We start from the raw sequence: 144179 nt of genomic DNA, 5'->3' as shown, positions 1-144179 counted from the left end.
CTTTTAGATCCACTAACTGAGAAAATACAATATGAAAAAAAAGTTGGTATGAACACAGGAGCACAAAACCAAACAAACAAACAAAAAAACACTACTTAAATAAATCAGGAAATATTTTTCTCATGTAATCATAAGCAGTTCAGGGCTGGCATTGTGGCTTTCCAAACATCAGGGACCCAGGATCTTCTGATCTTATCTCTCTGCCATCCTCAAGATGCCACATCTACCTCATGACCTAAGATGACTGCTTTAGCTCCAGCATCACGACTTTATTCCAGCCAGCAGAAAAGAAGAGCTCATTCTTTCCTTCTATACTTACATAAGTATAAAAGCTAGAATAACCCAGCTTCTAATTGTGGCTCAACTAATTAGTAGCTCTGTGACCTAAGGGTCCATTATTTGATCTCTATAAACATCAGCTTTTCAGAGAAGTAGGACACAACACTTCTGCTTACATCGTATTGGCCAGGATTTGGTTCTGTGATCACATTTGGCTGCAAGGGAAGCTAGAAAATGTAGTCTTTATTCAGGATAGCAATGTGTCTAATATCTTATGGAAAAGGAAAGAATGAAGTTTGGGGAGCCACAGGTCCCTGACACATTTTTCCTAAGAATAGTACTTTATTAATGAGGACAATATTTTCACACTTTTGAAAAATGGGTAAACATGTGCAAGACATGTTAATTATTTAATCTATAGACAATACTTGGCTGAGCATGTGAATTTGAGAATCTGGTTGTAAACTGGTCTCAGCTAAAAGCTGCTCAGAGCTCACAGGCAGTCTGGATGATGTTAGGTTGGAAAGGCTTCATGGAAGAGATTAGCTGGAGCTTGAAGAATGTGCAAGATTGTGAAATCGATGGGGATGGGCAACTGAGACAAAATTTGACAGCAAAGGCAGGGAGACAAGTGGGGCATAGTTTGGCTGGGGCAGAAGGCATGTGGATGTACTTCAGAAATCAAATTAAAAACAGTAAGAATGTTGTCTTTATCACAGAGAAAAGCATTGGGAGGTAAGGTTAAAGAAGGCTGAACCGTTATAGAAAAGGTTTTGAAGGCTAAAGCAAAGCATTTGACATTTTGGCTTTACCAGTTATGAGATATGTGGCCTCAGGCCCAGTTAGTTCACCATTGTGAACTTCAACCTCCTCTGCTGTGAAATGCCGGCAATGATAACCACCTAGTAGGGTTGTTTTGGGGCTAAATACAAGCATGTAGTTAGCATTCAATAAATACTAGTTATTAATAGAAGCTCTGAGTAAGCAAGTAACATGGTAATGTTTTAAAAAATTAATAGCAATCTGACAGCCAAGGTAAGAGTGATGGGAGAAGGAAAAATCTAAAGGTAGAGCAAAGCAACAGGAAGTAATCTAATGCAACTGATGCTTAGGAGCTTGAATTTTATGCTTTAGACAAAGAAAAATTGGAGTTGGCAGGAGGAATATTGTAGGCAATGCTATCAGTTAGGATTACTACCAAACTCCAGGCCCAGGGTGGGGCCTTGAAACGAGACAGTAGCTGGGTGGATGGAAAAAAAATCTGGCTATGAAGGGAGCTTGGTGAATGATTGCAGGCAGAGGATGAAGAAAAGGGAAGAAAGGCTTTGATACGAGTGACTGAATGGCCTGTAGCACCACGAACCAAAATAAGAAGTGGGGGAAAAACAGAATGGGGTCGGGGGCCCTGGGGAGAAAAGTTCCATTTAGACTGTTGACATGGACATTCAGATGATGAAGGGGCCCAATAACCTACTGGATATATAGAGCTGGCATTAAAAGTGGTGTCTGGATGGGAGGTGTAGAGACGTGGAAGTCCCACCAAGCAGGGGTAGCTGAAGCTATAGGAGGAGAAGAGGAGCTCATCCAGGAAAAGCCCAGAGAACAGAATCCTGAAGAAGGTCATTACTTTCATGAGAAAAGAAAAGAGAAGCCAGAAGGGGGAATAATAAGATGAGAGAACTCAGAGGCAGCAAAATCAAACCAAGAGAGACAGTGCCTAATAGAGTCTTCAAGCTATTAGGAGTTCAAGGATGAGGCCAATGCCTAAAATGGTTAGTGATGTGCTCAAATGTTAAGTGGCCTGTTGTTGAGTGTTCTTCAGCAGCAAGGGAAAAGATTTGCTGGCTTCAGAAATGCTCACCATCTGCTGGAGCTAAGAGCAGTTCAGAAAGGCCTGGAGCAGCTTATAGAAATTTCCCATTAAAAGCAGAGTCCTGGCCTGGGCACCGTGGCTGAGGCCTGTAATCTCTGCACTTTGGGAGGCCAACGTGGGTGGATCACCTGAGCCCAGGAATTCCAGACCGGCCTGGGCAACATGGTGAAACTCTGTCTCTACAAAAAATATATAAATTAGCCAGATGTGGTAGCAAGTGCCTATAGTGCCAGTGACTCGAATAGCTGAGCTGGGAAGATCACCTGAGTCCAGGAAGGTCAGAGCTGCCGTGAGCTGTAATGGGGCCACTGCACTCCAGTCCGGGTGACAGAGTGAGACCCTGTCTCAAAATGTATATGTGTGTGTGTCTGTGTGTATTTTAAGCAGAGCTCTGCCAACATGGCCAGAAGATGGGAGGAATTTCTGACTTGTTCTGTGTACCTCTACCTTTGGTGGCTGTGTGTGTGTATGTGTGTATGTATGTGTGTGTGTGTCTGTCTCTTCCAGCAATTGACCAGAGTTCTGGAAAGGTGAATGTGAAAGCCGCCAGCACCCACAGCCTTAGCCTTTTCTTCTCTCTTAGTCCCTGCTAGACTGGGAACTTCTTCAGACTTAAGCTCAGCATCTAGGACCACACTATGACTGTACAATCACTCATGTTTGTTGATTGAAAGCCAAAAGCAAATAAGATAATCAGCCAACAATAAGATAATCAGCACTTCCAGAAATAAGTGCTGGAAGACATAAATAAATAACAGAGAGAAGTGGTTAGAGCTCTTGGAATCAGACTCAGTCTTTGGTAGGAATTAGGCTCTGACACCACCTATTTGCCGGTGTAACCTCAGGCAAGTTCCTTAAACACTGTATATGACAGGAATTACAATGGAACCCACCCTAAATGTAGCACTCACCTAAATGACAACGTACAGGGTAGACTTAGCAAAGTACTTTTATTACTCAACCTCTCTAGAAGTCTGAACTGAGAATATTTAGTACATTTTTAAAGGAATTATAAATTGATCACTCTTTATCCATCAGTGCCAACTACTTATGCTTACTGCAACCAGGAACTGCACAGCACATCACAAAAAAGCCATGGAGAGAAAACTTTCCTCTCATGGAGTCATTTAAGAGTTTAGAGAAATTAACTGAGGCCATTTATGCGAAAGAACTTTAATGATAAACAGCATCCATCATACAATGTGCCTGATAGAGAATTTAAAAAGATCTTACACAGTTATTGCCATCGTTACTAAATCAAAACTCTGGCAAAAAGGAGGAAAGGAAACACAGAGCTTTCTTCTATGATCTAAATATTTGCTATTTTTTTAAAGGTCAAAGAAAATAATAGCCCCTTGACATTATACTTACAAATTCTTCTTCTGTGATAGTTGGTGGCTCTGAAACAAGACAAAATATTACATTATCTCCCTCAAATCTGATTTCCTTTGAGTAAATGAAATAACGTGAGACAGCACCTAGCTCTACGGTATACATGGGCAAGCTCCTTAAATTTCTGGCTTTCGGTTCATTCTCTGCACATGGCTTGCATTTTAAGTTGGAATTCACGGTGGAAGTGGGAAGGAAAGGCCTCTGGAATCCTGCCTGGTCACTAATTCACTGTGACCCAGGAGTTACCCTTCACAGACGGAAGTCTCTATTGTTCTACGTACAAAATGCAGAATTAAGCGAGATAACACGGCGTCGGCGTAAACAGGGAGGACGTGAAATTCCTCATAAAAGCAATGGGAAGGCAGTGAAGCCAGTTTTTCTCACGTTTGGGAGTGGGGCGCCCGGGCAGGAGGTGAAGTCCACAGGCGGGCACGTGGTGCGGCCCGGACGCCGCGGGTGGGTCCTCCGTCCCTGTGGGGCCGCCACCTACCCGCGGTGAGCCTCTTCTCGGGCATGCCGTCGCCGCTGCCCGCGCCCAGAGCTCTCGCGGGCCGTCAGAGCCCCAGAGCTCGGGCCCAGCGCGGTCAGGGCCGGTCTCTCCCCGGAAGCAAGCGGCGGCTGCGGCGGCGGCGTGCGGACCCCGGAGCTGCGCCGACTCTTGTGGCCCACGCCGCGCCCGGGTTGCTATGGAGCTTAGACAATGCGGCCGCCCCAGGAGGCCGAGGCCCGGCCGACAGGGGCCTTTCGGGGTTCAGAGCCGCTACTGGAACACCCCAGCCGCCCCCTGCCCTCCTTTCCTCCTCCTCTTGGGCAGGGGCCAGCACTGGGAAGAGCTGGGGGCGGACGCGCGTGCCGACCCCCGGTGCGGTCACCGGGAGGGGCGCCCTGGAGACGCCTGTGGCCCTTGAGAACCGCCTGGCCGCGAATTCGTTACTGTGGTGACCGTGGCTCAAGCCCGTTCTTCTTCCACCACAGCCCACTAGCACCGGAGAGGGAAACGCGATGCTTCACGGGAGGGAGAGGTTGCGGGCACGCGGGGCATGAGGCAGCCAGGGCGGCATGTCCGGAGAAGTGGAGGAAGCAGGGAAGAGTCGGGCCTTTCTTGGGTTTTCCCCATTCTTCAGGAGGCCCACGACACACAGCTCTTGATCTCCATCACAGTTGTATGAAATGCTTGTGTAAAAAGTTAAAATATTCGCGGCCTACAGGAACCCCGAACTTCCCCAATACATGTGTGTGCCAGTTGGTTAGGACTGCTGCATTTTCAAGATAGCTAGGCTTTAAAATTACCTGAGGGGCCCTCACGTTCACCTAATGTGGTACACCTCCGTCTGTTAGGTTACTCAAGCCAGAAACTTGGGAGCTTTTCCCTAAAACTCACTGCCCACCCCGCAACTCTCTTTAGCTGAACACTGGGTCCTGCTAATTCTCCCTTAGTGTTTCTGAAATCTGGGGTCTTCTCTTCTGCTAGTAACAGCCTTAGTACAGGCTCCATCTGAACTGCTGTAAAAACTTCCTAACTCGCCTTTCAGTCTTTGCTTCCAGTGGAGTTCAGCTTAAGCCCATTCTCCATGATGAATTCAAAATCATCCATCTCAATGCAAATTTGACCTGCTTAAAAACCTTAGGTGGCTTCACATTTGCCTCCTACATTGTGGGAACACTCCAAGGCCGGCATGGGCCCCACAGGTATATGAATGCTTAAGAAAAGAAGGAATAAGACAATGGGTGCTTGTATTGTAAGGAGCCATAACACCCATCTAGTTATATTCACTGCCTTTTCCCTATTACATAGGAAAAGACAAAATAAACCACCAACTTGGCCAGACAAAATTAGAGGACCAAATGAAGTGATGGGATACTGACAGAAGACAATGGAGAGCTGGGTGGGGATGGGGGTGGCAAATCACAAAGAGCTTTGTGAGCCCTTGGTAAAGACTCCAGCTTTCATTTGAGGGAAATGCAAACCATAGCAGAGTTTGAACAGAGAAATTACATAACTTTACTTCTATTTGAAAGAATCACTCTGGGTGCTGTCTAGAGAATATATTAATAGTTTGCATGACTGGAAGTGTGCAAGAGCTAATGGTAGCTCAGACCAGAGTGGTTCAGACCAAGCAGTACAGGTTTGAGATAGACTCAAGTTCTGCAGACATTTTAACAGTAGAGCCAAGAGGATTTCCTGACAAGCTGGACATGGGAATGAAACAAAGTAGTTGAGAATGACTTCAGTTTTGGTCTGAACAGCCAGAAAAGTTTAGTTGCCATCAACAGAGTTGGGGAAAGCTGTGAGTGGACCACATTGAAAGGAAGAGTTTAAGAAGTCTATTAGCCAGAACCAAGCTGAAAAACATACTTCAGGATATCATCCAGGAGAACATTTTCAACCTAGCAAGACAGGCCAACATGCAAATTAAGGAAATGCAGAGAACCCCAGGAAGATACTGCATAAGAAGATCAATCAACCCAAGACACATAATCATTAGATTCTCCAAGGTCAAAATGGAAGAAAAAATGTTAAGGGCAGCCAGAGAGAAAGGCCTGCAAAGGGAAGCTCATCAGACTATCAAGCAGCCTCCTCAGTAGAAACTTTACAAGTCAGAAGAAATTTGGGGCCAATAGTCAGCATTTTCAAAGAAAAGAATTTCTAACCCAGAATTTCATATCTAGCCAAAATAAGCTTCATAAGTGAAGGAGAAATAAGATCTTCTTCACACAAGCAAATGCTGAGGGAATTTGTCACTACCAAATCTGTCCTGCAAGAGCTCCTGAAGGAAGCACTAAATATGGAAAGGAAAAGCCATTACGAGCCAGCAAACAAACAAACAAAAACCACTGAAATACACAGACCAGTGACCCTGTGAAGCAACCACATAAACAAGTCTTCAAAATAACCAACTACTGTTATGAAGACAAGATCAAATCCACAATAACAATACTAACCTTAAATGTAAATGACTAAATGCAATGCCCCAATTAAAGAGACAGAATGGCAAGCTGGATAAAGAACCAAGACCCATCAGCAAGATGTCTTCAAGAAACCCTTCTCACATGCAAAGACACTCATAGGCTCAAATAAAGGGATGTAGTAAAATTTACCAAGCAAATGGAAAACAGAAAAAAGCATGAGTGCAATTCTAGTTTCTTACAATAAGGACTTTAAACCAACAAAGATTAAAAAAGACAAAGAAGGGCTTTACATAATGGTAAAGGGTTTAATTAAACAAGAAGAGCTAACTATGTGTGATGGTTAATACTGAGTACAATTTGATTGGATTGAAGGGTACAAAGTATTGATACTGGGTGTGTCTGTGAGGGTGCTGTCAAAAGAGATTAACATTTGAGTCAGTGGGTTGGGGAAGGCAGATCCACTCTTAATCTGGTGGGCATGTATTTATCAACTGCCAGCAAATATAAAGCAGACAGGAAAATGTGAAAAGGAGAGACTGGTCTAGCCTCCCAGCCTATATCTTTCTCCCTTGCTGGATGGTTCCTGCCCTTGAACATCAGACTCCAAGTTCTTCAGTTTTGGGACTCAGACTGGCTCTCCTTGCTCCTCAGCGTGCAGACAGCCTATTGTGGGACTCTGTGACCGTGTAAGTTAATACTTAATAAATTCCCGTATATATATATCCTATTAATACTTAATAAAGTTAATACTTAAACTCCATATGTATATACATAATGTGTATGTATATATATCCATCCTATTATTTCTGTCCCTCTAGAGAACCTAATACACTGTCCTAAATATATATGCGCCCAATACAGGAGCACCCAGATTCATAAAGCAAGTTTTAGAGACCACCGATGAAACTTAAACTCCCATATAATAATAGTGGGAGACTTTAACACACCCTAATGACAATATTAGATCATTGAGTTAGAAAATTAACAACAATATTCAGGACCTGAACTTAGCTCTGGATCAAGTGGACCTGACAGATGTCTATGGAACTCTTCACCCCAAAACAAATGAATATACATTCTTCCCACTGCCACACAGTACTTACTCTAAATTTGAGCACATAATCAGAAGTAGAACACTCCTCAGAAAATGCAAAATAATTGAAATCATAACAGTCTCTCAGACAACTGGGTAATCAAATTAGAACTCAAGACATTTACTCAAAACCACACAACTACATGGGAATTGAACAGCCTGCTCCTAAATAACTCTTGAGTAAATAACTAAATTAAGGCAGAAATCAAAAAGTTCTTTGAAACTAATCCAAACAAAGATACAACATACCAGAATCTCTGGGACACAGCTAAAGCAGTGTTAAGAGGGAAATGTATAGCACTAAATGCCCACATCAAAAAGCTAGAAAGATCTCACGTTAACAACCTAACATCACAACTAAAAGAACAAGAGAACCAAGAGCAAACAAACCCCAAAGCTAGCAGAAGACAAGAAATAACCAAGTTCGGAGCTGAACTGAAGGAGACAGAGACATGAAGAACCCTTCAAAAAAAATCACTGAACCCAGGAGCTGGGTATTTTTTTTTTTAAGTAATAGATAGACCACTAGCTAGACTAATACAGAAGAAAAGAGAGAAGATTCAAATAAATACAATCAGAAATGTTAAGGGGGATATCACCACTGACTCCACAGAAATACAAACCACTATCAGAAAAGCCCATAAACACCTCTATGTACATAAACTATTAAATTCAAAAGAAATGGATAACTCCCTAGACACATAGACCCTCCCAAGACTGAACCAGGAATAAACTGAACTCGTGAATAGACCAACAGTGAGTTCTGAAATTGAGACAGTAATAAATAGCCTAAAAACAACAACAACAAAAATGCCCAGGACCAAACAGATTCACGGCTGAATTCCACTCAGAGGTGCAAAGAATAGCTGGTACCATTTCTACTCATACTATTCCAAATAGTTGAAAAGGAGGGACTCCTCCATAACTTGTTCTATGAGGCCAGCATCATCCTGAAACCAAAACCTGGCAGAGATACAACAAAAAAAAGGAAACTTCAGGCTAATATCCTTGTGAACATCAGTGCAAAAATTCTCAATAAAATACTGGCAAACCAAATCCAGCAGTATATCAAAAAGCTTATCCACCACAATCAAGTAGGCTTCATCCCTGGGGTGCAAGGTTGGTTCAACATACACAAATCAATATATGTGATTCATCAGATAAACAGAACTAAAAACAAAAAATTACATAATTATCTCAATAGATGTGGAAAAGGCCTTCAGTAAAATTCAACATCCCTTCATGTTAAAAGCTCTTAATAAACTAGGTATTGAATGAACATACCTCAAAATAATACGAGCCATATATGACAAACCCACAGCCAATATTACATTGAATGGGCAGAAGCTAGAAGCATCCCCCTTGAAAACCAGCACAAGGATGCCCTCTCTTGCTACTCCTATTCAACACAGTATTGGAAGTTCTGGCCAGAGCAAATCAGGAAAGAGACAGAAATAAAGAGTATTCAAAGAGGAAGAGAAGAAGTCGAGCTATCTTTGTTTGGAGATGACATGATCCTATATCTAGAAAACCCCATTGTCTCACCCCAAAAGCTTTGTAAGCCGATAAGCAACTTCAGCAAAGTCTCCGGATACAAAATCAATGTGCAAAAATCACTAGCATTCTTAGACACCACCACCAAGCAAGCAGAGAGCCAAATCATGAATGAACTCCCATTCACAACTGCCATAAAAAGAATAAAATACCTAGGAATATAGCTAACAAGGGAAGTGAAGGACCTCTTCAAGGAAAACTACAAACCACTGCTCAAAGAAAATCAGAGATGACCCAAACAAATAGAAAAACATTCCATGCTCATGGGTAAGAAGACTCAATATCATGAAAATTGCCATACTGCCCAAAGCAATTTATACACCCAGTGCTATTCACATTTAACTACCATTAACATTCTTCACAGAATTAGAAAAAAACGGTTTTAAAATTCATTTAAAACCAACAAAGAGCCCAAATAGCCAAGACAATCCTAACCAAAAAAACAAAGCTGAAGGCATCACAATACCTATCTTCAAACTATGCTACCAGGCTACAATAACCAAAAAAGCATGATATTGGTACAATAACAAACACGTAGACCAATGAAACAGAATAAAGGCCCAGAAATAAGACCACACATCTAGAACCATCTGATCTTTGAAAACCTGACAAAAACAAGCAATGGGGAAAGGATTCCATAATTAATAAATGGTGCTAGGACAACTGGCTAGTCATACGCAGACAATTGAAACTGGACCCCTTCCTTCCACCACATACAAAAGCCGACTCAAGATGGATTAAAGACTTAAATGTAAAATCCAAAACTTGGCCAGGTGCAGTGGCTCATGTCTGAGATACCAGCACTTTGGGAGGCCAAGACGGGTGGATCACTTGAGGTCAGGAGTTTGAGACCAGCCTGGCCAACGTGGTGAAACACTGTCTCTACTAAAACTACAAAAATTGGCCAGACATGGTGGCACACGCCTGCAGCCCCAGCTACTCCAGAGGCTGGGGAGGGAGAATCACCTGAGCTCAGGAGACAGAGGTTGCAGTGAGCCGAGATCATGCCACTGCACTCCAGCCTGGCAACAGAGTGAGACTCTATCTCAAAAAACAAACAAAGAAAAAATATCAAAACTATAAAAACCCTGGAAGACAACCTAGGCAATATCATTCAGGACATAGGCACGGGCAAAGATTTCATGACTAAAACACCAAAAGCAATTTCAACAAAAGCAAAAATTTACAAATGGTATCTAAAGAGCTTCTGCATAGCAAAGGAAACTATCATCAGATTGAACAGACAACCTACAGAATGGGAGAAAGTTTCTGCAATCTATCCATCTGACAAAAATCTAATATTCAGCATCTGCAAGGTACAATTTACAAAAAAAATCAACCCCATTAAAAAGTGGGCAAAGGACAAGAACAAACACTTCTCAAAAGACATACATGCAGCCAACAAACATGAAAAAAAGCTCGATATCACTGATCATTAGAGAAATGCAAATCAAAACCACAATGAGATACCATCTCCCATCTCATACCAGTCAGAATGGCGATTATTAAAAAGAAGAAACATTCACCATTGCAACAAAGAGAATAAAATACCTGGGAATGCAACTAACAAAGGATGTAAAGAACCTCTTCAAGGAGAACTACAAACCACTGCTCAAGGAAATAAGAGAGGACACAAACAGATGGAAAAACATTCCATGCTCGTGGTTAGGAAGAATCAATATCATGAAAATGGCCATACTGCCCAAAGTAATTTATAGATTCAATGCTATCCCCATCAAGCTAGCAGTGAACTTCTTCACAGAACTGGAAAAAAAACTACTTTAAACTTCATATGGAACCAAAAGGGAGCCCACATAGCCAAGACACTCCAAAACAAAAAGAACAAAGCTGGAGGCGTCACACTACCTGACTTCAAACTATACTACAAGGCTACAGTAATCAAAACAGGGTAGTACTGGTACCAAAACAGAGATATAGACCGAAGGAACAGAACAAAGGCCTTGGAAGCAACGCTGCACATCTACAACCATCTGATCTTTGACAAACCTGACAAAAGCAAGCAATGGGGAAAGGATCCCCTGTTTAATAAATGGTGTTGGGAAAACTGGTTAGCCATGTGCAGAAAGCTGAAACTGGAGCCCTTCTTCATATCTTACACTAAAATTAACTCCAGAAGGATTAAACATTTAAACATAAGACCTAACACCATAAAAACCCTAGAGGAAAACCTAGGCAATACCATTCAGGACACAGGCATAGGCAAGGACTTCATGACTAAAACACCAAAAGCAATGGCAACAAAAGCCAAAAGAGACAAGTGGGATCTAATTAAAATTAAGAGTTTCTGCACAGCAAAAGAAACAATCATTAGAGTGAACAGGCAACCAACAGAATGGGAAAAAAGTTTTGCAATCTACCCATCTGACAAAGAGCTAATATCCAGAATCTACAAAAAACTAAAGCAGATTTACAAGAAAAAAAAAATCCATTCAAAAGTGGGTGAAGGATATGAACAGACCCTTTTCAAAAGAAGACATTTATGAGCCCAACAAATATATGAAAAATGCTCATCATCAATGGTCAGTAGGGAAATGCAAATCAAAACCACATTGAGATACCATCTCATGCCAGTTAGAATGGTGATCATTAAAAAATATGGAGACAACAGATGCTGGAGAGGACGTGGAGAAATAGGAACACTTTTACACTGTTGGGAGTGTAAATTAGTTCATCCACTGTGGAAGACAGTGTGGCAATTCCTCGAGGATATGGAAATAGAAATTCCATTTGAGCCAGCAATCCCATTACTGGGTATATACCCAAAGGATTATAAATCATTCTGTTATAAAGACACATGCACATGTATGTTCATTGCAGCACTGTTTACAATAACAAAGACCTGGAACCAACCCAAACACCCATCAATGATAGACTGGACAAAGAAAATGTGGCACATATACACCATGGAATACTATGCAGCCATCAAAAACAATGACTTCGTGTCCTTTGTAGGGACATGGATGCACCTGGAAACCATCATTCTCAGCAAACTGACACAGAACAGAAAACCAAACACTGCGTGTTCTCTCTCATAGGCGGGTGTTGAACAATGAGAACACATGGGCACAGGGAAGGGAACATCACACACTAGGGTATGTTGGGATAACACTGGGAGAAATGCCTGATGTAGGTGATGGGGGGATGGAGACAGCAAACCACCATGGCATGTGTGTACCTACGCAACAATCCTACAAGATCTACACATGTACCCCAGAACTTAAAGTACCAAAAAAAGAAAAAGAAAGAAAGAGAAAAGAAGAAGAGGAGGAGGAGGATGAGGAGGAGGAGGAGGAAGAAGGAGGAGAAACAACAGATGTTGAGTAGATTGTGAACTAGAAGGAACACTTTTACATTGTTGGTAGGAGTATAAATTAGCTCAACCATTGTTGAAGACAGTGTGGCAATTCCTCAAAGACCTAGAGACAGAAATACCATTTGACCCAGCAATCCCATTGCTGGGTATATACCCAAAGGAATAGAAATCATTTTATTATAAAGATGCATGCATGCATATGTTCACTGTGACACTCTTCACAATAGCAAAGACAGAACCAACCTAAATCCCCATCAATGATAGACTGGATAAAGAAAATATGGTACACATAGACCATGAAATACTATGCAGCTATAAGAAGGAATAAGATCATGTCCTTTGCAGGGATATATATGGAGCTGGAAGCCATTGTCCTCAGCAAACTAACGCAGAAACAGAAATACTGCATGTTCTCTTTTATAAGTGGGAGCTAACTGATAACACACGGACACATGGGGGGAACAACATACACTGGGACCTGTCAGAGGGTGGGAAGTGGGAGGAGAGAGAGCATCAGGAAAAACAGCTAATGGGTGCTGGGCTTAACACCTAGATGATGGGGTGATCTGTACAGCAAACCGTCATGGCACACATTTATCTATGTAACAAACCTGCACATGCTGCACATGTACCCCTGAACTTAAAAATTTGGGGAAAAAAAAGTATTCATCATCCAAATGAAGATTTTCAGTTTATATTTGACATAGGAACCCAGAATTTGGGAGAGAGCAATTTGAGAGTCAGCGTATAAATGGGCTTTTCAGGCATTTGCTTGTGCTGTTTCCACTACTAGAAAAACTCTCCCAGCCTTTCTTTATCAGGCTAAATTTTCTCATTCAAGACTCAGCTTGGGTCTCATCTCCTGCAATATACCTTCCCATGAATTCCTTTCATTGGTCTCGCCTCTTGCTCTTGAATACCTGATGCAAACCCATATCTCAAAAATATATTAAAATCAATGGTACAAAGAGGTACACCCTCTTCCCCTAGTGCCACCTACCAGACAGTAAATTTCTAGGGGTTGAGGGAGCTACATTTTATTTTAACCTCCTCCCAGCCCTGCCACACCCACTGCAGAGTGCCTACCATTCACTAGATCTTTGTTGAAACAAACTTCTGGAGTTACTCTCCATTGCGATCATTCTGCATGGTGCTTTGCTCACAGGCAGGATTTGTTCATCTCTGTTTTAGATAGCCCATGCTGATGGGAAGTCAATTTGTTTTAACATTAATAGTAGCTAACACTTACTACATATTTGCTATGGGCTCCTAACAATAGCCCGAAGAGATAGATTAGTCTCAATTTACAGTTTAGGAAACTTAGAAAGGTGAGATAATTTGCTCAAAGATACATAGCTTGAAAGTGCTAAAGCCACAAGTCTGATTCTAAAGCCCTTGCTCTTTGACCACTATGTGATGTGGCCTTTCTCTTTAAAAGCAACCTCACGAGATTAAAGAATGGCATGAGAACCACAAAGACAGTAATTTGAACCCAAATGCCTAGGTTATAAACTGTTCTAATATTTTGGTAATTTCTTTGGTAACAACTTCATTGAGATAAAATTGACATATCACAGTTCACCCATTTAAGGTACACAACTAAGCCAGGCACAGTGACTCCCGTCTGTAATCCCAACACTTTGGGAGGCCAAGGCGGGCAAATCACCTGAGGTCAGGAGTTCAAGACCAGCCTGGGCAACATGGTGAAACCCCATCTCTACTAAAACTACAAAAATTAGCCAGGTATGGTGGCACATGCCTGTAATCCCAGCTACTCGGGAGGCTAAGGCACAAGAAGTACTTGAACTATTTACTTTTACCACATTATATTCTGTCTTTGCCCCCCAAATGATAAACCGTAGCCAGTTTTTTTCTTTTCTTTTCTTTTCCTTGAGATGGAGTCTTGCTCTGTCACCCAGGCTGGAATGCAGTAGTACAATCTCCGTTCACTGCAACCTTCACCTTTCAAGTTCAAGCAATTCTCCTGCCTTAGCCTCCTGAGTACCTGGGACTACAGGCACGTACCACCATGCCCAGCTATTTTTTTTGTATTTTTTCTTAGTAGAGACAGGATTTCACCATGTTGACCAGGCCAGTCTTTAACTTCTGACCTCAAGTAATCCACCTGCCTCGGCCTCCCAAAGTGCTGGCATGAACCACTGTACCCAGCCATTAGCCAGTGTTTCCAAAACTGTAGAAAAGCCTTTTTTTTCATATCATTGTTGAAACCAAGATAGTTTAAAATCAAAGTCTTTAATGGGAAATAGAAATATAAACACAAATGGAATTAAGTTTCTGCTTATTCTATGTCTGGACATATAATCAGCAAATTTGAAGGGTTTGTTTGAGATGGTCTTACATAGAGATTTTTTGTACACCTGAAATTCAGCTTGGGGAATCCTGGAGAACATCTCAGACAGTCACCCTGCAAAACAGCTAAAACTATGATATGAGAAACCAGTATAGCTGTGGGACAAAAGTGATACCATATTAAGCTGCTATCAACAGAGAAAAAGACTATTACAGAGTTTCAAATATGAGCCTCAAACCAAAAACCACAAAGGCTGACCTTCTGAAGTACAAGGATTAATTTGGTTTGGGGAATTTTATGTAGCTTGTTTAGGGTGCAAAACTGCAGGAATTTATTTAACGATTCTCCCAAGTACTGTTGGAGAGGCTGGCTAGTGTAAGTATGTGTTAATATCTCCTTGACAATCAGGAGCATATTTTCAGGCATTCTACCCGTTGTTTAATTATTTTAAGGTATCAATCCTTCTTTAAATTTGGTGTGGTAGGGTCCAAATTAAGCCTTGTTCTAAACTTTTCTGAGTGTGAACAGAAATAGCACCAAGAGATAAAATTCATATGATCATTGTGATTTTAATTTTTGATAGAAATGGGATATTTATATGGCTGAGAATCTGAATATACAAACGGACAGTGGCCACACCATGTCTAACAAAACTCTGGCAGCAGTCAGCCGTGGAAGCCAAACCACAACTTTTGCAGCAATAGGCTCAGAATGGCATGGACTTGGTTGGTAAGTGCCAGCTTCCCTAATTTTGCCCTCTCTTCCCACTCAGCACCAATAAAAAAAGCCAAGTAAATTCCCTAAATCAATCACATAGGATGCCCACTAGATTCTCATTTTCAACTTCCAATGTTAACAGCCTCCAATGGGAGCATGCCTGAAATCATCTTTTTTCACTATAAAGATTTCCCACTTATTTGCCTATATTTGAGTGTCTGCAAAATACAAATGATGGAGGCCAACTATAGCAAGCTCTGAATAAATAGCCTCTGTTCTTATTGGGGCTGTCTTCACATATTTCTACATAGCTAAACTATACTTAAAATTTGTATACACAAATGAATCAGAATGACAGGACAGTGCATTAGAGTGTTTTTCCTAGCAGTGGGATGGCAACTCCACCTGGAATGATGTGGTACCAGCCCCACATTCCAACCTCTACAGTAACTGCATGTGGTAAGGAGATTTAGAAACATGGGTTATAAATTTTATATATTGCTTATTTTCATTTTTAAAATAATCATTGGTTATTTTTACTTTTGTTAAATTATCTATCTTATCTATACTGGATAACAACTACCCACATCCTTATGACATTTAACTGGAAAACAACTTTTTTCCCCTTATTTCCTAACTTAGCAGTTCATAAATTTTTTTTGAAAAAGGAACATAATTAGTTTAATATATTCATTAGGCAATTTCTTAACTTATCCAAGATAACTACCATCTGGACCTGCTGGTTTAGATTTATTCTAATTGTCAATATATTCCATTACATTACTTTGTTTCTTGCACAGACTGATGAGATAATTCAATTTTTAACCCTTCCCTCATCAAAGTTTGAAAACTCTTAATATTGCTTTAGGATGTTATAATTTTTACTAGTAGAAAATATTTTCTTTTTCTCTTCTCCTCCTTCTCCTTTGTTTCTTCTTCCTCCTATATCTTTTTTTAAAATGGATTTTAGCTCTAAGGGATTTTTTTTTTTTTACCTGTGTTGGTCTCTTCTGTAGCCCCAGCACCTAGAACAAAGCCTGACACAATACAGTAAATGCTCAGTAAATATTTGTTAAATGAATGGACCATACTTAATAAAGAAATAAAGATTATGTTATTAAAACATAAGAATATTAGATTGGTCAAAATACATGATCTCAACTTTTAATCCCTGAATCAGGTATCAGTGGTCAGAAAAAAAGAACTCCAATAACTTGAATTTCCAATCTCCTTACCCAAGGCCAAACCAACAGCAAGTGATCCCTAATGAATCAGGGGTTAGCAGCACCAAAGTTTGGCTGAGAGGGATGCTATGAGGGCAGTATGAGCAGGTAGAAAGCCAAGATGAAATATCTGGAATCAAACAACTCCCATTTTTTTCACTCCAGCTCTAAATTTACTAAAGTAGAATGAACATATTTTTAAGCTCCTCTAAGCCTTGCTTTCCTTATCTGGAAAAGAAATTGTAGATAATATTAGTACCACCCTTACAGGATTGCTTTTAACACAATGAGATAATATCTGTAAGACATATAGTTTCCTGCCTGGCCAAACTGAAAATTTGCCACCAGTGATAAAGATATATAAAATGTATGCATACTGACAGCAAGGGGAAAGAAGAGAAAAAAGATAAAATTTTTTAATTGGTGTCACTGTTTCAGGATTATACAGCCATTTTAGTCAATATTTACTGTGTCTCTATCTGATTATAGTACCTGTAACAGAAACTAGAGCACTAGAGGGAGGCAAGAACAGCCCTTGCCCTTGGGACATTCACACACCTCATAAAACAATTCAAGAGTACTTATAAAGTAACTGGAAAATGACTGCAAATAATACTCTGTATCAGTACACCAGGAGGGAGGTAGCTGTTTATATATCCCTCACAGCAAAGAAGAAAAAAATGAGATCTTTCACATCAGCAGCCTTGGCACCTCCTCATTTTTTTTTTTTTTTTTTTTAAGAGTCAGAGTCTCACTCTGTTGCCCAGCCTGGAGTACAGTGACATGATCTTGGCTCACTGCAACTTCCACCTCCCAAGTTCAAGCAATTCTGCTGCCTCAGCCTCCTGAGTAACTGGGATTACAGGCATGCGCCACCATGCCCGGCTAATTTTTGTATTTTTAGTAGAGACGGGGTTTTACCATTTTGGCTAGGCTGGTCTCGAACTCCTGACCTCAGGTGATCCACCCACCTTGGCCTCCCAAAATGCTGGGATTACAGACATGAGCCACCACGTCTGGCCTACATTTCCTCATTTTTAACAACAATAGGGAAGAACTGTTGACTTAGGCGCTCCCTCTTTGCCCCATAGCACTGTGTGTATACCTAAGTTAGAATGGGCACAGAAGAGGTGGCAGGGAAGGCTTTTGCCAAATTGAACATCTGTTCAGTGCTGAGACACTAAACGAAGTAAGTGCTGGGCACGCAGACACAGAAAGAAATAAACTGTCTAATGAGGAAAACATAAAAGTTCTGATAAATGCTGTGATAACACAGCATAGAGGGGCTCCAGCTGTGCTGAGCAAAAAGATACAACCAGCCTGGGTGTGGCGGGGAGGTGATAAGTTGAATGACCCCTGAGTAGCCTTCAAAGGCCAGTTGGAGTGAGACACATGGGGTAGGGAGAGAACAATAATCCAAGAAGGAAAACAGCATTGGCAAAGGCAAGGAGGAATAGAAAAATGGAATGCTGTCCAAACTCCAAGTAGTGGGAGGGTGAGATCAAAGGGAATATGAAGAGGGTGGTGTCTCTATTTTAGCTCTCTCAAAAACAACTATATTTCAAGTTTCCCATGATACCAGCTGAAAAAGTAAAGAAAATTGAGATTTGGATGAAATTTGTCATATCACATGACACCAGTCATCATTACTTCAGCAATTCAATTAACACTTGCTGCACATTTTGTCATGCACAAGAAACCATGCTAAAGAAAGTAGAAAGAGAAAACAGTCCTTAAGGAACTTGCTAATAGAAGAAGACAAGTAAAGAATTTAACACAAATAAAACATGCCAGAAATACCATGAGGAAAGTATAAATAAACACCACATTCAATGAAGGTAAAAAATCTCATGTTGTTGGAGAGATCAGAAAATGATTAATGGAAAGAAACTAAGGATTTACAGGATTTTTTTGTGATTTAATATGGAAAGAAGGAAGGAAGTAGAGAAATCACATGAGAAGTTTAGAAAACAAGGAATCTAGTTTGGCTAGAACAAGGTGTATGGAGTAGAATGATGGGAGAGATTGCTAGAAAGTTAGGACCATTAGAAGATTCTAGATTCTGCTACATTTTTAGTAGGAAGCAACATGATTGGGGCCACATTTTGGTACAAATAACCAGGCAGTAGACCTTTAGGAGAGATTCAAATAGGGAGAATGTGAATCTCACCAAATTCAGATTCTTATGTTTGAAACATGAGAAGAAAGAAAGAAACATGTTAGGAGGCATTTATAGTAATCTAGGCAGGATGAGATTAGGACCTGAACCAAACACTACCTTTCTGCAGGAATGAGAACGCCAGAGGGAAATCACTGGTAGCACACCACCACCACTCATAACAGCACTCACCTGCCAGGTTTCCACAGCTCCTTCTACTCCTCTGGCTCCACAGTCCACGGTGAGGGAGCCAGGAGTGCAGAGCTGTTGGGCAAGTAAACACAGATGGCCAAAGCACAAACCGGGGCCCACCAATAGGTGTTCTGGGGAAACCAATAAGGTGTTCCAGGAAAATAGTACACTCTCACAAGGCTTTTTAATTACCAACTCTAAGTAATAACTATTACCCACATTCATTCTATATACACTTTAAAAATTAACCCAAGGAACATTTCCCCTATTTGGCAATGTCACAGCACATCAACATCAAATATATAAACTCTACTTTCAGTTTTTTGGAAAAAAAAAAAAAAAAAAGCCAAAATCATCATAAATGAGTCTTTGGTGCCCCCTAGAGGAATGTTCAGTGCAATCCTTAAAATAGTTACCCTCCATACAGAAATAATGGGTATTTCAATTCTTAAAAACACTTAAAGCATTTTCTATATGTGGTACACTATTTTTAACAGAAATAATTGAAAATGAAGCCATAATAAATAACTTAGTGCAAACCAGGAACATAACAGACACAATTTTTAAAAGGTTCAGTAAATTTTTGTGTCATACATTTATAATTTTGCTTTGTGTCATAAACTAAGAAAAGGTAATGGAAAAACTTAGCTTTACACAGTGCTAAGTATCAAAATATTTTCTCAAGAGCAATTCAATCCTTAATTTATTGCCAGGAAATCCATAATAAGACTTAAATCTTTCAATAGCTAGGATAAATATAAATCCATATTTGCACCCATAGAAATGCTAGTATAAAATTATCAGATAGCTCTTAAAGTGTTGTTTCTATTTATATTATTTGCCACAAGTTTCTGGCCATTTTTTCCTTAATTATGGGGTTAGAAACAGAAAATACCTGTCTTTCCTGAAACTAAGTAGAAGTCAAATAGGAAGAATAATCTTACCCATTAGTTAACAAGACTGTCAAAGCAACAGACCATAGGGAGAAAAGATTTAATGGTTATTATCCCAAATCAACAGAAGGTAAAACATTTATTGGCTTTCCTCTTAATTAATACTATTCTTTTCTTATATCCCTATTAAGAAGTAAAACAAAATACAAAAGTAAAGTGATAAATTTAATAATTCCTCTTGTTTTGGAACTTCCTTGGGAGCCCACAGTATATCCATCAATAAATGTTTGGTGAATTTTTCTTATTGCTTTCCTCACATAATAATATAAAACTGATAAGAATGTAGCAATAACTGGAATGTAGTAATACTTACTCTTGTTTTCATGCCCTGTGTCTTTAAATTATAAAGACTTTGGAACTGGAGCAGTTCTCTTTCTTTTGAGCTGAGGTCTTGGATAATAGCATATTCATTTAACTCATTTAGATTTTCAAATAACACAGTTGTTTAAGCTACTCATGAGTTAAGGAACTACTTTATTCAAGCAAAATTATCATCAGTTAGAATTGTTTTTCCCCCAGGTAGACCAACTTATTTTTAAAAATAGGAAAACAATTTTCCATTTATGACATTGTAATTACATGTGTACTGAGCTTACCAATAGCTCTACAAGGTTTTATTATGTACTAATGGCAGACTGCCTGTTAGCATACTGGCCCCTATTTTCCATGATTTTTTTTTTAAAATCACTCCTAGGCTGGAGTGCAATGCTGTGATCATGGCTCACTTCAACCTTGACCACCTGGGCTCAAGTGATCCTCCAACCTCAGCCTCCTGAGTAGCTGGGACTAGCATACACCACCATGCCCAGCTAGTTTTTGTAGAGATAGGGTCTCACTATGCTGCCCAGGCTGGTCTCACACTCTTGGGCTCAAGCGATCCTTCTGCCTCAGCCTCCCAAAGTGCTGAGATTATAGGTGTAAGCCACCATGCCCAGCCTAAGCCAGACACTTTTTTGGCAAGCTGGTTAGAAGTTGATTTTATAGTTTCATTCAGTATGATGACAATGTTATCAAGGTTTTATGTTCGATCCCCACAAATGGTATTTCATTTTATTCACATGCAGCCAAATGTGTAGTAACACAAATTGGTGTAAGAGTTTCAAGAGTGGGTTCACAATACATCATGCCTTTTAACTTTCTTTTCCCTAACTTTTATTTATAGATAAAGGATATAGGCTCAGAAACAATAAGTAACTTGCATAAGGGAGTAAACTAGTAAGTAGTTCAGGAGACCAACCCAAGCTTTTTTACTTCTAGCCTAAGGATCCTTCCATTACACCCTAACTGGTTCTAAGAAAGATCAGCTAAAAGAATGAGTAGACCAAATATATTCATGGCTATATATTTACATAGAATTTAAGAAATCATTTAGATCCCACTTTTTGTATATTAAAGCATTAATCACTGAAAATTCAACATTAAGAAATTAACAAATTATTAGGATAAAATTGTTTGGTTACTATTTTATAATGGTTTACTTGGATGAAAGTACCAATAGCACCAAAAATAGCAATAGTCCAATAACTATTTACCAAGCACCTTTTACTTTCCTGGCACTATGCTAGATGCTAGGGATGCAATGGTATTTAAATCAAACATGATAGTCTAGAACTTCACAGAGATTCCAGGGAAAGAAAGTTAACAACTGATTTTAATAAAGTGAACTAAGTGCCATGAGAGAGGATGTACAAGCTGCTATGGAAGTACACAGCTGGAATAACTGGTCCAGTCAGTTATGACAATACACAATAACAACAGTGTTACTTTTTTCTGGGTAGCTGGATCCTCTGTTCAATAAAGCTGTACACACATACGGTATGATTTTCTTCTAGTTAACCTATCTCTTGACCCATCACAAATACAAAACCCACCAAAAAGAAATGCCTTTTGAAGTCCTACTCTGATGTTTGTTCTTCAGAAGGTTTTATTAAAAAATCATTAAAATATGGGTATTCAGTCTTTATACTATTTCATTCGTATCTACTTCATTGTAATATTTAAATCCCAAATAAAGTCAGATATATAAAAAACGTCAACTTCCATTGTTTCACAGTACCTGTAGTAAAAAGAACCACTTATTTATTGTTGATTTCTAAAATTAAATGTGATAAAATCTTTTTTACCACCAAAGTGAAATAAAAGGTTACACTCTAATAGGCTGGTGTATTAGTCCATTTTCACACTGCTGATAAAGACATAGCTGAGACTGGGAAGAAAAAGAGATTTAATTGGATTTATAGTTCCATATGGCTGGGGAGGTCTCAGAATCATGGCAGGAGGCAAAAGGCACTTCTTACATAGCAGTGGCAAGAGAAAATGAAGCTGTAAAAGTGGAAATCCCTGATAAAACTGTCAGTTCTCATGAGACTTACTCACTATTACAAGAATAGCATGGGAAATACCTGTCCCCATGATTCAATTACCTACTCCTGGGTCCCTCCCACAACACATGGGAATTCAAGGTGAGATCTGGGTGGGGACACCACCAAACCATATCATTCCACCCCTGGCCCCTCCAAATCTTATGTCCTCACATTTCAAAACCAGTTATGCCTTCCCAATAGTGCCCCAAAGTCTTAACTCATTTCAGCATTAACTCAAAAGTCCATAGTCCAAAGTCTCATTGGAGACAAGGCAAGTCCCTTTTGCCTATAAGCCTGTAAAATCAAAAGCAAGCTAGTCACTTCCTAGATAATTGATACAATGGGGATACAGGTATTGGGTAAACACAACTGTTCCAAATGGGAGAAACTGGCCAAAATAAAGAGGTTACAGGGCCCATGCAAGTCTGAAAACCAGCAGGGCAGCCAAATTTTAAAGCTCCAAAATGATCTCTTCTGATACCAAGTCTCACATCCATGTCACGCTGACGCAAAAGGTAGGTTCCCATGGTCTTAAGCAGCTCTGCCCCTGCGGTTTTGCAGGGTACAGCCTCCCTCCTGGCTGCTTTCATGGGCTGGCGTTGAATGTCTACATCTTTTCCAGGCACATGGTGCAAGCTGTTGGTGGATCTACCATACTGGGGTCTGGAGGATGGTGGCCCTTTTTTCACAGCTCCACTAGGCAGTGCCCCAGTAAGGACTCTGTGGGGGCTCAGACGCCACATTTCCCTTCTGCACTGCCCTAGCAGTGGTTCTCCATGAGGGTCCTGCCTCTGCAGCAAACTTCTGCCTGGGCATCCAGGCATTTCCATACATCTTCTGAAATCTAGGCGGAGGTTCCCAAACTCAATTCTTGACTTCTGTGCACCCGCAGGCTCAACACCATATGGAAGCTGCCAAGGCTTGGGGCTTCCATCCCCTGAAGCCACAGCCCAAGCTGTACATTGGCCCCTTTCAGCCACAGCTGGCATGGCTGGGACACAGGGAACCGACTCCTTAGGCTGCACACAGCATGGGGACCCTGGGCCAGGCCCACGAAATCACTTTTTCCTCATGGACCTCCAGGCCTGTGATGGGAGCGGCTGCTGTAAAGGTCTCTGACATGGCCTGAAAACATTTTCCGCATTGTCTTGGGAATTAACATTAGGCTCCTTGCTATTTATGCAAATTTCTGCAGCCAGCTTGAATTTCTCCCCAGAAAATGGGTTTTTCTTTTCTATCGCATAGTCAGGCTGCAAATTTTCCAAGCTTTTATGCTCCATTTCCTTTATAAAACTGGATGCCTTTAACAGCACCCAAGTCACGTCTTGAATGCTTTGCTGTTTAGGAATTTCTTCTGCCAGATAAACTAAATCATGTTTCTTAAGTTTAAAGTTCCACAAATCTCTAGGGTAGAGGCAAAATGCCACCAGTCTCTTTGCTAAAACATAACAAGAATCACCTTTACTCAAGTTCTCAATAAGTTCCTCATCTCCATCTGAGACCACCTCAGCCTGGACTTTATTGTCCATACTGCTGTAAGCATTTGGGCAAAGCCATTCAACAACTCTCTAAGAAGCTCCAAAATTTCCTACATTTTTCTGTCTTCTTCTGAGCCCTCCAAACTGTCCCAACCTCTGCCTGTTACCCAGTTCCAAAGCCGCTTCCACATTTTTAACTATCTTTTCAGCAAAGTCCCACTCTACCAGTAGCAATTTACTGTAATTAGTCCATTTTCATGCTGCTGATAAAGACATACCTGAGACTTGAGGAGAAAAAGAGGTTTAATTGGACTGAAAGTTCCACATGACTGGGAGATCTCAGAATCATGGCGGGAGGCAAAAGGCACTTCTTACACGGTGGCAGAAGAGAAAATGAGGAATGAAGAAGAAAAGCGGAAACCCCTGTTAAACCCATCAGATCTTCTGAGACTTATTCACTATCCCGAGAATAGCACAAGAAAGACTCACACCCATGATTCAACTACCTCCTCCTGGGTCCCTCCCACAACACGTGGGAATTCTGGGAGATACAATTTGAGATTTGGAGGGGGGGACACTATCAAACCATATCAGCTGGGTAGCCACAAAATGACAAAAGTGATAACACCAAGAGATCAGTATGACTGCAACATATAAAAGACAATAAGAAAGTGCCTCATGACGGAGTAGAAACAGGATCCCAGATTCCTTTATTCCAGATTCCTTCATTGTACTACTGACATTTTTCACATGTAAAGTGGTAAAAGAAATGGTTCTATTTCCTTTTGTATTATTCTGTAATAAAATAACAAAAATTCATGATATTGGGAAATGTGAGTATTTAAAATGACACATTAAATTGAATAGAAAACATTGCATTTCATTTTTTAAAAATATATCAAGGAACTGGATCTGTGATTTTTAAGATCTAGAAAGTCACTGCAGGAAAGCCATTTAGGCCAGGCAGAAATCAAGAGTACAAAACAGCAATACTGTTCATATGACAGATGAAGATATGGTTTGATCTGAGCCACAGAAAGAGACGGTTTAGGCCAGGCACAGTGGCTCACATCTGTAATCACAGCACTTTGGGAGGCCAAGGTGGGCAGATCACATGAGTCAGGAGTTCATGACCAGACTGGCCAACATGATAAAACCCCATCTCTACTAAAAAATACAAAAATTAGCTGGGCTTAGTGGCAGGCGCCTGTAATCCCAGCTACTCAGGAGGCTGAGGCAGGAGAACCGCTTTAACCCAGGAGGTAGAGGTTGCAGCAAGCTGAGATTGCGCCACTGCACTCCAGCCTGGGTGACAAAGCAAGGCTCTGTCTCAAAAAAAAAAAAAAAAAAAAGAATAAAGAAAGAGAGGGTTAACATTAAGTTAATCAAAGAATCAAATTCATAAATTAAAAGAACCAAAACTGAAATAAATTTCCTAAAAACAAACTTCTATTATAGAGAAAAAAGTTAAGCCTAAGTGAAGAACATTAACCAGTAAATTGATCCTGATGTGAAAGATGTCTCAGGAAATTTATGAGTAAATGTAACTTACATAAACATAATTTAGCCTCCTTTTAGAAAGATATAGATGAAAATTTAATATTTAGCAGCTAATCAAAATTTTATAGCAAGCAATAAGTTAAAATTTCAGACAGATTTCCCTCACATATGTCTATATCTAACTCGTATTTTAAATTGATTTGTTAAAATAACATATAAGAGCTACATTTAAATCTATGCGCAGATTGTGAACACAGATATGTATACACATCAGTTACCCATACACAAACAAAAAAATTATGAAACTATCTTCAAATTTTGCCCTGGAATTAGTAATTTGTTCAACAGTAGAACTCAACTCTTTCTTAGCCCAGCGCAGTGGCTCACGCCTGTAATCCCAGCATTTTGGGAGGCTGAGGCAAGTGGATCACTTGCGGTCAGGAGTTCGAGACCAGCCTGGTCAACATGGTGAAATCCTGTCTCTACTAAAAAAAACACAAAAATTAGATGGTCATGGTGGTGCCCACCTGTAATCCCAGATACTCTGGAGGCTAAGGCAGGAGAATCGATTGAACCTGGGAAGTAGAGTTTGCAGTGAGTCAAGATCCTGTGAGATCATGCGACTGCACTCCAGCCTGAGGAGACAGAGATCGTGCTTCAAAACAAACAAACAAACAAATGCATCTCTTTTTTGCTGCTGTTCTATAAATGCAACATGCAAACTCAAATCATTTTTGGAAAAAGTTACTTTATAAATAACTGAGTAAATCTTCACACTTAAATCTGTCTTTTCCAACCAGCCCAAATTTGTCAGAATATTAATATCCAGATTAGACTAAATAAATGAAATCTGTGCCTATAGTTCTAGAATTTTTTAAAGTACTTATTTAAAATGTGTTATTTATAAGCATATATTAATTAAGACTCCCATTATGAATAACCACATACTTCCAATAATTTCCTCTTTATAACTTCCTAGTTATTAACATTCAGTAAATTTTACTTAGCCAGAGATTGAAATTACAGAAAAAATTTAATAGAACTTCTGAAAATATTTTATTTATATTCCATTTCAGCCAATTACTCATTTTCCAAATCTATAAGGCCATCTGTCTCAAGTTCAAAATCTTTAAAATTATTTGAAAAACTATTTTTTAAAAAATGATTGAAAAGCATTTCAACACAGAGTAATGAAATGCACAAATTTAAAATATTACATACAACAATAAAATACATACATATAACAACAATGAAAAATCTTTATTTAAAACACGAAGTTATTAAAATGGGTAAAATGACATAGTAAAATAAAATTTTTTCAAAACTCACTTTAAAGAAAACATACAATGACATGGATTATAATATATACAAAATAGGAAATAAATCATCACCTGTCATTAATGGGAAGATCCGCACGTATTCAAAATATTCATAATTTTAAGTCAGATACATAGAACACTGTGTGAGTGCTTCTACATTTAGTCTCTTTAGAGGCGTTTTAAATTCCGCTTACTCTGGGCACTTCCTGGCACAGCATCTTTTCTATTTCTTGGCTTTGCTGCTCCTCTACTACATTCTTCAGACCCATGATAAGCACACAAACATAACACACAAAAGTCAAAACCACAGGCTGTGCGGCTACACAGTCCCCTTTTCTTATATGGCTGGTACTTAGCAGGGGATTGGCACCTTGGACAAGGTTTTAATGCTTCATCAATAAAAAGTGTTTTGGCAACCTGCAGTGAAAGCACACACACTAAATCTTCTGGTGTCATATAGGGGAGCACTTTATTTCAAACTCTGTAAATATTTATTTCTAATAACTTATAATAAATACTCACCTTAACATATTCTTCCTGTTTACTACTTAAGTGAGTAACAGAAGAGCTTGCTAGAGGTGTCAAAACTTCTCCCCAGGGAGATAATGTTGACCCTTGCTCTCTCTGAGAACCAGGTATCCTAGCCTGTGCCTGCACAGATCTTAAAGCTGAGCGATTTAAAAGCTGGAGCCGAGTGGCAGCATCCTCGACATTTAATACAGCCCCCTGTAGTAAAGGACAAGAGGCATCAATACTGCAATACCAAAACAGTTCCAGGATAGCTTTCTGTTGCACGTGGATTTATATGCTTTGAAGACGTTTTTTACCATCAGAATTCTCCCCTAAACCATTCCTTTTTAGGGAAAAAAAAAAAAAAAAAAAAGACCTTTTCTCACCTAACATACGAACGTTAAATAAACATAAAAAGAAAAATGTTAAAATTAAATTCTACATCTAAGTTTCTATGACTGGTTATTTTTCCATTTATTTTAAACTTGGTTCAGCAAACCTTTCCTGTAAAGGACCAGATAATATAATGTATAGTCTAGACATTGTGGGCCATGTAGTTGCAGCTACTCAACTCTGTGGTTGTAGAAAAAGCAGCTGTAGACAAGAAGTGAACAAAAGAGTGGAGAAAACCATCAAACAGTTTTTTTCTTTTAAAATTGTTTTTGTTTTGGTAAATAATACATTAGAATAGTTCAAGTAGAAAGCAACCAGTCCATGTTGGAATAGGACAGCAAAGGGCCCCAGGAAGGATGTCTCTGAGGAAAAGAAGGAACAGGTAGAATACCTGATTTGTTTGGACTTACACAGAGGAGACTTTCAGTTCTGGTGGATAATGGGAGATGAATCAGGGATCTGTATAGAGAAACACTAAGCAAAAATAAATAAATAAAAGAGAGAAAAAAACTAGGCAATTATTAACTGGAGAGAAAAAGTTATACTAGGAAGAAAGTGTAATCATAGTGTACAACATATGACAGCTGTGAAAAAGTAATAATAATCTCAATACAATCCTTATAATGTCAGCACCTAATTCTGATTCATTCCCAAATGGTGGTGTAATTATATTCATAATATAGGAGAAGAGAAAAGGAATTCAGAGAAAGAGGGGTTATGTAGGTAGTAGTAGTAGTAGTTGTGAGAGGTTACAGCACCTAATCCTTCTATAAAAAATAGTAAAGAAATGGCAGGGAAATAAAATTATTTAGAAATATGGAGGTAAACACTAAAAGAAAGTGTTGAAAATGATTGTCTTGATGCAACAAGAATCAAGTGTATGAAGGCATAATAGTATATTTTGTTATGAGAGCCTAATTTGACTTTTTAAACCAAGTATTACTTTGAAAAAGATTTTAAAAAGCAAGTCAAATAAGCAAAAGAACATAAGAAAGGAGGGAAGGTACAGTTCTTTAAGAAGCCGAGTTTTTAAAAAAGTGATTGCTAGAATAGGAAGATATAAACTTCTGGTTTTTTTGAGACAAACTTTAACTCTGTTATCCAGGCTGGAGTGCAGTAGCATGATCTCAGCTCACTGCAACCTCCACCTCCCAGGCTCAAGCGATCCTCCCGCCTCAAGCAATCCTCCCGCCTCAAGCAATCCTCCCGCCTCAGCCTCCCAAGTAGCTGGGATTACAAGCCTGCACCATCACGCCCAGCTAATTTTTGTATTTTTAGTAGACATGGGTTTCACCATGTTGGTCAGGCTGGTCTTGAACTCCTGACCTCAAGTGATCCACCAACCTCGGCTTCCCAAAGTGCTGGGATTACAGGCATGAGCCACTGTGCCTGGCCGAATATGAGAATAGAATATTTCCTTTTTGTTATTGTTTTTGGGAATAGAATATTTCATTCTCTGGAGTTACCTGGAGGGTTGCCAGTACAATCATATGCTTCTTCCTTAGAGGAGTTAAGAAGTATATGAAGTCAAATGTTAAAATGTTAAATCAGTGCATGCTTTAACAACTGTTTTTTAAGTTCTGTCCCTAGCATGTAGGGCAGCATTTGAAAAAGAAATGTTAAGAAGGCAATTAATATCTTCCCTTTTATAAACTTCCAGAGCCAGCAGCTGCAGCAGTAAGTAGCCAAGAGCTCTGAATGGGTGAAAATATAAAATAAAAGAGAAAGTCAAAGTTTTAGTTAATAGCAGTCCCTAACAGTTCACTGTAATGAGAAACCTGCCAATCTGTATCTAGGTGTTCCTATTTGTTTATGCCACGCTTCATTCCAATTATTATATATAGTCAAATTAGAAATTTATATTATGTTATTACATATTTTTCACTAGAACAAGAATGAATTAGTGAACTCTCAGAATCTTTTTTGGTCTAAAGTTAAATTTATAATCAAACATGGGTGCCAGAGTCATCAGATACCTATTATACAAAATAGCATGCCTGAGAAGAATCCATCAGCTTCTGTAAGACTTTTCTTGTAACTTTAAAGCCAGAATTCAAATCCTCAAGGGACTGCAAGTTTATGATGCTTCACAGGTGATCTGCTATGCTCACTCACCTCCAGGCTTGCACATGTGCTATTTCCTCTGCTAAAACCCTCTTCTGTCTTCACCTGGCAAACTGCTAACTCATCATTCAAGTCTCAGTTGAGATGCACTTCTCTTGATTCCCAAGTATCAGTCAAAAACTCCTTTAAATAACTCTGGGCTTCCCCTAACACACCAGGATTGTAGTCACCTATTTACCTATATTACCCCCAGGGTATGTACTCCAAAAGAGCAGGAACCATGTCAGAAATGTTCACCATTGTAATGTGAGCACTGGCACAGTTACTAGCACGTAATGTCCACTCGAAAGACTGGATTAAGAATGCTATAAAGGTGTCTTATTATAATTAGGATTCACCATATCGCTGGTATTCAAATGCTTCTAAGAGCACATATACTTAAGCAGCAACAAATCCCAATAAGATGTTCCTGATGCTATGTAGTTTATTCCACTTATAGACTGGGTGAAAATGGAGTTCGGGAAAACTAAAGAATTTATGAGTGAATGTTTGTTAAATGGAAAAGGTTAAAAGAGCAGGAAAGCCAAATTAGGTTACCTAGCAACATGAGATTATTATGTATTTATACAAATCCATTTTACAGAATTATTACATACATTACCTCAGAATCTGTTTTCAGTTGCGTGATATAAAATTTCCTCCTCCGATTTGCATTTTTATCTTGAACAACAATTTCACGCCAATTTCTGCTTACTTTCCAAACACTGTAACAAAAAGATCCATCCTTCTATAGTATTAACGTTTTGTTGTGTATGCTAATGAGAAAAATTTGTTTTAAAGATTTACAAATTTTGTTTCAAATTTTTAGGTTTAAAGTAAATTTAAACCTAAAAATTTACATAAAAATATTACTTGGCCGACATAGTTATTTCATATCGATTCATCATATAAAAGAAGTCCTATTAAAATATAAGGCATATGCCATCATTATACAGATAGATTACTCTTTTATAAATGGTCATATAAAGCCAATATGAGTCCACTGGGAGACTAAGAGGATTTAACTTCAAATGTGACATTAAAAATTTGGAACAAGAGATGCAGGAAATGATTGTCATCTATAACACAAGATGAAAATGATTGTCTTGATGTCAAGAGGTTTTTATCAATTTCTCCTATACCTGTGTTTAACAAATCTCTGTCATTTTGATTATATAAACACAAGCACAATTCACAAGCCTTCATTGGCATTACTAAGTGCCAACTATAAATACTATTATGGGTTGTACCACAGAGTTCCTATTTTATCAACCAAAGTTTATGAGAATGAAGCAGCTAAAGAAAAAACACAATTTTTGTCCAGTGATTGCTGATTTATCAATAACTGACAATATTATTATTAAAAAGTAATACCTTGACTGTTAATCTGGACTTTTTTTGTTATTCTAACAAATCAAAGGGAATAAGGTCAGGAAAAGATTGAAATAAAGAAGTCACTTCTTACGGCGGGTCCCAGTTGTCAACACTATTCTTCCAGCTACTATGGCTGCTTCAATTGCCATTGACTCTCTCTAATCTGATAAATATGCCCTATATCAGAGGGAAGTAAAGGAACAGGCAGAAAGCCACCCAATAATAGGGAAGAGGGCTGGGCGTGGTGGCTCACACCTGTAATCCCAGCACTTTGACAGGCCGAGGCAGGTACATGAGGTCAGGAGATTGAGATCATCCTGGGCAACATGGTGAAACCCTGTCTCTACTAAAATACAAAAAATTAGCCGTGCCTGGTGGGATGTGCCTGTAGTCCCAGCTACTAGGGAGACTGAGGCAGGGGAATCACTTGAACACGGGAGGCGGAGGTTGCAGTGAGCCAAGATTGCGCCATTGCACTTCAGCCTGGCGACAAAGTGAGACTCCATGTCAAACTAATAATGATAATAATAATAATAATAATGATGGGAAAGAAATGACTACATAATTGGGTATTTGCCACAGATATTGCAACTGATCAACTCTAATGTTACCAGGAACAGTACTGCCAACATAGTTACATACTTTGCAGTACAAATACTATACATATGGAGAGATGGGAAGGAGAGACAATTGTTGAAATATGACTGAAAATCAACTGCTCACATAAGCAAGCATCCAAAAGTATCAGCCAATTTTAAATGGTCCAAATACTCCAGCATATAAAAATAACATTCCTGGCTGGTCACAGTGGCTCACACCTGTGACCCCAGCACTTTGGGAGAGCAAAGCAGGAGGATTGCTAGAGCCCAGGAGTTTGAGACCAGCATAGACAATGTAGTAAGACCCCATCCATACTATTTTTAAAATCCTATATCTCAACCATCTCCTTAATTTTTTAAACAGTTTATCGTTTGAACATTTTTAAAAGGCACACAATATGGGTGCACTAATCTGTTTATTATCCCATTTAAGTTACACCAAAGACATTCTTGATCAAGTCTATTCCAGAAAGCCTTAAACCTTATCTTTCCACAAAAAAGAGTTTGTGGAAAAATACTGGATTAGAAATCAGAGAGCTCACTGTAGACCTAGATCTATTCCTTTCTGCTTGACTAGCTGCCAGCAGGTCACTTCTTTGGGGCTCGTTTCCTCATCTGCAAAATATGTGATTGAACTAGATACCTAAGAAGACTTCCAGCTATGAAGTCCTACAGTTCTCTACAACAGCCTACAATTAATGTATGGAGGAAAGACAAAGAAAGGCTTTGATAGAAGTAGTGGCCATAAAAACAAGAAGGACAGGACAGGCAGTGGCTCACGCCTGTAATCCCAGCACTCTGGGAGTCCAAGGTGGTAGGATCACTTGAACCCAGGAGTTCCAGACCAGCCTGTGCAACATAGTGAGACCCCATCTCTACAAAAACTAAAAAACAAAACAAAAAGCCAAGGACCTTATAAAAAACTCTTGACATATACCTATCAAGAAAGAAGCTAACTTTCTGCATGTTCCTCCATAACCATCACCTTATAGATGATGGTTCCACATGACTTCTCTCCTTCATTGTCATGGCATTCCCATGGGTCTTGTCTTCTGATAGTCTTGTAACTCCCCCAAATTGGCATGAACAGAGTCTCCTTTTAGTCTTTGTAACCCTAGTTCCCACTCTCAATACTCCCAAATGTGTTTATTATGTAGCAGCATTCACTCTACTGCAACATTTGTGAACACAAATTCTTCAGTTTCTAATCTCTTGAAATTCCCCAAAGTCATTAACTTTCACTGCTGTGTTAACAATAAAAATTAAATAATCCACACTCCCCTGGTCTCTGGAAAGATCAAACCCTAAAATAAAAGCTAACTATTGTTTTTAAATTCTAGAACTTAAATAATTAAGTGGTATTCTTTGTATATTGTCACTTCTCAGTCACCACAATGCATTACATTATTTCTGACCAAGTGTCATAACCTTAACACTACTTGCAATCAGACAATAGGATCTGAACTATTAAATAAATCATTAAACAACTTCCATGGAATAGAGCTCGCATTCCTGAAAATTCGAAGTTCAACTTTTAGCAACTTTATTTCCAAATAACAGTGATAAAAACTTTATAAAAAAAAAAAAAAAAAAGACTATATTATTGCTACCAAAGCTTTTAAACAGAAGGAACTGTATTAGCAAGCTCTGTTGAGAAGTTTGCTTAAACTACCTTTGACATAAGACAATAAAATATAAAGATAATAAAACAAAAAAAAAACAAAGGATAACCACTCAAGTCACAGAAAAACTTTCCAACTTAAAAAAAAACTTGTATTTCATAAACAACCCTTACTTCTTACCTGCATAGGCTCTCTGCAGTCAAGGAATCTAAAACCATAGCAAGAATATGCTTTAAATTTCTATATTTCAATTCTGTTAAGATGTCCAGTTTTTCTATACCCATCTTCTTGCCAATCAGTCCTGCAAGTATACACTGTAGTACAGCTATTTTCTCCCCATCCCCTTCCTCTAAGAATTCATGTCCACTAGTTTGCTGGCATCTTTTCCTTTTGCTTTTCATGAAGAGCTCATGCACCAATTGCAAGGCTGGGGTCTTTGATAAATTCTTTAAGCTAAAGGTTGAATCCCTACTCTCATCACTGTTCAGCTGAGCCTCTGAGATAGCAGAAGCAGCTGCTGCTCTTTTTTCAGAGTCAGGGTGGACAATCTGCTTTTCCTCTTCTGTCTCTGACTGTGAGCCTTGCTCCCGAAGGGTGGACAGTCTTCTTGACCTTCTAAGATGTCTTATCTTTCTTATGGTGTCCCCCACTTTGGGAGTCCCCTTATGTTTCTGGAATAGTTCTTGAAAAGAACCCTCCTGGTCAGAGAGAGAATCTTCTGATTTCTCCAAGCTAAGTGAGTTAAAACCACTGTCTTCAGGCGTTGAAATATTGCCCTTCACTTCAGGTGAGGGAGAAAGTATTTGAATTGCATTAAATCTAATGTTTGACACAAGATTACTTATTGGAGTCACAAATATGTCCTCATCTGTTCCACAAGTTGTTCCACTAACAGAGGAAGCCAGGGGCTCTGGACATGTATTCTCATCATTAATGCATAAACTGCTATCACTAAAGTCATGTGTGATAGAGTCTTTAAAATTATTGCCTTGAATTGGAGATATACATTCAACTTCAAATAGGTTACAGTCATCTTTGGAATCATCAATTGTGGAAGTCTTTTGCTGAGAAAAATTAAGCCTCAATTTTTGACTGCTCGAAGTCACTTCTTCTGTTTTTAAAGTGCTAGTAACTAGAGGGCTAAAATTATTTGGCCTGGACAAACCTGCAGCACTGCTTGGGATATTTTTTTCTAAGTTGAGAACTTGGCTTATACTACTTTCTAGAGAACTATTTTGTGATTCAAAGTCCCCCTTTAGAAGAGAGAAAGATAGATTCAACCTTCTACGAGGTAAACATTTTTTATCACTGATTTTAGGTGTTTCACAAAGTTCTGGGGTTTTATCCTTTTCCTTTCTAAGCAAGATAAATTTCTTTTTTTGAGTGGGAGACTCTAAAGGATGTGTTAAGTCCAGGCTTGAAGCTTCAGGGTGCTCATGGAGTAATGTTGGGCCTTTTTCTTTTTTTCCAAGATAGTCTCTGTCTGTATTATCAAAGGTACAAGATTTTAACTCACTGTAGCCACTATCTTGAAGTGAAGATGTGGAACAATCTCTGAAGGTAGAGTACTTGGAGGTGACAATTGGAGGACAGTCCACCCCATTTCCTGCTTCAGTGCTAGCTTGACCTGAGTGCCTTTGTGCCATCTTCAAAACCTCTGTTTCTGCAAAGTGACAACAAAGTTATTCTGCCTTTGAAATGAGTATCCAGGCAGCTTACACCAAAATACATTATTTGTTATGAGTACAGATGATAATGGAAACTTATATGGCAATTTTTGAAAAGTTACTTTAAAAATTCAATTCTACTCCGTAAAAACTGATGTGTATCCTACTTAAAACAAGTTCTTGACATCATAAAACCAAAATGTTCAGGTTATAAATATTCAAAGATCATTTGATTAACCATAGTCTAAGCACTATGCACACATATTTTATTGAACTACCCCACAGAGAAAAAACTTAGAAGCATTATTTTTAGATTATTTTATTACCTTATGATTTTCACAGAACTAAAAAACTTTTGTTTTAATATTCCAGCTTATTTGTGTCAGCCTATATTAGTCTACTCAAAAAACACTATATGCTACTTTTTAAACATCTTTGGGAAATGTGTCAAATAATGAGTGCTGCCACTAGCTCTATCTGCAATCAGGCTGAACAACTCCAGAGTAATGACGTTCAAACATGTAACACAGACCTGTTGTTGTAGAAGCCTAGTCCCCATGACCATTCACAAGGTCTGAATTTTCAGACTTAAGCCTTGACAAAGACTCTGGCTTGTCAATGAACTACTAACACATTCTCTGTGAGCTAACCAAAATGAACCACTGCACCACAGGTAGGGCTATTTCAAATCTGGCATGTTGCACTCATTCAAATCTCATTTTCTAAATATTTTGTGATGCAAGGTCATCCAGCCTTGACTTCACAGTTTATAGACAACTATTTATGGGAAAACCACGATTTAAAATATTCATGAAGTTGCAAAAAAGAATGCAACTGAATTACTTAAAGAAAAACAGTTATTCAGTAGCTACATGAGCAAGAAATAACAGTAAGAAATATTGTATACTCCTTAACCTTTTCAACAGTATCATCACATTCCTTTTTAGAAACTTAAATCTTAAAGCTAAGAAATTGATTTCGAAAAAAATAGTGTGAAAAAATTATTATAGTTTTTGATATTTTTCCTGATGATTCAAAGGACACTAGGAAGACTGTCTTTGCTTCAAAGTTTTCTCCAGGGTAAATGCACAATTTTGCTACATTAAAAGATTCTGGGAAGGTCTATTTAGTTGACTGTAATGCCACAGTAATTTATTTATGAAATTTTATCAAATATATGAGTGAATGATCTTTGTTACAAAAGCAAACTGCTACTCTAAACACAAAATTATTTCTTTATGGTATAATGATCATTAGATTATTTTTACTAAACAAAATTTGAGTATTTTTAACCTTTTAAAGCTATACTTTTTTTTTTTTTTTGATATGGAGTCTCGCTTTGTCGTCCAAGTTGGAGTGCAGTGGCGTGATCTTGGCTCACTGCAACCTCCACCTTCCGAATTCAAGCGATTCTCCTTCCTCAGCCTCCCGAGTAGCTGGAACTACAGGCGTGTGCCACCATTCCCAGCTAATTTTTTGTATTTTTAGTAGAGATGGAGTTTCAACATGTTAGCCAGGTTGGTCTCGATCTCCAGACCTTGTGATCCGACCACCTCAGTCTCCCAAAGTGCTGGGATTACAGGTGTGAGCCACCATGCCTGGCCTATACTTGTTTTTTATAAATGACATATATGTCCCCTTCTGATCTACATCCTCTCAGATCACTGCTAACTTCTACACATGGTCACAAGCCAAGAAGATTTATCAAACTGATTTTTATAATTTTGTTATATTTTAAATAATTTTATTTTACAAATATTAAATTAATACAATAGAATATATATTCAAATTATACCTCCATGAACTGTTTTCTCCCTCTCTGAAAGTAATTCTGTTAAATAACACTTTTTATTCAATTTGGTAAAATTAGGTCACAGAACTTTTATTTTTCTATTTTTATTATTTATTAATTTTTTTGAGATGGAGTCTCACTCCTGTTGCCCAGGCTGGAGTGCAGGGGGACAATCTCCACTCACTGCAGCCTCCGCCTCCCAGGTTCAAGTGATTCTCTTGCCTCGGCCTCCCCAGTAGCTGGGATTACAGCTGTCCACCACCACGCCCGGCTAATTTTTGTATTTTAAGTAGAGTCGGGGATTCGCCATGTTGGTCAGGCTGGTCTCGAACTCCTGACTTTAGTTGATCCACCCACCTTGGTCTTCCAAAGTGCTGGGATTACAGGCGTGAGCCATCGTTATGACAACTGTACTGCTACTTCACCACTAGGTGTCTCACAATGCTAGAATTTAGGAAACTAAGAGGCAAATTGTTAAAAACAAAGTGGGGAATGCAGATATTACCCTCTTTCCCCTAAAACGTTATCCAAAATCTGGCCAGTGGTTCACGATTGTAATCCCAGAACTTTAGGAGGCCGAGGCGGAAGAAACGTTTGAGTCCAGGAGTTTAAGACCAGCGTGGGTAACATAGTGAGAACCTATCTCTTAAAAAAAAATTGTTCATTTCTACTTTAGAAGGGAAAGAAAAAAAGAAAAAAAAATTGTTAATCTACACACTTGAAGTTGCCTCCAATGTCCTTTCTCCGCTATCATTTTCATCTTTCTACTACCCCAAGACGTTGGTCCCAAATGTGGTTCTTCACAACTTAATTTTAAAATTATTCATGTAAAATCATGGACTGTTGTATTTTCAGGACTCAACAGTTCACGGATAAATCAGTCAAGCCTCTTTGATACTTCGACATTCATTTTAAGAACCAGCCTTCTGATACAAGGCTGGTTTTCCCTAAAGTAGTCTTTAAAAAAAAAAAAAAAAAGCACCTATCAAATCAGAGAATTAAATACTTATATTAAACACAAATATCCTTCATTTGTTAAAGTGGAAACTCTTACCATCAGTAAATCTGGATCTCTTGGACGTCAAAGTTACGTAGGCCTCCAAACAAGAAATTCTCTCATTTTTGCCTTTAAAATTCATGCCAAAGTAATGTCACTTAATGAGAAAAACTTCGGTTCGAACAATTAATTGGAAGGTGCAGCAGCACGATAATTGCTCAAAGTCGAAGGAGACACAGGATGCATGCCGGATTATTTCTAACACTTGAGAAAGTCTATAACATTTTGAATTTCCTTCAGCCCTCCAGAAAATAGTTCTCTTAATATCCCTGTTTTCTCTAGCTGGACTTGGACCTGAGTAAACTCCCCAAATTCGGGTCCCTGAAAAGGCAATGTGTGCTGCAGCCCGGCACTGACTCCCCGGAAGGGCTATGGCGGGCGGGTGGGTAACGGTCTCACCAGGGCGTCAAAGATCCGCTCGGCCCAGAAAGCCAGAGGTGGCAGGGGGCGGACGGACGTCACCTGGAGCGGAGGAGTGAGGGCTGCCGTGCGCCTCCCTAGGCCCAGCACCTGGAAGGCACAGGGGGACGCGGGGCCGGTGCTGCGGCCAGGGCCGCCTGGAGACCCGCTAGCGGGTACTCGTCTGGGGTCTCCGCGCCGCCCGCCTGGAAGCCGCGGAGCCGGGCGGGGCGCCGAGGGGCACAGGTGGGAGAGGAGCCGGGCAGCCGCTGCTGGAGGCGCCGGGGACGAGCCTCGGCCTCGTCCCCTGGGATGCGGGCTATGGCAACCCCCACGCCAGCTTCGCTTGGGCCGCTGCCTTACCCTCCTCCTATTTGAACTGCCCGCCCCGAGTAACCGCTACGCTCAACCCCGCCCCGCGCCGCGCCGCGCCGCGTCGCACCGCCCCTGCCTCCGGCTCCGGCTCCGCAGCGCCCCCGCCCGGCCGCCCTCAGGCTTCGCCTACGCGGGAGGAGCACCCTCTGTCACCCCTGTAGCCGCCCCGAGGCGAGTCAGAAAGGCTCCTCCTTTACCAATTCCCACTTTGGGAAGCATTACCGTATTTAGAAAGGCTAATATGGCCTACAGTGGGATGCCATTAGAAATCGTGTAGGAGAATGTTTTCTTGGAAATGTTTCTCCAAACTGTGAAATGTAAAAAGCATGTTATAAATCCTTTTAGGTTGAAAATATGGGTAAACACAGGATGAGGTCTGAAAGGTATGAATAACTTGGATAAAGTACCTTTGTATAGGAGTATGTTGCTTTTTAGTTGTGTCTTTCAATCTGTTTTCTTTTCGTGTTTCTACAAGGAATATATACAGATTTTGTAATAAGAAAGCTGAGCCAGGTGTGGCAGCTCACCTCTGTAATCCCAGCACTTTGGGAGTCAGAGGAGGGAGGATCACTTGAACCAAGGAATTCGAGACCAGCCTGGGAAACATAGTGAGACCCCCGTCTCAAAAAAAAAGATTATTTAAAAATCTATTAATAAAAACAAGAGTGAAATGTGTTCATTGTTTACAAACATTCCTTTTGGAGCATTATGAACTCCCAAGTACCCTCAATGCCAAATATATTTTTTAAACCCTAATTTTTTCATTCAATAAATATTTACTGGGCACCTACTATATGCCAGGGACATGCCTGCTGCTCTTGGCAGCTTCTTCCTAGTCTCCTTTTTCTGGCTTCTTTTCCTTGGCCTACTCCGTAAATGAGACATCCTACCTCAGCATTTTTATTAGTTTATCATCCCATGCTTAATTCACATTCAGAACTTCAACCATCACTTTTAAGCCAGTAACAGGCACTACCACCACTCTTCTCTGACTGGACATTTCTTCATCTGGATGTCCCTAAGTCATCCAAAATCAAACTCATTAACAATTATTATTATTATTTTGAGACAGAGTCTCACTCTGTCACCTAGGCTGGAGTGCAGTGGCATGATCTCAGCTCTCTGCAGCCTCCACCTCCCAGGTTCAAATGATCCTCCTGTCTCAGCCTCCTGAATAGCTAGGATTACAGGCGCCCACCACCACATCCGGCTAATTTTTGTATTTTTTTTTTTTTTTTTTTTTTTGAGACGGAGTTTCACTCATGTTACCCAGGCTGGAGTGCAATGGCACGATCTCGGCTCACTGCAACCTCCGCCTCCCGGGTTCAGGCAATTCTCCTGGCTCAGCCTCCCGAGTAGCTGGGATTACAGGCACGCACCACCATGCCCAGCTAATTTTTTGTATTTTTAGTAGAGACGGGGTTTTACCATGTTGACCAGGATGGTCTCGATCTCTTGACCTCGTGATCCACCCGCCTCGGCCTCCCAAAGTGCTGGGATATTTTTGTATTTTTAGTAGAGATGGGGTTTTGCCATGTTGGCCAGGCTGGTCTCAAATTCTGATCTCAAGTGATCCACATGCCTCGGCCTCCCAAAGTGCTGGGATTACAGGCATGAGCTATTGTGCCTGGCCACTAACGATTATTAAGTTCCAACTAGGTGCCAATTACTGGGCTAGCAACTGGGAATACAAAGCTGACAAAGGCACAGTTACTGCTGTTAAGGAGCTCTTTGGCACAGAGCAAATCCTGTAACAGAGGAACAGTAGCAACACAGAGGAAAGAGGAACCAGCTTAGCCCTACTGCAGAAGAGAGTGTGGTGCTACCTTCCTAAAGGCCATGGCATGAGACAGATTTTGATGTACAAGTGGCAATCTAAAAGGCAGACAACAGGAAAATTCCAAACTTAAAATGTACAAGGGCAGGAAAATTTCAAACTCAAAATGTGCAAGAGCATTTGGGCACATAGAGAAACTGCAGATAATTTGTTATAGGCAGAAACTAAGAGTTGTTGGAGGAACAGATTAGAGAAAATTCTTGAGAAGTTAAGAAGCTAAGTCTTGGAGAGGTCTGGATGCACATTAACAGTCTGAAGAGCATTTTAAAAAGTCCACTCTGGTGGCAGAATGGAAGACAGAATGAAGAGAGGCAAGGGTGGCTGCCAGGAGACCAGTAGGGAGCTACTGCGTTTCTCCAGAAGACAGTGGGGTGGAGCAGAACCAAGACATGACATATTCAGTTGGCAGAATCAACTGCATGGGACAAGGGGTGAGGGAGTGAAGAGTATAGGATTGGGAGACAATAAGACACATTTACTGTGAGTCTGTTATGTTTGAGGTACCTGTAGGACCGTAAAGAATTAATGAATTACACATTCTTCAAGACAGCGTCTTTCTGAAGCCTACGCCACACTCCCTGGTAGATTGAATAGTACCCTCTTCAAACAAATCTCTTATTACAGCCATTTTGTCCTTTCCTGCCCCACATTTACAATCCTCTTGCAGAATTCTGCTTAATTTTCTCTGTGTAATTTATTACCTTCTAAAATCCCATATTATCTACTCATTTTGTTTAATGTCTGCTCCCCATCTCCACCCCAATGACAGGGCAGGTAATTTTGCCTATGGTTAAATAAAATCCACATAACCACAAAACCATTTAAACATTACCCTCTTCTTTTTTCTCCAGTTAATTTTTCTTGAGATATTTTATTATGACTGAGGAGTAAATGACCATATCATATCATGTCTCCTTTATATTGTTCAAGGAAGAATCATTGCCACCTATCCCCACCTAAAAATGGGCAAAAAGACACCAAGTTACATACAGTTTGCCTGAGCTTTACTTACACACTCAAGATTTAAGCTGCTGAGCTGTACTTTCATATTCTTTACTCATTACAGTCTTTTGCCTTTTTGCTTCCTTTTTTTTTTTTTTTTTTTTTTTTTTTTGAGATGGAGTCTCACTTGTCACCCAGCTGGAGTGCAGTGGGGCAATCTCAGCTCACTGCAACCTCCACCTCCTGGGTTCAAGCGATTCTTGCACCTCAGTGTTCTGGGTAGCTAAGATTACAGGTGCATGCCACCATGCCTGGCTAATTTTTTGTATTTTTAGTAGAGACAGGGTTTCACCATGTTGGCCAGGCTGGTCTCAAACTCCTGAACTCAATTGATCTGCCTGCCTCAGCCTCCCAAAGTGCTAGGATTACAGGCATGAGCCACTGTGCCCACCCTTTGCTTTCCTTTCTTGCATTGAGTGTCATCCCATTATTGACTTCAGAACTCTAAAACATACCTGTCACAAGATCTAATGCTTCTTTTGGGACCATCCCATAAAACATAATGGGAGATTTCCCAAATCACCATGATACTCAAGCTATCTGGATATATTTAAGTGAATATAACCAAGGAAAAAGGAAAGACAGAGATTCAGGGAAAAAATAGCAACTTCCATTTCCGTAACCTTCTTTTTTTTTTTTCTTTTCTTTTTTTTTTTTTTTGAGACGGAGTTTCCCTCTTGCTACCCAGGCTGGAGTGCAATGGCACGATCTCGGCTCACCGCAACCTCCGCCTCCCGGGTTCAGGCAATTCTCCTGCCTCAGCCTCCTGAGTCGCTGGGATTACAGGCACGCGCCACCATGCCCAGCTAATTTTTTGTATTTTTAGTAGAGACGGGGTTTCACCATGTTGACCAGGATGGTCTCGATCTCTTGACCTCGTGATCCACCCGCCTCGGCCTCCCACAGTGCTGGGATTACAGGCTTGAGCCACCGCGCCCGGCTCCGTAACCTTCTTAATAAAGAGTTAAAAGCACTGTTGTCCAGGATGGCAAGACAACTATCCCCATTACAACAGAGCAATGCAGTAATGTCTGTCATGTCAGACAGAAAAAGTTAGTTAATGCTCTAATTGATAATAAGGTAGCTTACAGTGACCATACTCCGTAGTGATCCTAAAACTACCAGTCTCTGTTGACAGGAAAGAGCATGTTGGATTGGGAACTAAAAACGACACAAATTCTTGTTGAAATTCTTGATCTCCCTGCTATGACTTGTCATTACCTTGCCCTTCTGTAGGGTCCCAGGACCCATTTGTATTCTACATATGTTGATCCATTCTGATCGCCATAAATTGTTCTGTGCCAGAATTATCTTGATGTTTTAACTGGAGAGTTAGAATACAAGATACCTTGCAAATATGAAAGTTTGACTTTGGGGATCACTCTGTCATCTTAGGATAACAATGGTTCCATCTAATCGTTCTTATAGGGAAGCTTATTGTGACTCTTGTGTTAGATCACCTCCTTGGTTAAAAGGAGAAGTATTTTGTAACAGGGATTATGGTTAAAATATTTATGCTCTGTTAGCCTGTCTATGAAGAAAGAAGCCAGGAACTGCCGTGTTTCCCTGAAAGGTTTTAAATGGCATCTTCCTGGAAAGATCAGCTTAAATCTCTCAAGCTGGTCTGTGGAGATGCAACAGGAGCCTGAACTTCTGGAAGTGAAAGATGAGGCTCAACGCTCTCAAATTTCTGGACGGAGGGCCCGAAAGGAGTATAACCTGCTTAATAAAATATCAAAGACCTAGTGCGCGTTGGGAGAAAGAATGCCTGCTTCTTTCTTTAACTTTAACATAGTTATTAACACAAGTTATTTCCGAAATTTTTAAGTAGTTTCATTTTTTCACCCTATTAAGTAAAATATCTGCTGCGGAAAAAAGGAAACAAATTTAAAGGTTCTGAAGCTAACTGATCCATCCTATTGCAATTTTGATCTTTGAAAGAACGCACCTCCACCAAGCAGAGCATTTTGTTCTTCCATGGTGGAGGGACGGAGAGAGGTTGAGTAGACAGCGAAAGCTACCAAAATCTCTTAAAGTGGGAGTTGTTTATGTGGCTATCGTCACGCTAGCCTTTGCTTTAAAACAAGTAAAAGGACTGGGAGACGGATGTGACAGTAGCCTGTGAGAGAAAGGGCGAGAAAGCAAAAATAAATCATGAGGATAGGAGGCAGCTGCCCCACTGCCCCAGCACAGGCATCAAACAATTTTTTAAAACAATCTGGAAAGCGTTTTTCTATGTGAAAATCATTGGTGTAGTCGATTCTTCTATGTTCGTCGAAGTGACAGCTAGCCTAGTACTTCTCGGACGCTGTCATCTCGGTTTTTTTTCTAACCCTCTACCCTTCTGGAAAAGTGTTACTTTGTAGCACTACTAGTAAAAAACACACGACGCCTTGGACTTGCATAACTTTTAAAATGCACTGCTCTCCTGAAAAATTAAAATAGCTGGGGGTCAAACAGGCACTTATACCCGTAGGGTCTAACAGACAGAAAACCCTGCCTTATCGCCTTTGCGCAATCCGGGCTCTCTGGCCCCGCCCAGGACGGAAAAGGCAGAGAGCGACTCCACTGTGCGTCATATACCAGCGCCGGAAGTTGGTCTCGACACAGAGACGAGCCGGATTGTATTTGGAAACGCGGAGAAGTTTTCCTGTGTTGCGTAGGTAGCGAGTTGGCGGGTTGGTTGAGGTTTGTGGTGGATATTTGGGCCCAAACTGGAAAGAGACTTGTGGTAAAAAGGTCCGGTATTGGGGTAGAGTTGAGAGAGGCTGGGTATGCAATCCATGCTGTCACTCTTTTCCCTATGTATTTTTTTAGTTTAGATGTTTCGCTGGTAGAGTTATTTCATTGTTCTTCTCTTCCGTTAGCCTGTTCCCCAGTTGAGGGCTATAGTGTTTTTGGCTAACTTCGGGTAGAGTTTGGGAAAATGTAGCTTATGTTAAACAAAGATGCGAGCTTTGTATTCCTTTGCCTTTTAGTAGCTGAGTGATCCTGCGGAAGTTAACATGTCTGAGTCTAGGTTGCTTCATCTGTAAAATAAGAGTGATGTCTCCTAGGATTGTTATGAAGATTATAATGGCATAACATGTATGAAGTAGTTATAATTGTGTCCAGTTTGGGGTAGACGCTCAATACTTGCGTGTATGCGTTTTGTCCTTGAGACTTAACCCACAGGATTTGGGGGAAAGAACGATTAGGAATTGGGATCTTTTTAGCTTTTCTTGAGAAAAATGGTCCCAGTTGGACTTGTGAGAAGCCTTTTTGATATATTCAGTATTTGAGTCTGTGATTTCAGGGGCTAACAATGGACACTCAGAAGGACGTTCAACCTCCAAAGCAGCAACCAATGATATATATCTGTGGAGGTAAGAGTAGCACTTACATAAAGTAAGAATATTTTTTTTTAAATTATTTAATTTGTTCTTTGCTTGAATGAGTTACAGATCTTCAAAGTTATAAAGTAAAACACTTTAGCAACCATTAAAAAAAAAAAAAATCTCGTTGAGGTCAGTAGACCTGGGTTCGTCTTGGGTCTGCAGTTTACTAACAGGAAAAAAAAAAGGTTGAGATTTCATTCTCTCTCCTGGAAATGTGCATTGCCTACAACACTTTTCTTTCCTACTTAATATATTTCGTAATAGCAACAGACCCTTGAGATTGAGTATATTTTCGTGTTTTGGATTGCCTTAGGGGAAAAATATAGTTAAGATAATTTGTAATAGTTTCCTTTTAGGCATTGACTAAATGTGCTTTTTTTTTTTAATTCTAGAATGTCACACAGAAAATGAAATAAAATCTAGGGATCCAATCAGATGCAGAGAATGTGGATACAGAATAATGTACAAGAAAAGGACTAAAAGATGTATCCTTTTAACTATGCTTTCTAAATATGAGGAAGGAGGAAATGAATAATGCTGGGGTTGATAAAGATTAATTTGTGGTTAAAGTGATAACTTCCTGGATTAGAGTACAAACAAACGTGATTAGCATTTTCATGTACCAATGCATAGGCTCTAAATAAATAATACTAGTTGATTTTGGTTTTCATTAATTTACTTTTTAGGGATTCTGTGCAGTTAAGCTTGAGGATAGGGATCCATTCTGAAAATTATGTCCTTAGGCAATTTCATCATTCCTGCAGAAACCTAGACTGTATATCCTGCTATACATATACAGGATATAGGTTATATGGTATAGCTTATTGCTACTAGGCTATAAACCTGTACAGCGTGTTATTGTATTGAATGCTATAGACAATTGTAATACAATGGTTTTCGTATATCTGAACGTAGAAGAGGTACAGCAAAAATATAGTCTTATGCAACCCCTGTTTATATGTGATCCATCTTTGACCAAAACATCATGGATGCATTACTATATTTATATAAGCACTCATTCTTGAGCTTGAGTTTATGGACAAGCTAAATTTCACAAGGAGAAATACAAATACTTTGTATACTATATTACAGGCGTGAGCTGTAATACAGGTCTGCCCGCTGCGATTACAATTAGGATTACAATTACCGGTGTGAGCCACCACGCCTGGCCTGCGTTAGTGTTTTTTGATACATTTTATCATGGAAAACGTGCAGATAAAAATTGAAAGTGTTTTTAGTTTATCTCAAGTTGTCATAGTAAATAGTGAATTCTATTTTTTGTATTTTCAGTTAAATAACAAACCAGCTTACTGCAAAGACAAAATGACTTTGAAATCTTCAATCTTAATGTTTTAAGTACCTTTTTTGTCCTTAACTCAGATTAATCCAGTGGTCGTTTTCGATGCTCGATGAAACCTGGGAATTCAGAGGAATGTCTTCACTTATACTTAATTTGCTCTCTCAATGTTTCTAATTGTTGTATAGATTTCGATTTTGCATACAGTAGTTTCCCCTTATCTTCAGGGGATGCATCCCAAGGCCCCCAGTGGACTCCTGAAACCTCAGATAGTACCAAACCTTTATACACCTTTTTTCTATATATACATACCGATGATAAAGTGTAATGTATAAATTAAGCATAGCAAGAGATTAATAAAATAGAACAATGATAACATACTGTAATAAAGTTATATGAATGTGGTTGGTCTTTCTTGCTCTCAAAATATCTTCATATACAGTGTACAGTACTCACCTGTTTTTGGATGTCGTTGACTACAGATAACTGAAACCACAGAAAGGAAACTTGGAATGAGTGAGGCACTGCTGTACTTAGGAATACAACTATATACATATGATTTTATTTTTAAGACCATATTGTATTTATCTACTAATATTTTGTATAAAGCTATTTTTTGTTCCGTTACATGACTTTTTGTTTTACTCTATATGTAATCTGACACACAATTAAGGGTAAAGTTGCTTACCCAAACCACACTTCTAATCAAAACCTGGAATCATCTGCGGTGCTTGTTAAAAATGCAAGTTTCTAGAACCCTCTGAAGTTGTGATTAAATAAATTTATTGGAAACCACTGTTCTGTGTCACCGTGTCATTTGATACGGAGTATACCATTGTGCTTGGTGTCAATATGCCATACATCATCTTGAGTTCAGTTTTTCATTTATTACTTGGTATAGGCCTTTCTGTATTTTCATATAATGCTTGATTCTTGAATCTCAGAATAATGAAGGGAAACTTTAATTGTTGCCTTCTGTAAGGCAAAATCAACCCCAAGCAAAGAAGCAGGCTGTTAAGCCAAGTGCAGTTTCATAGGTGTAATCACTCATTAAAGTCAGCAGTTCTGCTTTAGGATGCAAAAAAAACAGGCAGTGACTCAGGAGGCTAAAGTGGAAGGATCACTTGAGCCCCAGAGTTTGAGGCTGCAGTGAGCCATAATCGTGCCACTGCACTCCAGCCTGATGGACTGAGCGACACCCTGAGTCAAGGGTTGGGAAGGGGAGCATTGGCTTACGCTGAATTACTGGATTAATGTTTAAATCTTTAGCCTTGATCTTACGGATGTTGAATTAATGGTCACTATACGATATTCTGTTCAGGTATTCCATGGTTCTGGAATGTCATGTTGACCATCCTGACATGCAATTTAAAGATTTGATATATTCCAACTTTATTAATAGCTATGTCTGTCTTTTACATTCAAAATATTGTCCATGATTTTGTAAACACCTGTATTTTGACTACCATCTTCATATATTCTATAAATTTATTACATGCTATATGAGATACTGCCATGCCGAGATTATTTTTTTAAGACAGGGTCTCTCTCTGTTGTAGAAGGAGGGAGTTGTGCAGTGCAGTGGCATGATCATAGCTTACTACAGCCTCCATCTCGCAGACTCACAATCCTCTCACCTGAATAGCTGGGACTGCAAGCACACACCACCGTGCTGGCTGATTCTTTTAATTTTTAGTAGAACTGAGGTCTCACTACATTGCCCAGGCTGGCAATAAAATGGAGCTTTCTTAATTTTATAATTCTGGTATATTCCTTCTTGAACTTTTTAGATGAGGGAATCCCAATACATGGTGTCTCTTTATGACAGTTCCCTAAACAGATAAACCCCAACTTATGGGATAATAAAGTTACACTTATCTTAATTCTTCTGAATCCTTAGCATATCAGTAGTTTAATTGAATATTGTTACCTGGCTAACTGGGCAGAAGAACTTGATGCAAAAAGTATGACAGCTGGAACTCAGTCTGCTCTCAGTCAGCCACTTACCTTGTGCTCCCTTCATCTAGAAACTAGAAGTAATTTTACCTCTTACCTACCTAGACAGTTTCAAGAAAAAAACTGACATAAAATTGCCTTAAAAACATTCTTTTGAATAGTGCTCTAAAATATGAAAATTAGTAAGCTTGAGCTTGATGTTAGCACATAATTTGGCACCCTATCAATGGCTTACTGACTGTGGACACACTGAAAAGCACTAAATGGAGATTTCAAATCCAGTCTTACTACTCAATGACTGGCCAATTCACTTGATTTCCTTTCAGTTTCATTATCAAAGTGGAGGAATTATGATTACAAGTAATCAATGGGCATATGGAGGTAACAGTACTTTAAGATAGCTATTGTAAGAGATTGGACTTATGAAAAATTAAAAAATGAAAGCTGGGCACAGTGGTTCAAACCTGTAATCCCAGCACTTTGGGAGGCCAAGGCGGGAGGATTGCTTGAGCTCAGGAGTTCAAGACCAGCCTGGCCAACATGGTGAAACTCCGTCTCTATTAAAAATACAACAAATTACTTGGGTATGGTGGTGTGTGCCTATAATCCCAGCTAATTGGGAGCCTGAGGCATAAGAATTGCTCGAACCCAGGAAGTGGATGTTGTGGTGACCCAAGATTGCACCACTGTACTCCAGACTGGGTGACAAGTTGCCTCATCATACATAATACACCCATGTCCTCACCCTTCCTTAGAATGAGTTCTGTGTTAGAAGTTTAGGTGGAGTGGTTATTTGAGCAGAGAGGACAGAAGGATGAGAAAGAACAACACTGAAATAGGGAAAACACTCCATGTAAAAGCTCTGGGGTGAAAAGTGAGATTAATCCTGTTCCCACTTCAGAATCAAGCCCATGTGACTCAAACTTCATGACAGGAGGGATAGTGGGAGAAGATGAGGTTGCAGAGGTGGACAGAAGAGGTCAGCTCACTTAGGGTGTTGTGATGGGAAGCCATTGGGACGGTAAGCAGGAGAGTGGCATGAAGAATTACTAGGCTGTTGTATGAGAATAGACTATATAGGACAGGTGGCAGCAAGGAAACGAGACCATCTGTAATAAGTAGAGGTAATGGTGGCTGGGCCAGGGCCGTAGTTGTGGAGGTAAGTATCTGGCTGTGAGTTACATTTTGAGATTGAGCCAATGGGACTTACTGATGGATTGGTTAGTAATTAAGAGATCAGTAAACAATACGGGCTTTGGTGCAAGGCTTTGGGTCCAAATACACACACCACCCCTTGTTATCTAGCTAAGTAACTTTACCAGGCCTCATTTTATCTCCTTGTTTCTTGGATGATATCTTCTTTTACCTCTGTGAAGATCACTAAAGTGATCATTTAAAAAAATTTTTTTTTTTTTTTTTTCATGAGACGGAGTTTCGCTCTTGCTACCCAGACTGGAGTGCAATGGCGCGATCTCGGCTCACCGCAACCTCCGCCTCCTGGGTTCAGGCAATTCTCCTGCCTCAGCCTCCTGAGTAGCTGGGATTACAGGCACGTGCCACCATGCCCAGCTAATTTTTTGTAGTTTTAGTAGAGACGGGGTTTCACCGTGTTGACCAGGATGGTCTCGATCTCTTGACCTCGTGATCCACCCACCTCGGCCTCCCACAGTGCTGGGATTGCAGGCGTGAGCCACCGCGCCCGGCCTAAAAAATTTTTTATCTTATAGAGCCAGCCTCTCACTATATTGCCCAGGCTGGTCTGAACTCCTGGGCTCAAGCAATGTGCCCGTCTTGGCCTCCCCAAGTGCTGGGATTACAGACATGAGCCACTGTGTCCTGCTGAGCATTAGAATTTTTGCCACTAACAGTGCTTGGTGGTAGACTGCAGGTCTGTAATTAAAGTGCAAAAAGGAAAGAGAAATACATTTACAGAACTGCTAGGCACTGTAAATAAACTTTGATGTTCATCTATTTTAACTAGTTTGAAATTATAAAACTGAAATTTCCAGACAACCGCTATTATTTTATTCATCTGAACTGTATTAATATTTTGTCTTATTCACCTTTTCATCCCTGTGCTTCGTATGGTGCCTGACTCATAACCATCACTCAGAAAATGAGGAATGCTTGAAAAGAGGGAATCTTGTCTTTTACTTTTTTTTTTTTTAAAGGGGAAGAGGTAAGTGAATCTTGATTGCAATGCACTCTGTACCAAGACCAACTAGGCCGTAGAGACCCCCACCCAGGCAGTGCTGAAGGAATTAAGAAGCAGACACCCAGATGGAACAGCAAAGTGGGATTGTCTGGAGGAACCAACAGTCTTCTGAGCTGAGAGCCTCAGAGGGCTGACAGCATTCTGGGCTGAAGGCCTCAAGCAGTGTCTCACATTATTTATTCTCTCTGAACAGGTGATTATTATTAACAAACAGGTGTTCTGTGTTTTCTCATAGAACCAACATAAACTAGATAGGCAGCTGGTGCCTGCTTACCACTGATCACAGACCAACTAGAAAGTATTCTCCACGAGCGACCCACGAGGGCCAGGTCACATGCCCTGTGCTTGAAGAATTGTTTTAACCGGTGTATGGTTTACATATACTGTCTTGCCACTTTAGAATGCCCCAAGTAGTTTTCCACTGGGGGTGGGGGGTGGATAGGTTTTCCTTGCCATCGTTCTTAGCAGACTATATTTTATCATACACTCAGCATTTCTCAACAACTCTGAAATTTTAATTACTTTTTGTAGTTAACTGGAGATTAATTTACTTAGCAGGGAATACAGCAGTCCAGGATAACAGAACAATAACAGCGTTTTAAAACATTTTATTTATGGGCCAGGTGTGTATGGTGGCTCACACCTGTAATCCCAGAACTTTGGCAAGCTGAGGAGGGCAGATCACTTGAGGTCAGGATTTCAAGACCAGCCTGGCCAACATGGTGAAATCCATCTCTACTAAATATACAAAAAAGCCAGGTGTGGTGGTGGGCTGTAATCCCAGCTACTCGGGAGGCTGAGGCACGAGGATCACTTAAACCTGGGAGGTGGAGGTTGCAGTGAGCCAAGATCATGCCACTGCACTCCAGCCTGGGCGACAGAGCAAGACTCTGCTTCCAAAAAAAAAACCAAATACATAAATAAAAAATAAAAATTTTATTTAAATTATTTTTTTTGTAGAGGCAGGCCCTCACTTTTTTGCCCAGGTTGGTCTCGAACTCCTGGCCTCAAGCCATCCTCCCGCTTGGGCTTCCCAAAGTGCTGGGATTACAGGCGTGAGCCCCTGTGCCTGGCCGATGCCAGCGTTTTAACTCTACAACAAATTGAAACTCAAACGAGAGGAAGGCGACCTCTCACACCAACTCTTCTGCTCAAATGATCCTCTGCCAATGAAGGCGGCGAAGGGTGAACCCGGGGCCATTGGGCAGATCTGCGCGACAGCGGGTCGGGGCGTGGCAGAGGCCTAATCCCCGCCCCGGCCGCGACCAACAGGCCCTGTCGCCTCTGGCTCGGGGCCGGGCGACCCGCCCCTCCCTCATCACCTGCGGCGCAGCCGGAGCTGGTGAAGCGACCGCGACCTCCCGGACGCGGGGCGCGGAGAAGCAGGTGAGTGCCTGTGTGTACCTGCGGGCCGGGAACAGAGGACGTGCCGCGTGTCAGTCCTTCTCTCCCGGAGCGGGGGCAAGAGGCTGTGGGGGGAGGCGAAGGGGCGGTGGGCGGCGAGGGAGAGGGAGCGGTGGGGTGGACGTACTTCCCGGCCTGGGAGCACACGGGCTTTCCAGGCCGCGGGGGACGGTGTCGGGTGTCGGGGCGCGGTGGCAACGCTGGAGTTCCCGGGTCCACCGGCGCACTCAGCCCTGGTGACCCAAGCCAGGGCGCTGGGGAGAGATCAGAGACCGTTGCGGCGGGGCTGTGGGGCCCCCGGGTCCCGGCGCCGCTGTACACAGAAACCGTTGCTACGGCTGAGGATGCCGTTTCTTTTTGGTCTCTGTCTGCAGGGGGCGCTCGGCCCTGTGGAGGAAAGAGGGTGCCTCGGTGGGAGAGACCCAGCTTTTCGCGTTACTAGGCCAGCGCAATTTGCACTGGAGGTATTACTAAACTGGCCACGAAATATGGGAGGTGGGTGTGGATCAGGATGATGGAGCAATTAAATCCAGCTAGGACCGAAGATTTTCCCAATTCGAGACAAAGACTTTGCGAACAGAGGTGGAAGAGTTCTGACGTATTGTATAACTTGTTTTTTGAACTTGGGATGGACATTCGGTAATCTTGAGAAGTTGTATCCTACATAAAGAAAGAAAAAAAAGCATGGTAGTTTTCAAAAAGGATTCTCAGAGAGACTTGGTCCACAGGGAGTGAGCTCTCCCAATTGACTGTTCAGTTTTAGAGCCAACTCCTTGTTGTACTCTTTCTCTGTTCTCACTACTGCACTTGACTAGTCTTTAAAACAAAAAGATTCTCAGAAATGTTAAAACGGTGTTCAGAATGAAATTCATTTGATTAGGTAAGAGATGGCTCTGTCATATGTTTTTAATCATATTTTATTGAAATCATAAAATCTCAGGGGTTGCAAAATACCTTCAATTCAGGATAATCTATTTTAATCCCATAACATGTCTTCCACCAAAGATCCCCCAGCTCTTTGGAAAAATTCTCTTAGGGCAACCCATTCTATTCTGGGTAGCATCAATAATTTACAAGTTCATCATCTTGCTTTCCCGTAACTTCTACCCCTTAAGGTTATCCTTGTCATGGGAGCCATTCATCAATAGGCCCTGCAGGTATGGTGTGAAAGCCACATCTAATTTCTCAGCTGGATCTCATCCTGAAGTCTAAGAACTGTCATCTATATCTTACACCTAAGTCAAAGCCGGCAGGAATTTGGAGAAGTGGACAGTGTCCTCTTTTTCTGCAGAGGTCTAATATAAGACCAGACACCCAGAGGGTTGAAAAGAAATACTTCAATGAATTAGACCCATTGCTGCTTCTTGGTTTATTGTTTGTTTGTTTTTGAGATGGAGTCTTGCTCCGTCACCCAGGCTGGAGTGCAGTGGCACAATCTCAGCTCACTGCAACCTCCACCTCCAGGGTTCAAGTAATTCTCCTGCCTCAGCCTCCCATGTAGCTGGGATTACAGGCGCCCGCCACCATGCCTTGCTAATTTTTGTATTTTTAGTAGAGATGGGGTTTTACCATCTTGGCCAGGCTGGTCTTGAACTCCTGACCTTGTGATCCATCCACCCTGGTCTCCCAAAGTGCTGGGATTACAGGCGTGAGCCACTGCGCCTGGCCGCTACTTCTTGTTTTTAAAATTATTGTCCAATAGGGTTTAGTGCAGTGTTTTTTTGTTTTTTTTTTTTCTTTTTTTTTAAGCGTTGATAGTCCCAATTCAATTGAATTCAGCAAATGTTTCTGAAGGGGTATAGGCACTGTTTATTATGTTAGCCCTGGAGCTATGAGGATAAATAAAGTGAGCTCTTTCACAATCTAGAAAGAAAGACAAATAAAACATAATTCAAATATGTGCTAAGAGAGAGGTATGCACAGGGCCCGGCGCGGTAGCTTACACCTGTAATCCCACCTGGGAGGCCAATGCGGGCGGATCATTTGAGATCAGGAGTTCAAGACCAGCCTGGCCAACATGGTGAAACCCTGTCTCTACTAAAACTACAAAAATTAGCTGGGTGTGGTGGCGCATGCCTGTAATCCCAGCTACTCGAGAGGTTGAAGCAGGAGAATTGCTTGAATCCAGGAGGAGGAGGTTACAGTGAGCTGAAATTGTGTCACTGCACTCCAGCCAGGGTGACAGAGTGAGACTCCATCTCAAAAAAAAAAAAAAAAAAAAAAAAAAAAAAAAGGTATATACAGAGTGCCCTTAGAACACAGTTCTGGGAGCTGTTCATGGCTGAGAGTGGTAGGAAGAAGGAGGAGGCAGGGAGTGCGGAAAAGGATTGTGTAAGGAAAGTTACAGACAGGATGTTATTTATGTTTGTGGTGAATCACAAAGGATGATTGGGATGTTAACAAACAGCTAAAGTAGCAGAAGATCATTCAAAATTAACATTTAAAAATCTTAAAAAGCAGTTTGGGCACCACAACCTGCTCTGTCATTGTATTCCAGCTTTGCTTAAGTGAAGATTAAGTGAGGTAATCCACGTATGGGACACAGTAATTTCACTCCATAAATGTTAACTACTGTTATCAGGGATAGGGAATTCAAAATGAAGAGGCTTCTTGGGGGAAAAATCCTCTACCTTCCATTTTTTTTTTTCTGTTTTAGATGACGACCCACTCTTGTTCTGTTGCCTAGGCTGTAGTGCAGTGGCGCAATCTCGGCTCACTGTAACCTCCACCTCCCAGGTTCAAGCAATTCTCCTGCCTCAGCTTCCTGAGTAGTTGGGATTATAGGTGCCTGCCACCACTTCCAGCTAATTTTTGTATTTTTAGTAAGGATGGGGTTTCATCATGTTGGTCAGGCTGGTCTTGAACTCCTGGCCTCGTGATCCTCCTGCCTCGGCCTCCCAAAGTGCTGGGTTTATAGGCATAAGCCACTGCGCCCGGCCTCTACCTTCTTTTCTACAGAAGTACCTAGATGGACTGGGATCACAGCTCTTTGGGAGGCCGAGGCAGGAGGATCACTTGAGCCCAGGAGTTTGAGACCAGCCTGGGAACAAGGCAAAACCCCATCTCTACAAAAAAAAGAAAATTAAGAAAAATTAGCTGGGAGTCGTGGCACGGTGTCTGTAGTCCCAGCTACTTAGGAGGCTGAGGTAGGAGGATCACTTGGGTCCAGAAGGCCAGGCTGTAGTGAGCCACAATTGCACCACTGCATTTCAGCCTGGGTGACAGAGTGACACCATCTCAAAAACCAAAACAAAACAAAACCAAACACTCCACCTCCTTTCATACAGAAGTACCTATGTGGCAGGCCAGTTCTCACTACCCTAGGCCTCCATAACAACTGTTTCAGTACTGTGTATTTAAGTTAAATATTAAAAGCCAGTGCTCTTATACAAAGGCTGGGATATAACAAAAGCCCACCAAGAGTTTTACTGAGGCCTTTCCTGGGCCTCAAAGCATGACAAAATAACAAAGGAAGTTTTAGGAGGACGCATTTAGGATTAAAGAAGTTTTATTGTGGGTCTGAAGAAACTCCCCAGACCTCCACAAACAAGTTTATCAAGGGAGGGTGTTGGGCTGAAGGAACTCCCCAAACCTCTGTGATTTAGCTGGAGACAAGGTAAGGGTAATAGCCCCAGCACCTGGACCTATTTAAATAAATTTACTGAGACTCTAGAGGAAGGTCTTCAGGACTCAGACCTTAGTTACAGATTAAGAGCAGTTAATCTCATATGTCTTTAGATAAATGCACACTTACACATAGACAAATATATAGCTTAGAAGGTATATCAGCTCTGGAAAACTTTGTAATCTTGAGTTCGTCTGGCGATAATTTCCAGGCCTTCTCCCTATAACTGGTTGCAGAAATAAATACTCTCTTCCTCCTCAGTTCATCTGCATCTCATTACTGGACCATGAAAACTAGCAGGCCAACCCTCAGTTTGGTCTGGGAATACCTAGGTGGGACAGGCACAATGGGGCTCATGCTTGTAATACCAGCAGTTTGGGAGGCTGAAGCAGGAGGATTGATTGAGGCCAGATGTTAGAGACCAGCCTGGGCAATATAGACCCTGTCTCTACAAAAAAAAATTTAAATTAAAAAAATACAAAGAAGTATCTACATGGTTACTACTATCTAAATTGAGTATTATTTGTACATTAGATTAATGACTTTTTAATATTGTATTTCAGCTATGACCACCAAAGATTATCCATCGCTGTGGGGCTTTGGAACAACAAAAGCATTTAAAATTCCCATTGAACATCTGGATTTCAAATACATTGAAAAATGTTCAGATGTTAAACATCTGGAAAAAATTCTTTGTGTGCTCAGGTAAGCATTTAAAAATCATTTCATATTTTAGTATGACAACTTTAATTATCTTGTTGCCTTCTAAAAGTAAAAGCTACATTAGAAATATTGCAGAAGGCCGGGTACAGTGGCTCACGCCCGTAATCCCAGAGCTTTCGGAGGCTGAGGCGGGTGGATCATGAGGTCAGGAGATCGAGGCCATCCCGGCCAACATGGTGAAACCCCCATCTCTACTAAAATACAAAAAATTAGCCAGGTGTGGCAGCATGAGTCTGTAGTCCCAGCTACTCAGGAGGCTGGGGCAAGGGAATTGCTTGAAACTGGGCGGTGGAGGTTGCAGTGAGCCAAGATCTCTCGTCACTGCACTCCAGCCTGGTGACAGAGCAAGACTCCATCTTAAAAAAAAAAAAAAAAAGAAAAAAGAAATATTGCAGAAAATTCTCAAATATTGAGATTGTTGTTTTTGACCATGCAAGGTAGGTCCCAAAATAGTGGTTTTGATTCTGTGGTTAGTTTGGAGAGTTCCACCTACGTCTACTGCCAGCATGAGACTTAGGCTAATTAGTATCCAGGAGAGCATTTTTCTTGCCTTCTCTACATTTTCTAGGAGAAAGTAAAGTAGCTGTGAAAACAGCTGTTAGGGTGGGGTGTGGTGGCTCATGCCTGTAACCCCAGCACTTTGGGAGGCCGAAGCAGGCGGATCATTTGAGCTCGGGAGTTCGAGACCAGCCTGGGCAGCAGAGTGAAATCCTATTTCTACAAAAAAATACAAAAATTATCTGAGCCTGTAGTCCCAGCTACTCAGAAGGCTGAGGTGGGAGGAGTGCTTGGGCCTTAGAGGCTTTAGTGATCCCTGGTTGTGCCACTGCACTCTAGCCTCCAGCCTGGGTGACAGAGTCTCAACAAAAACCAAAAGCTGTTAGAAGCTAAGCTTATCTCACCAGCCTAGGCTGATCAAGTTATTTGGCACTTTCCCACTTCATATCACCTGACAACAAAGGAGGGTGACCCACTGCACACTGATTACATGGAGGGTGGTGGGGAGGCCTGAAGGTAGTAACAGAAGGCAGGGAATTAGGGCCTTTTCAGGGTAGAGCCTCATTCTAGTGACTGTCCAACTGAAAATACATCAAATGTGGTTGTGAAAAACACACATTTGAGGGTCCTATTCCCAGTGATTCTGCTTTAAGAAATCTGGGGTACGGCCCGGGAACATGTGAAGCTGGCTGATTGATATGCAGGTGTTTGAGGAACCCACTTAAGAAACACCACTGTCCTGAGGAGTACCAACCTGTGACACCTTTTTGGGTTTTTTTTTTTTTTTTTTTTTTTTTTAAGACTGGATTGCACTATGTTGCCCAGGCTGATGTCAAACTCCTCCTGCTTTGGCCTCCCAAAGAGTTGAGGCCTCTTTTGGATCTCTTGAACTATTTTCCTTTGGAGACCAGAGTTCGATTGCAGAAGATGCTTGTGGAGCATGAGCTACTTTCCAGGACATCTAGTATTCCTATTGCTCTGGGTGGCTCTTATTTCTCTATCCCTCCTTATCACTGGGTTCTTTCCTTTTTCTCTTTCATCACCTTTGGCTTCCTGTTTTCCTTGTTGGTCCCCAGCCAAATGCTGATGTAATGACATCATCATTTTTGGAATGGAAAGTAAAAAATCAATAATATCAATTGTTCCTCCCCCTTTTTTTTTTTAGCAGAATATTATCATGTTTGCTTGGCCAAGGACTGATAAATAAAAATAAAAAGTTTATTGGATGAAACAGTTGGAAAGCTACAGTTATAATAATATTGGTTCCAAGAAATTCTATGAATAGTCTAATTCAGTTATAATGTATTGAACTTTGAATTGTTTTTTAAAATTTAATTTGGAAATAAAATTTGTTTATATTTTTCTAGAAATGTAAGAGCGAACAGACCTACAAGAGAATGGAAAAAGACTGATTTTTCTTAAAAATAACAGGAACAGATGTCTCCATTTTACTCTCTAAGGAAGGAATTCTGTTCCTTGAGTGGTTGAATTTCAGGGTGTTTTGTTTAAGCTGTTTATCTGCCATTTTCTTCCTACCTCTTTGAAAAAAAAATTAAACTGTAAACAGAAACTCTTTGTTAAAAGGAAGCCCAAATTCTCTTTCTGCCAGTCACTAATATTGAACTTAAGAGTTTAATATCATGTACAAAATGAACATATGAACATACATGTGTTGAAGAGAGGAGAAAATATTCAGCTTTTTTAGATTAAAATTTTGGTTTTTTTGGTTGATATTAAACAAATTTATATGATACACAAGGTTTGAAACATAAATGATAAAAATTTTTCTTTTTTTTTTTTTTTTTGAGACAGAGTCTTGTTCTGTCACCCAGGCTAGAGTGCAGTGGCAACATCTTGGCTCACTGCAACCTCTGCCTTCTGGGTTCAAGTGATTCTCCTGCCTCAGCTTCCTGAATAGCTGAGATTACAGCTGCCTGCCACCATGACTGGCTAATATTGGTACTTTTAGTAGAGACCCGGTTTCACCATGTTGGCCAGGCTGTTCTCGAACTCTTGACCTCAAGTGATCCTCCTGCCTCAGCCTCCCAAAGTGCTAGGAATACAGGCCTGGGTTATAGTGCCTAGCCTGATAAAAATTAAATATAGTTAACTATTCATTGATATTTATTGACTTCATCATAAGCTATGTATTTAAAAACCAAACTATGAGTCTGCAAACCAGATGCTATCAAGCAAATTGCCATTCATGATCCGTAATTCTTTTTATATTTTTAACTCAAACATGTAAGATTCAGTAAATTTTAATGTTTCAAATGTTTTCCAATAAATTATTTATTTATTTATTAAAATTATTTATTTCCAATAAATAATTTTCCAAAAAATTATCAGAAGCTCTCAGTTATGAAACAGTCGGATAATCCATTTACCCCAAATGAACTACCTGTTTGTGTGTGAGGTAGCAATCTTCTGTAACTGTAGTACCCTTCATTCATAAGCATTCTTTCTTCACATGAGGAGTACAGACAACAAAAAGGGACAGATGAGTCACCCTTCATTATTCATTGACTCTTGGTGTTTTCATAGTGTGTTAAATGCCTGATTTCAATTTTTCAACAACAAAAAATACCAGTATTTATTCTGAAAGGTAATTGTATGTTCCATGCAGCTGATATTAACAACTTCCATCATGATCTCTGGGAATAATTTGCAGTTCTGAATTATGTTTTAGAAAAACATTTCCAGTGGTCTGTGCAGGATTTGTTCCATTCCATCATTGGTAATAACTGCACTTACTGCAGCAGGAACTTGAAATTCTTCTGTTGCAAACTTTAAGACTGCTGTGAAAGGTGTACTTTCAGGAACAGTACAGCAGCCTCGGGTCAGACGTCAGCATGATCTTAAAGGAAACCTTCGAAATGGTGGTGCCAGGATGAACTAGAACCCATGTCAACTCCACAGAGTAGCCCCATTTCCACAGGGCCGGGGACCACCCTGCCCCACTCAGCCTTATTCCATTTTTAAAGTGTGTGATGAAAATTGGTTTCTTTGGAGTTCCTTTTTTTTCTTCATTGTATCATTCCATAGATTAGCAGGTGAAAATGGAGAATGTGCGGGTTTAGGAAGGAGACTGGGCAGCCAACAGTCCAGCTTTCAACGTTGTGCAGCCCCTGAGATCTCCACAGAACCTCTGGGCTCCATGGAACATAGCTTGCAGACTGCTGGTCTACATGATCCTAAATAAGGTGCTAACTCTAAAACTTACTTTTTTTTTAAGGTCTGGTGAGGAAGGATATTATCCTGAACTTACAGAATTTTGTGAAAAGCACCTTCGAGCCTTGGCTCCTGAAAGTAGAGCTTTGAGGAAAGATAAACCAGCAGCAACAGCAGCCAGTTTTACAGCTGAAGAATGGGAAAAAATTGATGGTGATATAAAGGTATAGAGTAATACCAATTTTCTGTAGATATTGTTGAGACATTGCATATATGCTTACTTCACTTATCTGAAATCCTCAGCTTCTTGTTTGTCAGTAAAGGGCTTTTTAGTGGCACTTAGGCAGGATTGGTCACTTTTTACACCTGGGGAACATTGCAAATTTGTGTGTGTCTGCACGTCCATACAGGTGTGTATTTAAATTGGCTGAATAATATTCTGTCCTATTTTTTAAAAACCTATGATTTGATCAGCTTCAATAAATAGTGCTGTATAAACAAACATGTTTGTTTGTGATTTATTTATTTATTTTGAGACAGAGTCTTGCTTTGTTGCCCAGATTGGAGGGCAGTGGTGATATCTCGGCTCACTGCAACCTCTGCCTCCCAGGTTCAAATGCTTCTCCCGCCTCAGCCTCCAGAGTGGTTGGGATTACAGGTGGCTGCCACCACACCCAGCTAATTTTTGTAATTTTAGTAGAGATGAGGTTTCACCATGTTACCCAGACTGTTCTCGAACTCCTGACCTCAGATGATCTACCCACCTTGGCCTCCCAAAGTGCTGGGATTTATAATTTTTTTGCACCTCCCTGATTATTTCCTCAGGATAAATAATTAGAATTCAAATTGCTTGGCAGGTGTGGTCACTTATACCACCTGTAATCCCAGCACTTTGGGAGGCTGAAGCAGAAGGATCACTTCAGGCCAGGAGTTTGAGACCATCCCGGGCAATGTAGTCAGAGCTGTTTCTACAAAAATTAGCTGGACGTGGTGGCAGGTGCCTGTAGTCCCAGCCATTCAGGAGGCTGAGACAGGAGGATCGCTTTATCCTGGGAGATTGAGGCTGCAGTGAGCTGTGATGGTGCCACTGCACTCTGGCCTGGAAGACAGAGTGAAACCCTGTCTAAAAAAATAAAAAACAAGAGAGAGATACAAAACTTTAAATTGTTTGATCAAAGGATTTGAATGTTTTTAAGGCTTTTCAAACATATTTCTATGTTCTCTGAAAAGTTGTACCTTCATACACCACCCTCAACGGTATGTAAGAATGTCCAAGCCAGGTGCAGTGGTGTGTGCCTGTAGTCCCAGTTACCCAGGGAGGATTGCTTGAACCCAAGACTTTGAGGCCAGCCTAGACAATACAGAGAGACCTGATATCTTTATTTAAAAAAAAAAAAAGAGAGAGAGAGAATGATGCCCATTTTTGGGTATTCTTAGCTGGATACTGTAATCATTTTTAGACAATTGAATAGTAGAAAAAAATGGTAGTACAGTAATCCTTTCATATCTTTGGAGCATACATTCCAAGACCCCCCCATGGATGCCTAAAACTGCAGATAGTACTGAAGCCTAAATATACTGTGTTTTTCCTATATATACATATCTATGATAAAGTTTAACTTATAAATTAGGCACAGTAAGAGATTAACAATAACTAAAAAACAACAAGCATAACAACATACTGTTTTAAGAGTTATGTGAATATGAGCTCTCTCTCTTTCTCTCAAAATACCTTACTATATTTTACTCACCTATTTTTCGACTGCAGTTGACTGTGGGTAACTGACACCACAGAAAGCAAAATTACAGGTAAGGACAGGGCTATCGTAGCATATTTTTTGATTACTAATAGAGTTATTTTTCATGGATCTGTCACTTAAATTTCTTCTTAAATATTTACAGACTTCTTTTAATCAATTTTATTGAGGTATAATTTACATTCCATAAAAATTACCTGCTTTGTAATGTACATTTCACTGAGTTTTGACAAATGGATATGATACAGAACATTTCCATCGCCTCTAAAAGTTTTCTCTTGCCCACCTGTGGTCAGTGTAGACCCACTGCCTGGTACATGGCAACCACAATAGTTTTGCCTTTTTAGACTTGCATTTAAATCTTATCATACAGTATGTTATCGAGTGCCTGCGTGTCTTCTTTCACTTATATAATGCTTTTGAGATTCATCTATGCTGTTCCATATGTCCATAGTTCACTCCTTTGAGTTACTGAGTAGTATTGAATTGTATGAATACCCTATAGTTTGTTTACCCACTTACCTTTGATAAGACCCCCAGTGGATGCCTAAAACCTACTTAATACTGAGTCTTAAATATACTATGTTTAAACTGCCAAAATGTTTTCCAACGTGGCTATACCATTGTGTGGTCCTGAACAGCAATATATAAAATTTCCAGCTGCTTTACATCCTGGTCAGCACACAGTATGGTCAGTTTTGTTAGTTTTAGCCATCCTACCAGGTATCTTATTATGGTTTTAATTTGCATATCTCTAATGCCTAAGATACTGTCTTTTCACGTAACTTCTATTGTGAAGTGTCTTTAAATCCTTTGCCTGCTAAAAAAATAAATTTCATTGTTTGTGTTCTTATTATTGAGTTGCCAAATATTTGTTCTTTATTAGAGGTATTGCTCCGTTGCCCAGGCTGGAATGCATTGGTACCATCATGGCTCACTGCGGCCTTGACCTCCCAGACTCAAGAGATGCTCCCACTTCTGCCTCCAGAGTAGCTGGGACCACACATCTGTACCACCATGCCTGGCTAATTTTTTTTTAAATTGTTTGCAGCAACTGGGTTTCACTGTGTTGTCCAGGCTATTCTTGAACTCCTGAGCTCAAATGATCCTGCTGCTTTGGCCCCTCAAAGAGCTGGGATTACAGGCATGAGCCACTGTGCCTAGCCATCTTTTCAATTTATTTTTAACACTATCTTTGGAAGAGTAAAAGTTTTAACTTTTGATGAAATCCTTTTTTGTACGTTGTTGGGGATTTTGTGTTTTATCTAAGAAATCTTTATTTAATAGGACCTCTAAGTTTTCTCCCAGAAAGTTTGTAGTTTTAACTCTTACATCTAGGTCTATAATCAGTTTTAATTTTCATATTGGTGTTTGAACAAAAAGTGTTCAAGCACCGTTTAATAAAATATTATCTTTGAATTTCTTGGTACCATTGTCAAAAATCAGTTGACAAAAGCTGGGTGTGGTAGCACATGCCTGTAGTCCCAGCTACTCATGAGGCTGAGATGAGGGAATCACTTGAGCCCAGGAGTTTTAGGCTATCATGCACTATTTCCAAGCCTGTAAATAGCTGCTTAACTCAAGGCTAGACAACATAGCAAGACCTCATCTCTAAAAAATCTCTTTAAAAAAATCAATCGGGCTGAGCACAGTGGCTCACACCTGTAATTCCAGCACTTTGGGAGGCTAAGGTGGGTGGATCACTTGAGGTCAGGAGTTCAACACCAGCCTGGCCAACATGATAAAACCTCATCTCTACTAAATACTAAAAGTTAGCTGGGTATGGTGGCATGTGCCTGTAGTCCCAGCTACTCAGGAGGCTGAGGCACAAGAATTGCTTGAACCCAGAAGGCAGAGGTTTCAGTGAGCTGAGATGGCACCACTATACTCCAGCCTGGACAACAGAGCAAGACTGTCTCAAAAAAGAAAAAAGAATCAATTTCCAGCCTGGACAACAGAGCAAGACTGTCTCAAAAAAGAAAAAAGAATCAATTGACCTTATGTGTGGGTCTATTTCTGACTCCCTCAGTTATGTTTCATTATTTTTAATATTTATTTTATGTTCTTTGATGAGCAAGGCTACTCCATAAGCAGTCTATTTTAAATGTCCATCTTTGCTCCATTACCATCTTGTCTTGATTGTAATAGTTTTACAGTAACTCTTGAAATCTTACTGTAATAAGAGGCTGGAGGTAGTGCAAGTCTTCCACTTTTATTCTTTTTAAAAGTTGTTTTGGCTATCCTATGTCTTTTGCTTATTACCAAATAACTTGCTTGTGTTTGGATTGGGATTATGTTGAATTTATGGATCAATTTTGGAAGAACTGACATTTTAACAATACTGGGGTTTCAGATCCATGAACATTTTATATTTCTTCATTCATTTAAGTCTTCAATTTTTTTTTACAGCAATGTCTTATAGTTTTGAGAATATAGTTCTTGTATATTTTTGCTAAACTTATTCCTAAGCATTACATATAGCTCAGGCTATTGTAAATGTTAATATTTTTGTAATTTCAATTTTTTGCTCAACCTGTCACCTCAGTTATGAAATTTTGTTTTTTTCATTGTAGTGAAATACATATTACATAAAAATCATTATCTTAACCAGTTTTAAGTGTACAGTTCAATAGTGTTAAGCATATTCACATGGTCATGCAACCACTCTTCAGAACTTTTTCATCCTGCAGAACAAATGCTATACTCATTAAACAACTCCCCATTATTTTTCCCTGTTCCCCTATGCCCTAGAAACCATCATTCTATTTCTGTTCCTATAAGTTTGTCTACTCTAGACACCTAATTTTAATTTCAATTTTTAATTATGCAAGTTTGTATTTATCTGATTGCTTTTTCATACTGACTTCATTTCCTGAAATTTTGTTAAATTCATGGATTAGTTCTAGGAATGTTTGTGTAGATTTATTGGATTTTCTACCTGCAAGATCATGCCATCTGTGAAAAATGAGAGATTTGCTTCTTTTCCAGTCTGCTATTTATTTATTTTTTACTTGCCTTATTGAATTGTCTAGAACCTCTAGTACAGTGTTCAGCAGAAGTGGTAAGAGCAGGTATCCTTGCCTATTTTCCAATCTTACAGGGAAATCATTCTGCCTTTCACTGTGAAATACAATGTTAGCTTTAAATTTTGTGTAGATGCCCTTTATTAAGTTGAAGGAGTTTCCTTCTGTTCCTTGTTTGATGAGAATTTTTATCATGAATGGGGTTTGAACTTTGTAAAATGCTTTTTCTACATTTGAACAGATTATTTTCTTTGTAGCCTGTTAATAGGTTATGTAGATTGTTTTTAAATATTACACCAACCTTACATTCCAGGATAAACTCTACTTGGTCATTATATATCTTTTACAAATATATTCCTGGATTTGATTTGCTGAAATTTTGTGAAGTATTTTTGTGTCTATGATCATGAGAGATACTGGTCAATAGTTTTATTTTCCTGTAATGCCATTGTCTGGTTTTGGTAGCGGGATAATGCTGGCCTCATAGGAGGAGTTGGGAAGTATTTTCTCTTCTTCTGTTTTCTATAAAAGTTGGTATAGAATTGCTATTATTTCTTTCTGAAATGTTTAATTCAATTCACTGTTAATGCTGTATAATCCTGGGGTTTTCTTTGTAGGAAAGATTTTAACTGTGAATTCAATTTTTCAAATAAATACAAGGCTATTCAGGTTATCTTTACAGCTTTCTTTCTGAACAGCTTCCTCCTCTTTGGCACTTTTCCCCGGAATCCTCACAGTCTTCGCCTCCCTAAGCTGCAAACTCTGTCTGCTGAATTCATTGAGACCACAGGGTTCTGTCTGAGTACCTTTCCTGTGCTGCAGCCTGGAAACTGTAGACAGTGAGTTGGAGCAAATATAAGGCTCACCTCATTTATTCCCCCTGGTGTCAAGAATCACTGTCCTGTGCCACCTGTTGTCTAGTGTCTGAACACCATCACTCCATATATTTTACTCCGTTTTCTAGAATTTAGGCAAGAGGGTAAATCCAGTCTCTGACTCCATTAGGCCACAAGAAGACCCTTTACTGATTTTTCTTTTCTTTTTTTTTTTTGTCTGAGAAGGAGTCTCACTTTATTACCCAGGCTGGAATGCAGTGATTCAATCTTGGCTCACTGCAACCTCTGCCTCCCAGGTCTCAAGTGATTCTCCTGCTTCAGCCTCCTGAGTAGCTGGGATTACAGGCGCGTACCACCATGCCCAGCTGATTTTTGTGATTTTTCTATTAATAAGTTTCTCATTGTTTTGTAAGAGTTCTGTACTGTATATTGCAAATTTTCCTCTAGCTTGTTGTTTACCTTTTAAATGTCATGTGTGGTGTATTTTATTTTTTAAAATGTTTATGTAATCACATAAAATTTTATCCTCAATTTTATTCTTTAAGATCTTTTCATCAGCTTTTATAGCTAGGAAGGTTTTCTCTCTACCAGATATATATTTACTTATATTTTCTCAGAGTTTCTTCACAGTTTTATTTTGCTTAAGAAATTATTTTTGGGCTGGGCATGAGTGGCTCATGCTTGTAATCCCAGCACTTTGGGAGGCCAAGACAGGTGGATCACCTGAGGTCAGGAGTTGAAGATAAGCCTGGCCAGCATGGTGAAACTCTGTCTCTACTAAAAATACAATCAGCCAGGCATGGTGGTGGACACCTATAATCCCAGGTACTCCAGAGGCTGAGGCATGAGAGAATCACTTGAACCCAGGAGGTGGAGGTTGTAGTGAGCCAAGATCACACCCCTATACTCCAGCCTGGGAGACAGAGCTAGACTCTGTCTAAAAAAAAAAAAAGAAAAAAATATATAAAAAGCAGATTCTAGAGAACCAGTTTTTTGGTTTACTGTATTTTATTCATATATTTCTGGAGTTGAAAACAATTTTAAAACATCTAGAAACAATGTCGAGGTATATGTATTCTGTAACTTAAAATGCTGCTTTTTAAATGTTCAGCCTTTTCATTTTATTGGCTTGAGTTCAAAAATACAACTAATCTACCAGTCAAAAATAGCACTTTATGCCCAGACATTTTGGCCTTGTTTTCAGGATGTCGATAGCTTGATTTTAGTTGAAGAGCCTACTTTTTCCCTGTTGTGTGTCTTTGCTCTTCTTGACCACTTCTTTTTTTTTCTTTTGCGATGGGATCTTGCTCTGTCACCCAGGCTGGAGTGCAGTGGCAGAATCATAGCTCACTACAGTCTTGAACTCTTGGGCTCAAGTGATCCTCCTGCCTCATCCTCCCAAGTAGCTGGGATTACAGGCATTCACCACCACACTCAGCTAATTTTTTTTTGTAGAGACTGGGGTCTTGCTATGTTGCCAAGGCTGGGCTAGAACTCCTGTTGGCCACTTCGTGAGTTAGTCTCCCATTCACTTGCCTTTGTTTCACACTGTTTGCCACTTGTCCCCTTTTCTCCATTCTTTCTTGCTTCCTTCCTTCTCCATAAATCTTCCTCTTGTCTTTTACCTTTCTCACCTTACAGTATTGCTTTTCTTTTTCTTCTCATATTTCTCCTCTTTGCCCCTTTTCACCCTCCCTGCTTTCTATACAGATAGGTCAGATAAATTTAGTTGTTTTTCTTTTGCTGTATCCAAGTGCTTTTAAGAGTGTCTAACAAATGTCTAACAAATGTTAGAACCCTCGATACATCTTTTCTGAATTATAAGTAATAAAATTTCACAGATAATCTCTTATTCAATTTTTTTTCTGGCACCTGTCACAATTCCAATTAATAAACATTAAGAAGTTATTATATGTCAGACACTGAATCACAAAGATGAAATTAAGACATAGGCCCTGCCCTCAAGGAATTTACAGTATAAGAAGAGAGACTAACAATAGATGGCTTTTAAATCTTTATGCTAATGTATTATGGAGGAGAAGCACTTTTAGCCCAACTAAAAAGTTCTGGAAAATCTGGGAAAAGAATGATGAATAAGGTCTTGCACGATAAAAGTAGGAAGGGTGACAACAATGTGTATATATTTAACAAGACTGAACTGTAGACTTAAAAATGGTTAAGATAGCAGATTTTATTATCCCGTACATATTTACCATAATTTAAAATAAAAAGTAGGAAATGTGTTCTGGATAGTGAGAATGACAGGATCACATCGTCTTAAAAACTGACTTATAGAGAACTATGGTAAATATAGTTGACTCTTAAATAACACAAGGAGTTAGCGGCACTGTCTCCCTACACAGTCAAAATCTACTTACAACTTTTGACTCCCCCAAAACTTAACTACTGATAGTCTATTGTTGACTGAAAGCCTTGCCAATAACATACAGTTAATTAACATATATTTTGTATGTTATACAGATTATATACTGTATTCTTACAATAAAGTAAGCTAGAGAAAAGAAAATCATAATGAAGAGACGATATATTTACTATGCATTAAGTGAAAGTGGATCATCATAAAGGTCTTTATCCTCATCATCATCACATTAAGTAGGCTGAGGACAAGGAGGCGCAGGAGGGGTTGGTTTTGCTGTCTCAAGCATGGCAGAGATGGAAGAGGTGGAGGAGATGAAAGGAGAGGCAGGTGCACTTGGTGTAACTTTATAGAAAATATCATAATTTGTCTGACTTTTGCTTTTTCATTTCTCTAAAAATGTTACTATATGGTGCCAATTCTTCCACCATTTGTTTTAGCTTTAGCACCCATATCACAGAGGGTAGATGTTGTGAAAGAAGTCAAAAACAGTCTTGAGTAATCAGAGCCCTTCTGCCAGATTGTCTAATGTCCGTTTGTTTTCTGGCATTGCTGCTTCTCTGTCTTCTCATTGTCTTGCACTGGTTCAGAAGCCCTTATCTTCATGAAGTCATCTTCCGTTCATTACTGTGGTATGGTGTTTGCACTTGAATTTCTACAACATCCATATCTTGAAACTTTTTTTGACATATTCATGATCTCTTTTATGATTTTCTTGATTTGCTCTATTGTAAATTCTATAAAATCCTGGACAACATCTGGGCAATTTTTTTGTAGCAGGGATTTATTGTTTCACGGCTTTTTTTTTTTTCTTAGAGATAGGGGTCTTGCCATGTTGCCAGGGCTGGAATGCAGTGGCTATTGACAGGCAGGGTCACAGAGCACAGTACAGCCTCCAGCTCTTGATCTTAAGCAATCCTCTTGCCTCAGCCTCCTGAGTAGCTGGGGCTACAGGTGCATGTGCCACCACTCCTGGCTTAATGGCTTTTTCTATAATAATGATGGCATCTTCAATGGTATAATCATTCTAGACATTTATGATGTTCTATCACGGTTCTCTTCTGTAGTATTGATAATCCTTTCCATAGAGTAGGGCATGTAATGAAGTCCTTAAAGGTCTTTGTGACCCCCGGATCTTGAGGTTGAATTAGAGACGTTGTGTTTGGGAATAAGTAGACCACTTGACCCCTTTGGTCTTGAACTCATGGGGTTCTGGGTGGCCTGCGACATTGTCCAACATCAAAAGAACTTTAAAAAATAGTCCCTTAGTGGCAAGGTACATCCTGACATCAGGAACAAAGCAGTGATGGAACCAATCCAGAAAAAGTGTTCTTGAACAGACCTTCTTGTACAGCCAAAAGACTGGCAGCTGGTATCTATCTTTTCCCCTCAAGGATTGAAGGTTCGCAGCATTATAGATAAGGTCAGTCTTGATCATAAACCCAACTGCATTTGCACAAATAGTAGAATTTCCCTATCCCTTCTTGCCTTAAATCCTGGTGCTTGCTTCTGTCCCTTACTAATAAATATCCTTTGTGGCATTTTTTCTCCCCCAGAATACAGCACTTTTGTCTACACTAAAAACCTATTCAGGCAGATATTATTTCTCTTTAGTGATTTTCTCAGTGGCATCTGGAAACTTGTCTGCTGCCTTTTAGTTGGCAGAAGCTGCTTTTCCTGTTCTCTTAATATTTTAAAAGCCAAACCTCCTTCTAAAATTCAAACCATCATTTGCTGGCATTCAATTCTTCAGCTTTAAAGATCCATCATCTTCCTTTTGCTTTAAGTTGTAATATGATGACTTTACTTTTTCTGGAATTATATTAGAGTCTATAGGAATGTCTTTCTATTTTTTTTTTTTTTGTTTGTTTCTATTTTTGAGACTGAGTCTTGCTCTATCACCCAGGCTGGAGTGCAGTGGCACAATCTCGGCTCACTGCAACCTCCGCACACAGGTTCAAGCAATTCTCATGCCTCAGCCTCCCTAGTAGCTAAGATTACAGGCACCTGCCACCACACCTGGCTAATTTTGTATTTTTAGTGGAGATGGGGGTTTTACTATTTTGGCCAGGCTGGTCTGGAACTCCTGACCTCAAGTGATCCACCCACTTTGGCCTCCCAAAGTGCTGGGATTACAGGCATGAGCCACCATGCCCAGTCAGGAATATCTTTCTTACATCAATCTTGCTCCCACATGAAGGCTGCATTTTTAATACAAGATAAAAAAGCATTTCACAAGGAGTGCAGTCTTTGCACCTGATGGTGTAGCTGCAGTGATGCAACGATGGGCTCATTAATTTTCTTTTCTTTCTTTTCTTTTTTCTTTTTTTTTTTTTTTTTTACGATGGTCCTTAAGCTGGATTCATCTATTTTGAAATGGTGGGCAACTGTAGCTGAAGATCTTAATCTCTGGCACATATCAAGCAATTCAATTTTTCTTGTAAAATCATGTGTTTTCTCTGCTTCTTGGGAGCACTTCCAGGATCACTAGTGACACTTTGTATGGATGTCATGGTGTTATTTAAGGTTTACAGTATTGCACTAAACATCATAAAAATATGTGAGAACTGTGAGAGATCACTTTTTATGGCAAGATGCAATTTACTGGCGAGACAAACTGCTCATGAAGAAATGACTAGTGAGTGTCACAAGGCATTTTAAGCAGATACTTATAACTCTTCAGCTTACCACAATAGCAACAGGAGGTGGCTGTGAAATTATTATAGTATTATAGTGTGTACTACAGTCAGTTTTATGCAGTTAGGATTTAATACTGTATCTTTATGTCTTTTACATTTCTCTTTACTGTGAGTGGTGCCATTTATGGTCTGTAAGTGTGTAAGTTTTGATTAGTTTTAACTTTTTATAATTGGTGTATATTTTATGGTAGTAAATGATAAAGTAGTATCTATATATATTTTATGCATTCATTAAATGCCTAACTTTATCTTAATTTTTTAATATTTCTAGTTCATCTGTTTTTTCAAATTATCATAAATCTCCAAAAATTTTTCCAATATTTTTACTGAAAAAAATCCACATATAAGTGGACCCATGCAGTTCAAACTTGTATTGTTCAAGGGTCAACTCTAGTTCTTTCTTATACTTGGTTAATTATTTCAAAGTATATATTTACCTTTTTCTCTATTCTCAGAGTTGGGTATCAGAAATTAAGAAAGAAGAATATAAAATGTACTTTCATGAAACCGAGACATTTCCGGCAATGAAAGATAATTTGCCTCCAGTTCGTGGTTCAAACAGCTGTCTTCATGTTGGCAAAGTAGGTCTTTTTGATATCTTTGTGGGTGGAAGTGGGAGAGGATTGTCGTTGTTTATTAAGGGGCAATCTCAGTTTAATTGGAACAGCCTATGTGTGATGTCCTCTAGGAGAGTCGGGAGGTTTTTCAGCTGGCTGGGAACTACTTTAATAGGTTGTATCTCATTACTTGGAGATTAAAATGAAACAGTTTTTTTCTTTGAAGTCTTGTACCTTGGGTTTATTTACACACACATACCCTGTCTCTTCTGTCCAGTTTTGATGAGAGCAAAAGGTCTGATTCAGTGTGTGAAAATTTCAGGGAACAATTGTATATATCCAGTAGGGCTACAGAGGATATATCATATTCCATAATTTAATTATGGATTTAAAATAGTAAACAGATACTTTCAGTACTCATAAATGTCATTCCTCTATTTAGTGCATGTTGTTTTCCCCTTATGCCCATTTCTCTGTGGATGGTCCCTATTTTGTCACATAGACCTCTCCTTTTTAATCCATGGGTTCCATAGAGAAGGGGCCTGTTAAAGTTCCAGGCTCATTCTATTTAACTTTAGATTGAAACTGGGGTTCCTGGCATCCATATGACCCTGTAATTTCTCAGGTGACTCCCCAAGTCTTTTCATTCTAGGTTAACTCATTCTTGTTATTCTCATCTTTTCTTTGAATCAATTTTATTTTAAAAATATCCATGGCTCTTTATCACTCTGCTCCGTGATAATTTGCCTTCTTGGATCTTTGTATTCCTCATTAGGAATTATGCAGGTAGCTGGGGTGCACGATAATCCGGTGAGGATGCCACTATCTGCAACCAATGAAATTGTATTTATTGAATAGTCGGCCAGGCACGGTGGCTCACGCCTATAATCTCAGCATTTTGGGAGGCCGAGGCAAGTGGATTACTTGAGGCCAGGAGTTTGAGACCAGCATGGCCAACGTGGTGAAACCCCATCTCTACTAAAAATACAAAAACATTAGCCAGGCATGGTGGCATGTGCCTGTAATCCCAGCTTCTTGAGAGGCTGAGGCACAAGAATTGCTTAAACCCAGGAGGTGGAGATTGCAGTGAGCTGAGATCGTGCCACTGGCCTCTAGTCTGGGCGACACAGCAAAATTCTGTCTTGAAAAAAAAAGGCCATGCCCAGTGGCTCACATCTGTAATTCCAATACTTTGGGAAGCCGAGGCAGGCAGATCACTTGAAGTCAAGAGTTCAAGGCCAGCCTGACCAATATGGTGAACCCTGTCTCTACTAAAAATTCAAAAATTTTTAGCTGGCACCTTAATCCCAGCTACTGGGGAGGCTGAGGCAGGGAATTGCTTGAACCCGGGGGGCGGAGGTTGCAGTGAACTGAGGTCGTACCACTGCACTCCATCCAGCCTGGGTGATAGAGTGAGACTCCATCTCAAAAAAAAAAAAAAATATAAAAGTCCCTGTGTACTAAGACTTTGCTCTGAAAATATAACAATATAACTACAAATAATACTTGGTCATTGCCCTGAAAGAGCAATGGGTAGACAGACTAGTGGTATAGTATGGTCTAGGAAACCCTTGAAGTTCCAGAGATTCTTCCAGGGGGTCCAGAAAGTCAGTGCTATTTTGAAAATAATACTAATGCTTTGTCCTTGTCACTATGTTGGTATTTGCACTGAGGATAAAGCTGTTGTTGCCTTAATGTGAAGCAGGGTGGGCAGCACACTGTACATACAGTAAAAATAAATTCCCATTTTACTTAATACCTTTGATAAAATAATAGAATGTTTACTTTGTTAGATCTTGAACATCAAGGATATGTCCTTTTAGTATTTTGTGTGATAAAGTTAGAAGTATGCAGAAAGCATTTCCCTACATAGTGAAATAAGATGGTTATGATATGATGCATAGTCATGTTTTCCTGGAATGCTGTTTTTACTTGAAATAATGGCTGACAAACTATCATTATTCAGACTTGGGAATTTGGCAGGAATTTTGTTGAAAGTGAATGAAGGAGGCCTATCACTTTAAGGAAAACAACTCACAGTATTTGTTGCCAGTAATAAAATCTGAGCTTTCAAGTGCAAATTAGGGCCAGGCAAGGGGGTGGGGGGGGGCAGTGGTTCATGGCTGTAATCCCAGTACTTTGGGAGGCCAAGGCGGGTGGATCATTGAGCCCAGGAGTTCAAGGCCTGGGCAATGTAGCAAGACCCCATCTCTACAAAACTTTTTTTTTTTAATTAGCCTGGTGTGATGTCACGTGCCTGTAGTTCTAGTTCCAGCTACTCAGGAGACTGAGGTAAGACGATTGCTAGAACCCTGGAGGCCAAGGCTGCAGTGAGCCATGATGGTACCACTGTACTTCAGTCTGGGGAACAGAGCAAGACCCTGTCTCTAAAAGCAAAGTGCAAATTAGGGCTTTAGGTATTAAATATTTCATATAATGTCTAATAATTTAGATATTATGTGTTTCTCAAATACCTGCTTGTGACAGAAAATAGCCCTTAAGGGAGATACTTGTCAGAGGACAAAATTACAACAAATTTCAAAATCTGATTGGCTTCTATTAACAATTCATGAATCAGGATGACACCTCCTCTAAAAATTTAGAAAATGTGCTCCAATGGCCATGGCAGAACACCTGGTTTTTATAAGGTAGCTTGAGCAGGGACAAGGAATACAAAAAGTAGACCATTTAACAACAGGTTACTCTGCATTACTTTCCTTATAAAGGTTAAAGAAGAGATTTGGCTATTATCTCTGTCTCTTGATTTCTCCAGTCAGATAAGCAACTTAGTTTTGCTTTGGTTATGTGGAACTTTAGCACTAGTGACTACATTTTAGATTAGTCTGTTGGGGCCTAGTGCAGGAGCTTAGTCCAAATCAGTGACCTCCTATAAATTTTATTTAACATGTTTGAAAGTCTTTTATGATGCATTCCATGCAGATATTAACAAATTATGATTTTTTTAATTGTATAATGAAATGTGTGAATATTTGGAAGACCTGTATAACTCCAGTGACCAATAATTTTGAAGAGTGTGAGAGCATCGTTGTAGAAAATAAAAAGTTCCTCTTCAAAGTTTCCCTTCTTGTTAAAGAATAAATAATAAATATTAGAAATAATAGTTTCTTTTATAGACTAACTTCCTTCAAATCCTTCTTGCTTTTTGCTAATAACTTTTTGTTAAGCCCTATCCTACATAGCTGTTAGATGTAAAGAAATGAGTACATTCTATGTCCTTGTACTTTAACCAAGATATTTGTTCTGGACATGCTCAGGTATGTCCCAGCTCGCAGCCTATGCCCCTTCCTTATTTGGAAATGTTACTACTTTTCTAAGTTCTTTCACAAGCAACTTACTCTTTTCCTTTGTTCTCCATTGCTCTTACCTATTTAGGAAAGTTTTAAGTTGTTAGCCAATCAGGTTTAGCTTAGACTGCGAGGTCCAGCTCCAACCAACGAAGATAGGACACAGTGGTAAGAACCCAATGCATAAGCAATAAATATTTCTGCCTTTCCTTTGTTCATTGAGCTCCTGTGGCAAGATTGCTGATCAGTAGCAACCTTTCTGCAGAAAGTAAAATTATCTTGCTGAGAAAATTCTTTGTATGAGCACTAGTTCTTCTTTTTGGCACTGAGGAATGAGCATTTCTAACATCAAGATACTGAAAAGTTTGAGCCCCACTGATGGATCATGACAGTAAATATGCAATGTTATGGGAATAGGTAGAAGGTACATGTTCCAATCTTTCAAAGCCAGGGTGCATTGCCTTCTTAAAATATCCAAATATGATTCTACACATTAGATTTTATCCCATATACTGAGTCCATGTCTTGATACTTTTATTGCTCCACATTCATTTTTTTATTTATTGAAAACTTTTTGCTTCTTTATTCAGTTATAATTGATAAAACTTGCATATATTTATGGTGTGCAATGTAATATTTTGATATATCTACATATTTTGAAATGCTTACTGCAATCAAGCCAATTTGTGTTCATTTCTTGATCCCTAAAGGGGGATATTTTTTGTCAGAGGTAGGTATTTGAGAGCCACATATAAATATTAAATACCCCAATTTCTTTTCTTTTCTTTTCTTTTTTTTTTTTTTTTTTTGAGATGGAGTCTTGCTCTGTCACCAGGCTAGTCTTGGCTCATTGCAACCTCCACCTCCCAGGTTCAAGCAATTCTCCGGTCTCAGCCTCCTGAAAATTCTCCAGTCTCAGCCTCCTGAATAGCTGGGATTACAGGTGTCCACCACCATGCCCAACTAATTTTTGCATTTTTAGTAGAGATGGGGTTTTGCTATGTTGGCCAGGATGGTCTTGATCTGACTTTGTGATCCACCCACCTTGACCTCCCAAAGTGCTGGGATTATAGGCGTGAACCATCACGCCTGGCTAAATACCCCTGATTTCTAATCAATGCCCTTTTCAAACTAAATTGTACCACTTGTATTACTTTCCTAGAGCTGCTGTAACACCACAGGAAGTGGTCAGCATAAAACAACAGAAATCTATTGTTTCTCGGTTCTAGGGGCTAGAAGTACAAAGTCAAGGTATTGGCAGGGTCCTCCAAAACCTGAAAGGGAAGATCCTTCCTTGGCTCTTCAAGCCTCTGGTAGCCCCGGCCTTTCTTGGCTTATAGCAGCACAACTCTAAGCTCTATTTTCATTTTCACATGGCTAGCTTCCTTCTATTGGAACCTCTTCTCCTCTTTTTATAAGGACATAGTCATATTGGATTAGGGCCCACCCTCATGACTTCATCTTAACTTGATTACATTGAAAAGACCTTATTTCCAAATAAGGTCTTATTCACAGGTATCAGGGGTTAGGACTTCATCATATTGTTTTGGGAGACACAATTCAGCCTATAACATCACCTTAGCATTGAGAACATTGTCTGAGCAGGAAATTGAGTTCAAGCATCAAATGATACTGAGCCTGTAAGGATTCCATAGCATTCCTTTATATAGTGTATATAGTTCCTAGTATTGCTATTAGCAAACCCAAGCCTAATGAGAATGAAGATATGTAATAGTTTAAAAACAAGTCAGGACCTACTTTAGTATGATAAATTCTGCTATATTTCCATTTCCACAGACTATATAAATATTTTAAAGTTAATATTCCTTAGTACTTCTCTAGCAAAAATTGTACCCTCTCTGGGAGACTGATTATTTGTGAACATTATGACTATTGTTTGCTTTTCTCTCATTCTCTTCCGGTGCAGAACCTGCCCTCTGTTTTCAGCAGTGTGAATGTGGCTACTTTGGGCCACTGTTAGTGCTTGGTCAGGATGGGCACATGACCCAAGCTGGCCAATCAGTCCTTCTTTGAAATTTCTCTTATTGAAGATAGAAGAGTCACTCTCCTTTTCCTCTGGTGGAGACAGCTGTGAGGCTATAATTCCAGAATGCTTGTGGCAATGTTTCCTGCCACATGAAGAAAGCAAGTACCATCAAGGAAAGTGAGATAGAAGATAGAGAGGAGCAGAGACTGGGAGGGGCAAGGAGAGGTGGAGAAAGGGCATAGGGATCCCCTCATCCGGCAGTACCCCTGCCCTTCCACCAGTTTAGTTATATAAGCTGATAATTTCTTTTTTTAATATAATTATTTGTACTGTCATTGCAAACAAAACACTTCTAATATAGCAGTTAATTCTTGTTTCTCCAATGCCTAGGTTTGAAAAGAATGAATCAGAATTTAGTACTTTTTTATTATAAGAAAATCAGTAATAATCATATTCACACGAGTTTTAAAATTATATATATACTTAAAAGCCTGTAGATTGTCCCCAGAATTAACTTTAAAATTCTTTCTTTTACATGCTGTATATTATTAATAACTATAATACTGAAGCTATTATAACTTCTAAGGTACCTATTTTTCTTATCCATTCCATTTGTGTATCTTATTTTTTTTGAGACAGAGTCTCACTTTGTCACCCAGGCTGGAGTGTAGTGGCACAATCTTTGCTCACTGCAACCTCCACTTCCCAGGTTCAAGCAATTCTCGAGCCTCAACCTCCAAGTAGCTGGGATTACAGGCATGCACCACCATGCTCAGCTAATTTTTGTATTTTTAGTAGAGACTGGATTTTACCATGTTGGCCAGAGTGGTCTGGAACTCCTGGCCTCAAGTGATCTGTCCACCTCAGCCTCCCAAAGTGCTGGGATTACAGGTGTGAGCCATCACACTCGTCCTCCATTTGTATATCTTAGCCCAATACTTTACATTGCATTTAAAGTAAAACCTGATAATCTTATGTTAAATATGTTTCATAAAATATGATTTTATTCTTTTAGGGAAAATATTCTAAAAGACCAACTAAAAAGAAAACTCCAAGGGATTATGCAGAATGGGATAAGTATGTTTTACCTGTCTTCATATAAAATGTATCACTAAAAAAGTTATCTACCACAAAATACTGCAATAATTTTCTTTTTTTTTTGAGACGGAGTTTTACTCTTGTTGCCCAGGCTGGAGTGCAATGGCATGATCTTGACTCACTGCAACCTCTGCCTCCTGAGTTCAAGCAATTCTCCTGAATCAGCCTCCCAAGTAGCTGGGGTTACAGGTGTGCACCACCATGCCCAATTAATTTTTGTATTATTAGTAGAAACAGGGTTTTACCATGTTGGTCAGGCTGGTCTCAAACTCCTGACCTCTGGTGATCCACCCACTGTGGCCTCCTAAAGTGCTGGGATTACAGGCATGAGCCACAGTGCGTGCCCTTTTTTTTTTTGAAATGGAGTCTTGCTCTGTCACCCAGGCTGAAGTGCAGTGGCACGATCTTGGCTCGCTGCAACCTCTGCCTCCTGGGTTCAAGCAATTCTGCCTCAGCCTCCTGAGTAGCTGGAATTATAGACGCCCACCACCACTCACGGTTAATTTTTTATATTTTTAGTAGAGATGGAGTTTCACCATGTTGGCCAGGTTGGTCTTGAACTCCTGACCTCGTGATTTGCCCACCTCGGCCTCCCAAAGTGCTGGGATTACAGGTGTGAGCCACCACACCCAGCCAGTAATTTCTTAAGTAATTATTATAAACCTGAACATGTCAAGAATATCAAATTACTTCAATAGAGTACTGAGAATATCTGATCTCACCATTTTTGATGTTTTTTTTAGTACATAAAAAACGAACTACATTCTCTTTTAAAATAAAACCAACCAAAAATAATTAATGTAATTTTTATACCCATCCAAACCAAAAGAAAACAAAAATTTGAATTTCAAAGTTCTGATCAGTTTAAATCTGATTAATGTTTAAGTTCTCACTAAATTATATGTTTTCTTAAGAAAGAACTCAGATGACTCGAACTATAAACTTAGCATGTATTTTTCAATATATGTCCAAAGGCATAGTTGTACAAATATAAGAATATCAATAATAAATTGTTTTCTTGCCTGTATTGTACTTTTTTTTTGGTTTTTATTGTTCTTTCATTTAAGATTTGATGTAGAAAAGGAATGTTTAAAAATTGATGAAGATTACAAAGAAAAGACGGCAATAGACAAGTCGTACTTGTCTAAAATTGAGACAAGAATCGAGACAGCAGGTAATCGGAGAAAAAAAATTTAGTCTTTAAAGTTTTTGAATTATAATAAAAACTGTAAACCTAGAAGACATTGTGTTTGAGTACTGCACAGATTTCCATGAAAAGTTGATGGATTTTCTTCTAGAGTTGATCACTCAACAAATTCGATTCTTTTACCCACCTAATTTTTAAATGTAATAAGAATTTAAAATATAAACCCATTTTTCTTACTGTAATACATTTGTTTTTAATTTCTTTTTTGCATTCCTCCTTTTCTTCCAAATTCCTCAAATTGTTTTCTTTTTGCTTCAAAACAAAAGATGGGCAGTTTGTTTTTGTTTGTAGTCCATAGATGAATAGCACCTATGTAAAACAAAATCAATCATTAAAAAATTCTGAATCCTCAAAACTTGTGAATGATTTAAAAAGAAAAACATCCCTAAACTTGGGGAATCTTTTATTTTCTTTTGTTCATTTTATGATTTTTCTCCTTTCTTCTGCTTCTGTTAAAATAAACATTCTTAGATTTAAACTTTTAAAAATTCTGTTAAATTTTATGTTTACGTATAGCAGATAACATTTATTTCTAGGACTAACTGAGAAAGAGAAGGATTTTCTTGCCACTCGTGAAAAGGAGAAAGGAAATGAAGCTTTCAACTCAGGAGATTATGAAGAAGCAGTGATGTATTATACCAGGTGAGCAGATGTTTGCTCTGGTTTAGATTTGCCTTTTAAAAAATGGTAATGTTTTTATTGTTGAAACAGTATAAATAAGCAAAATTCTATGTGAGAATCTCTCAATGTATTGTACTTGTGTTTCTCTTATTTTTTCAATACTTTTCTCAAACCTCCAAGCTCCCGCTCCACTCCTGCTTTTCACAGAGGACTTAACTTCTTATTTTGCACAGAAAATAGAAGCTGTCTGATAGGAATTCAACAGAAGGCCCATATAATATAGAAGTGAATAACTTGGGTTCTGTTGTAGACTGTCTGGATTTAATTCTGGTTCTTGTGGTGCTCGTTCCTACCACAGGGCCTTTGCACATGCTAGGTCTGACATCAAAAATGCTTTTCCCATGCTGGGCTGATTACAGTGGTATTTACAACTAATTGATTACAACCAGTTACAGATTTCCTTGTTCCTTCTCCATTCCCACTGTTTCACCTGACTAGCCTTTAAAGGAGAAGAAAAAATTTAAGAAAAAAAAAAAAAAGAAGAAAAGAAAATGCTCTTCCCTCCTCCCATTATCTAGTTAATTCTGGTTTATCCTTCTGATCTTAGTCTTCACCTTACTTCTTTGGAGAAGTCTTACTTGACCTTTCTAACCAAATTTCTCTCCTACCCCACCCACCTCACCTCCCAATTTATAGGCTCTTATAGCAGTTTAACCTCTCTTTTGTAGTACTTGTCAGAAGTATAATTTAAGCTTGTGTGATTTGATAATAACTGGAATGTGGGCTTTGTAAGAGCACAACCCATTTATCAAGAATTTTTACACCATTGTATCTCCAAGGCCCAACAAAGTACCTGGTTCATAGTAGATGTTCAATGAATATGTATTTGAACTCCTGAAGTTCTTAACAGCCTATGAAAAGTAGACTAGGTTTTTAAAATGTTGTTACAGCTAAACTGTTCTTACAGAATCACTAATGCCACCTTAGCACTAAACTCTGTGCAATCTTTTTTCCACCTTTGGAAATAAGATAGATTTTTTTCCAAACTTATTGATGTCTCTAAAGAAGTTTTCCCACTGTTTAAATGAAGACACGAGTTAAAGAGGATATATGATGGATCATTCATTCAGTATAGCCTCCCCTGTTCAGGCAGGTAGATGTTGGCCTTGATAACTGTTCTTTTCTTTTCTTGTAAATTTATACCAGAGAGTTTCTTGTCTATTACAGGTTATAAAACTCTTTTCTTCTTTTTTGAGGAGTCATATTGTTGAAGAATTAAAGCAGCATAGTATCCATCATATTAAAGGAATTCACATTAAAGGAATTCAGACTACCACTTTCTGACCTCGGGCAGATTCTTTTTTTTTGAGACAGGGTCTCACTCTGTTACTCAGGCAAGAGTGCGGTGGTGTGATCATAGCTCACTGCAGCCTCAAACTCCTGGGCCCAAGATATCTTCCCACCTCAGCCTCCTGAGAATATCTGGGACTACAGGTGTGAGCCACCACACCTGGATAATTTTCCCTTGTATTTTTTTTTAAGAGACAGGATCTCATTATTTTGCCTAGGCTGGTCTTGAACCCCTGGCCTCAAACCATGCTCCCACCTGGGCCTTCCAAAGTACTAAGATTACAGGGGTGAGCCACCATGCCTGGCTCCAAAAAATGCGTTTGGTATTTGATATTTGATATTAACTGACATCAACAGGGTTTTTTTTAAGGCAATCTATGGATATTTATCTTTTTCTAATTTCATTTTTATTCCAGTAACTAAAGCTCAGATTCCAGATCTCTGCGTATTTAAATTCCCACAATGCCTCTAAAGCCTGAGTTAATTTTCAGGCTATTAACTGTATATTTAAGAATCTGTTTAAATGTTGATTTTGTATGCTTGTAGAATTGTATTTTATTATTTTTGATAAGACAGGCTGTATTTATTTGCTAAGGTTGCCGTAACAAAGTACCACTGACTGAGTGGCTTAAACAAGAGAAATTTACTTTCTCACAGTTCTGGAGGCTGGAAGTTTGAGATCAAGGTGCTAGCAGGGTTGGTTTCTTCAAGGCCTATCTCCTTGGCTTGTAGGTGGCCATCTTCCAGCTATGACTTCACACAGCCTGTCCATACATGTCTGTGTCCTAATATCTTCTTTTTATAAGGAATCCAGTTTTATTGGATCAGGGCCTACTCTCATGACTTCATTTGACCTTCATTCACTTTCTAAAGACCCCATCTCCAACTACAGTCATGTTCTGAGATACTGTGGGGTTAGGACTTCAATCTATGAATGTTGGGGGATACAATTCAGCCCATACACAGGTTATAATGGTTTTATTTATAACTTAAGCTGAGTGTCTCTACATTCTTACGTTTACCTTAGGCTTGCTTGTTACCAATAACTGTTTCTTTTCTAGGAGCATATCAGTGCTTCCCACTGTAGTTGCCTATAACAATCGAGCTCAAGCAGAAATCAAATTACAGAACTGGAATAGTGCTTTTCAGGATTGTGAAAAGGTCTTGGAGTTAGAACCTGGAAATGTAAAGGGTAAAAAATATTATAGAATGCTTTTAAATTTGCAGCAGGATGCATTAATAAAGACCATTTGTAGACACTTATAATGTTTACATTAAAGTATTTCAGATAAACTCAAATTTCTATATGTGAATCACCAACTTCATCAAGTTGCTTTTAAGTTTAACTTGGAAGTCAAATCCCTGATTATTTTGTACTGAAGTAGCTAATAATCCAGAGGATTGAATAAAATACATATGTATTTTAAAGGAGAACTATCTCAATAAACAAAAAACAAAACAACAACAAAAATAAAATAAAAGAGAAGTGGCCAGGCACAGTGGTTGATGCCTGTAATCCCAGCATTTTGGGAGGCCAAGGTGAGGTGACTGCTTGAGCCCAGGGGTTTGAGACCAGCCTGAGTAACACAGCAAAACTCTGTGTCTCAAAAAACAAACAAACAAAAAACTCAAGCTTGCATTTGAACAATCTTTTTATCCAAAAAAATTTAAGTATAATTTATTGTAGATTTTCTGGTATTTGTAAATATAATAAAATAATAAGCATATACTAGACCTCTAGAACCCTCTACCAGTTTCTTTGTGGGTATTTCTGCCTAGGTGGCTATCTATAATTTTGTTTGTTTGTTTGTGTTTGAGACTGTCGTTTTGTCACCCAGACTGGAGTGCAGTGGCCCGATCTCAGTTCACTGCAACCTTTGCCTCCTGCATTCAAGTGACTCTCCTGCCTCTGCCTCCCAAGTAGCTGGGACTACAGGCATGCACACCTTGCCTGACTAGATTTTGTATTTTAGTAGAGAGACAGGGTTTCACCATGTTGGCCAGGCTGGTCTTGAACTCCTGACCTCAGGTGATCCACCTGCCTTGGCCTCCCAAAGTGCTGAGATTACAGGTGTGAGCCACCGCTCCCGGCCTGTTTTTGTTTTTTTGAGATAGGGTCTTACTCTGTCACCCAGCCTGGAGTGCAGTGGTGCAATCTTGGCTCACTGCAACCTCTGCTTCCCAGTCTCAGGTGGTCCTCCCACCTCAGCCTCTCAAGTAGCTGGGACTACAAGCATGTACCACCTCACCTGGCTAATTTTTTGATATTCCTTGTAAAGACGAGGTTTCGCTATGTTGCCCAGGTTGGTCTCAAACTCCTGAGCTCAAGTGATCTGCCCACCTTGACCTCTCAAAGTGCTGAGATTACAGGCATGAGCCACCAAGCCTGGCCTGCTATAAATGATTTAATTATTTTAAATTAATAATTTGAATAATTTAATTATGAAATTTGTCAAAAACTGACTCTGTCTTTCTGCCAAAAACCTTCACTCTATCTTGATTCCCTGTCCCTGTGACTGATCACCTTGTCATGGTTCAGGCCTGAAGTATGCAAATCAGACTCTATACTTCTTTACCGCTATTAAGAAGGAGTCATTCCAAGAGGCAATGACATGCATTATAATAGACACATTATATTTCTTTATTTATGAATTCAAATAAATATAAATACTTTTTTCACATGCAGTTCATCCCTTTGTGCCTATAAACGTGGTGGAGGTGACAGAAGCCATGGAGTGCTAAGGGGGAGCCTGGTGCATCAGCTGCGATTGTCATTGTCATGGACTGCCCTCCATTTACCAATAAAGTCCTGTTGGGCCTGTGTTTTATGCAAGCTGGTCTCCGTCACAGAGTATGGCTGGGCTCCCAACTTTAGGTAGCAGCCCACTGAAGGTTTTGCCAACCCCATACCAGTGCTCAGGCAGGCCCTGTGCCAAGCACTTTACATGTATTAACTCTGTTAATTTTAGCAACAGTCTTGGCTAGGCGCAATGGCTCATGCCTGTAATCCCGGTACTTTGGTTGGGAGGCTGAGGTGGGCTGATCGCTTGAGGTTAGGAGTTCGAGACCAGCCTGGCCAACATGGCAAAACCCCATCTGTACTAAAAATAAAAAATTGGCCTTGTTCAGTGGCTCATGCCTGTAATCCCAGCACTTTGGGAGGCTGAGGTGGGTGGATCACTTGAGACTAGGAGTTCAAGACCAGCTTGGCCAACATGTCAAAACCTCATCTCTAAAACTAAAAACGCAACTTGGGAGGCTGAGGCAGGAGAATTACTGGAACCCAGGAGGTGGAGGTTGCAGTGAGCTGAGATCATACACCACTGCACTCCAGCCTGGGCGACAGCAAGACTTTATCTCAAAAAAATAATTAAAAAAAAACATAATAAATAAAAAGTTTAAAAAATTAGCTGGCCGTGGTGGTGGGCACCTGTAGTCCCAGCTACTTGGGAGGCTGAGGCAGGAGAATTGCTTGGCCCCGGGAGGCAGAGGGTGTAGTGAGCTGAGATCACACCACTGCACTCCAGCCTAAGCAACAGAGCAAGACTCTGTCTTAAAAAATAAAAATAAAGAAGATGTTAGCATTAGGTAAAGCTGAGTTAAGGGACATAGGAACTCTTTGTACTATCTCTGCAACTTTTCTGTAAATCTCAAATTATCCAAAATAAAAAATTTAAAAAAAGGATAATCATTATGTCATGAATATTTCTGCATGGAAAATTCCCTTCAGAAACCTTCGTAGTAATAGAATAGGTAAATTGTATTTAAAGTGCAATGTTACAACTTTGATTAAATTTATAACAAAATGTTTTATTTAGATTTTCTTTTTCTTTTTCTTTTTTTTTTTTTTTTTTTTTTTGAGATGGAGTTTCGCTCTTGTTACCCAGGCTGGAGTGCAATGGCACGATCTCGGCTCACCGCAACCTCCGCCTCCCGGGTTCAGGCAATTCTCCTGCCTCAGCCTCCTGAGTTGCTGGGATTACAGGCACGCACCACCATGCCCAGCTAATGTTTTGTATTTTTAGTAGAGATGGGGTTTCACCATGTTGACCAGGATGGTCTCGATCTCTTGACCTTGTGATCCACCCGCCTCGGCCTCCCAAAGTGCTGGGATTACAGGCTTGAGCCACCGCGCCCGGCTTATTTAAATTTTCATAGCTCAGAGACTAAAATTCAAATTCGTCAAATTTATAATTATGTTTTAAAATATGTCGGATAAAATTTCTTTTCAGAATTACCAAACTTGATTCTTTTTCAAAGTAATGACTTATTACACAAAGTTCTCATTATATGATGGGTCTAGAGAGGCATTCATTGTCAGTATTAAATAATTACCAAATTTTACATTGAAACCTACCAAAAAAATCAAATGCGAATTACCAAAGTGCTTAATTTCTTTACCCAGCTGACTTAATCATCAGACTTCTCTCAGTTCCCTGTGCTAAGTAACTACTTCTAATCATTTTAGAGATTGCTATACAGATGTCACTAATGAGCCATATTCTGAGCTAGATGCTGGTCAGTAATATACTTTTTTTTTTTGGAGACAAAGTCTTGCTCTGTCACCCAGGCTGGAGTGCAGTGGCACAATCTTGGCTCACTGCAACCTCCACCTCCCAGGCTCAAACGATTCTCCTGCCTCAGTCTCCTGAGTAGGTGGGATTAGTTGGGTGTGCCATCACGCCCAGCTAATTTTTTTGTGTTTTTAGTAGAGATGGGATTTTGCCATGTTGGCCAGGCTGGTCTTGAACTCCTGGCCTCATGTGATCTGCCCACCTCGGGCTCCCAAATTGTTGGGATTATAGGCATGAGCCACTGTGCCTGGCCAAAATAGTACATTTTGATAAGGGATTTCAAAAAGTGGTGAAATAATACTAGTCATAAGAAGGAAAGGATTATTATCAGTGAAAATCTTTCCGATATTGCAACACAATGTGTTGCCTGTGGAGGGTTGAGGTATGCAATCTCTTAGTCCTTGGAGGAGCTGGCGGGGCCTGGGGCTGCCAGAGGGCCAGAGGTTTGTTACAGAGAAGACAGTTGCCTGAGGCGGCCACTTTTATTTACCTCAGTGTCATCTCCTATGTGTTTATCAACATGAAAATGGGCGTGGTTGAGCTTTGCATAATTACATCCTGTCCTGTACTACTCAGATTCTTCCATTTGCAAAACATGTTGTAACCATAATACCAAATACGAAAAAATATAACTTTATTTTGGTAAAATTTCAGCTCTTCTGCGTCGTGCTACTACATATAAACATCAAAACAAGCTCCAGGAAGCTATAGAAGATTTGAGTAAAGTACTAGATTTTGAGCCTGATAATGATTTGGCCAAGGTAAGTACAAAAAGTGATTTCTCACCTAATTCTGTAGTTGGCTGTTTCTGTATTTATGGTAAAGTGGTATCAATCTTGCCAAACAAATTATGTTGAAGATTAGGTCACAGCTTTTAAAGGTAGGTATGTTCCAGACTCCCCAAAACGTTAACATCTATTTGAAGTAGAAGAAAGCAGGATCTTAATTTTTTTTTCTAAAACTATAAACTTTCCTCTGAAGGATAAATATTCAATTTTTCTCTTTCCTATAGTGTTGTAGACAATGTTTTTCTCTGAGCTAATTTATCTGAGCTCTGTGGAGTGGTGTAGAAGGTACCTTGGGGTGAACTCCATGGTCACTGAAGAGCATTTTTCTCTGTAACTAGCATGGTAAGCATAGCATCATTGATAGCATGTGCTACCTGACTGAGCAGACTGACTCAGTTATACACTTAGGGGATCTGTATTCAGGCCTAAAGAGTAGAGGTAAGTGTCAAGAACTGAGATTTTTCCCTGCTTGCAAATGAACAAGGTGGCCTCTCAGAGGATTTAAGATATCCTGGGTCAAACACAAAAGACTTTGTTACTCCAAGCAGATGAGCTTCACGTTCATGTTAGTTCCCCTTGCTCCCAAGTCCCACAAGGATGACATAGAGTGATCTAGATGGATGCCACACACTCAGTGGGTTTATGTGATGGCTGACAAAAAATTGAGGAAACTAGCTGGGCATGGTGGCTCATGCCTGTAATCCCAGTACTTTGGGAGGCTGAGTGGGGCAGATCACCTGAGGTCAGGAGTTCGAGACCAGCCTCACCAACATGTAGAAACCCCATCTCTACTAAAAAAAAAAAAAAAAAAAAAATAGCTGGACATGGTGGCACACACCTGCAAGCCCAGCTACTTGGGAGGCTGAGGCAGGGCCATCACTTGAACCTGGGAGGCAGAGGTTGCAGTGAGCACCACTGAACTCCAGCCTGGACAACAGAATGAGACTCCATCTCAAACAAACAAACAAAAATTTAGGAAACCCCCTTCCTTTACGATGGGCTATAAGCAAACCTGCCCAATCTTTGCTGTGTTGGGATGCATCACCTTTATTACACTGGAGAGCCAACACACCTGTCCTCTCTGCTGCAGATGAATACCATTTCTGTTTGCTAAGAAACATTACCATAGAGATGTCCAGGAAGAAGGTGGTTTAGTGCCCCTGTTTGCAGTGTAGTCAGAAATGAGAGAAACCCATGGAGAAATTGTTACTAAGTTTCCACATACACCTATTGGGTTACCTATCCCACTGTCTCTGAGTGGCAGCTAATGTTCCTAGAATATCAGCTGCTTTTGTCAAGTCAACATTTCGGGTTTAGATTTAGGGCCTGGCTTAGTATTTCCTTTTTGTAATGGTTAGGTTCACTTATTTATTTTTGAGACAGGACATTGCTCTGATGCCTCAACCGTAGTTTTGTGGGAACATGGCTCACTGCAGCCTCCACCTCCTAGGCTCAAGCAATCCTGCCATCTCAGCCTCCTGTGTAGCTGAGACCACAGGTGCATGCCACCTCCCAAAGTGCTAGGATTACAGGCGTGAGCCATTGTGCCTGGTTCCAAATGCATTTTTATCTTAACCATATGCAAAGATTAACTCAAATGGAATCATGTAAGGTATAAAATAGAAAAGTTCTAGAAGAAAACAAGAGAAAATCTGTATGACCTTAGACAAATATTTCTTACATGAGACATGAAAAGTACAGTCCACAAAAGAAAAAGTTGATATATTGGACTTCATCAAAATTTAAAACATCTGCTTTTCAAAGACAGTGAGACAAGCCACAGCCGGGCATGGTGGCTCACACCTGTAATCCAAGCACTTTAGGAGGCTCAGGTAGGCAGATCACTTAATTCCAGGAGATTAAGAACAGCCTGGGCAACACAGCTGAACTTCATCTCCACAAAAAATTTAGGAAGTTAGCCAGACGTCGTGGTGTGGGCCTGTAGATCTAGCTACTCAGGAGGCAGGAGTTGGTAGATAATTTGAGCCTGGGAGGTCAGAGCTACAGTGAGCTGTCATTGCACCCTTGTACTCCAGCAGGGGCACAGTGGGAGACCCTGTCTCCAAAAATAAAACAAGCCACAAACCACAGACAGAGAAAATATTTGAAAATCATGTATCCAACAAAGAATTGATATATATATTTTTCATTAGAGTCAGAATAAAATATTTCAGAATTTTAAATGTTATTCTAAAACAGTAACGTGGACTGGGCGTGGTAGTTCATGCCTGTAATCCCAGCACTTCAGGAGGCTGAGGCGAGAGGACTGCTTAAGCCCAGGGGTTTGAGACTAGACTGGACAACATAGTGAAACCTCATGTCTATATTTTAAATAAATAAATAAACAGCAAATGTAGCATAATTTCATTTGTGTAAAACTATACATCTCTGTGGGTATATATGCATAGAAACATCTAGAAAGATGATTATCAAAATGTTAGTAGTATCTGAGTGGCAAGATTTTAGGTGATTTTTTTTCTTTATTTTTTATACTTGTTACACTAATTTTTTTTTTCCAATGGACATGTATGATTACAATCAGACAAAGGCTACCAAAAAAAGTGCCTTGTCTTAGTTTTATTCATTTTTCAACATCTTTATGTTTCTACCTGAAAGAATAGTTATATTTATTATTAAAGGAAAATATTTTCTTTAATATGCTAATTATGTTATAGAAAATCTTGTCAGAGGTTGAAAGAGATCTGAAGAATTCTGAAGCTGCATCTAAGACTCAAACCAAAGGGAAAAGGATGGTTATTCAGGAAATAGAAAACTCCGAAGATGAAGACGAAAAAGACGGTGAAAGAAAACATGAAGATGGCAGTGGAGATAAGAGTAAAATATCTTTTCTATTTAGGTTATGTAAAACACTGCCTTTTAATATGATGAGCTGGCTCAATTTTTCTATTTGTACAGAAATTCATAATCTACCGAAGTTTTGCTAGCTTTGCCTTGTAAATTCACAAGCCAGCTTCACTCATCTTTTTCTTAACGCAGCTTGATAGAATCTCTCAAAACCATTTTCCTTCTTAACCTGTCACCTTTTTCTAGTGCTCAGCTTGATTCCTGGTCATCCTTTAAATGTAAATGGCTATGTTTAGGCTATGTTTATTGACACAAACCATTTGCAAGTTAACCTTAAATATCTCTCTTTGATAATTGTTTTGTATATATCTACTTGACTGCAAACAGATACATTGGTTTCAAAACAGGTATGGGTAGTCCCATTTATATTCCAAAAATGAATGCATTACTAGAAAATTGCTATGTTTGTCTCTCAAAAATATTTTCTATATGCAAAAGAAGTATAATTTCATACTTGAAACAATATTTTAAGAGAATCTAGACTAGATAAAGCTTCATCTTCATAATATAAAACATCTAAAGTTATATCAACTTTGAGGGGAAAGAATTGCCTCCTCGAATGACAAGTGACATAAAAACTTTTTCTTCCTTCTTGAGAAAACCTGAGCAACTGGCAGTTGGGGGGCTGTGAAGGGAGGAGATATTATCAATTTTGAAAATCATTCACAAGCAAAAATCAACTTGTAAGTAATTTGACAGAATATTCTAATTTTGAGAGAGATACAAAATGTTCAGTTCACTCAATTTTAAAAATAAAGAACAAGTGTTAATTTTTTTTTTTTTTAGCAACGACAAATAATGTATACACTTCAGATTAAAATACAATTAGTTAGGATAAAGACAAAGGAACAGAAAAGGAGGGAACCAGAAAGAGGAAGACAATCAGGGAGCTGAGAGGGAAGAGAGAATATAAAAAGGATTAAAAAGGGAGAAATTAAGGTAACCAGTTTTTCAAGGATTTGGGCTTGCCTTTTAGCCAGATTGTAAATACGATCTGGCAGCAAATCTTCTTAGGGTTTATATTTAGCTTAGCATAATTAGCCATATGCCTTACAGTTAAAGGAAATCATTTTAGATCTTATCTGAAGTGAGATGAAGTATAAACTATATTAATTCCTACTATTTTAAAATTATTTAAAAATTTTATATATAGTAAAAATGGATCTTTTGAATATACAGTTCTAATACATGTACAATTTCATGTAACCATTACCACAGTCAGAATACAGAACAATTCTACCACCCAAAAAGGCCTTCTTGCTGTCCTTTCAGTGAAACCCTTCCTTCATCCCAGCTCTTCTCTGTTCCCATAGTTTTACCTTTCCCAGAATGTCATTTAAATGGAACCAGAAAGTATGTCACCTTTTGGGTCTAGCTTTCTTCACTTAGCTTGTCACTAAGATTCATTCATGTAGCTGCATGTATCATTGGCTCATTCCTTTTTATTGCTGAGTAACATTCCATTAATAGTTGTACCAAAGTTTATACATTCATTTATTCAAGGACATTCAGGTTATCTCCAGTATTTGGTAATTATGAGTAAAAACTGCTCTAAACATTCATGAGCTGGTTTTTGTAATGTAAACATATGTTTTCATTTGCCCTGGGTAAATACATAAGAGTAGGATTGCTGGGTCATATGGCACGTATATGTTTAAATTTATTGGAAATTGCCTGACTGTTTTCCAGAGTAGCTATACCATTTTGCATTGCCATTAATAACATATGAGAGTTCTAGATGCTTCTCATCCTTCCCAGCATTTGATAATGGCATTTTTTCCCCTTTTTGCCCATTCTGTTAGGTATATAGTGGTTTCTCATCAGTTTTAATTTGCATTTTCCTGATGAGAATCTCTCTCTCTCTTTTTTTTTTTTTTTTTGAGACAGAGTCTCGCTCTGTTGCCAGGCTGGAGTACAATGGCACTATCTCAGCTCACTGCAACCTCCCCACTCCCTGGTTCAAGCAATTCTCCTGCCTCAGCCTCCTGAATAGCTGGGATTACAAGCATGTGCCACCATGCCCAGCTAAGTTTTGTATTTTTAGTAAAGATGGGGTTTCACTATGTTGGCCAGGTTGGTCTTGAACCCCTGACCTTGTGATCCACCTGCCTCGGCCTCCCAAAGTGCTAGGATTACAGGTGTGAGCCACCGTGTCAGCCGAGAATCTTTTTATGTGCTCATTTACCATCTCTATATCGCTTTTAGTGAGTGTCTCTTCAAATTATTCCACCAATTTTCAAAAATTGGGTTGTTGTTTTCCTACTGTTAAGTCCTGAGAATTCTTTTTATATTCTTGATGCAAGGTCTTTGTTATATATGAGATTTGAATATTTTTGTCTGTAGCTTTTTTCATTCTTTTAATAGTCTTTCACAGAGCAAAGGTTTTTCATTTTGTAGAAGATTAATTTATCCAATTTTTAAAATGGACTGTGCTTTTGATGTTATATCTATGAACACTTTGCCTAAGTCAAAGTCCTTAAGATTTTCTTGTAAGTTTTCTTTTTCAGAGATAGGGTCTCACTCTGTTGCCCATGCTAGAGTGCAGAGGTGTGATCATAGATCACTGCAGCCTCAATCTCCAGGGCTAAAGTGATTCTCTGCCTCAGGCTCCCAAACAGCTAGGAGTATAGCTGAATGCCATCATATCTGGCTCGTTCAAAAAAATTATTTAGGCCAGGTGTGGTGGCTCATGCCTGCAATCTGGGTATTCTGGGAGACCGAGGTGGGTAGGTTACCTGAAGTCAGGAGTTCAGGACTAGCCTGGCCAATATGGTGAAACCCCATCTCTACTACTAAAAATACAAAAATTAGCAGGGCGTGGTGGCATGCACCTGTAGTCCTAGCTACTTGGGAGGCTGAAGCAGGAGACTTGTTTGAACCTAGGAGGCAAAGGTTGCAGTGAGCCGAGATGGCACCATTGCCTGGACAACAGAGACTCCATCTCAAAACAAAATAAAACAAAACAAAAATTATTTGTTGCAGAGACAAGGTCTTGCCATGTTGCCCAGGCTGGCCTCAACCTCATGGGCTCAAGGGGTCCTCCTGCCTCAACCTCCCAAAGCACTGGGATTACAGAAGTGAGCCACCATTTTCTGAAACTATTTGTTGAAAGCTGTCTTTACTCCTTTGAATTGCCTATGTACCTTTGTAAAAAAAAAAAAAAAGAAAAAAATCACATTTGTATAACAAGTAAGTAGAGTCCAATTCTGGACCCCATTCTGTTCTATTGACCTATGTGTCTATCACTTTGTCAGTACCACACTGTCTTGATTCACGCAGATTTACTGTTAAGTCTAAATTCACATTGTGTGATTTTTTTCAGCTTTATTCTTCTTTTTCAAAATTGTTTGGCTTGTCTAGTTCCCTTGCCTTTACACATAGTTTTCATTTTAATTTTGTTGAGACAGGGTTTCACTCTGCTGCTCAGGCTGGAATGCAGTGGTGCAATCATGGTTCATTGTAGCCTTGACTTCCTGGGTTCAGGCAATTCTCCTGCCTTAGTCTCCTGTCTGAGGCCACATGTGTGTTCAACCACGCCCAGCTAATTTTAAAAATTATTTGTAGCGATGAAGTCTCCCTATGATACCCAAACTGTTCTCAAACTCCTGGGCTCAAGCCCATCCTCCTGCCTCAGTCCCCCAAATTGCTGGGATTACAGGCGTAAGCTACCATGCATGGCCACACGTAGTTTTAAAATAAGTTTTTTCTGTTATATTTTCCTTTTTGTTTTTGCCATAGGATATAGGTTCTGAATATTTTACTTTTTATGGTCTGCATTCCTCTCATTTTTCTTAATATTCAATTATGTATCACATGAAATTACTTAACAATGACTTACATTCGGTGACTATTTTACAAGTCTTTGTATGGGCCAGGCACTGTGGCTCAGGCCTGTAATCCCAGCACTTTGGGAGACCAAGGCAGGTGGATGGCTTGAGTGCAGGAGTTCAACATGGCAAAACCCTGTCTCTACAAAAAATACAAAAATTAGCTGGACATGGTGGCACACTCCTGTAGTACTAGCTACTCAGGAGGCTGAGGCAGGAGAATTGCTTGAGTCCAGGAGGTGGAGGTTGCAGTGACCCAAAATGATACCACTGTATTCTGGCCTGGGTGACAGACCAAAACTCTGTCTAAAAAAAAAAAAAAAAGTCTTTTTGTTATATTACTAAAACTTGTTATTTTTAGTCATTATAAAATACAAGGGATTTTTCTATATGTATCATTATATAATAATCTGTGACAGAGTATAATAGTACTATGGCAAATATAAAGGAGTACAATTGGGTTTTCTATATTTAAAAAAAGTCATCCAAAAAAATTAGCTAGGCATGGTGGTGCATGCTTGTAGTCCTAGCAACTCAGGGGCTTAGGCAAGAGGATTGCTTGAACCCAGGAGTTTGAGGCTGCAGTTAGCCATGGTTATGCTGCTGCATTTCCATGTGGGTGACAGCAAGACTCCAATTCTCAGGTGGAAAAAGTAATGCTGGGAATTTGATTGAAATGGAACTGAATTTATAGATCATTTTGGAGGAGAAATGATATTGTGACTATATTGCATTTTCTAATTCATAAACATGGTATGTGTCTCTATTTATTTAGGTCGTCTTTGATTTTTTTCATTAGTGTTTTTTATTTTGCAGCATACAGATATTACACAGGCTTTGACAGATTTATACTCAGCATTTTAACTTTTTGAAGTTATTGTAAGTCATATTTATAAAAAAAATTTATAAAATTGAAAATTCAGCTGTTCATTACTAGAATATAGAAATATAATTGATTTTTTTTTTTTTGAGATGGAGTTTTGCTCTGGTTGCCCAGGCTAGAGTGCAATGGCATGATCTTGGCTCACTGCAACCCCTGCCTCCTGGGTTCAAGTGATTCTCCTGCCTCAGCCTCCTGAGTAGCTGGGATTACAGGCATGTGCCACCATGCCCAGCTAATCTTATATTTTTAGTAGAGACGCAGTTTCTCTCTGTTGGTCAGACTGGTCTCGAATTCCCATCCTCAGGTGATCTCCCTGCCTCGGCCTCCCAAAGTGTTGAGCTACCACACCCAGCCTAATTGATTTTTTGGTATATTGATCTGGTATCTTACAATCTGTTTAATTCACTTATATGTTCTAGGATCCTTTTGTAGATTCTTTGGAATTTTCTTCATAGACAATTATGTTGTTTGTAAATAAGGTCAGTTTTATTTTTTCATTTCTAATCTATACCTCTCTTTTCCTTTATTGCACTGGAGTGGGCTTATGTGTCTTGTTTTCAGTCTTAGAGGGCAAACATCTAGTCTTTTACCAGTGGGTCCCTGTACTCATCCCCTGGTCCTTTCCCCAGTGCCAGAATGCGTAATTGGCATAGACATACTTTGCAGCTGGCTGAACCACTACATTGGCTCCCTGACTGGTAGGCTGAGGGCTGTTATAGTGGAAAAGGCCAAATGGAAGCCATTACAGCTGCCCCTACCTAGAAAAATAGTAAATCAAAAACAACATCACATCCCTGGAGGGACTGAGGAGATTAGTGCCACTATAAAGAACTTGAAAGATGCAGGGGTGGTGTTTTCCACCACATTCCCATTTAACTCTCCCATTTGGCCTGTGCGGAAGACAGATGGATATTGGAGAATGACAGTGGATTATTGTAAGCTTAACCAACTGGTGACTCCAATTGCAGCTGCTGTACCAGATGTGGTTTCATTGCTTGAGCAAATTAACACATCTCCCAGTACCTGGTATGCAGCCATTGACTTGGCAAATGCCTTTTTCTTCATTCATGTCCATAAGGCCCATCAGAAGCAATTTGCCTTCAGCTGGCAAGGCTAGCAATATACTTTTACTGTCCTACCTCAGGGATATGTCAGCTCTCCAGCTTTGTGTCATAATCTTATTTGGAGAGAACTTGATCACTTTTTGCTTCTGCAAGATATCACACTGGTCCATTACATTGATGACATTATGCTGATTGGATCCAGTAAGCAAGAAGTAGCAAACACATTGGACTTATTGGTGAGACATTTGTGTGCAAGAGGATGGAAAATAAATCTGACTAAAATTCAGGGACCGTCTACCTCAGTAAAATTTCTAGGGGTCCAGTGGTGTGGGGCCTGTTGATATATTACTTTTAAGGTGAAGGAAGATATTCCTTCTAAGGTGAAGAGCCCTTTGGCCCCTCCTACAACCAAGAAAGAGGCACAGTGCCTAGTAGGCCTATTTGGATTTTGGAGGCAACACATTCCTCATTTGGGTGTGTTGCTCCAACCCGTTTATTAAGTGACCTGAAAGGCTGCCAGTTTTGAGCAGGGTCCAAAACAGGAGAAGACTCTGCAACATGTTCAGGCTGCTGTGTTAGCTGCTCTGCCACTTGGGCCATATGACCCAGCAGATCCAATGATGCTTGAGGTGTTAGTGACAGGGATGCTGTTTGGAGCCTTTGGCAGGCTCCCCAGGTGAATCACAGTGGAGCAAGGCCCTGCCATCTTCAACAGATAATTACTCTTCTCTTGAGAGATAACTCTTGGCCTATTACTGGGCTTTGGCAGAAACTGCACGTTTGAGTGTGGGTCAAGTCACCAGGCAACCTGAACTGCCTATCATGAACTGAGTGCTTTCTCACCCATCTAGCCATAAAGTTGGTTGTGCACAGCAGCATTCCGTTATCAAATGGAAGTGGTATATATGTGATTGGGCTCAACCAGATCCTGAAGGTACAAGTAAGTTACATGAGGAAGTGGCTCAAATGCCCATGATCTCCACTCCTGCCACCCTGCCTTCTCTTCCCCAGCCTGCACCAATGGCCTCATGGGAAGTTCCCTATGGTCAGTTGACAGAGGAAGAGAAGAGATGGTTCTGTACGATATGCAGGCACCACCCAAAAGTGGACAGCTGCAGCACTATAGCCCCTTTCTAGAACATCCCTGAAGGACAGCAGTGAAAGGAAATCTTCCCGGTGGGCAGAATTTTGAGCAGTGCACCTGGCTGTGCACTTTGCATGGAAGAAGAAATGGCCAGATGTGTGATTCTATACCGATTCATGGGCTGTAGCCAGTGGTTTGTCTGGATGGTCAAGGACCTGGAAAAAGCATGCAATACTTCTGCCAAGACTACCATCTGTGGACTTACGGAATGCCTTATCCACCATCATGGTATTCCACACAGCATTGCCTCTGACCAAGGCACTCACTTTATGGCTGAAGAAGTGAGGCAGTGGGCTCCCACTCATGGAATTCACTGATCTTACCATGTTCTCCATCATCCGAAGCAGCTGAATTGATAGAACTCAGCTATCAAATTGGAATGGCCTTTTGAAGTTGGAATTGCAACACCAACTTAGGTAACAGTACTTTGCAGGGCTGGGGAAAACTTCTCCAGAAGGTCGGGTATGCTTTGAATCAGCATCCAATATATGATACTGCTTCTCTCATAGCCAGGATTCATGAATCTAGGAATCAAGGGGTGAAGGAGAAATGGTACCACTCACCATCACCCCTAGTGATCTACTAGCAACATTTTTGTTTCCTGTTGCTGTGACATTACCTTCTGCTGGCCTAGAGGTCTTAGTTCCAGAGGGAGGAACGCTGCCACCAGGAGACACAACAATGATCCTGTTAAACTGGAAATTAAGATTGCCACCTGGACACTTTGGGCTCCTCCTACCTTTAAGTCAACAGGCTAAGAGTCGAGTTACAGTGTTGGCTGGGGTGATTGACCTGGACTATCAAGATGAAATCAGTCTACTACTCCACAATGGAGGTAAGGAAGAGCATGCATGGAATACAGGAGATCCATGAGGGCGTCTCTTAGTATTACCATGCCCTGTGATTAAGGTCAATGAGAAACTACAGCAGCCCAGTCCAGGCAGGACTACAAATGGCCCAGACCCTTCAGGAATGAAAGTTAGGGTCATTCCACCAGGAAAAAGAACCAGGACCTGGTGAGGTGCTTGCTGAAGGCAAAGGGAATACAGAATAGGTAGTAGAAGAAGGTAGCCATCAATACCAGCTATGACCATGTGACCAGCTGCAGAAACAGGGACTGTAATTGTCATGAGTATTTCCTCCTCCTTTTGTTAAAAACATGTTTGTGCATGTATACATTTGCACCAAGAAAATATCTTCATTTTATTTCCTTTGTCTTTTATCATGTGACATAAGATTTATTGACTTCATATCAGCATTTAAGTATTGTTAACTTTATGTAATAGTATTTGGGTTGGGGATTGGTGTGTTTCTGGTTGTACAAATGATAGTTGTATTATGTTAGGTGTAATTATGACTTTATTGTCTTTATTTGAAGATCATGTATGATCTCAGGAGATATATATGGGTTCAAATTGACAAAGGGTAGACCTGTGATGGTTAATACTGAGTGTCAACTTGATTGGATTGAAGGATACAAAGTATTGATAATGGGTGTGTCTATGAGAGTATTGACGAAAAGATTAATATGTGAGTCAGTGGTCTCGGGAAGGCAGATCCACCCTCAATCTAATGGGCACAATCTAATCAGTGCCAGTAAATATGAAGCAGGCAGAAAAACATGAAAAAGAGAGACTGGCCTAGCCTCCCAGCAGCCTACGTCTTTCTCCCATGCTGGGTGCTTCCTGCCCTTGAACATTGGACTCCAAATTCTTCAGTTTTGAGATTCAGACTGGCTCCCCTATATATATATATAGTTATATATATATGTTATATATAGTTAACTATATATGTCATATATAGTTAACTATGTTATATATAGTTAACTATATATTATATAGTTGTTGTGTGACAATAATATAACTAGATATGTTATATAGTTGTGTGACTATGTATATATTAGTTAACTATATATAACTAGAGTTAATATATAATATATATAAAGGGCAGTTTATACATATTAATATATTAGTTAACTATATAGTTAATATAGATATATACTATATACTATATATATATATAATATATATATATATATAGAAGGTAGTTTACATCCTATTAGTTCTGTTATTCTAGAGAACCCTGACTAATATATCATTAGAATAAGACCCTGTCTCAAAAAAAGAAGAAAAGAGAGTCCTTTGATTTTGCTCTATTTTTCAGGATCTTTTTGGCTATTCTGAACTTCTTACAATTTTGTATGAATTTAAGGATTGTCTTTTCCATTTCTGCAAAAAAGTTTTGATAGGATTGTGCTACATCCATAGATTGCTTTAAATAGTATTGACATTATCTTAACCTTAGTAAATCTTCCTATCCATGATTACAGGATATATTTCCATTTATTCAAGTCTTTTAAAATATTTCTTAAAGCAATACTTTTATCTCCTTGGTTAAATTTATTCTAGGTATTTTATTCTTTTGGATGCTATTATAAATGTAATTGTTTCCTTGATTTCCTTTTGGTATGTTCATTGCTGGTGTATAGAAACACCAGCTTGTTGCTCTTATATCCTACAACTCAGCTGAATTTGTTTATTTGCTCTAGTTTTTGGATTTTTTTTTTTTTGGTGGGGGGTGGTCAAGATGGGTGGATTCTTTGGGATTTTTTAATATAAATAGGATTATGTAATGAATAGAGATAATTTTACTTTATTTCTAATTTGGATGCTTTTTATTTCATTTGACTGCCTAATTGATCAGTCTACAACTTTTAGTACAGTATTGAATAGCCGTGGTGAAAACAGGCATCCTTGTCTTGTTGCTGATGTTTAGGGGAAAGCTTTCATTACTTTCATTTTTGAATATGATGTTAGCCATGGGTTTTCCATAAATATACCTTATTATGTTGAGGAATTTAACTTCTATTCCTAGTTTTCTGAGATTTTTTTTTTAATCATGAAAGCATGTTAGATTTTGTCATGCCTTTTCAGTATCAATTGTGGGATCATGTATGCAATACTTTTTCTGTTAATTAGGTGTGCTGGCATTGATTAATTTTCTAATGCTGAACTACCTTTGTATTCCTGGGATAAATCCCACTTAGCCATGATGTGTAATCCATTCAGTATGCTGTTGAATCTGTTTCGCTAGTATTTTATTGAGGATTTTTGCATCTGTCACCTACCCACACTACCCTACTTGAGGCTACACTGTTGGCCATTCATTCCTTTGACAGCTGTTATTGTTGACTCCTTTCTTCCCAAAATACTCTTGGTGTTTCTGAGGCAGTATGCACTCCTGGTTTTTTCTCTCATTTCTAGGCATTTCTCTGCCTACACTGTAGATCCATCCTCTGTTCATCCTTTAAGTGTTAGTATATCTCAGGGATCCTTTTGAGCCTTTGAATGATCTCATCCACATCCAAACTTTATTTTTTGTAGAGATGGAGTCCTACTATGTTGCCCAGGCTTGTTTCGAACTAGTGGCCTCAAGTAATCCTCCCACCTCAATCTCCCAGAGTGCTAGGATTAGAGGCCACCTTGCCAGAGCCACACTCAAACTTTTATATACTAACTCCCGAGTCACTGGCTCTGGAGAAGGCCCCCTCTCTGATCTATATGCAGAGCCACCTCTTGAACAGCTCCATGCATTATCCCACGGGTATCCCAACACCCAACAGAACTCACACGTCTTTCATGTTTGGGCCTCTGTTTACCTGTCCAAAGGCTACCAAAGTTGTTCAGGGCCATTTCAGTCTTAAGGAAAGAATGCTTTAAATTCAGTTCAAATCTGGGTTATGGCTGGGCACAGTGGCTCATGCCCGCAGTCCTAGCACTTTGGGAGGCCAAGGAGAGAGGATCGCCTGAGACCAGAACTTTGAGACCATCCTGGGCACCATAGCAACACCTCATCTGTACAAAAAATTTTAAAAATTAGCCAGGCATGGTGGCTCTCACCTGTAGTCCCAGCTACTCTGGAGGCTAAGGGGAGGATCGCCTGCCCCAGAGTTCAAGGCTGCAGTGAGCTATGATGGCACCACTGCACCTGTCTCAAAATAAATAAATAAAAAAAAATAAAAACAAATCCGAGGTATGCTGGCTTCTAGCTCTGTGTACTTGAGTGGATTCCTTAGCTTCTTCCTTGTGTCTCTGTTGCCTCATTTGTAAAGTGGGAATGATAATACTTGGTATTAGGATGAATGTGACCCATATTAAGTTCTAAATGAACTGTATCTCTTTGGTGATAGTATTGGTCGGGCCTGTGGGAATACTGTGCAAAGGGGTGGAAAGTAATACCAAGTTGACCATTGTTTCTGCTGATCCTGAATTTTGTGCTTTCACCCAGTGTCTCCTTGAGAACTTGATTAGCAGAAACCAGATGCAAACTGGAGCCTTACTCTAGGAATCCTACTGGGTTTAATATGCAGATTTATCTCTATAGCAAAATCTTTTTATTGTTTTAATAATTAAGTCCTTTTTGGCTGGTGATCCAAATTGGATGTTATTCTGCTGTACAGAAAACAGTATTTATTAATTTGTTTTTATACTCGATGCTTAAGGTGTTCATTCACTGATTTTCACTTAAATAATTGTGCTTTTCTGTTCCCTCTGTCTCTGTGCTTAAAATCTTGGCTTTACCATTCATGAAAGAGGATGGAAAATATATCCATTAAGAATCAGATAAGAATTTGTTAAAAGAGAAATCTTGGAAATCTCTATATTTAAGTAGTTTTTAACAGTGCTTATTTCAATGATTAATTGCTTTGTTTTAAATATTGATAAGACACTATAAATGAAATATGTATTCCTTCAGCACTGCCTGAAAAAAGAAAAAAGCAAAAAATAGATATATATCATTTTCATATTTAAAAATAGTTTCAACAATCAATTATTAAAGCTATTAATACCTGAACTCTTAATCAAAATCAAAGAAATTTTTAGTTTGAATAATGCATTGGGATGGAAAATTTACTGTGTTTTTAAGGCTCCCTTTAAGCTTAAAAACTAAGTGCCAATTTTATGTGACTTTTTTGCTAAATTCACTTTTAAAATGACTTAAAAATCACTTGCACTTTATTTTTCTTTCAAATCTTTTTTCCTAATCTTTTAAAATAAGGAAAGGCGTCTCCACCTTGGGTACTAAAATTGTATTCAAGTTTTTGCAACTCCATTCAAAAGAGTACGTATTTTGTAAGCTCTACCTGGGCAGGTGGGCTTCAAGGGGATGGCTATAAGATGCCAGTTTTCACGCCACAGACCCTTCAGTGCTTAAACAGTTACAGACGGGGATGGCTTCTGTCCGGAGCCGGGGAGCCGCGTCCTCAGGAAGCCGCAGGGGCCGGAGGGCGCGGACTGGTGGACGGGTCGCCGAGGTCGGGCAGCGCCGGCTCCGCCCGCAGGGGCGGCGCCCGACCCGGCTTTCCGCGAGCCCGCCCTCTGCGCCCGGTGCCCCCGCGGCCTCCCCGGCAGCTGCTCCCGGTGATGCAAACCCTCACTTCCCGCATCCGCTTCCCCACAGAGCCTGCGGAGCCGGCGGGAGCCGCGCAAACAGCCCAGCCGTGCGCCATGGGCAACATCCAAAAGAAGCTGACCAGCAAAGCCGAAAGTGGCAAGCGGCCAGCCAGGGGCGCGCCGCGGCGGGGCCAGACTCCGGAGGCCGGCGCAGACAAGCGGAGCCGACAGCGGGCCTCGGCGGTGGCGGGCGGCGGCACCAACGGGCATCCGAGCGGCGGGCGGGGCGAGGGGGACCCCGTTGCGTCCCCGCCCGCCGCCCCGGTCAGTCCCGCCGGCCTAAAGAGCCAGGGCAACGAGCTGTTCCGAAGCGGGCAGTTCGCCGAGGCGGCCCACAAGTATTCGGCGGCAATCGCGCTCCTGGAGCCGGCTGGTAGGTGCGCCGCGCCCTGCCACTTCCTGGGCCCCTCGCGCTGTGGTTCACCCGACCCCCAGGGCCCCGAGGGAGTGGCGTCGCCGTCTCCTGAATGACAGGCGCCAGCATCGCTGCATTCCTCCCAGGTGACTAAGAGCGCTGTGCCACCTGACCTCAGTGAGCAGCGCCTTGGAATGCGGGCATGTGCCTGGCCAGGCACGTTTACCTCCATTCCCGCCGGGCTTTCCCTTGGTGGCTATTGTGGGTAGCAGCTCCGTGGAGCTCTGCATGATCAGTCTGCAGGACTGCAGTGCCACCGGAGACCTCGGGCGTCTTTTAATTCTGGTGAACTGTGATCTTGCTAATGGATTTTAACTGTATTTAATTAAATGTGATTTTAGGAAGTGAAAGTGCAGATGATCTAAGTATCTTATATTCAAATAGAGCAGCATGTTACCTAAAAGAAGGAAACTGCAGTGGCTGCATTCAAGATTGTAACAGGTAAACTGCACGTTTTCAGGTTTGTCAAGAGATTGTTATAATTTCATTGTGGTGAATGCAATATCCAAGATCCTACATTTTCTGCCTAAGGGTCTAATTTCTTAAGAGCTTATGGTATGTTAATTGATTGATGCATACAAATCATAAATTATCTCACGTATATGAAGAGGGTTATAGAAGATTATGCAAACTTTTTTCATTTCCACTGCTACCGCTCTAATTCATGCTCTTTCTGTATCACTCCTAGACTACTGGAGAAGCCTAATAACTAGTTCCAATTCACTGTGGCATCAGAATAGCTTTCCTGAAACGTTATTTTATTCAGATTGTTTCATACAGGCCTTTAATGGCTCAGTATTGGCTTTGAAATAACTGCAGACTTCTCTGTCACCACACTGCCCCCAAGCAAGTTTCTGCTTCCATCTGGTCTACTGGACCTCTTGCTTACTCTTGCCCACCCTGTTCTCTGAGCCCTTGCCCATGTTGCCCCCAATGGTGGTAATACCCTTTGTACATCTTAGCTTCCGAAGTTCCTGCTCAGCTTCCCCCTTTCTTTACCTCCTTGGGTGCCCCAGACTTCCCGGTCATCTGCAGGTCTGTAACACCTACACGGACACCTAGTCACACCTCTAAGTTCTGTTATCCACTGAAGGGGGTTTAAACACATTGAGGTCAGGAACCATGTCTTTTCCTTTTTATAATATATAAATAATCACTGTACATATTTATGGGGTACTGAGTGATGTTTCAATATGTATGATCCAGACACAGTGCTTCATGCCTGTAATCCCAGCACTTTGGGAGGCCAAGGTGGGCGGATGGCTTGAGGTCAGTTTGAGACCAGCCTGGTCAACATGGTGAAACCCCATCTCTACTAAAAATACAAAAATTAGCCGGGCATGGTGGCACACGTCTATAATCTCAGCTACTTGGGAGGCTGAGGTAGGAGAATCACTTGAACCTGGGAGGCAGAGGTTGCAGTGAGCCGAGATCCCACCACTGCACTCCAGTCCCACCACTGCACTCCAGTCTGGGCGACAGACAAGAGACTCTGTCTCAAATATATAGATGTATATATATATTTGAAACTATGTATCATTGTTAACTATAGTAATCCTACAGTGCTATAGAATACTAGAACATGTGCCTTCTAGGTAGCTAGCTGTAGTTTTATATCCTTTAACACATCTCTGCCTGTATCGCCCCCACCCCCTTCCCCCATCCTTCCCAACCTCTGGTATCCTCTGAGGAACCATGTCTTATACAGCTTTGTACCCCATCGAAGCATAGTAGTCACCCATGGTACTCAATGAGTTACCTGCCTGGATGGTAAATATCTACATAAATAAAACATTGTTTCTCACCATTAAGTAATAAGAAGCACTTTGGCAAGAAGCTACTATTAGTACATGTAAAAAAATAAGAAGGCATGTCCTACTTTGACTGACACAGCCCTGGTTTACTTCTGTTATTTCATATAACATCCTCAGAAACTCTAGTTTGGACAGTAAATTATGTGGACACTCCGTTTATAAGGTGAGTAATTTGTTATTGTTTTCATGGCAGTATCAGTTTATTGATATGGGTAAAGCTTGCTAGTATCTGTACCTAAGTTTAAAAAGAAGGCGTTGAGGCACTTGGATTTTTGGCCAGTTTTACATATTTAAATTTGAGATGAATAATACTTTTATATTCTCTTTGGCCTGACATCAGACCGCATCCTCAGTTGTGCTGGCTCACCACACTCGCTAATCATTACATTTTTCAGGATTTGTGAGCTGGTTGATGTCAAGTTGATATTTTGAAATCTGTTATGGTGGGATACCATTTAATACTATCAAAGAAACAAATGCCACAAATCTGGGCTTCCCCCCAACACTTTTTCTTTACCCAGAGAGCCAGTTGTTAAGGACTTTTACTAGTGCTCTTAACAGACAAGACCATGTGAAGTTGTTGGATACCAAGCTGGTTGTGATTTGCAGCCAACATCCTTACAACTCAAGTGTCTGTTTCTAATACATTACCCTTCAGACTTGTTTTAGGCCTTTCCACTGTGAGGGAGGTCAGGACACTTTAGTTGAAACTTGAGAACCCTAACGTTAGAGCTGCTGCAAAAGAGTGGTTTGCGTTGTCTTACATGAGATCCTCTAAGGTGATGAACATTTACTGGCTAAAATTTGCTGTGTTTCATTGTAGACCCAGGAGGAAGTCAAGGGTGGGACTCCAGCCAGGGAGGCTAGAGTGAGGGCTTGTCCTGGGGGAGGGCAGGAGATGGCCTGACCGAGAGGGAAGTGAGTATGGCTTTAGGTAGGATGTGCTAATGTAAGAGCTGTTTTTTAGGCAAGGAATCTGGCTCTGCTGGTTGGTGCTGACTCCTTAGAGACTGACCTACTCAGATGTTTTCTTTGATAGCTGGACTACCAGTCCCAGTGTAAGAGAAATGGAGATGAGGCCCAGCAGGGGGTGACTTTACTCTAAAGCAGTGATTCTCAATCTTGTTTTATAGCCAGAGAAGCCACACTGTGCTACTGTGAACATCTTTTCAGCTCAAGTAACTATATTTTCACTTTACCTCAAACAGATTGCATACATATTAAAAGGAGTTAAGTTTTTTAGGTTTTCAGTTAATTATCTTTGGAGAGTTCATGAGTTCCTTTTTATTTTATTATTATTATTATTATTTTTATTTGAGCCTGAGTCTTGCTCTGTCCCCAGGCTGGAGTGCAATGGCACGATCTTGGCTCACTGCAACCTCTGCCTCCTGGGTTCAAGTGATTCTCCTGCCTCAGCCTCCCCAGTAGCTGGGCTTACAGGCACGCCCAGCTAATTTTTTATATTTTTTGTAGAGAAGGGTTTTCACCGTGTTGCCCAGGATGGTCTTGAACTCCTGACCTCAAGTGATCCACCTACGTTGGCCTCCCAAAGTGCTGGGATTACAGGTGTGAGCCACTGCACCTGGCCCACAAGTTCTTATTAACAGATAAGTGGTATCAGGAGTCAAACACTGTAAAAAAAACAAAACAAAAAAAACAAAAAAAACCACAAAATTTAAAATAAAGGGAAAAATCTAACCTATGAAAATAATTTTTAGATATATTTTGGGAAAAACTACCATTTGATTTTACATGTTTTACTCCTGAGGAGCCTTGGTTGTTTTCCAGGCGTGTGTTTGGAGAGTGGCCATTGGGATTGTGGGGTGGGGTGGGGGGAGATTTGAAGAGCTTGAAGATCTCTAAGCCCAGCCTCTCCCCTCACTGCAGCATCTCCATGGCTGTCTTTTAGACCTCCAGGAGAAGCATGAGAAGGGGTTATGATGCTTAAGTTTGAAAGCCATCATTTTACAACTTTTAAAATTCTCCTAATTGTTTATAAACTAAAAAAAACTTCACTTTTCTTATCTATCAGAACTGTTTTGGTTTATCTAACCCACACCAAACATCTTTTGGTGACTTTCCATTGAGGATGTTTCAACAGACAAAATACAACAAATGAATGTTGCCTAGTAATTCTCTGCTTTTTTTTTTTTTTTTTTTCTTTGAGACAGAGTCTGGCTCTATCACTCAGGTTGGAGTGCAATGGCATGATCTCAGCTCACTGCAGCCTCTGCCTCCTGGGTTCAAGTGATTCTTGTACCTCTGCCTCCCAAGTAGCTGGGATTACAGGTGTGCATCACCTCACCCAGCTAATATTTTGCATTTTTTTAGTAGAAACAAGAGTTTTGCCATGTTGGCCAGGCTGGTCTTAAACTCCTGGCCTCAAGTGGTCTGCCAGCCTCCCAAAGTGCTGGGATTACAGGCTTGAGCCTGGGTGTCTGGCCAGTTCTCTGCTTTTCCTTATCTTTGCTACTCTCTCACAGACTTGAAATAGGAAGATTCTTTAGGGTTTTAACTGTGTTAATTTGAATAGACAGCCGCTTTTGTAAGCTCTGCTTCAAAAGTTCTCTGTGCTTATTTTTATGCATAGGTAGTTTTTTCCTTAATGGAATTTTCATTCATAAATTCATATTCATTTTCAGGACTGTGGTTAAAGAAAAAAAATCTTGCATTCACTGGGCTAGAAAGTGCTAAAAATTAAATATATCATCTCATCAAGTTTAGATCCCAAGCTTGGCTTAAGGCCATCTTGAATAGATAAATGGCACCTTGGTCATTGGAAGTCATCTGTGAAGTGAAGGTTGTCACATAGTTGTGACTCTCTCTGCTCATAGAGTCAATATTACCTAAACAATAAACTAAGCTAAATTTAAGGCAGTGGTACAGGTGACAGATCCTGATGCCCACGGAGCTACTGTCTAGTGTTTAAATATTTTTACTTGATTTTAATTTTATGTTTTAAATAACATTTACTGTTAAAAAAAAACCTATTATAGAAAACTTAAGAAAAAACTGGGACAGCACAAAGATGATCATTAAAATCACTCACAATCTTAACACCTAGGCATAGTGAAATTGGTTATTTTTTCAGAGAAGTGAAGTGGATTAGGTTTAACAGCTTTTCTAGAATAACTTCTGTGATACCCCAGAAGGGCTCCCACAAGTGCAGCTGAGTATCTGTATGATGTGGGAGTGGTCTGAGTGGCAGATGACTCAGAGTTCCTTCGTTTGCACTGTTTCTGTGTGTGTTGTGGTAGGCAGAGCGTAGGCTCTGAGCGCTCACAGAGAAGTTTGCCAAGTGCCTCTCATGACCCAGGCGTTGATCTAGGACTGGGAATATAGTGGTGCTCAGGACAGGCAGTGCCCTTGGCCTTCACAAAGCTCACATTCAAAAGAACTGACCTGTAGGACCATTACTCCTCATGTCTCAGTTTCTTCACCCACATAATGAACATGCTAGTATTTACCTTACAGGTTTGTTGTGAGATTAGATGGGGAAGTCTGCAGTGACTAGCACATAGCAGATACTCTGTCAGGTTTTCCTCATTGCCAAATCATTGTCGACAGGAATAGATAGCAGATTTCTAAGACTATTGGGAAAAAAAAAAAACAAAAAACAAGTTAAAGAAAGCAGCCCTCGCTCATGCTCTTCCAGAAAGTTAAATATTTGATATATTAACTGCTTGTAGCATGAGTTGAAAGAATAATTCCACAATCTTCAATGTTTACAGTCTGGTGCAGATGCTAGTGGTCTTCACAGGATCTCTGCATGGAGGACTTCTTTGCAGCTTCTGTTGATTTTGTTAAAAACCAAGACTACTATAGTGTTCATTCATAAATACAGATGGTCCTTAACTACAGTGGTTAACTTCTGGTTTTTTTGACTTTACTATGGTTTGAAAGGGATACACAACCACAAGGTTTCAGTCTTTAAGCATTGGTAATTCTTTAACCAAAGATTCTGGGCTGACTTTGGACTTAACATATTTTCAGTTTACACTGGGATTATTGGGACATAACCATATTGTAAATTGAGGATTATATGTACAGGTTTTTTTATTGTTTTACTTGAGAATATAATGAAGTACGTTAAATGCTGAAGTAGCTTTAAACACTTACTTCAAACAAAACCAAAAAACGCAACCATGAGATACATCTTTAGTGATATTGGAAACACCTAGACTAAAACGTGCAAGATGAAAATTCATGACATAGAAGTAATCATTGTATGTTTAGTTCCTTGATCCTCTTTTGGTCTGTTTTTGAAGCCCTTTTGCAACAAGTGAATCATAAACTGTAGTAAGTTTTAGAATGCCAATTTTCAAAATGTGATGCAACTTTTATGGTTCTGTACTTTATTATTAAATGCATAGTTGCAAATAAGAATTTTCTTTTTAATCTGTTGAAACCCTGCTCTGTGCCTCCAGCCATGCTGCTCTGTTAGGGCACTGGGGAGGCTGGGGAATGCTGCCAGGGAGCCCACGGCTCAGTGAGAAAGAGTCAATGCGAGTGCTTTGATACTGGCTTAAAAGAGGGGAACACAAATTTGATTGCTCTGTTACTCTGCGTTTGCCTTTCTGGCATGTTGCCTGGTCCCCAAGTCGTGAGTTCAGTACTGCAGTATCTATTCAGTGAAGTATAAACTAAAGAGCATTTTTCAAAACAAATGGTATGTAATATTTTTGTCTTCTTAAGGGCTCTGGAACTTCATCCATTCTCAATGAAACCTCTTCTGCGGCGGGCAATGGCCTATGAAACTCTAGAGCAGTATGGGAAAGCTTATGTGGATTATAAAACAGTGTTGCAAATAGACTGTGGACTCCAGCTAGCAAATGACAGTGTTAACAGGTAATTAATCTGAGGCAGCTACCTAAAATCTAGTTGTTTTATTCATTTTTCCCTCCCCCTCCTTCAAGAACATGTAGAAGTATAGATGTGTTCTCAGTTACTTCCATCACCTGAATGATTGACTTCTTTTACACCATTAAATCAAATGGTTCTCTCCCTTAACACCTTGGTATTTGTTTTCTGATCCATTTATTACTGTTCAATGAATATTCTTCTTTTTGTCTTGGTAACACAGGATATAACTCATGTGCTGCTTAAGACTATGAGGTGATAAGAAGGTGTTTACATTGATGTCATAAATCAGTACTGGTATCTGGTATACTGGCTGATGCCTGTAATCCTAGCACTTTGGGAGGCTGAGGAGGGCGGATCACTTGAGGTCAGGAGTTCAAGACGAGCCTGGCCAACATGGCAAAACCCCATCTCAACTAAAAATATACAAAAATTAGCTGTGTGTGGTGATAGGCACCTGTAATCACGGCTGCTCAGGAGGCTGAGTCAGGAGAATTGCTTGAACCAGGCCTGTGGAGATTGCAGTGAGCTGAGATCACACCACTGCACTCCAGCCTGGGTGACAGAGCAAGATTCCATCTCAAAAAATAATAATAATAATAAATAAATAAAATAAAATAAATAAATCAGTACTAGCTACAGAAGAAGATCCCAAAAATGTAGTGAAAACTGCTGTGTTGAATCATCTCCTCCCACAGGATTTGCAGGTGCTCACTGGCACCATATCTGTCAGTGGAAACACATCTGTTGCTTCTCCTCAGGAGAACGATGTCTTCATGACCCTGCTAGATATTTTTGTTATATGCCCTTGTAAATAGACACTCACCTAGAATGACTAGTAATTTATAATGGTGAAATAGCAAAGAATTTGGATCTAATTTATATTATGACATATTTACCCCCAGCATGAGAATGGGAAGGCTCCAGACTTCATCAATTGCTTTCTGGTGAAATGCAAAAATTGCTAGTTGGATAACTTTCTATTTATGTATAATAGTTTCTGATCCCATTTGCTTAAAGTGTAACTTCTGAAATACTTACATGTTACACTGTACCCTGTACTGGTCTAGTGGACCAGGCCCTGCTCCCTTCAAAAAAGAAAAAAAAGGGGAAAAACGACATGGTCTCTGTATTTAAGCAAACTAGAATATAGCTGGGGAGAAACTGTGCAGCAGTTTATCCCCAGGCTGGGGGAAGGAGATCACAGAGAGGCCAGGCCAGCTTTGTCTGTATGGGCTGCACTTGTTCCAGAGAGCGCACTTGAGGGGGGCTTTGAAGGACCCTGATAGAACGTGAGGAGACCTTAAACAAAATTGTTGAAATGAGAATGGTAATTCAAGGTAAGTTTTAAAATCAGACCTTACCTTCCCATGTGGTTCCAGCCCTGCTGGAAAGATACATAGGCAGAGCTGACAACCATTCTCTTGGTGGTCACAGGGAACCTGTCTGATCCCAGCCTACCTAGAAGAAAAGGACATACATCCATTATTTGTGATGGGGTGAGATGAGACTGAACCTCAGACACTCACAGCCTCCTTGACCTTGAGCCTCCTTGGCCTTGAACAGGCAGCCTCTCCTGGCACTGCACAGCCACCGACCATGGCATGACATCTGCTGCCTCCTTTTATGTGCCCACAGGCCCTTTCCTCTTTTTGTCTGTGAATTCCTTCTCATCCATCAAGAAAGGACTTGCCTCCTCTAGGAAACTACTTTCCCTGATCCACAGTCTCCCTACCCCACAGGTGCACCTTAAGTTCCCTTTCTCGGTGCCCCCATAACAACACTGGGCCCTTGTTTATTACCCAACTTCCATAATTTTTTTTATATTCACTGTCTTTCTGTGTAAAATTATTTTCCTGTGGCTCTAGTGGGTGTTCCCTGAGGTCAGAAATTGTATTTTTTCACCTTTGTCACTGCAGTGCCTCCAACGGTAGACATCCTCAATAAAACTGAGGGCATTCTCAAACAGAGAACTCAGGGTTTACTCCTGGGCTTCCGGGCATTGCTTGTTGCTTTTAATTAGCCCCATCCTCAGCTTGGTAGTTTTCAAGGTAGAGTTGGAGAAACTAAGATCTCACAGTGTTAGAGGTTCTCATGAAACAGGAAGTGGGGAGACATTGGAAGTGTATGGCAGAGAGGAGGGCCTGATGAAAAGGCATTTTAGGAAATGTAGTTAATAGTAGGCTGAATGGATGAAGGGAGAAAAGGGTCTGAGAGACCATGATTACTCATATTTCTGACCTTTTTGCATTACAGTTTTTTTAAAAAATTGAGGTAGAATTCATGTACATAAAATTAAGGCATACAATGCAGTGGCAGTCTATACACATGCCATCTTGGGCAGTCATCACTTCCTAGTTCCAAAACATTACTGTCACCCCAGACAGGAAGCCCTGGACCCAGTAAACAGCCACTCCGCATACTCCTTTCCCCCAGCCCTGGCAACCACCAATCTGTGTTGCATCTCTATGAGTTTATCTGTTCTGGATGTTTCATGTAAATGGAATCATACGTGACCTTTTGTGTCGGGCTTCTTTCACTTAATGTTTTAAGGGCTCATCCATGGCACAGCAGGGATCAATACTTCATTTCTTTTTATGGCTAACATTCCATTATATGCATGTATATATCACATCTTGTTTATCCATTCACCAGTTGATGGAAATTGGGTCATTTCCACCTTTTGGCTATTGTGAACTGTGCTGTTGTGAACATTGTTCCAGAGAGAGCACTTGAGGGGGGACAAGTTTGTGAACACTCATGGACAAGTTTCTGTTTGCATACTTGCTCTCAGTTCCTTTTGGTATACGCCTAGGAGTGGAATTGTTGGGTAATTCTATGTTTAACTTTTTGAAGATTGTATTATATTTGTTATATGTACTCAAGAAGATTCATTGACATGTACTCAAGAAGGTTTATTGACTTTTAAGTAATTGACTTTTAAGACTCAGTCATTTTTTTTTTTTTTAATGGAATGGTTCTTACTGATATTTTGTTGATGAGGAGGCTTTGGTTTTGCCATGTATATTTTTATATACAATATCTGTTTAAAATTTTTCACTATTCCTTATTTGTGAATCCCATATTTATGCTTGCTTTTCCATCTACTCCAGTTCATTACGGAAAATTAAGCAGCAGCCACCTTTTTTTTAATTTAAACATCTGTGTTTATTTTGTTTCTGTCTTCCATTAACCATATTCCTCTCTTCCTCTCCAGGAATCTTATATGTTAAATTTCCCTGCATATACTTATTTATTCCCTGGCAACACATCATCTCTTTTCAGCTGCTTCTTCCTTCCTCTCTACTGGTAATACAAGTTTTGCTTGAAAATTCTTTTTTTCTGAAACTTCTTTTTCTTCTGCAATTCTGGGTGGTTATACATTAACTTTCTAATTTATTTCTTAACATTAAAAAGTAAGATTCAATTATTATAACCAAAGATCACTACTGAAACTTAAGTTTAAGAAACTATAAGGAAAGTATATGTATTACATTTGTCTATTTATAAATACAAAAGTTCTTCACACAAAAAGTATGTGAGACTAGAGTTAACTAACTTGAATTTATTCTACTCATTGCCAGTAAACCATTTCAGTCTTAGGAAGCAGTTCTTTTAACCCAGATTTGTTCAAAAGACGTAATTTTTAATTTTATTTTTAAATCTATGACATTTTGTATGTTTAAATAATGAAAAAGTGATCACCGAGGCTATCAATCTAAATTTTATATGGCCGTAAGTAAATGTCATTAATAAGAAAGTCCTTGTAGTAGAATCTAGTGTCTTATTTTTTCACCTTAATTCATATGAAAAGAGAATAAATAAATGGGGCCAGGTGCGGTGGCTCATGCCTGTAATCTCAGCATTTTCGGAGGCTAAGATCACCTGAGGTTAGAAATTCGAGACCAGCCTGGCCAACATGGCGAAACCTTGTCTCTACTAAAAATATGAAAATTAGCCAGGCGTGGTGGTGCATGCCTGTAATCCCAGCTACTTGGGAGGCTGAGGCAGGAGAATCACTTGAACCCAGGAGGCAGAGGTTGCAGTGAACCAAGATTGCTGCACTGCACTCCAGCATGGGCGACAGAGTGAGATTCCATCTCAAAAACAACACAAACAAATGAACAAAAGAATAAACTGGGCCGGGCGCGGTGGCTCAAGCCTGTAATCCCAGCACTTTGGGAGGCCAAGGTGGGTGGATCACGAGGTCAAGAGATCGAGACCATCCTGGTCAACATGGTGAAACCCCGTCTCTACTAAAAATACAAAAAAAATTAGCTGGGCATGGTGGTGCGTGCCTGTAATCCCAGCTACTCAGGAGGCTGAGGCAGGAGAATTGCCTGAACCCAGGAGGCGGAGGTTGTGGTGAGCCGAGATCGCGCCATTGCACTCCAGTCTGGGTAACAAAAGAAAAACTCTGTCTCAAAAAAAAAAAAAAAAAAAAAAAAAAAAAGAATAAACTGATAATTATAGAGATGAAAAAAATACAGAGCAAGAAAGAGTATCTTAACCACACGTAAATGTTTTGAGAAAAAGCATTCTTCACATGACAGCGAGCCCTTTGCAGTGTTGGCAGCCAGTCTTGTACATCTGTTGCCAACCACAGTGGTTGGTAATGTGGTTATCATAATGTACAGTTTGGGCATAGAAATTCTAAAATACTTCTGATCATTCTTAAGAGTAATACATTATCAATTTAGTAATGATATTAAATGTTACAGGAGACATTTCTTTTAGGCCTCCTAAATTTTAGTTTTATTAATATATTTAAATTTCTCAAAAAGAACATTTTATGTATACATTAAATTTTTTTAACAAATTAAAAATGTCTTAATTTTTTTGTTTTGATTAAAAATAGTCTAAGTTGCATCATTTATGGCAACTTGTAAAACTCTTTGAAAACAGTTTACGTGAACAGAAAATAGCTCAGGATTGCATGTTTTCTACAAGGAAGTATGCATTTGCATAGCATTTGTAAATTTTACTCTTAATCTGACCTTCAGTAGTATAAAAAGTAAACTAAATGATAAACAAAAAATTCATTTTCTCTTTAGACTATCAAGAATTTTAATGGAGCTAGATGGACCAAATTGGCGGGAGAAGCTGTCACCCATTCCTGCTGTGCCTGCTTCTGTGCCACTGCAAGCTTGGCATCCGGCAACAGAGATGATCTCGAACCAAGCAGGAAATTCCAGCAGCCATCGCCAGCAGGCCATCACAGGTGGGGGACACCTACACTCATTTCTTCTGAAGGTTACCTTGAGCTGTGTGTGTACTTTCACAGTAAAGCAGAGATAAGAGCATGAATTCTAGAATCAGTCCTAGCTTTAAATGAAGTCCCTGTTCTCCATCTTTTATTTTTTTATTTTTATTATTATTATTTTGAGACAGGGTCTTGCTCTGTTGCCCAGGCTGGAGTGCAGTGGTGCGATCTTGGCTCACTGCAGGCAGCCTCTGCTTCCTGGGTTCAAGCAATTCTCCTGCCTCAGCCTCTTGAGTCACTGGGATTATAGGCACGTACCACCACACCTGGCTAATTTTCATGGTTTTTTTTTTTTTTTTTTTTTTTTTTTTTTTAAGTAGAGACAAGGATTCACCATGTTGGCCAGGCTGGTCTCAAACTCCTGACCTCAAATGATCTGCCTGCCTTGGCCTCCCAAAGTGCTGAAATTATGTTCTCCCTCTTTAATACTATATGGTCTTGAGAAATTGTTACATACCTCCTGTGTCCTATGAGTATACATGTAAAAGGGTTTTGGTTTTTTTGTTTTGTTTTGTTTGGTTTTGTTTTGAGATGGGATCTTGTTTTGTTGCCCAGACTGGGGTGCAGTGATGCAGCCTTGGCTCACTGCAGCCTAGACCTCTTGGGGTCAGGCAATCCTCCCTTCTGAGTAGCTGGAACTACAAGTGTGCGCCACCATGCCTGGCTAGTTTTTTTTTTTTTTTTTTTTTTAATAGAGATGGGATCTCATTATGTTGCCCAGGCTAGTCTTGAATTCCTGGGCTCAAGTAATCCTTCTGCCTCGATCTCTGAAAGCGCTGGGGTTAATAGTTGTGAGTAGCCTAGCCTGTGTGAGATCTTTTGAAACATGAAATATTCTGTGATTTGAAATAAAAGATGAAAAGTAAACTAATATTTTATACAATTTGGCAGAGGGACAAATAAGATTATTGTTTACATTCTGAGTTTATATTATAAATTTAGTGGGCTGGGCATGGTGCCTCTTGGAAGTAATCTCAGTACCTTGGGAGGCCATGGCAAGAGGATCACTTAAGGCCAACAGTTCAAGACCAGCCTGCGCAATAAAGCGAGACCCCCATCTCTACCAAAAAAAAAAAAAAAAAAAAATTGGCTGGGTGCAGTGGCTCACGCCTGAAATCCCAGCACTTTGGGAGGCTGAGGCAGGCAGATCATCTGAGCTCAGGAGTTTGAGACCAGCCTGGGCAACATGGCAAAACCCATCTCTACTAAAAATACAAAAATTACTTGGGCATGGTCCCAGCTACTTGGGAGGCTGAGGTGAGAGAATGGCTTAAGCTCAGGAGGCGGAGGTTGCAGTGAGCCGAGACCATGCCACTGCACTCTAGCCTGGGCAACAGAGCCAAACCCTGTCTCAAAAAAATAATAATAATTATTATTATTATCAGAAGATTTTAAGATTGCAAAATTTAAAGGTATATTTTAAATTTTAATTATTATTTTTATTACATATCAAATTATTCCATAGGATAAACTTATTACCTAGGTTTCAAACTTTAAATTTTAATATTTTGTGTATGTTTGAAAATTTTGGTTGTAAGTAACAGAAAATCTGTTTATGTAAAGTATAAGGGACAGTTTTGGCTCATGTCACTGAAAGGGCCCAGACAGGCTGTAAATCAGGCACAGCTCATCAAGGCCTAGGCTGTAGCAGGAAACAATAGAACTGTAGCAGTTTTAGTCTTTACATCTGCATCAGTGTTCGGAGAGAGAGAGAGAAACCATTGCTTTTGGTGGCATTAATTTAAGAATGAGGAAGAACATTGCCCTAAAGCCCAGATTTTTAATTCTGTTATTCTGTTCAACTGAATTGGGCCATGTGCCCATCCCTGAGTCAGTCTCTTTGATGAGGAAATGCCCCATGCACTGATTGGCTTAGACCTGGGGTTCTGATCAGTGAGGTCAGCCTCCCCTGAACACGTGGTCTGAATAGGAGAGGGGTGATAGCTGAATGAATATTGAGGTCCCGGAAATAGATTCTGAGCAGGTTGTCAGCCATGTTCACTGCAAAATAATAGGGATAGTCTGTAATTCTGGTAATGAACAGTTCAGACTCTGATTGCAGATAACAGAGAGCCCAGCTTGAAATGTCTCAAGTAAGCAAAAAACTGTTTATGGCCACTTATTATGGACAAGGCCACAGGTGGAGGAGCTGCAGGGATGGCTGGATTCAGGACTCAGAGACTCCAGCTCTCCATCTTGGCCTTTTCCTTTCTCTGTTGGCTCCATTCTCACACCATCCTGTTTTATCACAGGATGGCAAAATTGCTCCTCCTTTGAGCCTTAAATCCCATGGGAAACAGCAAGAATTACTTTATAAGAATCTTTCAAGAACATTTGATCAGCTCTCATAGACTCATCCTTGACCAATTGGATTATTGTGGCCATAGACCATGATGTTCTGATTAATCAAATGATTATCTCAAAGGTTAGGGCTGGAGTAAGGTTTGCTTCACTTAAACCAAAGGAGCAGAGAATGGAAGAGATGTGATTTCCCAAGGAAATTTGGGGTGCTGGATAGATGTCCACTTCAGGCTTTAAGAGGCATGTTCACTATTCACAAAATAGTTGCCGAACAGAACACTATGGATATTTGTATCCGATTTCATTGACTGATTCTGTTGCATCCAAGCTTAAGCAAAGGTCTGAAGTGCTCCTGTACCATTGTAAAAGCGCTGCGTGAGGCAGCATAGATCAAGATGACAGAAAACACTGTGAAGGTTGCAAATTCACATGTGCAGCCTTATTGGAGACTCTGCCTCTTGTCATATAGTCACTTGAGCCCTGGTAGCATTGTTTGCTTGATTCTACCATCTCTAAGGCAGTTCTGGCCTCTGTTACTGTCTCTAGAATTCCAGTAGAGAAAAGGTATGCCAGTATTGATCAAATGACAGAATTATTTCTTGTATCATATTTTCTAGTTAGAAAATAATAGTATCATAATTATATAATTATTTTTACCTATAGCCTGTCATTTTAATTGTCTACAAAATTTTGTTCCATTTAGATTTTAGCTCTGCATGCTTTGTGATCAAATTTGCAATAGAAGATTTACTCATAACTGCACTTAAGATTTTGTAGAGGTGCTTGTACAAATAATTCCTTTTTTTTTTTATTCTATAGATGAAAAAACATTTAAAGCCCTTAAGGAAGAAGGAAATCAATGTGTAAATGACAAAAACTATGAAGACGCCCTCAGTAAATACAGCGAATGCTTAAAAATTAACAATAAGGAATGTGCCATATATACAAACAGGCAAGTTCTTTGTAACTTTATATATTTCTTATGTTAATAGTTTTGATTATTAAAAATATTTTAAAGAATATTAAGTAATTGCCAAAGTTTTTTGTGATGGTTCTAGGAATTTCTATAGCAAGCTGTCCTAACCAAGTGTCTCTGAAAGAGGTGAGGCTGTGGGAGTTCTAGAGAGACTGGAAGCCTGAGGTGTGGGTGGGATGAGAGGTCTGACAGTCTGTGCTACCAGGTCCTCAAAGGCGACTGTGGTTGCTTTGGATTGTGCGGCTCTGATTCGGCATTTCCTGGCTGGCTGGCCTCACTGCAGTTAGCTGGGTCTGGGCATTGTCCAGCGTGGGAGGAGCAGGAATCAATGGCCTTTCAAAATAGTGTCTTATGGAGACTGCCCTTTTCCTTCTGAAGTGCTGCAGGAAGGCTCCAGCATCTTTTATAGTGTGTAGCAGGAATGGGCAGATTGTTGCTCAGTTACCATCTTTACCACGTGGTAAAACATACCTATATAGGCCGGGCATGATTGCCCATGCCTATAATCCCAGTACTTTGGGAGGCTGAGGCGGGCAGATCACCTGAGGTCGGGAGTTCGAGACCAGCCTGACCAACATGGAGAAATCCCTTCTTTACTAAAAATGCAAAATTAGCCGGGCATGGAGGTGCATGCCTGTAATCCCAGCTACTCAGGAGGCTAAGGCAAGGAGAATCACTTGAACCTGGGAGGCAGAGGTTGTGGTGAGCCAAGATTGTGCCATTGCACTCCAGCCTGGGTAACAAGAGTGAAACTCCATCTCAAAAAACAAAAAGGATACCTATATAGAATATGGTGATATAATATTAGACAAAAGATGTCACTAAATCCAACAAATGTTTTCCTGCCCTTCTCCTGTTCAGCCTCTGCAGGATCGGGCACTATTGGCCATTCAGTTTTCTGTGAAGCCTCCTCCTCTTGGCTGCAGAGGAGGAGGAGGAGGCAGGCAGTTCATTGCCTGGTTCTCATCGTCTCCCTTTCCTTCTGTAGGCTTTTCTTTCCGTAGAATTCTCTTAGTTATGAGGCTCTAGGTCCCTTTTCCTTCCTCCCTACTCTAGAGGCCATTTCATCCTCTCCCCAGCTCCACGTACCGCCTTACAATGATGTCTCCCAAATCTCTTGTCTTCTGAGCTCCAGACTGAAGTGCTCCCTGTCTCTTCCGCACTCAGGGCTGGACATTGTCCCTGACCTCTCTCTTCTAGTCAGCAAGCTTGGATGTTTCTACCTTCTAAATCCCAAATCCATCTTCAGCGTGAGCCTTTCTGTCTCCCTGCCACCACCCCCCATCATTCCCTTGCTCTGGGCCACTGTCATCTCCTCCTAAATGTCCGTAGCACCCTCATAGTGTCCTTGCACAGCTTTGTTCCCTCTTCTCTCATTCTCCAAGCTGTAGCCAGAGGGACTGTCGAAAACATGGCAAACATGTCAGCCCCTATTAAAAACCCTTCATCGGACTTGCATTAAGCTTAGTTTATAAAGCTTAGCCTCGTTGCCATGACTTACAAGGCCGTTCGTGATCTGGCCTGCCTGCTCTTCCAGCCTCATTCTTGCATTCTAGCCATATGGAACTCTTCTTAGTTGTTCAAGAACACCATATTCTCCTGTACTGTAGGTCTGTGCACTTGCTGTGTCCTTGGCCTCCACTCTCCCCTACCTCTGTCTGAACTCTCTCAACCTACTGTGTTTGCATTAGATAATTCTTAACTTCATACTCTGTATTTCAACTTAAATGTCACTTCTTCTAGGAAGTCTTCCCTGCCTGCTCTGCCCCTTGTCTCAGCCCCACTGAATCTGATGTAGTTATCAGCATGTGCTCCCAGAGTACTTTGCACAGATTTGATTGTGTTCGCTTGTTTTAATAGTCTGTCTCTTCCACTTGACTGCATCCTCCTTGAGGGCTGTGACTGTATTTTGTTTGCGGCTGTATCCCCAGTGCCATAATTGAATCAAATGTTATAATGGAAACCACTGTGGTATAGAAACAGACTTATTGAGCTATTTTCTGATTTTTCTTAGCTGTCTAAACTTATAGATATCCTATCTTTACCTTTCATAATACTGAGTTCTGTTGCATTATGCCAGAGCTCTCTGTTACTTGAAGCTGTGCCAGTTTGAAGCGGCAAAGCAGGACTGTGATCAGGCACTTCAGCTAGATGATGGGAACGTGAAAGCGTGCTATAGACGAGCTCTGGCTCATAAAGGACTCAAGGTGAGGAAATCTTCATTTTAATGCATAAACTTCAGTTCTGAACAAATCAAGTATTTTTCACATGCATAAATCTCCAGATCTTGGGATGGGATTGGGGCTATCCTGGGATTTAATCCTAGTATTGTACTAACCAGTTCTAAAACCTTGATATAGGTCTCAGATTTCACTCCTAATTATAATGTGAAACTAGATCACTTCCAAGATTCTTTACAGCTCAAAAATGATGATTTGTTCTCTAGTTTTCTGAGGAATATTATTAGTTACAGTAGGTTCATTTTAAGGTACAGGAAGACTTGGTACTGAATTACCGAAAGCTAGTGGTAATGCCGCTGGTTCCTCCAGCAAGGATTGGAGTTGGAGGTTGGGTGGGGGAAGGCATCAGAATGGAGGATGGTTCATCCAGCAGAAGTTCAGAGAGACACATCGGAGACTTGAAAGCTTATAGCGATCTGGGCCTTTAGCCGGCTGATGGTCAGTGTAAGTCTGTAGAATGACATTCTTCTCTAAGAAAACCACACCATTAGTTTAAAAGAAAGTGGATATTGTATAATTACACTTTTCTTCATGCAGATTCTTCTGCATGGAAATCCTATTGAATGAATGTTCATATTTATAGAAAATAACATCACAAGGAAAAACCAGAACATACTGGAAAATGGTATTTCCTGAAATAATTTTTAAAACTCAGTTTTATTAAGGTATAATACAATGACATTCATACATTATAAGTGTGCAGGTCATTGCCTTTTGATATGTGCATATCCTCTTGTAGCCACTATCCCAATCAAGATAAAGAACATTTTCTTCCAAAGGTGGTGTGTACTAAAAGTAAAAAAAGTTTTCATCTTTCTAGAAAATTCTCTGCACCCCTGTACAAAAAAAATCTCCCTCTCTCCACCCCACCCTCAGGCAGCAATTCATCCGATATTTATCACTATAGATTAGTTTTGATTCTTTTGGACATTACCATAAATCATATAGAATGGACTCTACTGTTTGGCTTCTTTCAGCATAACCTGAGATTTGTTTATACTGTGTGGTTATCAGGAGCTGTTCCTTTGTATCACTGCGTTATATGAATGTATCACAATTTGTGTATATATTCACCAGCTGATGACACTTAGGTTGTTTCTAGTTCGGGGCTGTTATGAATAAAGCTGCTGTGACGTTCTTGTGCACATTTTTTATAGATAGACTTATTTACAAACTGTACAGCTGGAAGCCAGATGCGACTAGGAGTGGGGACAGAGGGAAATGATCAGATCCTGAGGGGCTTGGTAGGCCATGCTGAGGAGGCTGGACTTGATTCTGAAGGTGATGGAGCCTCCAGAGCGGGGTGAATGGTGGCATAATGGATTGGATTTGGGGACCTCATGGAAGGTTGATCAGAGGGGCCCAGCATGAGGAGAAAGGTAAGTGAGAGATCACCAAGGTGAGAAGCAGGTACCTGAAGGAAAATAATGTCCAAGGAAAGAGAGAAGTATGTTAACTGCTGTGGCTGCTATAACAAAGTGCCACAGACTGGGTGGTCTGAACAACAGAAATTCATTCTGGAGGCTGGAAGTCTCAGCTCACGGTTTAACAGGGGTAGTTTCTTCAGAGCCCTCTGTCTCTGATTTACAGATTCTGTCCTCTCCCTATGTCTCCATATGGCCTTCCCTCTGGGGGGCGGGGGTGTGTGTGTGCGTGTGTGTGTGTGCGTGTGCGCGCGCGTGTGTGTGTGTGTGCGTGTGCGCGCGTGTGTGTGTGTGTGTGTGCGTGTGCGCGCGCGCGCGCTCAAATCTTATCTTTTTATAAAGACACAGGAAGGGCGTCTTTCTTGGACTAGGAAGGGCCTACTGACTTTAACTTGATTACCTCTTTAAAGGACCTGTCTCCAAATATGGTTACATTTTGAGGTACTGGAGGTTAGAACTTCAACACAGGAATTTCTGGGGGGACACAGTGATGGAGGGGATGTCTCCCAGGTTCTGGCTGGGTGGCTGAGAGGAGCAGTGTGATAATGGGAAGCCTTCAGGAAAGGGGGAAGCTTGGGGGTGGGGAGAGGATTGTTTTGACTGATTGAATCTGAGATAGTTGTTTTAATTCCATGCCCATCACTGAAAGGGAACTATCTGGGTTCTGCAAGAAGAGTAGTCATGTTGTTGCATAGTTTAGCAAATGAGAACCACCCGGGTACATTGAAATGGCCAGCTTTTCCAGATCCTAGATTCACTCCAGCTGCAGTGCAGTCATGCCTGCATGTCCTGCCAGGACCCCCATGCTGCCCTGTGACCTCCCCGCTCCATGCTGACGAAGCCACACAGTGTCCACGTAACCCAAACACATGCCTTCCCCCACCCCTCTTTTTTTGGTTAGCAACACACTCACTCATAAACCTCATGTAAAAATTTCCTAGATGGTATGTGGCACCAGATATTAAGAGACTCCTTCAAAATGTACTCACCTCTTTGAGCTTAGTATATTTGGTAAATGAGGATCTGCATGACTCATGAGTTTACAAATGGTTAAACTCTTGGAGCACGGTTACCTCTTAGTGGCTGCCTGACTCTGAACCTGGTGAGCTGACAAAAGGTCAGAAGCAGCACCTAATGAAAGAATGGACTTTAATACTTCATTGGACTTTTCTATTTCCTTGGAATGAATTCCAGAAATTGTATTATGATGCACAAAGATAATCCAGTCCAAAATTAGAGTAATCCTATCCTAGTAGATTATGAGGCTGTTAGCTTATAGCTTGATTTGTTGTCTTGTAATTTGAGTATGTGTTGAGTGAATTTAATTTCAGAATTTTAAAAAATGTTTAAGAGAGACAGGGTCTCACTATGTTGGCCAGGGTTGGTGTTAAACTCCTGGCCTCAAGCGATCCTCCTACTTTGGCCTCTCAAAATGCTAGGATTACAGATGTGAGCCACCACGCTTGTCCTAATTTCAGGATCTTCAAAAGGCTACAACTGCTTATAGAATGTGTCAGAACTCACGCCCAGGCCTGTTTGCCCAGTGTGACTGCAATCAGGAAGTGGCAGAGGGGCTCACAGTAGCAGATGCCCTGCCTTTAGTTCCCAGCTCAACACTGCTTTCCTCAGATCTTTTGTTTTCTGACTTTAATAGTGATTTTTAATGATGCCAGCTTTGAAAAATATGAGCTTTCTTTAATGTACAGCTGTTCTTTGTAAGAAAAGATCACTGAACGTTTTGCTTTTATTTACAATTTATTTCTCTTATTGATTGCCAGTTATGTGCTAGGTGTTAGGAGTATAGAGGTGAATAAAGGCATGGTGCCTACTTAGGGAATTTACACTTAATAGAGGAAGCAGCAAGATCCACCCAAAAGAGGATGCTGTAGAGGAGGATACATACAATTGTTATGTATCAATATAAATATCAAAAAGAATATCTTGTAAAATAACTATTGCTTTTATGGTTTCATCAAGTCTATTAATGGTAAATACTGTCACAAACACATGTGATTATAATACATCCTTTTTAAAAGGCCTAATAGGGTTGTTAGCAACTTTTAATGCCTTCTTCCTTTTGTCAAAGCCACATTTTCTGATTTGCTGTTGTTTGTTGTTTATTTCTGAGACAGAGTCTTGCTCTGTCACTCAGGTTGGAGTGCAGTGGCATCATTTTGGCTCGCTGCAACCTCCGCCTCCCTAGTTCAAGCAATTCTCCTGCCTCAGCCTCCCAAGTCACTGGGACTACAGATGTGTACCACCACGCCCGGCTAATTTTTGTATTTTTAGTAGAGACAGGGTTTACCTGCATTGGCCAGGCTGGTCTCAAACTCCTGGCCTCATGTGATCCACCCACCTTGACCTCCCAAAGTGCTGGGACACACTTTCTCTTTGTATAAGCTCTGCTCTTCCCTCTACACTGCATGGCTGGATTCTCTTCAAGTCTTGACTTCTCAGACCACTGTAGCTGTAGAAAAAGGAGGCTCCCTCATTAGTGTCCATCTCAACCTTTAGTTTTTTTCATGGCATCAGTGACAGTCTGTAATTATTTATTCATTTGTTTACATGTTTTTAATTGCTTCCCCCCATAGGACGTAAGCATCCATAAATGCAAGGCCTGTGTCTTTCCTGCTGCGGTCTTCTTAGCTCCTGGCACATGTACATGCTCAGAGACCATTTGCGAAGTGAATGAGCCCCGCCCCCTCTTAGCTGCCTCCTTGCCCAATTCTGTCTCCACCCTTGCTGCTGTTCTGTCCTCTCTTCATGCTTGGCTGCAGTGCTAACACTTGTCAACGTGTACTTCTTGTTTTCTATGTCTCTTCCAGCCAGTCAGGCTGCTCTTTAGGCAGAGACGTTCCAGATTCACATAAATGATCCTATTGACTCCAAGGGTGTTGAGCTTCCATTTCCAAGGGTGTAGGGCTCACAGGTTTCTATTTCCAGCCCTTTCCCTTGAGCTCCACACCATGTAATCATCCACCTTCTGGTCATTGCTGCCGTGACCATCCCAGAGATCACTTCTTTAGGCCTCAGTTTCTTCATTTTTAAAATGGGAACAATAAAAGTTAATATTTATAGGGCTGCTGAGAGAGTAAATACTTGTAAAATGCTCAGAATGGTTAAGAATTAGATTTTATTACGTGCTCAACTTGGCTGCTCCATTCCCTTGCCTTTCAGTATGATTCCTGGCCTACAACACTTAGAATATAAATACAGTGTCATTTTTTCCCCCCTAGTAGGTTCGCTGGTATAGGACAGTGATATCTGGAGATTTGTTATACTTTATAAATAATTTACGTTTATAAATTAGCAGATATAAGGTTGTCTCTTTAAATATGTCCCTTTTGCTCTGGTGTGTTGCTGTGGGGGAGGGGAAAGGCATGTGGGATTACAGCTAGTCCCCAGGAATGTCACATAATCACTAGCTCAGCTTATCTGTGCTCAGCCTTTTGTGAATACAGTTGCTGAGGTGTCATGAATACTTAAAGAGGTTACACACCTTTGCGATTCTTTGCTTCCTCACAGTTTGGTTTAATCAAAACATGGGTCTAGTCTGTAGTTTAGAACATAGCGAGTCACGGCAGACTGGCTTTGGGGCATCTGTCTCTGCTACCAGATTCAGCGGTCATGTCCTGTTAGATTCCCTTTCTTTCCCCTCTACTTCTTGAATGTATTGTCTGACTCACGAAAGATTAAATGTTGACTCTAGCCAATTTTGAACAGCAAACAACCTGGAAGGAGTTTATGGAACTTTTTATGATAACAACTACCATTTGCATAGTCCTTTACAGCTTTAAGCCACTTACTATTTATTCATTTACTTCTGGGTACAGCCTTGTGAAAATTTGAATAGAGCTTTTGTTACCCTTAGGTTAAAGATGAGATGACTGAAGCCCAGAAAGGTTAAGTAGGATCTTAAGTTTCATTGCTAGTAGGTGCTAATACAAGGACGGGTTCATTCTTTCATTTATTCATTCAGCAAGCAACAAGTGCTTACCATGTATTAGGAACTGGAAAGCTTGTGGTGATAAAGAACTTAACTTGAGTTTTCTAACTCCAGATCCTGTGCTTTTTCGAAATCTCTAGAAGATGTTCACTGTTATGGGTTATAATATTTGAGCTGCATGCTTACCCCATAGGCTCACTTTATAAGAGTGGTACTAATGTGGATCCTGCACACGTACTGCACAACTCACTTCATCAACCTCACTCCGTCAGGTTACTCTAGGCTCCTTCTATTTATGAGAGTTATTTTCTCTGTCTTCCTACTTACAGAATTATCAGAAAAGTTTAATTGATCTCAATAAAGTTCTCCTACTAGACCCAAGTATTATTGAGGCGAAGATGGAACTGGAAGAAGTAACTAGACTCCTTAATCTTAAGGATAAGACAGCATCATTCAACAAAGAAAAAGAGAGAAGGAAAATTAAGATTCAAGAGGTATTTGTATTTGATTTTCTTTGAAAGTGCTCTTTTGGGGACCTTTGTCTGGATTCTAAGGTCATATTCCTATGAGTTCTAAAACATTTTTAATTTTATGTTTTCATTCTGATGATCAGTGCCAAAATTTTAACCGGCAACAAAACATCTCCTTTGCAATGATAATTAGCCATTGTATTTCCCAACGTGGGTCCACAGATGGTAATAGGAGTCTGCATTACTGGAGTTCTTCCTTTCTTAGGCTTCCATCTGCACTGCTCGCACTCCAGAGTATACTGGGAACCAGTGGCCACTGACTTTGCTCCAGGGTAGATCTGCAGACTCCTGACGGGACTGATGTAGTTACAGGGGCCCTGCAAGCCTCACCTCGTCGAGATTTTCCAGATTGATTCAGACCTGTTTAGCACTCTATGACTGCCCCATCAGAGATCTCCAGCTACCTCAAGATCAAACTGCCTTTGTGATTCAGATAACTAAAATGTTTTTCTTTGCCTAATATTAGGGAAGAATGTCAGGCTGTGAATCCCTGTACATTCATGAATGCTAATACCCCATCGATAATCTTACATTTCCACCAAGAGTAAGAGGCTAATATGTAAGAGAAGCTAGGAAGGTTTTTTTTTTCTCTTTAAAGGAGGGAGAAAAAACTGTTTTAGGAGAATTCAATGTAAGCTCATTTCTCTGTTAAAATGTATTGTGAAAAAGAGATAAAATTGACATAGGCCTTTATGCAAGTTGTATTAATGGAAAATTCTAAAAATTAAATTTTGTTGTCATAGTTTCAATGTCAAATAATGTTTTAAACTTTTATGAATTGGATCTTATACCCTAAAATTTCTCTTCCTAAAAGAAATTACAAATTTTTCACTTGGAAGTGGACTACAATACAGTCTACTTGTAGTTCTCAATTCTCATGCTGACAAACGTACTTAGGATGTGTGCGGTGACTGTAGTTTAGTGTCACAGTGTGTTTTTTCCTCATGAAGGTGAATGAATGCAATGAGGAGGAGCCTGGAAGACCTGCAGAGGAGGTCTCCACAGGATGCCTAGCTTCTGAGAAGGGAGACAAAAGCAGTGGGTCACCAGAAGACCCTGAGACACTTCTGATAGCCAAGCCTAATAATGCCTATGAATTTGGTCAGATTATAAATGCTCTCAGTACCAGGAAGGATAAAGAAGCCTGTGCACATCTCTTAGCCATCACTGCACCAGAAGATCTGCCGATGTTGTTAAGTAACAAACTTGAAGGGGATACATTTCTCCTCCTCATTCAGTCTCTGAAAAATTATCTTATTGAAAAAGATCCCTCATTGGTGTATCAGCATCTTTTATATCTGAGTAAAGCAGAAAGGTTTAAGGTAAGTGGCTAAGTATTTTATTAATAGAGATTGGTTTTATTAGAGTGTGTGTAACTTAAACATGTTATTTATGCTAACATCGTTTTTTTTTTTTTTTCTTCTTTTAGATGATGTTGACACTAATTAGCAAGGGCCAAAAGGAGCTAATTGAGCAGCTGTTTGAGGACCTTTCAGGCACACCAAACCACCATTTTACTTTAGAAGAAATACAGGCCCTAAAAAGGCAGTATGAGCTTTAAATCAAGATTGTTGTTAGATTTCTTCCATGCATGTGTGTGTTCCAGTAATGCTAATGAGATGGTATTGTAACAGAATTGCATGGATAAAACCTGGCTTAGAAAAGATCTTTTGGCCTGGACTATAAAACATTCTACTTATTTTTATACGTAGAACATGTATATTCTACAATCTGCTTTTTATTAGTTGTAAATATTTTCTTATGTACCAGAGCCAAATAAGTATATTTGAAACTTGTTAAAATACATTTTAATTCATAATATACATATTATTTTGATTACGTGTTAAAATTTTGAGTTAAAGTTGCATTTCTTTGGGCAAGGGAAGGAGTCCTCTTAAGTTTGATAGAAATGAATTTCTTTAACATTCTTTTTTAAAAATGGAAGTCATTAACAGTGATTATTATATCACATATGCATCCTGCTAAGACACATAAATCCCATTTTGTACTAGTACTTGCGGATTACAGTCAGTTAAAATGAAATGCAACACTGAACTCTATAACATGAAATGATTACTGAATAAATTGTTTATTAATTTAGAGCCATAAGAGGAACTTATTTTTTCTAATATGGAAGCATTGCCTAATAATTAACAAAAATTGCCAAAATTTTTTACCATGTTTTACTAGATTTTAAAAAGCTACTTTCCTTTATATAGCGCTTATATAAGCAAAAAACAAACAAAAACCAAAAAAAACCCCCACTGTATTAAAGCAAACCAAACCTGCATTTATATCTGAATCATTACCCCTATATTTTACCAAAAATGTGAATGTACCCCTTCCCCCTTTTTTGTTTTCTGCTGTTATGACTGTATTTATTCCTTTACTGTAAAAGAACATGAAGAACTAATATATGTTGAAAGCTCCTTTGTTAACTGGGTTAAAGTGAGGGAATTTCAGTCTCTATCAGTGTACTGCCATTTATTCCTGCGGTCTATAATCAAGTTTCCCCTTTCTGGAGCATTTTCTTATTCACTTAGAAGTGAAGATGAAAGTTAATATCATGTTTACTATTCCCATATTCATTATTTAATATTTTATAGTTATAGAATATTTTAACTCATCTGGGGTAAACAGTACCTTTCATACTGTGTCATTTTTCTTTGAAACTGCTTTCTTTGTTCATAAGCGAAACATCTATAATGGGACTTTAGTTTTCAATCAAAATTTCTCCTTTTTAATGTTATTAAATTTTTATAAAGTAAATGGTGTATTGTGTTAGAAATGTATCCTACGTATGCAGTTTACTTAGAGAAATGGCACCACTCTTTTCCTATACATAGCAACTTGAGAGAACTTTAGAGACACAAGGGAACTTTCTCTTCTGGTGCCTGACAGTGACGTTAATAACTGCAGGTGATTTTGTTGAGCTTTGTGCTAGGCACTGTGTGTCATTTATCACACATTGTCTCATTTAGTCGTCATAGCTCTGCTACAGATGGGGAAACAATGGAACAGAAGGTTGTATAAATTGATGAAGACTTACAGATGTTGCAAGTGGTCTCTCCAAGATCCAAACCTGGGCAGTCTATCTTTTGAGTTCATATACTCTATTCAGGTGCCTATTCCTTAACAGTTACAGATGAGTAAAAGCAGTTTAGTGAATATAAATTTCCAATTTTGGTACACCAATAGAGGTAGTTATAGTGATAACACAGAGCAAGAGGAATGCCCAGGCCTGCCCGAGAGAGGGTTAGGAAAGGTTTCATGGGGCCCAGTAGTGCCACAACTGGAGTATGTCATTTGGATAAGAGAAAAGGAGGTGCCGGGGGAGGAAACAAGATGCAAGGGCATCAAGGTGCACACTGAAGGTGCAGGTTGAATCAAAGTGTGCAGTCACTTGGCATTTTCAGAGAACTGCATGAATCTTACTAGAACATATGGTTTATGTGACAGCTGGATAGAACAGAAAATTGCATGCTGCATATAAAATGGCAGAAAATATCAGAATTTTAATTGTACTGTGGCATTACCACTCTTAACTAATAGCTAATTTTCTTCCCCTTCTGGGCATACACAAGACTGTATTTTTCAGCCTCTTTGTGATTGGTTTGGGCCACGTGACCACTTCTGCCAGTAGGGTTTAGGTAAAAGTGATGTGTCACTTCTGAGCCAAAGTACTCAAGACCTGGCCCCAGACCCTCCCCGATCTTCTCCCCTGCCACGGTGACCCACAAGGCTTCATGTTGCAGACAGTGCAGTTACAAGATGATGGTGGCTCCATCAGCCTGGTTCTTTGAATGCTGGTTGAGGCAGGGTTCTGCCAGTCCCCACTGGATATACAGAATGAGCAAGCTTATGCTTTTTTTGTTAAGCCACTGTAACTATATCCAAACACTTAACCTCTCAGTCTGCTTCTGTATTTCTTTTTTCAGCCTGTAAACCTTTCCTGAGCTTCAACCTGTAAAGCCAACTTCAAACGGTTCATCTCTACACAGATGTCTCACAGATACTGCAAATAAGCATGCCCTAAATGGAGCTCTCTGTTCCCTAATACTTAGGCTTCACTTATCCCATAGTCCCACAAAAGGTACCAGCATTCACACTGGCCTAAGAAACCTGGGCTTCTAAACTTTTCTTGCTCTCAATCCCCACATGTAATATTTCATCCTGGCAGACATTTCATTACACAAACGTGGTACACTCACCCAAGAATAACTGCTTTTGCACAGGATGTCTTACCACTGTTTTCATGTTTTTGAGTTTACTTGTCTGACATAAAATATCTGGTTCAGTTCTGTTTCCCATAGTGCTCAGCAAAATGCCTGGCATAATAGCTTCAATATTCACTGAATGAATGATGTCTTGGTAATTTTATAACTATATTTGTGGGTACATGTATTACCTAAAGTATTTTAGTGGAATGTCAGCACTTGTTATATCTAATTGTTTTGCTGTAAATCGTGCATCTGGAAGGAGAAAAGTCTCAAAAGCAATTCTGTACAGAGTGTGGGTTATTTAATCATCAGAGCTTAACTCCTGCCTTAGGGACCTTATAAGCAAATTTCTAGACAAAAGGGTGAAAGATAAAACAACAGAAAAAGAAAGGAAAGAAACTAAAAGCCCTTGAACTAAAACTATGTGACAATTATTTACTGGGTGTAAAACATCTGAGCAAATCACAGTTACTCTGGGCTTAAGTTTGCTTATTTTTAAATGTTAATATCATTTGGGCTGACAGGTTTGTTGTAAAATAACATGAAAATACTTCCTACACTGCACACGATATAAGAGACTACTATTTCTGGCTCGTGGGCAATGTGAAAGTTCCCTGTGTACAGATCTTGAATGTAGGATTCCGTACCTCCTATGTCCAGCCTCAATGTCTGGCCTCTGGAGTTGTTACCACGTGCTCTCATGGTCACCCTCAGCCTCTTGACCTTAACTGAAGTAACAGACCATCCCACAGGGCTGCTCCAATCAGCTTCTCCTGACTCATCACCAGATCCCCTGCCTCCAACTGTTCTCTCCCTGAAAGTAGTTTTTCCCCTCCTTTCTAATGCTGACTCCTGATCTGATCCCTTCCTTTTCTTCTAGGACTTTCCTCTGAGAATAATACCTTCCCTTTCATGTCTGCAATGTCTCCCTTTTCATTGCTGCCACCCTGTCAGCCTTACCTACGCAGCTATTCCTCACCTAAAGAAAAGTCCTTCTTAACCTCCAAGCTTCCATCTTTACCTGTATCATTGTTTTAAAAAATGGATAACTTTCTGTTTACAAGAAAAAATGAAAAATAAAATAATTCTCTGTTTTCCCCACCTCTCATTGATTTGAAGGAATTTTGGCTTTTGCCTCCCATCACTATTTAAACTCCTCTCAACAACCTTGATCAAACCCATCAGCCTTTTCTTAGTCATAGGCTTCTATTACCTTGTAGCCCGGAGAGAATTGTTACAGATTACCTCATCTAAATCCTTTCACTCATATTGAAGCCCAAATAAGAACGCACCTAGGGATATTGTGGATTGGGAAACGCCAAGAGCCTGTGACTGGTTTGGCCCTTTTGCTATCTGGGATTTGATGGAAAAGATGAAATTTGGAAGGCAAAGAAGGCAAACCTTAAGGACAACTATGATTTTGAGTCTAGACAAGCTATTATATTTCTGAACTGCTGCGACTGAGCCGTAATCTAATCTAGGCAAATTCAGAGAGAGCCTTCTTCATGAGCAAGATCTTAAAATGAAAAGGCCACAAGTTGAGACTGCAAAGTGATGGATGTACTGAGAATTTCGTATTTGTCAGGAAGGCTTCAAAGACATGGAGCCTTAAGTTTAACCTTTTCATTTCCACTTCTTCTGCATCTTGGTGAAAACTCCCTTTATCCTACCAAGTGGTGGTACCCATTAGGAATAGTATACTATGCACTAAAGGTCTCCCAGAAAGAAGTTCAGACGGCTCGATTCTATGTTGTGTGCAGGGATTAACCATGAGTTATAATGGCACAGCATGATCTTAAAGAGATTTCAGATATATTTTCTTATAGTTATTTTCCTAAAACACATGGGTTTTGCTCTCTAGGAAAAGAATAGAGCAAAGTGTGCACTTGGAATTTGTTATACTTTCCTATTAGCCCATAGGTACCACTCAGACCAAAAGGACCCCCTAAAAACTGATGTGCAAGTCACAGAATTCGCCTGAGCTCTAGCAAGGGATGTCTGTAAGGAGAAATCTAGCTTTAGAATACTGTGAATTTTGTCACCTTTATAGGTTTTCTGCTTGTTTTTAGAGACAGGACCTCAGCTCTGTTGCCCAGGCTGGAGTGCAGTGGCATAATTATGGCTCACTGCAACATCAATCTCCTGGACTCAAGCAATCTTTCTGCCTTGGCCTCCTGAATAGCTGGGACTACAGGTATACACCACCATGCCTTTTTTTCTTTTTCTTTTTTTTTAGTAAAGACAGGGTCTCATTATGTTGCCCAAGCTGGTCTCAAACTCCTAGCCTCAAGTGATCCTCCTGCTTCAGCCTCCCCAAGAGCTGGGATTACAGGCATGGGCCACTGCAACCAGCCGAGTTTATAGGTTTTGATGCCTTTTGCCAGAAATCAAAAGAAGTGGTTGAAAAGTTAATTGATCTCAGAAGAATCAATGAAAAGCAAGAGACTGTAACTCTCAGCAACTCTCCTTTTTCTCTGGGAAACTGCTTAAGGGCACAGACTTTGGCATCAGATACACCTGGAATCAAATCCCAACTCTACTTAGGAGCTGTATGACCTTGCAGTCTTCAGGTTCCTTGTCTGCAAAATGGGTTATCTTCCTACCATTTGGGGTTGCTGGTTTACGTGGTTCATGTAAAATGCCTTCTGTTATTTGTTAAACACCTTATCTTTCCTTCCATGTATATAATTGCTTTCAAGTATAATGACCTCACCTATGTTATTAGAAAAATGCAAGAAACCTCTTTTCAAATAGTATAGACACCTTAATAGATATTTACTGGAGAAGAGGCACACATTAAAATACCTCCAGTAGAAATATTAATATATAGAGAAGTGGCTAGTCTTGGACTTCTGGTGCCGTCTCCTGGAAATTAGTCATGGTACAACAGTCAAGAGGTTAACCCACAACGTGAGCTACAGAGAATCTGTTTGCAATAGCAAGTATCTCTTTATTTTCCAATCTGTCATTGTTTTGAGGATGAACCAATACACAAACAGTTGTGTGTCCAGAGTCTGGTACAGGCTAATGGAAAAGGTTGCTGAATGAATGAATCCAGAAGACACTGCCCCATTGGTGTTCTTGTTTCCAGAGTTCACATTAGGAAGTTCCTATTATTGAAATGTTTACAATGATACTCTAAATATTTCAAACAGTTGTTCTTGAAATGTCTGCACAGTCACTTGAGAATCTTACAGGGGTTTGGAAATAGAAAAATATCTCTTATGATGCTTAGGGAAGTTAGAATTTATGATCTACTGGCACAGAAGCTGATGATGCAATAATTAACATATAAATTGCATGAGCATTGCAGTGAATGACACTATGATCCTCTGAATAAGTACTGTGGGTGATAAACTTTTAAAAAGATAGCCCCTGTTTTTAATGAGCTCATACTTCATTTGGAAAAAATCTGGCAATAACATCAAGTGCAAGAGACTCTCCTAGGAGAAAACAGCATCAATGAAATGTTTGTCAAAGGTATTAAAAGCCAAATAGGGTTCCTCGAGAACATTTCAGGAAGAGGTAAAACCTAAGCCATGTTCTGAAATAGATTCAGGTCAATGAGAAGGAAGAGCTCAGTGTGACTGGATTACTTTACTGCAAAATTTCCAGTACCACACTGCACAAGGAACTTGGTAAAAAAAATTCTGCCACTGCAGGTATGCTTCACAGTGCAGGAAACAGAAACCAGACAAGAGCCTTACAAAGCAACCTGAATTAATATTCTATTGTTAGTAGTGACCCAAGTTCAAGAATGGCCTAAAATTTAATCTTACTACCTGCCAGTAGACCTCTTTTATATGTTTCCCATTTGTAAAATAGGACCAATTTATTTTTATTTTTAAACAGGGCAGTGTTCCTTTTGCATCAGTTGTTTTTGTTCTTTTTTGCCTTGAGACGGAGTCTCGCTCTGTCATCCAGACTGGAGTCCAGTGGTACAGTCTCTGCTCACTGCAACCTCTGCTTCCCGGGTTCAAGTAATTCTCCTGCCTTAAACTCCCAAGTAGCTGGGATTACAGGTGCGCACCACTTTGCCCGGCTAATTTTTCTATGTTTAGTAGAGATGGGGTTTCATGTTGGGACAGGCTGGTCTCAAACTCCTGACCTCAAGTGATCCACCCACCTCAGCCTCCCAAAGTGCTGGGATTACAGGCATGAGCCACTGTGCTCAGCAAAATAGGACCAACTATTTGCTTTAATTAAGTAGTGGATTGGGATGACTATTTCAAGAAACATACCATTAATCCTAATTCATATTGTGCTAAAACATGGGCACAGATTTTGTTAGGGTGGCTACAATAGAAAAGGTGGACAGTAACAAGTACTAGTGAGGATGCAGAGAAATTAAAAACTGCATACATTACTAATGTAACATGTAAAATGGTACAGCAGCTTTGGAAAAGTTTGGCAGCTCTTCAAAAACTTAAACATAGAGTTGCCATTTGATCCAATAATTCTGCAACTCCTATTACTGAAAGTCAAAAACATATATTCACACAAAAACTTGTACACAAATGTTCACAGCAGTTCTACTCATAATAGCCAAAAAGTGGAAACCACCCAAATGTCCATCAGCTGATGGATAGCAAAAATGCAGCATACCCACACAATTGAATATTATTCAGCCATAAAAAAGCATGAGGTAGTGACACATGCTGACCCTTGGATGAACTTTGAAAGTAGTAAGTGAAAGAAGCGGGACACAAAAGGCCACATTTTATTATGCCATTTATCTGAAATGTCTGGAATGGACAAACCCATATAGTAAATTAGTAGTTGCCAGGGACTGAGAGAAAGAGAGCATGGGAACTGACTACTGATGGGAAAGGGTTTCTTTCTTTCATGATGGGGTGATGAAAATGTTCTGGAGTCAGCAATTAGTTGTGCACCCTTGTAAAAACACTGAATTGTACCCTTTAAAATGCAAATTTTGTAGTATGTGAACTGTATCTCAGTTTTGAAAAGTGAATGAAGTGGTTGGGGGGAAGCAAATCACCCAAGGTAGTGAATAACTTAGAGGCAAACTCTGGGGTTTTCCAATCAATCCTGATAAGGCCACTTACTTGAGTTTTTCAAGAACTTACCAGAAGGAATAAAAACTGTGGAAGACTGAAAAGACAAACTATTCCACCCCATGATTGGAAACAAGGTAAAGATGTCCTCTTACCATTCCTATTTAACATTGCACTGGAGGTGAAGTCAGTGCAGTAAGAGGTTAAAATGTTATAAAAGGCATCCAGATTGGAAAAGAAGTAAAGTCTTTATTTGCAGACACAATTATCTATGTAGAAAAGCATATAGAGGCCAGGTGTGGGGCTCACGCCTGTAATCCTAACACTTTGAGAGGCTGAGGCAGGGAGATTATCTGAGGTCAGGAATTCAAGACCAGCCTGGCCAACATGGCAAAACTGTCTCTATTAAAAAAAAAATACAAAAATGAGCTGGGCATGATGGCACACATCTGTAATCCTAACTACTCTGGAGGCTGAGGCAGGAGAATTGCTTGAACCCAGGAGTGAAGGTTGCAGTAATCTGAGATGGAGCCACTTCACTCTGGCCTGGGTGACAGGGCAAAACTCCAACCAAAAAAAAAAAAAAAAAAAAAAGCCTATAGAATCTACAAAAAAACCCTACTAAAATTAATATGACTTACAAGGTTGTAGGATTCAAGATCAACATACAAAAATCTACTTTATTTCTATATACTAGTAATTGAATGTAATCACAAAGTGATGTTTTTAAGAGATTGGTACACTGAAAACTATAAAGCATTGTTGAGAGAAAGAACTGAATAAAAGGATATACTGTATTCCTGGATAGGAAGGCTTGATATTGTTAAGATGCCAGTTTTCCGCATATTGATACATAGGTATTTCAATGGTATTTCAGTCAAAATCCCAGCAGACTTTTTGGTAGAAATCTAGAAATGGAGTCTAGTGTAAATACAGTATTCAAATCAGTGAGAAAAGGAAAGATTATTTAACAAATAGTGCCATCACAAATGGCTATCTGGAAGGATGCAAAACTGGACTTTTATATTACACTAAATGCTAAGATCAATTGAAGATAGATTTTTAAAAATATGACAAATTTAAAGTCTCACTATAAACCACCAAAAGAGACTCCAAGTACAATTTAGGAACAGAGGAGACTGGAAGGTCTAAAATATTAAAATTAGACACACAACAGGCTTCATATTGCAGGAAAAAAATGTAAAGAATATATGGGAACCCTGAACTATTGGTACCTTTTCTATATATCTAAAAATATTCCAAAATGAAAAGTTTACTTAAGGATAAAATAGAATGTACACACATACAACCTAATAAATAGTCAAATGACAGATATGGAGAAAAATACAAGAGTCAAACTATTAGTATAGTATACAAAAACCTATTTATTTTCATTTTTTAAAATTATTTTTCCTAGATGGAGTCTTGCTCTGTTGCCCAGGCTGGAGTGCAGTGGGGTGATTTCAGCTCACTGCAACCTCTGCCTCCTGGATTCAAGCTATTCTCCTGCCTCAGCCTCCCAAGTAGCTGGGATTACAAGTGTGAGCCACTACGCCTGGCCCTATTTTCATTTTTATTTATTAATAGAGATGGGGTCTCTCTATGTTGCCCAGGCTAGTCTTGAATTCCTGGCCTCAAGTAATCCTCCTGCCTCAGCCTCCCAAAGTGAGCCATTGCACCTGGCCAAAATACCTTTCAAACTGACAAGAAAATAATCCAAAAGAAAATAGGCAAAGGATGTAAGAGCCAATTTAGAAGTCAGCAAATTCAAATACTTTCTTCTACCTGCTGGGCCTTAAACTTCATATGGAACCAAAAAAAAAAACAAAAGCTGGCAGCATCCCACTATCTGACTTCAAACTATACTGCAAGGCTATACTAATCAAAACAGCATGGTACTGCTACCAAAACAGAGCTATAGACCAGTGGAACAAAACAGAAGCCTCAGAAATAATGCCACACATCTACAACCATCTGATCTTTGACAAACTTGACAAAAACAAGCAATGGGGAAAGGATTCCCTATTTAATAAACAGTGTTGGGAGAACTGGCTAGCTATATGCAGGAAGCTGAAACTGAATCTCTTCCTTACACCTTATACAAAAATTAACTCCAAATGGATTAAAGATTTTAACACAAGACCTAATACCATAAAAACCATACAAGAAAACCTAGGCAGTACCATTCAGGAAATAGGCATGGACAAGGACTTCATAACTAAAACACCAAAAGCAATGGCAACAAAAGCCAAAATAGACAAATGGGATCTAATTAAACTTAAGAGCTTCTGCACAGCAAAAGAAACTATTGTTAAAGTGAACCAGCAACCAACAGAATGGGAAAAAATTTTTGCAAGCTACCCATCTGACAAAGGGCTAATATCCAGAATCTACAAAGAACTTAAACAAATTTACAAGAAAAAAAAAAACAACGTTGAGATTCACTCAGGGTGGCTGGCAAAATATTAAAGAAATATCAGGAAAAGTTATAGTTTTGTCTCAAACCTTTTGGATGGCCAGAAGGTTTTATTGGGACAGGCCGAAGGTGGCAGGTCCATTGAGTTAGGGAGAAGATCGGGACAATAAGAGGCTTTCCCAGTTTAAGTCTGCTCACCCCACATCCCTTTGTCTCTACTCTGTTTACTCATGTAAACTTTGTGCTGGGTGGTCCTCTCAGGCGGAGATTAAAGGGGAATTACCCGTTAATAGTGTTTATTCTTGGCCCAGAACCTAAAGCTTTTATTATTTGTATAACCACTCTTTTAACCATGTTAATTATCCACAAGTGTATTGCCTTACAACCTGTTACAAAATCTTTTTACATGTAATGATGGAGAGGGAATCTTGGTCGACTGGCTGCATTTTACCCTCTGAAAGCAGCTGACGACCATCCCTAGCCACTTGAATCACTGTAATGGTGTGAGAGTGCATTCATTTATCCCTCACTGAGTCAGGATCTGCAGGCCAGACCTCTACAGGTGGTGGTCAATGTCTCACAGAATCTACAAAGAACTTAAAAAAATTTACAAGAAAAAAACAACCCCATCAAAAAGTGGCAAAAGATATGAACAGACACTTCTCAAAAGAAGACATGCAGCCAACAAACATATGAAAATAGCTCATAGGGAGAGATCCAAGATGGCCGATTAGGAGCAGCTCAGGATCGCAGCTCCAAGTGAAAGCGCAGAGAGTGAGTGGACACCACATTTCCAGACGGATGTTTACTGCCCACAGACCAGGAGATTCCCAGGCAGAGGAGCCCCACAGGTTGCCAGCGCGACTCCTTTGGCCGGCGCGGCTGTTTTGCCAGCACCCCAGCGTGGTGGTTCTCAATACAAAATACACAGGACTGAGTGCCCTTTTAGCTGGCGAATGGAGGTCCGGGAAGGCAGAGTCACCCATTCAGCTGATTAAAAAGGGGACTGAAACAGCGAGCCAGATCAGGAGATTCCCTGGCAAAAAAGTGCCACGAATCTCAGCCCCACTGTTTCAACTGGCGCAGTGGGTCACCACACGGGAAATCACACAGCAGCTCTGAATGAACAACGGAGCCCACAGCTCAGCACTTGAGCTCCTATAAAGGACAGACTGTCTCCTCAAGGAGCTCCCTGACCCCCGTATACCCAAAAAAATTACCTCATAAAGGAGAGTTCAGACCGACATTTGGCGGGTATCTTTCTGGGACAAAAATAGCAGAAGAAACTGATAGCAACCCTTACTGTTCTGCAGTGGCTGCAGGTGATCCCCAGGCAAGCAGGACCTGGAGTGGACCTCAGCAGTCCTACAGCAGAGGGGCCAGACTGTTAGAAGGAAAACTAAGAAATAGAAATAACTTCATTATCAACAAACTGGACGTCCACTCAGAGACCCAATCTGAAAGTCAGCAACTACAAAGACAACAGGTGGATATATCCACAAAGATGGGAAGAATCCACTGCAAAAAGGCCGAAAACACCCAAAACCAGAATACCTCTCTTCCTACAAGGGAACACAATCCCTCATCAGCAACAGAACAAGGCCTGATGGAAAACGAGTGTGATGAATTGACAGAATCAGGCTTCAGAAGGTGGCTAACAAGAAACTTCTGTGAGCTAAAAGAACATGTTCTAACCCAATGCAAAGAAACTAAGAATGCTTAAAAAAGATTTGATGAAATGCTAATGAGAATAGCAACTTAGGAATATAAATGAATTGATCGAGCTGAAAAACACAGCAGGAGAACTTCACGAAGCATGCATAAGTTTTAACAGTCGAATTGACCAAGCAGAAGAAAGGATATCAGAGGTCGAAGATCAAATCAATGAAATAAGAAAGCAAGATTAGAGAAAAAAGGGTAAAAAGGAATGAACAAAGTCTCCAAGAAATATGGGACTATGTGAAAAGACCTAATCTACGTTTGATAGGTATCTTCCCCAACCTAGCAATGCAGGTTAATATTCAAGTCCAGGAAATACAGAGAACACCACAAAGATATTCCTCAAGAAGAGCAACCCCAAGGCACATAATCGTCATATTCACCAGGGTTGAAATGAAGCAGAAAATGCTAAGGGCAGCCAGAGAGAAAGGTCAGGTTACCCACAAAGGGAAGCCCATCAGACTCACAGCAGATCTCTCAGCAGAAACCCTACAAGCCAGAAGAGAGTGGGGGCCAATATTCAACATCCTTAAAGAAAAGAACGTTCAACCCAGAATCTCATATCCAGCCAAACTAAGCTTCATAAGTGAAGGAAAAATAAAATCCTTTGCAAACAAACAAGTACTCAGAGATTTCATCACCACCAGGCCTGCTTTACAAGAGCTCCTGAAAGAAGCACTACACATAGAAAGGAAGAACCAGTACCAGCCACTCCAAAAACATACCAAAAGGTAAAGAGCATCAACATAATGAAGACTCTACATCAATTAATGGGCAAAACAGCCAGCTAGCTTTAAATGGCAGTATCAAATTCACACATATCAATATTAACCCTAAATGTAAATGGACTAAATGCCCAATCAAAAGACACAGACTGGTAAATTGAATAAAAAGTGGCCCCATTCTTAAAAGGCTTCCAGCTTAGTTGGGGAGATAGCAAATATGGTCAGATAATTATTAAATCAAAACTAGAGAAATTTATAACTAACATGGAATGAGAAAATTGAACTTTGAATGCTTTAGGACTAAATGTTATAGTCTTATAAAATTCCTCTATTCCTACTGAAGATTAGCCATGAATTTTGAGGTGAAAGAACTCATGACTTTAGCTAAGGCATCCTATTGTCCAGCAGAAGTTTCAGCAATAAAGGAAATGTTTGATAATCTGTGACATCCAGTAAGATAGCCACTAACTACATGTGGCCTTTGAGCCTCTGAAACGTGATTAGTGCAACTGAGAAATTAAATGTTTAATTTAATTTATATTAAAATAATCACACACAAAAAGATACTCAGTATCATAGCTCATTAGGGAAGTGCAAAATAAAATTAAGACACTACTATACACCTTTTAGAACTGCTAAAATAGAACAACTGATAATACAACATGCTGGTGAATATGTGGGACAACTGGAGCAAAATTCATATGTTTCTGGTGGAAATACAAACATGGTAGTCACTTTAGAAAACAGTTTTCAAAAAAAAAAATGAAATTTTTATTTTAGATTAGCCTGGCACAGAGGTGTATGCCTGTAGTCTCAGATACTTGGTAGGGCAGCCTTAGGTGGAAGGGTGGCTTGAGGTGAGGAGTTTGAGGCTGCACTGAGCTATGATTACATCACTGCATTCCAGCCTGGGCAATAGAGCAAGACTCCCGTTCTCTCTCCCTCTCTCTCTCTTTCTTTCACTCTTTCTTTCTCCTTCTTTCCCTCCTTCCTTTCTCAAAAAAAGAAAAAATTATATATATAAAAAAAGAATGCACCTTTGGGGAACTCAGGAGGAAGAAAAAAAAAGAAAAAAAGCTCATCATCACTGGTCATTAGAGAAACGCAAATCAAAACCACATTGAGAGACCATCTCATGCCAGTTGGAATGGCGATCTTTAAAAAATCAGGAGACAACAGATGCTGGAGAGGATGTGGAGAAATAGGAACACTTTTACACTGTTGGTGGGAGTGTAAATTAGTTTAACCATTGTGGAAAACAGTGTGGTGATTCCTCAAGGTTCTAGAATAGAAATACCTTTGACCCACCAATCCCATTACTGGGTATATATCCAAAGGATTATAAATCATTCTATTATAAAGACACATGCATGTTTATTGCGGCACTGTTCACAATAGCAAAGACTTGTAACCAACCCAAATGCCATCAATGATAGACTGGATAATTAAAAGGTGACACATATACACCATGGAATACTATGCAGCCATAAAAAAGAATGAGTTCATGCCCTTTGCAGGGACATGGATAAAGCTGGAAATCATCATTCTCGGTAAACTGACACAAGAACAGAAAACCAAACACTGCATATTCTCACTCATAAGTGGGTGTTGAACAATGAGAACACATGGACACAGGAAGGGGAATATCACACACTGGGACATGTTGGGGCTGGGGGGCTAGGGAAGGGATAGAATTAGGAGAAATACCTAATGTAGATGATGGGATAATGGATGCAGCAAACCACCATGACATGTGTATACCCATGTAACAAACCTGTACATTCTGCACATGTACCCCAGGACTTAAATTATAATTAAAAAACAAAAAACAAAAAGATGTATAAACTAGTCAGGAAAATGTAACAGATACTATTTTACATCAAACCGTTTAAAAATTTGTAAAGCTCCAATACCTACTGTTGGTAGAATGCAGGGAAAAGGGAACTCATATATTGTTAGCAAACTGTAAATTGTGACAGCCTTTCTTGGAAGACAATCTGGTAACCTTTAAAAAAATTTAATATACATGGACTTTAACCTAGCTATTTGATTTCCTTGAATCTATCTCCCATACTTAGAAATACCAGAATATAAGGACGATAAGTATTAGAATGTTTTCTGCAGTGTTTCGTATTGAGGAAAGAAACAACAAATAACAGACACAAAGTGAATGCTCATCAATATGAGAATGTCTGAATAACTGCAGCATGTCTATACTACAGAATTTATGCAGCCATTAAAAAGAATTAATTGGAGTTATACAGTTGAGTTGGACAGATTTCGCAAAGATATCACTGAGAAAAATCAAGAAAATTAATGTATATATGCATTGTGTGTGACTATGAACATGGAGAAAACTGGCATCACACACATTTTGTCATTTGCAATGGTTATGGGGGAAGATAATGAGGGAAGGTGGCAGAGAAGAGAAGGGGAGAACAAAACAAAAAGAAGACAAGGAAGAAAGGAAGGGGAAATAATTCGTTTGTGCACATTTTATTTAACCTTTCAAAAGAAAGTCTCTAAAACATCAGTTCACAATACTCCTAAAGCAACTGTGATTTCCTTATCTAGTTGAAAGTATTATATTTTCTTTAAACAAGCAAAAAAGTAATAAAAATCCCCCCAAAGCAAAATTAAAATGCCCAGGCTATACTGACCCTGAAAATTAGGTTCCAATGGCTGTCATACATGATAGGGTATTTGTAAACTAACATATTTGGTATAAAACTTTGTTAAAAGTGACTGTCTTTTCAGCCACTGTATTGTTTGAAACAACTTATTTTACTGTACAATATTATGAAGTGACTGGTTATCAACTCTGAGTTGAGTCCACAAACATCCTAATTCCCTTTGTTCAGTTGTTGTTCTGTCCTATCAGAATTTCCCCTTCTAAGTATAGGAAAAATAAAAGGAAAGAAAAGGTCCCTGCTCTCAAAGACTAGAGTGTCTTTAAGATTTGTTATCCTAATATTTTGAATACAGAAATAAGAATCTGGAGGTATTGATACCTGGAACACATGGGATTATGTAATGTCTGTTTTACCGCCTTCGTGCAAGACAAAAGGTGGCAGAAATATGTGCTGCAATGCTATTTGGGCAAAAGGCTGGAAAGGAAAAAAATAAAAGCAAAGACTATGTTGTCACCAGCCAGTCCAGACATTCTAGAATTAGTCAACTCTTACAGAGCAAAGAGATTGCCTTATTTTACTGCTCACATAGATGAAAATTAGCTGCTTGCTAATCCTCAAAACCTGGCTCTCTCATACTAAAAAACAAACAATTCAAGTGCAGACAGCCTTAACAGCAATTTCTACCAAATATTCAAGACATCATTCCAATCTTACACACCCTGATCACTGATCTGCCTCAGGTTAACGTTTGAAAAATCAAATTTACCACATTAACATATTAAAGTAATCACAATTATATGACAGATGCTCCCCTCACCAAATAAACAGCCAATAAAATTCAACATATTTTCCAAAGTAAAAACTCTTGGCAAACAAACTAGGAGTTAGAAGACAATTTACTAAATTCAATAAAGGATCTCCTATAAATATATCTGCAGCAATTATCATAATGAATAGCTGAAATGATGAAAGGTTTTTCTTTGAGGTTAGGTTATTAACAAATCAACAATACCCCCTATAACCACTGCTATTCAGAAGTACACACTAGAAGTCCTAGCCAGTGCAAAGGGCCAGAAAAATAAATTAATGATGAAATGATCTAAGACAAAAAAAAAAAAAAAAAAAAAAAAGCAATTGGAATCCCACCTCTGTCACTTAGCAGCTATGCAACTCCAGGCAAAGTACTTAACATCTGTGCCTGTTACCTCATCTGTAATGAGGATAAGAATACCTCCTTCACAGAGTTGTTCTGAGGAATATTTTATTTTGACCAACTCTAATGATAATTAAGACTTTAATATATAATTTGATATGTAATTACCTTTTGCATCTTTCTAAATTATATGACCCCTATTCATTATTCAAAGTCAGCCTATTATCATTTTTTAATTTAACTTTAAAGTTCAGGGGTACATGTTTTTTTCTTTCATTCTTGTTTGTTTGCTTTTCAGTAAGTTACTATTTAAAAAGTGCTCACAAAGTATTTGAGACTTCAAAGCACTGTAAAAGTGTTTAATACAAATATTCACAAACAATTGTTGAGTGATATCCCAAAGAATCTGGAGATAAACCATTGGAATTAAAAGTAATATCCACCAGATACAAAATCATTATACAAAATCAATAGCATTTCTGGCCGGGGATGGTGGCTTTCACCTGTAATCCCAGCACTTTGGGAGGCTGAGGCAGGTGGATCACCCGAGGTAAGGAGATTGAGACCAGCCTGGCCAACATGATGAAACCACCTCTCTATTAAAAATACCAAAAATTAGCCAGGCATGGTGGTGAGATGTCTGTAATCCCAGCTACTTGGGAGGCTGAGGCAGCTGAATTGCTTGAACCCGGGAGGCGGAGGGAGGGAGGGATGGAGGGAGGAAGGCAGGAAGGCAGACAGGCAGGCAGGCATTTAAAAAATATACCATTATAATAGGATTAAAAATATCAAGTACCTTGGAATGAAATTTAACAGAAGATGTAAGACTTTTTTTTTTTCTTGAGACAGAGTCTCACTCTGTTGCCCAGGCTGGAGTGCAGCGGCATGATCTTGGCTCACTGCATCCTCTGCCTCCTGGGTTCAAGCAATTTCCATCCTCAGCTTCCTGAGCAGCTGGGATTACAGGCACCTGCTACCAAGGCCAGCTAACTTTTGTATTTTTAGTAGAGATGGGGTTTCACCATGTTGGCCAGGCTAATCATGAACTCCTGACCTTGTGATCCACCTGTCTTGGTCCCAAAGTGCTGGAATTACAAGTGTGAACCACTGTGTCTGGCTGTAAAAGACTTCTATGAGGATAATTAGAGATTTTATGTAATCCCAGTCTAAATTGGTGGAACACAACAAGGTTATTCTAAAACGTTATGGAAATGTAAAGTGCCAAGGACAGTCAAGACACCATCGAAGGAAAAAAGGTGGCAGACTTGCCCTAATAGGATAGCAAACTTACAATCCAAGACTGATGTCTAAACTGTCCATTAACTCACCTTGGAGATGTTTCTGAAATGCTCATTCACCAGTTATGTTTACAGTTCATTCTTCATTTCCTTTATATCCTGGGACAAATGTCTTCTAAACAGAAATTTTTCCTCTTCTGCCCTGTATAAAACAGTACTGCTTCCCCAAAA

General features: G+C 39.8%; 4 protein-coding genes and 1 pseudogene across 19 annotated transcripts in view; 2 read left to right on the top strand and 3 right to left on the bottom strand.

The window, feature by feature from the left end:
- RGS22 (regulator of G protein signaling 22) overlaps positions 1 to 4266 on the bottom strand; it is a 140678-nt gene extending 136412 nt beyond the window's left edge. For 4 of the 10 annotated variants that reach the window (XM_032248163.1, XM_032248177.1, XM_032248196.1 and 1 more), the window contains exon 1: positions 3524 to 4002. In XM_032248163.1, coding sequence (XP_032104054.1) covers positions 3524 to 3649 — 126 coding nt within the window. In that variant the 5' untranslated portion in view covers positions 3650 to 4002. Of the gene's footprint in view, positions 1 to 3523; positions 4004 to 4034 lie in introns of those variants that run through there. The other 6 variants (XM_032248142.1, XM_032248170.1, XM_032248202.1 and 3 more) reach the window with 3 other exon arrangements.
- A 22105-nt stretch (positions 4267 to 26371) lies between these two features.
- FBXO43 (F-box protein 43) lies at positions 26372 to 38586 on the bottom strand. 3 transcript variants are annotated; one of them, XM_032248090.1, is made up of 5 exons: positions 37764 to 38586; positions 33431 to 34913; positions 30278 to 30380; positions 27172 to 27375; positions 26372 to 27066 (listed from the first exon to the last, which is right to left on the bottom strand). In XM_032248090.1, the coding sequence occupies exons 1-5, from the start codon at positions 37846 to 37848 to the stop codon at positions 26818 to 26820; spliced, it is 2124 nt and encodes a 707-aa protein (XP_032103981.1). In that variant the 5' UTR covers positions 37849 to 38586; the 3' UTR covers positions 26372 to 26817. The 3 variants fall into 3 exon arrangements, 2 of the variants coding, with proteins under 2 accessions (XP_032103981.1, XP_032103993.1); XR_004259841.1 differs by having other exon boundaries at positions 26987 to 27066; positions 27172 to 28026; XM_032248102.1 differs by lacking the exon at positions 26372 to 27066 and adding an exon at positions 27963 to 28026 and having other exon boundaries at positions 27249 to 27375.
- A 5348-nt stretch (positions 38587 to 43934) lies between these two features.
- On the top strand, positions 43935 to 46845 carry POLR2K (RNA polymerase II subunit K). 4 transcript variants are annotated; one of them, XM_032248116.1, is made up of 4 exons: positions 43935 to 44038; positions 44675 to 44744; positions 45149 to 45241; positions 46147 to 46845. In XM_032248116.1, the coding sequence occupies exons 2-4, from the start codon at positions 44684 to 44686 to the stop codon at positions 46167 to 46169; spliced, it is 177 nt and encodes a 58-aa protein (XP_032104007.1). In that variant the 5' UTR covers positions 43935 to 44038; positions 44675 to 44683; the 3' UTR covers positions 46170 to 46845. The 4 variants fall into 4 exon arrangements, with proteins under 4 accessions (XP_032104007.1, XP_032104014.1, XP_032104018.1 ...); XM_032248123.1 differs by having other exon boundaries at positions 43937 to 44042; XM_032248127.1 differs by having other exon boundaries at positions 43962 to 44067.
- Positions 46846 to 51528: 4683 nt separating this feature from the next.
- Positions 51529 to 127598, top strand: SPAG1 (sperm associated antigen 1). 2 transcript variants are annotated; one of them, XM_032248057.1, is made up of 19 exons: positions 51529 to 51610; positions 55817 to 55958; positions 59710 to 59869; positions 70793 to 70918; positions 77202 to 77263; positions 78352 to 78458; positions 79028 to 79133; positions 81524 to 81654; positions 85691 to 85797; positions 88500 to 88659; positions 101068 to 101433; positions 101817 to 101916; positions 107985 to 108137; positions 113204 to 113370; positions 116533 to 116665; positions 118770 to 118896; positions 124629 to 124793; positions 125780 to 126151; positions 126259 to 127598. In XM_032248057.1, exons 2-19 carry the CDS (start codon positions 55819 to 55821, stop codon positions 126388 to 126390), a joined length of 2814 nt encoding a protein of 937 aa, XP_032103948.1. In that variant the 5' UTR covers positions 51529 to 51610; positions 55817 to 55818; the 3' UTR covers positions 126391 to 127598. The 2 variants fall into 2 exon arrangements, with proteins under 2 accessions (XP_032103948.1, XP_032103959.1); XM_032248068.1 differs by lacking the exon at positions 51529 to 51610 and adding an exon at positions 51969 to 52092 and having other exon boundaries at positions 126259 to 127525.
- LOC116530109 lies at positions 58805 to 59508 on the bottom strand (annotated as a pseudogene).
- Positions 127599 to 144179: the final 16581 nt, after the last annotated feature.

This window comes from Sapajus apella, unplaced genomic scaffold, assembly GCF_009761245.1.
Source record: "Sapajus apella isolate SASKATOON/1434 unplaced genomic scaffold, GSC_monkey_1.0 scaffold3, whole genome shotgun sequence".
In the NCBI taxonomy this organism is placed as follows: Eukaryota; Metazoa; Chordata; class Mammalia; order Primates; family Cebidae; genus Sapajus; species Sapajus apella.
The sequence above is the reverse complement of the archived record's forward strand: the minus strand, read 5'-3'. Positions and strand labels throughout refer to the sequence as shown.

Excerpts from the sequence above, each read along its gene's own strand:
- FBXO43 (XM_032248090.1), bottom strand. The coding sequence starts at position 37,848 with ATGAATTTTAAAGGCAAAAATGAGAGAATTTCTTGTTTGGAGGCCTAC. Across the intron at positions 27,376-30,277 it reads AACTGAAAACAGATTCTGAG|GGGGCTGTATTAAATGTCGA; the intron begins GTAATGTATGTA and ends CCTTTACTACAG. Across the intron at positions 27,067-27,171 it reads AACAGGAAGAATATGTTAAG|GTTGCCAAAACACTTTTTAT; the intron begins GTGAGTATTTAT and ends CTTTCACTGCAG.
- POLR2K (XM_032248116.1), top strand. The coding sequence starts at position 44,684 with ATGGACACTCAGAAGGACGTTCAACCTCCAAAGCAGCAACCAATGATA. Across the intron at positions 44,745-45,148 it reads AATGATATATATCTGTGGAG|AATGTCACACAGAAAATGAA; the intron begins GTAAGAGTAGCA and ends TTTTAATTCTAG. Across the intron at positions 45,242-46,146 it reads CAAGAAAAGGACTAAAAGAT|TGGTCGTTTTCGATGCTCGA; the intron begins GTATCCTTTTAA and ends AGATTAATCCAG.
- SPAG1 (XM_032248057.1), top strand. The coding sequence starts at position 55,819 with ATGACCACCAAAGATTATCCATCGCTGTGGGGCTTTGGAACAACAAAA. Across the intron at positions 55,959-59,709 it reads AAAATTCTTTGTGTGCTCAG|GTCTGGTGAGGAAGGATATT; the intron begins GTAAGCATTTAA and ends TTTTTTTTTAAG. Across the intron at positions 113,371-116,532 it reads TCGCCAGCAGGCCATCACAG|ATGAAAAAACATTTAAAGCC; the intron begins GTGGGGGACACC and ends TTTATTCTATAG.